This window comes from Lissotriton vulgaris, chromosome 1_1 (assembly GCF_964263255.1).
Source record: "Lissotriton vulgaris chromosome 1_1, aLisVul1.2, whole genome shotgun sequence".
NCBI classification, from domain to species: Eukaryota; Metazoa; Chordata; class Amphibia; order Caudata; family Salamandridae; genus Lissotriton; species Lissotriton vulgaris.
The window spans coordinates 85,841,336-85,985,514 of NC_141685.1; the positions used below are offsets into that span (position 1 = coordinate 85,841,336).

A 144,179-nucleotide genomic window follows, 5' to 3' on the forward strand; every position below is an offset into this window, starting at 1 on the left:
GACATACACAAAGGGTCCCTACTTGCATACTGTTGCCAATTAGAGACTCCGGGTTCTAACAGCATTGTCTGCATCAGATTCTCCTAGTGTCTGGCCTGTTTTAATCCATTGTTTGCATCAGATTATTCTATTACACGGCCCTTGTTATTGCATTGTTTGCATCAGATTCTTCTGGTGCTTGGCCTGTGTTATTGCATTGTTTGAATCAGATTCTCCTAGTGCCAGGCCTGTGTAATTGCATTGTTTGTGTCAGATTCTCCTAGTGCCTGGCATGTGTTATTGCATTTTTTAAATCAGGTTCTTCCAGTGCCTGGCCTGTGTTATTCCATAGTTTGTATCACATTCCCCTAGTGCCTGGTCTGTGTTATTTCATAGTTTGTGTCAGATTCTCCTAGTTCCTGGCCTGTGTTATTGCATTGTGTGCATTACATTTACTAGTGCATTGCCCGTGTTAGTGCATTGTTTGCGTCACATTCTGCTAGTGCCTGGCCTGTGTTATTGCATTGTTTGTGTCACATTATCTTAGTGCCTGGCCTGTGTTATTCCATAGTTTGCATCAGATTCTCCTAGTACACTGCCTGTGTTAATGCAAAGTTTGCATAAGATTCCCCTAGTGCCTGGCCTTTGTTATTGCATTGTTTGCATCAGGTTCTCCTTGCTCCTGGCCTGTGTTATTGCATTGTTTTCATCACGTTCTCCTAGTGCATGACCTGTGTAATTGCATAGTCTACATCAGATTCTTCGAGTACACAGCCTGTGTTATTGCATTGTTTGCGTCACATTCTCCTCGTGCCTGGCCCTTGTTATTGCATTGTTTGCGTCACATTCTCCTAGTGCCTGGTCCTTGTTGTTGCATTGTTTGCATCCGATTCCCCTAGTGCCTGGCCTGTGTTATTGCATGGTATACATCAGATTCTTCTAGTACACAACCTGTATTATTGCATTGTTTGTGTCACATTTCCCATCCAGCCTGTGTGTCTGGGTTTGTGAGTGACAGGGATGGGGGACTCCAGGAGGTAGGGCGCGACAGCACTTGATTGATTGTCCTGAGAGTGGTGGGAGGAGTAGGCACCTGGGTCTGAATAGAGCTGGGCCATCTTCCACAACGTTGGCTCCACTTCCTGTGGTGAGTATGAAGACCCTGGCTCACCCCGACAAAGGAAGAAGACACGCACTGGTAGAATGCACCTGAAACTGGGTTTGTCCAGGCAAAGGACCCTCTGCCTTCAGAGAACAACGGATTTATGGGTATAAATACTGGGGCACAGACCCCAGATCTTTGGAATCACTCTGGAACGAACAAGACAACCCTCTGCCGAGGAAGAGCACCTGGAGACCACAGGAGTTGTACTGCCCCTCTGTCAGAGCGCTGTGGTGGTGTCTCTTGTGCCAAGGACCGGTAGAAAGGACCAAGGAAGAAACTTTCATCATCTTGCTGATTATTCCCCGAGGGCTAGAGTTGTGCTAGCCTCCTGTTTGAAGACACAGGGATACCAACAGCTTCACCTCCTCTGTTTGAGCAAAGCTGGATCTGCTGTTTCAGCCGATACAGAGAAACTCTGCAACTCAAGCCAGCTAACTTTGCCGCCATCTGCCACGAGACAGCGAGCGCTGCTCCGATTCGCACCGTAGACCCACGCCTGAGGCTGGGCTACAACCGGCTCCGAGATCGCCATCTGGGCAGAGCCGATCATCGACAAGAGTGACCAAGCGCTCACTGACTCAATGACATCAGCAATGACCTGTTGTGCCAGCGCTGCCATAACGCCACCTCCTCTCCCATAAGGACCGAAGCCACCTCCTGCCTGCATCCCCAGCTAGTGTCGCGCCACATCGCTTTCCCCCAAAGCAAGGAACCGACGCAACCAACGTGCCACACGACATCACATCTCCCTGACACCGAGAAGAGCGAGCCTTTGTTTGTTTTCTGAAAGGTACTGTTCCGTGAGAGTCTAGTTGTGACTCCAGGCCCGACGCTGTGCTCCTCGCAGGCATACTGTTTTGTGCATTGAAGCGATAACTCCTGTTGGTATAATCTGTTGCCAGAGACACTTAAAACTAAGAACCTATTTTTGAGTAAACCGTAAAGCATATTCGTACTGTGGATTTTTGCCATTAAGGTCTTGTGTTAATTACATAAAGCTTACCTTTTTTTGGTACATCCTGGTGTGGTGTCCTTTTGTATTGGTTCATCTATATTACTGTATGTGTTCACAAATGCTTAACACACTGCCTCTGCGATAAGACTGTCTGACTCTGCTCGTGCCAAGCTACCAAGGGGGTGAGCAGGGGTTATCTACAGTGTGTAAACTCCGTTGCCCTGAGGTAGACAAAGGGTCCCTTCTTGACAAGGGTGCATACTGTTACCAATTCGAGACTCCGGGTTCTAACAGCATTGTTTGCATCAGATTCTCCTACTGCCTGGCCTGTGTTATTGCATTGTTTGCATCAGATTCTTCTAGTGCCTGGCCTGTGTTATTGCATTGTTTGCATCAGATTCTCTTAGTACACAGCCTGTGCTATTGCATTGTTTGTATCAGATTCTCCTAGTAACTGGCTTGTTTTATTCCATAGTTTGCGTCAGATTCCTCTAGTGCTAGGCCTGTGTTATTCCATACTTTGCGTCAGAATCTCCTAGTGCCTGGCCTGTGTTATTGCATTGTGTGCGTCACATTTTCCTAGTGCCTGGCCTGTGTTATTGAATTGTTTGCATCAGATTCTCCTAGTACACTGCCTGTGTTATTGCATTGGAGACCACAGGAGTTGTACTGCCCCAATGCCAGAGCGCTGTAGTGGGTTGGCCTGTGGTGGTGTCTCTCGTGCCAAGGAGAGGTAGAAAGGACCAAGGAAGAAACTTTCATCATCTTGCTGATGATTCCCTGAGGGCTAGAGTTGAGCTAGCCTCCTGTTTGAAGACGCAGGGATACCAATGACTTCACCTCTTCTGTTTGAGCAAAGCTGGAACTGTTGTTTCAGCTGCTTCAGAGGAACTCTGCAACTCAAGCCAGCTAACTTCGCCGCCATCTGCCACGAGACCGTGACCGCTACTCCGACTTGCACCGTAGACTGAGGCCTGCCGCTGGGCTGCAACCGACTCCGAGATCGCCATCTGGGAAGAAACGATCATCGACAATAGTGACCAAGCACTCACTGACTCAACGACATTAGCAACAACTTGTTGTGCCGGCGCTGCCGTAATGCCACCTCCTCTCCGGTAAGGACCGAAGCCCCCCCTGCCTGCATCCGCAGCTAGGGTTCCGTCATATCACTTTCCCCCAAAGCAAGAAACCGACTCTACCAACGTGCCACACAACATCACAGCTCCCTGACGCGAGAAGAGCCTTTGTTTGTTTTCTTAAAGGTACTGTCCCTTTCAGTCAAGTTGTGACTCCGGGCCCGAAGCTGTGCTCCTCACAGGCAGACTGTACCCTGAGAACTCTTTTGTGCGTTGAAACGATAACTCCTGTTGGGATTATCTGTTGCCAGAGACACTTGAAACTAAGAACCTATTTTTGAGTAAACCGTAAAGCATATTCGTACTGTGGATTTTAGCCGTTAAGGTCTTGTGTTAATGATGTAAAACGTACCTATTTTTGATACATCCCGGTGTAGTGTCCGTTTGTAGTGGTTCATCTATATAACTGTATGTGTTCACAAATGCTTAACACACTGCCTCTGCGATAAGCCTGTCTGACTCTGCTCGTGCCAAGCTACCAAGGGGGTGAGCAGGGGTTATCTACAGTGTGTAAACGCCCTTGCCCAGAGGTAGATAAAGGGTCCCTACTTGACAAAGGTGCATACTGTTGCCAATTAGAGACTCCGGGTTCTAACAGCATTGTTTGCATCAGATTCTCCTAGTGCCTGGCCTGTGTTATTGCATCAGATTATTCTATTACACGGCCCGTGTTATTGCATTGTTTACATCAGATTCTTCTAGTGCCTGACCTATGTTATAGCATTGTTTGCATCAGATTCTCCTAGTGCCTGGTCTGTGTTATTGCATTGTTTGCATCAGATTCCTCTAGTGCCTGGCCTGTGTTATTGCATTGTTTGAATCAGATTCTTCTAGTCCCTGGCCTGTGTCATTGCATTGTTTGCGTCAGATTCTTCTAGTGCCTGGCCTGTGTTATTCAATTAGTTTGCGTCTGATTCTTCTAATGCCTGGCCTGTGTTATTCCATAGTTTGTTTCACATTCCCCTAGTGCCTGGCCTTTGTTATTCCATAGTTTGCATCAGATTCTCCTAGTGCCTGGCTGTTGTTATTGCATTGTTTTCATCAGATTCTCCTAGTGCCAGGGCTGTGTTATTGCATTGTTTGCATGAAATTCTCTTAGTGCCTGGCCTGTGTTATTGCATTGTTTGAATCAGATTCGGCTAGTGCCTGGCCTGTGTCATTGTATTGTTTGCATCAGATTCTCCTAGTGCCTGGCCTGTGTTATTCCATAGTTTGCGTCAGATTCTTCTAGTGCCTGGCCTGTGTTATTCCATAGTTTGCGTCTGATTCTTCTAGTGCCTGGCCTGTGTTATTCCATAGTTTGCATCAGATTCTTCTAATGCCTGGCCTGTGTTATTCCATAGTTTGTTTCACATTCCCCTAGTGCCTGGCCTTTGTTATTCCATAGTTTGCATCAGATTCTCCTAGTGCCTGGCCGTTGTTATTGCATTGTTTTCATCAGATTCTCCTAGTGCCAGGGCTATGTTATTGCATTGTTTGCATGAAATTCTCTTAGTGCCTGGCCTGTGTTATTGCATTCTTTGCATCAGATTCTCCTAGTGCCTGGCCGTTGTTATTGCATTGTTTTCATCAGATTCTCCTAGTGCCAGGGCTGTGTTATTGCATTGTTTGCATCAGATTCTCCTAGTTCCTGGCCAGTGTTATTGCATTGTTTGCATCACATTCGCCTAGTGCCTGACCCTTGTTATTGCATTGTTTCCATCAGATTCTCCTAGTGCATGACCTGTGTCCTGTGTTATTGCATGGTATACATCAGATTCTTCTAGTACACAGCCTGTGTTATTGCATTGTTTGTGTCACATTCTCTTAGTGCCTGGCCCTTGTTATTGCATTGTTTGCATCATATTCTCCTAGTGACACAGTGACATAGATCGGAGCGCACGCGACGGAAAGTAGAAGGAGAAGCGCCTCTGAAGATAGAGGGGGGCCAAAGCCATGAAGAGCACGGTGGGCCAAAACCAAAGATTTGAACCTGACCCTGTCAGCCACAGGAAGCCAGTGAAAAGATCGTAATTGGAGATTCACACTGTTCCTCACCGAAATGCCCAATAGGAGTCTGGCGGCCCCATTCTGGACCACCTGGAGCTTTTTAAGCAGGTAGCCAGGGGTGCCAGCATAGAGGGCACTGGCATAATCCAAGCGAGATAAAATCAGGGCACATGTAACAGTTTCTCTTGCCGCTTGAGGGAGAAGCGGAAAGAAAGTCCTCAGAGTCTTAAGGAGGCCGAAACAACATCCTGCCAGTTTCTTGATGTGAGTTGTAAAAGAAAGACTCTCGTCAAACCACATTCCCAGTTTTTTGGCGGGCTGTCCCGACGAGAGGGGAAGCGGGGAGTCAGGTGGCCACAGCTGCTTGCGGAAGTCAACGGGAAACTTGCCATAAAGCAAGATCTCAGATTATCCAGTATTAGGGGTGTCTTTCATGGATTCACATGCCTGAATCATTCCCCGTCGTCGAGACGGGAGCCTCCGGTAAATAAAAAAGTAATGTCTTATAGACATACATAGAGAAAATAGGCCTAAGGGCCTCCCCTTAGTAGCCTTTCTTAGTCCTTATGTAAAAAGGACCAAACTCTCCTAGTCAGCCAATCAGCTCCGACCTCCCTCTAGAACCTTCCTGGGAGGAGCCTCAGTCCCTCAGATTTTCTACCGCACGTTGTGCTAGGGAGTCTCCTCTGAGCTCTGCTCAGATTCTGTGTATTTTTCACTTAATTTGGCTCCAGAGTAGACCGCAATGCCTTCAGTCGCCAACAATAGCAAAACAAGCACCCCTCTTCTGAGAACTTGTCTTCTCAGGGAACGGACAGCGGAGATATCAAGAGGTACAGCTGCATCTACGTCTGGGTTATACTGTAGAAAGGAGCTATAGCGAGAATTCCTCCTCCTCAAAGGAGCTATAGCGAGAGTACCTCCTCCTCATAAGGAAAAAGGGTTTTTTTGTTCCCGCTTCCCTTTTTTATATCCAGAAAAAGATAAGAGGTGGAGACCAACCTTGGGCTTCAGAGACTTCAACACACTCCTAAAAGAAACAGTTGTTTCGCATGGCAATCCATGAGGTCCTGCAAACAGGACGTTTAACTCCATATCCCACTTCGCAGAAATCGCTAAAAATACTACGATTTGCAGTAGTGGCCGGACATTTGCAGTTTCGCGTTCTGCCTTTCGGGCTCAAGTCTGCGCCACACATACTCATGACTGCCTGGTCAAGGCTTCATCCTTGCAAGACGGTCCAGGTCTCCCAACGCCTGCTTTCAGTTTTCAATGCTTGGATCTCATCCTCAATCAGGAAAATTCGGTCCTGGAACCTTCTCACTACATCAGTTTCCTAGGTACTTCAGTTTCCTAGGTATACCCTGGACACACGGTCACCACAAGCATTCCCATCGGTGAGTGATCGTGTATCCTCCTCGCTCTCAACTACGAACGAGACCTCTACAAGAGGCGCTATCGAAGCGGTGGTTACATTCCACAGGGTCATCTTGCCACATAAAAGATACTCCGCACATGGCCGGAATCCTACAATGGGGAATACCCTCTCAAACACTGTCTCAAGGCTGGTCACTCCTACTTCCGGCGGTTCCTCACGTTGTCACAAAAGGTGGACGGTGGTCTCCTACGGAGAAGACACTACATATCAATCGGACTAACCGGCTGGCGGCCTTCCTGGCTCTTCAAGCTTGCCTACCAAGAATAAGATGAACAATGGGCTCACCAATGCGTTCAGCAGGCAGAAACCATTGTAACAGAGAGCTGGACCAACACATCATTGGCCACATCTTCTCCGGATAAAGCACGCCGCACATGGATCTAATTGCGACGTGAATGTACGCCGAATGCCCACACTTCGGAAATTGGCTGGGGAATGCATCTCCAACCGCATGGCGCACTATTTTGGCGTGGGCATTCCACCATTCCCGATGCTCCCATTGTCCTCAAGACAAGAATGGTGGAGCCTTGTATTCTGGATTTACTAGCCCCAATTGGGCCGAGGCGACATTGGTTCACAGAACTCCACCGCCTATCCCTGGAGCCGCCGATCCACCGGCGGCAGTATCTATCTCCGCTTACTATGAACGATAAGGCAGTTCAACATCAGGGTCTGAAGTCTCTCAGGTTGGTAGCCTGGCCCCTGAGTTCAGAGTTCCACAATCGGAATGATCCACATGACTGTAGACATTCTTACCAGAGCAAGTGCGGATAGCACATAAACATATTCCCGGAAAGGGAAGCGCTTTGTGTCTGGGGCGTAGCAGCGGAAATATGCTTTTCCCCACATCACTGGTGCAAATATTACCTTATCTATTACATCTGCCACAGTCGGACCTAACCCACTCCTCCATTACAGTACACTTAACAGCGTCATCTCGTTATATAAGAATTCCAACGAGCCCATCGCTCTGGTCAAGCGGGTTGATTAAGCAAGTTCTGAAACGATTATATAGATCTTTCCCGACAGTAAGGAGGTTGCCACCTCCTGGCATCTCAATGTGGTTCTTAACATGCTCATGAAACATCCGTTTGAACCAGTACACGGAGCTGACCCAAAGTATGTCTCATGGAAAATCCACACTAAGGGTCAGAGAGCTACTGACGGTTTTCTATCCAGAAGAGTGAGCGAGCTTCAAGCTCTGTCCATTCAGGAACCATACATGCATTTCAGGAATGATAGTGTGGTGCTGAGTCCGAACCCAAAATTCGTTCCAAAAAGTGCCTTCAGACTTTCATCTCAATGAGCCAGTAATCCTCCAAACTTTCTTTGCGAACCTTTCCACCGCAGCAGAATGGGCTCTACATTCTTTAAATCTCAAAGATGGCTCAGGTTCTACCTAGATAAATCTAAGACTTCAGATACTCTTCACAACTGTTCGTGGCATACAGCAGGCCAAGAATGGGCCTGTCCCTCACGAAACAAGGCATCTCAAGATGGATCTCATCAGCGATTGCATTCTACCACGACCAGGCAGGACGGCCTTTAACTGATAAGAAATGCGTTACTTACCTGTAACGGCAGTTATCCAGTATTGCTGTCTTTCATGGATTCACATGCAACCCTCCCGCCTCCCCGGGAAGGACTCACATCCCTCTCTAACAACATTACGCCTACCTAGCTGGGTGCGTACGAAAATCTGAGGGACTGAGGCTCCTCCCAGGAAGGTTCTAGAGGGAGGTCGGAGCTGATTGGCTGACTAGGAGAGTTTGGTCCTTTTTACATAAGGACTAAGAAAGGCTACTAAGGGGAGGCCCTTAGGCCTATTTTCTCTATGTATGTCTATAAGACATTACTTTTTTATTTACCGGAGGCTCCCGTCTCGACGACGGGGAATGATTCAGGCATGTGAATCCATGAAAGACACCAATACTGGATAACTGCCGTTACAGGTAAGTAACGCATTTCTTTTTGCTCGTTGCACTTAAGCTGTGCATCGGCCAGCCATTTAAAGATGGAAACTAGGCACTGTTGCGCTGCTGAAACGGAGTCCGATGTTTTGTCCCAGGTAAACAGCAGCTGCGTATCATCCGCATAGGCCATCACCTTAGCCCCAAGCTCCTCTGCCAGATATATCAGTGGCGTAACATAAATTTTAAAGAGGAGCGGGCTAAGGGAGGAACCCTGCGGGACTCCAGTGGTGACCAGCTGAGGGGAGGAGGAAATAGGGGGGAGCCGAATCTGCTCGACCCGCTCCCAATAAAGTGCATCTTACTGCAAGGATACTGCACAGTTCCTGCAGCAGTAGTCCATTAACTATTTATGTAGAAACAGGCAGCACAACATGTCTACCTGAGATTTCTTTATGTCAGAAATAGTATGTTAGAAATGGGGTTACCAATTCTACGGGGAGTAGCATGGAGCAGAGCGGCCAGGCCAAACTCCTGAGGACATGTGTGAAGCATCCACGCAGTATGCACAGATGACAGACCAGGCACACCACAAAAGAGACACAACACCGCTTCTGGTTGGAAAAAGAATAACTTTTGCATTAGGTCCAACCTGCAAAGGTAAAACTCAGTAATGCACAGTAATCACAATAGGGCACCAACGGGCGCCAGGGCAATGGATACCAGGGGGATTATTTACAGGGAAAATGGGCAAAGCAAGAAAAGGGTGAGTCCATTAGTTTCCAGGCTGAAGTAAAAAGAACGTTATCAATTGGCATGAAACATAGGGTCAGTATTGCAGGGCAAACACAGGCATTAATCCTTGTCATCACCTAGCAGTAGGCTGTAAGCGAAAAAAAAAAAAACAATAGGCATAAACCCAGCATGACTTGTATTAGCACCTCCTGCAAAAGGGAACAACAGGCACGCAATACTACCATCTGGCCTAGCCAGGCAGAATCACCTTTAACATGGGGCATCAACTTAACATCTGGCATCACCCTTAAACAAAGCACATTAGGTACATCAGTGGTAACAGGGAAACCCTAGGCATCAAAACCTTAGGCAGGACCTTCTCCAAATAAACTTCATAGCCTGACCTCCACTTTCGGCATGGGATCAGGCAAACTCTTTACTACAGGCACAACCCTATCCCGGGGCGTAAGGCATTGAGGCATTTCCAACATAGCCCCCTTCCTAACAGGTCAGGCGTCCTACATGGGGTGACCCTTAAATTATTAATGCCCCCATTCACTGCCATTACCCTCTGTCCAGAGGGGCAGTGGTGCGAAGGCAGTCCTGTATGGGTGGCACGAGGGAGTCCATCTTCTGGGGCTCCCTGAATACACAATGGTCTCCGGGGGCGGGCACCGACCCTGTGCCCTGACATCCCCCCACCACAGTCTAATGGAGCTCCCACTCACCGGGCTCCTGATGTTTTTGCGGGGTTCTGCGGGTCTCTCCTCAGAGCATGAGAGCCCCCGCGGCAGCTCCTGGGATCTATGCGGGCTACACGGGGCCCGCGAGGCCTCACTCAGGCCCCTGCAGCACAGCGCTGGACTCCCGGCAGCACTCAGGGCTCTCCATCCACCGCGGGGGCCCCATCAGCACTTCGGCTCGTTTCCGGCAGTTTCCTCTTGTTGGGCAAAGACCGGCTGGGTGGGCTCTCGCTCCGGTAGCTCTCCACGGGGCTCCTTCGAGACTCCGGGAGCCCCTCAACGCCGGCGGGGCTTAGGGTCAGCTTCTTTCCTGCCTCTCAGCCAATCAGCGCGTGACTTCCAGGGGGTGCGCCGTCAACAGCCAATCTGTGTGCGGCGGGTGGGGGCGCGGCCGGTGACGTCACCGGCGCCCCCCGTCACGTGATGCCACCCATCCCAGCTTCTGCAAGGGCCAGCGCGGCTTCCTCAATGCCGCAGCGGCCCCCGGAGTCAGGAGAGGGTCCAGTCACTAGCGGCACTCCCTTGATCAGCGACCCCGAGGTTGCGGAGGTGATCCCAGGCACAGTGCTTCTACAGACAGCCCAAGGGGCCACGACGGTGAGATCGGCTTTGGCGCCAGTGCGGGGTAGGCACCCGCTGATTAATTATTTATGAAGCGGGGGTAATTGATCGCGCCACACGTGGGTTAGGCACCCGCAGCGCTTTTGAGCCCACAGTTTTTCCTGGCCCCAGGCTGCGACGGTGAGTAGGGCCTGCAGCGTGACTTGGGCACAGCACTATGAAGGGGGCAACATCGCTTAGAAGGGAAGCAAGGCAGTCCCGGTCACAGCGGTCTGGGAAATAATAGCGCTTCCACACACACATCACTTAGGATTGTGGCGCTTAGGGGGCAGACAGCTACTCCAGCCCCAGCCCCAGCGCTTGGAGGCTCAATGCTTCTTGCAGTCCCAGGCAGTATAGCGCTTGACAAGGTGTACCACAGGCAGCAACTCTGCCGGCCCACAACGCTTCTTCTAGGTATGGCACTTTAGGATTGTAGTACAAGGCGGGGGGGGTACAGTCCCAGCAGCAAGCCCAAGTGTAACATTCATCACCTCCTGGGGGGGGCCAAGATGCTCCTACCCTTCTAGGCACTTCTGGGTGCAGCGCTTGCGTGGCGTAGGGTCCCAGCACTTCAGGGACCTAGGAGGGCCCTCCTTCTTCAGGGGGCTGGGGGACAGAGCAGTAGGCACTACTGGGCCAAGTCAATAGCCAGTGAGGTCTTCATCAAAACATGGCGGTAGGCTGACACCATCCTCCACTGCAGCATGACCCTCCTCCTGAACAGCAGCCTGAACTCCTGAAGTGGGGCTTCCACTAGCCCTGGGGACAGTAGAGGGGAGATAGATGGGTGCAGGGTCCAGCACACAGGCCCAAGTGGCGGTCACCCCTGGCAGCAGGTCCCCTCACGTTCTTGTCCCAGCTCTGTCTCTGCACATGGTGGCATATCCCCCTTATTTATAACCCCCTCACCCCACCTACCAGACAGTGCCAGAACCTTCTAGAATTCTCAGGCAAACTGGTTTAAACTGGCTCAGGGGGAGGAGTAGAGCACCCTGGGTGCCAGGCTTTCCCTCCAAAAGCAGGGATGGCTGGGTACCTAACTACTAGACTGCTAACCTACTGCAGTCAGGTGGCACAACGCACAGCCATGGCATCCATCTTAAATGCGACATTTCATCAGGGTACATTTTACACAATGGGGGGAAAATACGTGCACACCATTGCATCACATTATCACATTAACATGGCGTCTCACACCACACATGGCCTATACAGTAACCTTTACCATGGGGGAGACATGCTTAAATTAGGGGGGCAAAAAGCAAAAATATTTTGGGGAAAAGGGCCAAGTCCAACACAATTCCCCCCCAGCCAAAAGCCAGGGTAGACCAATCATTGCCTTTTATGGGCTTCCCTGCTTAGGGCGGAAAAAGGTGGACGCAGGCCCGCAACTACAGGAGCACCTGCAGTTTCTTCTCCACTCTGGAACCCGATGGTTCCCTCGCTCAACCCTCCCTTCACCAACCAAACCATCCCACTGAAGCTCTCTAGCGGGATGTGGCCAGGACCGGCCAGTAGGCCATCCAGATGTCTCTAGCCCTTGCTCTCTCATAGAGTGGGAGGCTTTAGCCTCAGGCCCGTAGTACCCTTTGACCACTCTCCTCCTACCAAACTGCCACTGGTCCTCCCACCTGGAGTCCAATCCCCCAGGCTGACCAGCACTCAGGGGTGAGGCTCTCCTCCCCCTACGTCTCCTTCTGGGGATCCGCCCTCTCCTCCTATGCGGGGCACCCTCAGAACACCACTCCCTCCCCAACCTAGAGTCGAAACCCTCAGGTTGAACTGGTGACAGGGGCTAGTCTTCCCTCCCCCTGCAACCCCTTCCACAGTTCCGCATCCTCCTGACTGGAGTAGTACCCCTGAGAGTCAAACCCTGGGGGGACACTGTTTACAGACGTCCCACCCGCCAGGTCAGGCAACCCCTGTCCCTGGCCTCCCAACCCAGGATCTATGCCCTGTGGCTGGACCGGTGACAGAGGAGAGACCTTCCTCCCTCTGCACCCCCTCCCAGAGTTCTGCACCCTCCTACCTGGAGAAGTACCCCGGGGAGTCAAACCAGTAGGGACCTTGATTACAAGTGCCCCAATCTCCAGGTCAGGCAACCCCTGAACCTGGAACCCCAGTCCAGGATCTAAGCCCTTTGACTGGACAGACCCCCGAACCTCTGGAGCTCCGATTACAGATGCTTTGGGTTCTCCTGACACTAGGGGATCCCTTTCACTGGAAGGCACATCAGGACAGCATAGGCTCCCAACCTAGGGTCCCCTTATGGAACTCTCCAGGCCCTGTGACTGCGGTTGCGGCACCTCTGGACACCTCCCGTCTCACTCCTTCCTGTAGAAAGGATGTGAGGCCCGACAACCCTCTCACTATCCTCGGACCTAGCTGGGCTACTCCTCACCTCTCCCACCTCGCTGGGTCAAAAGATCCCTGCATCACCCCCTTCAGGATCACTCCCCAATGCCCTCTCAAACTCTTTGACACTTACCCAAAGGTCTGTCTCCCGTGCAAGTTCCCTGGGGTCTGAGAACCCACACTGCAACAGGTGGTGACGCAGCGTTGGAAAATAATTCTTTAGCATGTGCTCTCTGATAACTGCATGGCACAGCCCTTCCCAATCCTCCACTGCTCTACTCTCCACCCAATCCTCCAACCCAGACCAACACTCCTCCTCAAACTCCTTCCAGGACTGGTGGGACAGTTTTCCCCTGCCCCTGAACACTAACCCGTCCCCCTCTTCCTGTTAATCAGGCACCGTCTCCTGGGCTCTGGGAGTGGGACTACCTGCACTGGAACCACTCTCGCTGCCACCACTGGATCCCACCCTCACTGGTGAATCCAGACTCCTAAAACCACTCTCAGGGGACAACCTACCCACCTGAGCAAGTCTCTCTCTAGCGAAGGCTCTCTCCGCCTCCGCCATCCCCTCTGTGCTAGGACCTTCTCAGTTTCTAGCCTTTTCTCTTCCACCGTCAGCGGCGCTAACTCCTTGACATTTCTGAGCTTCTCCAGCGCCAGCTGATACTCCCTTTCTTCCCTTCTATCTACCCACTCTTCTGGGGACAGGGAAAGGGATGGGGCAGTGCACCCGGGGCTGGACCCAGCGTGGGACTCCCTATCTATGGTGTCCTCATCAGCTACCGGCGTCTCTGCCCTATCCATTTCTTCCTCCTCATCATCAGAGTAACCACCATCCAAGGTTATGGACTGGGAGCCCTCCCTCTGGTCTCTACCAAATCAACCCTTCAAATACGCGGAGGGGTAATCAGACAGGTCCCCACCTGGCTCTAAGGGGTCCCCCCGCTTGAGAGCTTCGTAAAGGAACAACTTCCTTCTAATGTTGCCTACTGGGGGTATCCCTCTCTCCTTGCAGAAATGCAAAACTTCCTGCTCGGTGTAATCCATGAGGTCGTCCTCATTATAAACCAACCCCTTCCTGACAAGGTACACCCGGGATACACCACCCACAGGGCAACAAGGGGACACAATTCAAAACACCTTCAGGAGGAAATACAATAATTAGGAAAACAATAATCAGCAAAAACGCAATAATCCCCCCAAAAGACTGTGATTACTCTTCAAAGCTCTATTTGAAGTGTAACCTGTGGCCGCTGTGGTACTGCGCAAACACAAGTCCTATCCCACCGCTCGTCAACAATGTTAGAAATGGGGTTACCTATTCTACGGGGGGTAGCATGGAGCAGAGCAGGCAGGCCAAACTCCTGAGGACATGTGTGAAGCATCCACGCAGTACGCACAGACGACACACCAGGCACACCACAAAAGAGATATCAGAATTGAAGGAGGCCCCCCAGCGGGTAAGGATATAGGCAGGTAGGTGGGGGAAGAAATATCCAAAAATTAGAGAACAAGAGACCCTGCCTAGGGGTTAACAATTTGGTCCAGCATAGGGATACTGGATAGCCAAAGGAGCCGTGACTGTCTTTCTAGAGTCCAAGGCACAAGCAAAACATAATGTACTTTTTATATATCCATTTATTATTTTATTTTAATAGATACGTGGGTACAAAATTTGATATACTGATATCCCAACATAAAAATGTTCAATAAAAACATACACGGTTCAAAACCTCATAGACAGTCCCACATACCCCACATCAGTATCAAAATCACTCTTCAACATAATATCCACACACACACCATCATTCTCTCATACATAAAGCCAGACACACTCCCACTGATACATAAATGCCATTGCATAAAGTGTTTAGAATGAAACAAAAAATCAGAGGACAAAGGGATGCTGGGCAACAGATAACAATAAAAGGGATTGACGATCCAAGGACAATCCTGTTGCCCGCACGAAACCCGCCAACGCACGTTTCGGTTTATAGGCCCAACCCGGCCACACCTTCGTCAGGGCAGTGATGTCTCTTGTGGGAAAAATACGGGGGGACTGTGTATCTGAAAATATAAAATATACAATACAGTACATTTATATGATTACTTTTTCTCTAACATCAGTTCTTTATTCTAGTAAATTTAATTATATGGGATACATTTATATCCATTCCCATAGACCTCTAACAATGACAGTGGCTCCACTTAAAGACATATACTAGAAATGTACACTAGAAATGTATAAAACTCGGTAGGAAAGCTCCTCTTTGGGCAAGAACAGCAGTTCTTTAAAGCAACGGGCAAACCAATCTAACATCCTCCATACTTAATTAACAACACATTCTTTAGATACATACAAAGTGCTTAATTTATACAATCCCATAGGTACTATTTACATAAAAGGGGGGGGGGACCAAGGGAAGGAAAACAAAGGAAAGTTATCCAGATAAAAGGAGGATCCTAGTGTTTAGAGGATCCAAGAGGGGGAAAGCGAGCTATTTGTCTAATATGAAGGCAGCTAGATGTGGGCTCACTTACCCTGATTCAAACAAAGAAGGATTTTAAGGAGTATCTTAGGTCTCCACTAGCCAAGCAAGTATGGGAGGCTGTTTGCATGGATACTTCCTGGCCAGGACCTCAAACACAGGATCTCATTTCTAAAATAAAAATAAATGTAAAAGGGGAGGTGCGGGGAGGTGCCTTCCGTGTAGTTGGTTTACATGTATATACAACTGTCCCCATCTAGGTCTCCCAAAGGTTAACTCCATATATCCAGCCTACCTGGGAGTCTCAAAGTGCTGAGGATTCAGAGTAGCTTTAAAGGAGAAGTGGCAGAGAGCATCAATTTGGCAGCGTCAGTGTGTAGATAGGATCAATATCATCTTAGGTACATACCGGAATCTAAAAAAAAATAGGTAAACGAGGAAGACAAGGACTAAGCGGTTTGTTCTACCTACTGGAATATCCGGGAGTTAACGGATCCAGTGGAAAGGAAAGGTTGAGATAAACATAGAACCAGGCGGGATCCGTGAATATAACAAGGTCCTTCCCAACAATAAGCAGGGGTAATGGTCACGTAAACAGCATACCTGCAGATTCCCCGGGAGTAAAGGTTCGCTGGAATATATTCTCAATAGTCGGCCTGAGCCTCTTTCAGTATTGGGTAAGTAGGTAGGGTGCGTCGCCTTTGCGAAAATAGGGAATCTATGGAGATAACACAAGAGGGGTAAGAAATAAATCCCACAATATTCTTGGAGCTCCGTCCGGACCAATGCTAGTAACTAATCATCATAAGGGCTGACTCGCCGGGTGTACAATTATTGCTGGCTAGGGGAAAGGGAGTTTAGTCAGGATGCCGCCAACCGGAGTATTTAACCAAACATCCCATTCACTTACCCGGAGATGGATCGACAGGGTAGGATATCGTCTTCAAGAAAAGATAATCACCACTCTCACTGGTGACACGCCGAGGAGTACAACCGCTCAAAGACCAACTCTATATTGGAAGAACTTCCGGAGGAAAGGCCAATCAGCGTTGGCCCCGGAACACGCGATCGGATATAGATATAGGACTAAGGGATCGCGATCAGAAATAGAGATGGGGCTAATGGTGGGCCACACGGCGGCCATCTTGTAGAGATATGCATCTTGCTGAAGATTAATAGATGGCCTAAAAATATCAACAAGATGCATCACGATTTAATATAAAGAACCAAATGGGTATTTCAACTAGAAAGGCCGGGGATACTCCATCAAAAAAAGGAGATTAGAAGGTGGGATTAAGAGTACAGCGAGTCAAAAAAGTTGATATTCCCTACAGCTCTATCAAAGAGATATCAGTTCAGAGCCCCAGGCCAAAATCCCAAGGGGTACAAATATCATAGCGGACCAAAGGCTAATCACATAGTACATCCCAAGGGGGAACCCCCCATGGTTCAGGGCATGTCCCAGATGATAAACATCTCTTAGATTCGCGAGGAATGGGAGAGAAGGTTCATATCCCGGGGGAGGCGGAGAGGGAATAGTTTCCCAAGATCAGATGTGGAGGATCGCCGAAACCTATCAAGTGATATTCAAACTAAGTAATCGCATTACACCAAGGGCATTCTTCGTTGAGTCCTTTATCCACTGAATCAAGGAGGAAGATCCAAAACACTTCTCTTTTTTTCCGTAGTGAGTTAGGGTCACACCACAAAAGAGACACAACACCGCTTCTGGTTGGAAAAGGAATAACTTTTGTCTTAGGTCCAACCTGCAAAGGTAAAACTCAGTAATGCACAGTAATCACAATAGGGCGCCGACGGGCGCCAGGGCAATGGATACCAGGGGGATTATTTACAGGGAAAATGGGCAAAGCAAGAAAAGGGTGAGTCCATTAGTTTCCAGGCTGAAATAAAAAGAACGTTATCAATTGGCATGAAACATAGGGTCAGTGTTGCAGGGCAAACACAGGCATTAATCCTTGGCATCACCTTAGCAGTAGGCTGTAAATATAAAATAAAACATTAGGAATATTCCCAGCTTGACTTGTATTAGCACCTCCTGCAAAAAGGAACAACAGGCACGCAATACTACCATCAGGCCTAGGCAGGCAGAATCACCTTTAACATGGGGCATCAACTTAACATCTGGCATCACCCTCAAGAAAAGCACATTAGGTACATCAGTGGTAACAGGGAAACCCTAGGCATCAAAACCTTAGGCAGGACCTTCTGCAAATAAACTTCATTGCCTGACCTCCACTTTCGGCATGGGATCAGGCAAACTCTTTACTGCAGGCACAACCCTATCCCGGGGCGTAAAGCATTGAGGCATTTCCAACATAGCCCCCTTCCTAACCGGTCAGGCGTCCTACATGGGGTGGCCCTTAAATTATTAATGCCCCCATTCACTGCCATTACCCTCTGTCCAGCGTGGCAGTGGTGCAAATGCAGTCCTGTGTGGGTGGCACGAGGGAGTCCCTCTTCTGGGGCTCCCTGAATACACAATGGTCCCTGGGGGCGGGCACCGACCCTGTGCCCCGACACCCCCCCACCACAGTCTAATGGAGCCCCCACTCACTGGGTTCCTGATGTCCTTGCGGGGTTTTGCTGGGCTCTCCTCAGAGCATGAGAGCCCCGGGGCAGCTCCTGGGATCTATGCGGGCTACACGGGGCCCGCGAGGCCTCACTCAGGCCCCCGCAGCACAGCGTTGGACTTGCGGCAGCACTCAGGGCTCTCTATCCACCGCTGGGGCCTCAACAGCACTTTGGCTCATTACTTGCAGTTTCCTCTTGTGGTGCACAGACCGGCGGGGTGGGCTCCCACTCGGGTCGCTCTCCACCGGGCTCCCTCGAGACTCTGGGAGCCCTGCAACATCTCCGCTCCCTTCCGGCTTCACTCAGATTCCCCCTCCATAACGGGGACCTGCCAATCTGTGTGCGGCAGCTGGGGGGCGTGGCCGGTGTCATCACCAGCGCCCCCAGCCACGTGATGCCGCCCGTCCCAGCTTCTGCGAGGCCCAGCGCGGCTTCCTCAATGCTGCGGCGGCCCTCTCCTGGCTCCAGGGGCCGCCGCGAGGGTCCAGTCACTAGCGGAACTTCCTTGATTAGCGACCCCAAGGTCGCGGCGGTGATCCCAGGCACGGCGCTTCTTCAGACGGCCCAAGGGCCCGCGGTGGTGAGTTCAACTTCGGCGCCAGTGCGGGGTAGGCACCCGCTGATTAATTATTTATGAAGCGGGGGTAGTTGATCGCGCCACACGCGGGGTAGTCACCCGCTGCGCTTTTGAGCCCACAGTTCTTCCTGACCCCGGGCTGCGGCAGTGAGTAGGGCCTGCAGCGCGACTTGGGCACAGCGCTATGAAGGGGGCAACATCGCTTAGAAGGGCAGCAAGGCAGTCCCGGTCATGGTGCTCCGGGAAATAGCGCTTCCACACACACACCGCTTAGGATTAGGGGGCAGACAGCTACTCCAGCCCCAGCACTTGGAGGCTCAATGCTTCTTGCAGTCCCAGGCAGTATAGCGCTTGACAGGTGCACCACAGGCAGCAACTCTCCCGGCCCACAACGCTTCTTCTAGGCACGGCGCTTTAGGATTGTAGCGCAAGGGGGGCAGACAGTCCCAGCAGCAAGCCCCAGGGTAACACTCCTCACCTCCTGGGGGGGTCCAAGATGCTCCTTCCATTCTAGGCGCTTCTGGGCGCAGCGCTTTTGTGGTGCAGGGCCAAGGCCCTTCAGGGACCTAGGAGGGCCCTCCTTCTTCAGGGGGCTGGAGGACAGAGCAGTAGGCACTACTGGGCCAGGTCAACAGCCAGTGGGGGCTTCATCTAAACAGGGCGGTAGGCTGACACCATCCTCCACTGCAGGGGGGCCCTCCTCCTGAACAGCAGCCTGAACTCCTAAAGTGGGGCTTCCACTAGCACTGGGGACAGTAGAGGGGTGATAGATGGTTGCAGGGTCCAGCACACAGGCCCAAGTGGCGGTCTCCCCTGGCAGCAGGTCCCCTCACGTTCCTGTCCCAGCTCAGTCTCTGCACAGGGTGGCACATCCCCCTTATTTATAACCCCCTCACCCTACCTACAAGACAATGTCAGAACCTTCAAGAATTATCAGGCAAACTGGTTTAAACTGGCTCAGGGGAAGGAGTAGAGCACCCTGGGTGCCAGGCTTTCCCTCCAAAAGCAGGGATGGCTGGGTGCCTAACAACTAGACTGCTAACCTACTGCAGTCAGGTGGCACAACGCACAGCAATGGCATCCATCTTAAATGTGACATTTCATCAGGGTACATTTTACACAATGGGGGGAAAATACGTGCACACCATTGCATCACATTATCACATTAACATGGCGTCTCACACCACACATGGCCTATACAGTAACCTTTACCATGGCGGAGACATCTTTAAATTAGGGGGGCAAAAAGCGAAACATTTTGGTGGAAAAGAGCCAAGTCCAACATAGTAACAGCTAGGTAGGTATGATGTAAAACAAACTGGTAAGTGAGGTTTTAAATAACTGAGCTGTTTTTGATAAACACAGCAAAACGTCCATGTTGAAACAACAGAAGTAAGACAATGGTACATGTTATGAAAAAATGGTTGAATAATACAGAGTTCTGTGCAGTGTGTCATTATTTGTTCTTGTCTTCCAGTCTATTGGGATTTTACGAACTAACTTTGAGCATGGAGCTTCCACGAATCTCAGAGACAGGCAGTTCCAAAGATGGTAACAGAGAACGTTGAAAGATTTGAGTCTGGATGCTGGTAGATGGTTTTAAAGATTGGAGTCTGGATTGGACTACCAAGTGCTGGTAGATCGATTGGTAGCTTCTGGAGGGTGTTTAGTTGGTCTGTGTGTTGGCACAGCTATCCAGGAGGTCTAAGAAAATTTCAGCAATTTTCAGAGGGCTTGCTGAGGACTAAGACCGCCAAGCTTCATGCAATATTGACTTGAGGGTGTATGTCTGGGCAGGATTAATTTGATTCTTATTGCAAAATTTATGACCTTGTCCAAAGAGCATTGATGTTACCAAGGATCAAAATCTTCTGTTACAACAGATAGAGAAAATAAATGTACCTCGAGGTTCTTGAAAAGCTCTCTGCACTGTGCTGGTACAGTCAGTATGTTCACTAGTTGCCATTTTCAAGGGGATGTTCAGAAAGAGTGGTTGGATTCATCCTTGGAATTGCATTTCTGGCTTCAGCTCTTGGAGTCTTGCAGTATGTGGTGGATGCGGTAGAACTGACAGAAGTCCTTGCTGGCGGTGGCCTCAAAGCAGTGAGAGACCCACAAACCACACGATCTTTCAAGCCCAGCTGGCCACCGTCACCAAAGCAACAACAAACTTGATCCAGGGCCCGGGAGCTGTAGTAACACGTTACCAGCAGAGCGTAAGTTTGACACAGTGATCATAGCACTGGGGGAACCAGGAATAGACTGATAGAATTAAAACAGGCAGACAAAGTACAAGCTAACATCACATCACCGGAATAAGTATGTTGTCAAGTCGTTCCTGAAGCCACTATGACTTTACTGAGGGAAGGGTTGAGTCGAGGGACAAAAAGAAGAAATTTTGTGATACCCAGTTTGTGATACCTGCACTCGCTGAAGGTCCTTCACCCTCATCCAACCCTCTGTAAGCGAGGACAATAGTTGAAATCTCATATCACTGAAGGTCCTTCACCCCCATCCAGCCCTCTGGAAGCGAGGACAATAGTTGAAACCTCATATCACTGAAGGTCCTTCACCCCCATCCAGCCCTCTGGAAGCGAGGACAATAGGTGATGCCTCAGTTCACTGAAGGTCCTTCACCCTCATGCAGCCCTCTGGAAGCGAGGACAATAGTTGAAACCTCATATCACTGAAGGTCCTTCACCCCCATCCAGCCCTCTGGAAGCGAGGACAATAGTTGAAACCTCATATCACTGAAGGTCCTTCACCCTCATCCAGCCTTCTGGAAGCGAGGACAATAGGTGAGGCCTCAGGTCACTGAAGGTCCTCCACCCTCATCCAGCCCTCTGGAAGCGAGGACAATAGTTGAAACCTCATATCACTGAAGGTCCTTCACCCTCATCCAGCCCTCTGGAAGAGAGGACAATAGTTGAAACCTCATTTCACTGAAGGTCCTTCACCCTCATCCAACCCTCTGTAAGCGAGGACAATAGGTGAGGCCTCAGGTCACTGAAGGTCCTTCACCCTCATCCAGCCCTCTGGAAGCGAGGACAATAGGTGAAACCTCATATCACTGAAGGTCCTCCACCCCCATCCAACCCTTTGTAAGCGAGGACAATAGGTGAGGCCTCAGGTCACTGAAGGTCCTCCACCCCATCCAGCCCTCAGTAAGCGAGGACAATAGGTGAGGCCTCAGGTCACTGAAGGTCCTTCACCCTCATCCAGCCCTCTGGAAGCAAGGACAATAGGTGAAACCTCATATCACTGAAGGTCCTTCACCCTCATCCAACCCTCTGTAAGCGAGGACAATAGTTGAAACCTCATATCACTGAAGGTCCTCCACCCTCATCCAGACCTCTGTAAGCGAGGACAATAGGTGAGGCCTCAGCTCACTGAAGGTCCTCCACCCCCATCCAGCCCTCTGAAAGCGAGGACAATAGGTAATTCCTCAGCTCACTGAAGGTTCTCCACCCCCAGCCAGCCCTCTGGAAGTGAGGAATATCATTTAGGACCCAGGCGATGGGTCTTAGAAGTCGTGTAGGAGTAGTGTGCGGGCGCTAACACGTCAGGCCAGGAGGTTGGACCACCTTTGTACTTTGTAAGACGTCTGATGATTGAGACAGAGGAGTTTAAAGTTGACCTGTTTTTCATCAAGGAGGCAGTGATAGGACATGATGATAGTTCTGCACCGTAACTCCATCCTTGCCAGCATATTCTGAACAGCATATTCTGAAAGTGTAGCTGTCTTCCCCGTGCAGCCTTCCACAAGTTGAGGTAGGTAGTCGAGCCAAGAGAGAAAAAGAAGCTCTTACCCCCTCAACTCTTTTAGGAGTGGGTAGTAGTTTTGTTGAATCCTTCCAGTAATCCTGTTGTAAAACTCAAAAGACCAAACATTTTTGAATTTGAGGAAGAAATCAGACATCGCTGTCAAATGAACTTCCAAGGTTTTTAACTTAGTCAGGCTCAACTGGTGTGGGATAAAGCTCTGGCTTTCCTGTTGAGAGTCCTCTAGCAATAAGAAGAACTTCCGTGTTAACTCTATCCATATTTATACATTTGATAGTCATCAGGAAGTAAATGACTGTCAAGCACACCCTCAGATGGCTGATGGAATTGTCAGAATCCCTGTTTAGCCTAAGGAACAGCTGTGTGCCATCAGCAAAGGATAATACTTACAGACCAAAGGAGTGGACTAACCCCTCAGTGGTGCCACATCCGGTTAAAAGAGATAGGCTGAGCTATCATTTCCTTTGGGTTCCTCCATAAACTATTGCCAGAGCAGTAGCAGTAGAACAAGCAGGCAGGAGAGCAACAGTGTTGGAACACCCTTGCTGAAGAAGCAGAACGATTGTAGAGCTGCCCTTGGTGCCTCCAACCGAAGGACATTCAAAACGAGAAGTAATTGTTCAACAGTGTCTAAAGTGGCCGACGGATCTAGAAGGTTGAGGCCGGCCTGAAGGTTATCATCTTGACTCATTTGAAGCTCCTCCCAGAAGGGTAAAAGAACTGTGCCGTGCAGGGGCCGGGCTGGAATCCTGGGTGTTACCCAAACAAGAGCACAGTCCCCTAGACTTTTATGACCTGATTTAGAGTTTGGGTAATCCTTTGCAAACACGAAAGAATAAACTGCCTGGATGGCAGACCATAAGGGTTTCAAGCTTCCTCTGACAGCCAACAGAGTAGGGGTCATCAAAGGAGGGGCATTACCCTGCCCACCTTATTTAGGGTGGGTGATGTACTGTCCTTTTTAGGTCTCGCCTAGCGATGCAGCGCATTTGCTGCTCACTTGGCGAGATCTATTGTCGTCAATTTCTTTTTGGAAGGGGTACAGGAGATGTGCACGCGCCCGGACAGGACATGTGCATACGTCAGCTGCTTCCATTTACCAGCTTGTCAACGGACAACATTCTATTTGTCGCTGTGTGTTGTAGTGTGGCATGGTTAGGATTGTACCTCCTTCCTCACGCCGCTGCCGGTAGCTTCCGGTTTACCGCTGAAGCTACATGTTGGTATCCTGCCCTCCTGCCCTCTACTGCTGGTACACAGTACATATGCAGAACAAAATTTTTTATAAGATGTGTGCAAAACAATGCAGTTTTTTAAAAAACTGATTTAGGACTGACTTAGATGCGAGGCAGCGCCTTAAAAGGGAAAAATACAGTGCAGTTTAAAACTGGTATAAAACTAATCTAATATTGAATGTAACACCATATTATGTGCCTACTGAGGACGCAGCAAGTGTATTGGGTGCAGATGTTTGTCTTCTTTTGTTTACTTCCCTTGCCCCTGTGAGAGGGTTTGCTCTCGTGCTCCCTTTCTCGCACCTAGGATTTCCTTTGCTAAATGAAGTGTTGTGCAGGAGAGAAGGTCATATTACCAGTAAAACCCAAACAACGTAATGTTGAACGCGGAGTAAACAGTGCAACACAGATGTGTGTGTGTAGTGCTGCAGAACAGGCACCTCACACCCAGGTAGAAGCAGGTACACTGAAGAATGCAGACAGGCAGTCACCGGCCAGCAGTGTTCTGAACAGGACTGCCCGCTTTATCACCCTTGCCCTCCCGGTGTGCTATAATAGATTAGTAGAGTGCATACATGTTTTCTTTCGTTTAATTTTATTGTGTACATTTGAGTATATATACATGCATATACCATCTGTAGGTATGTTTAACATGTGGTGGTTAATTATGACATATGACTTGTGCGTGCCACACATCTCATTCACTTTTTCACACACATTCGTAGTAGCGGCCTTTGCAAATGCTTGTTTTTTTAGTCACCTCCAGGTAAAACCTGGTAGCGATGGACAGAAAAGAAAATAATGATCCTCACTACCCGTGAAAAAACTCCCAGTGTGTTTTTCAGAAACAAACTCCCACTTTGTAAACATTTGGTGGATTGCCATCAAAATCGAATGTGGACGTCCACCACATTTTTATGCTTTGAAAAGAACCCCTGTCAATGTACAAAGGTGACGAATTTTCAACTGGACTAGTCAGGCCTTTCGTTCTGTGGTGAACCAAATATCAAAACTGCCTCAGCACTAAAAGAAGCGTAAGTGCTACTGGAGGCTTTCAAGATACTGGTAGCAAAGGCCCATTGAAGTGTACTCCTTAGACGGCATTGACTCAGTTTAGGTTCATGTCCCTTTGAGTACCATGACGCTATGAGACCAATTGGGGTCTTAATTAGTCTAATCCTGCGCTATCTCTTGATGGGATACTAAACCGAGGCCTTGATTAACTGGACATAGAGGGAAATAGCATTTACAATGCACCATTTATCACGCATGCCTTTTCCCCGCATGCCTTTACAACAAAATGGTATATATATCAGATGTGTGTGTATGTATCACCTACGGGCGGCTGCCAATAGGTAGTTCTAGTTAGGATGTAGTTTACATAGGAAGAGCGTTTTTTCATTTGCCAATAACTTTGGTGTCATTTATCCTCGTGAAATTTTTAAAGGTAGTTTGCAACTCACTTTAGCTGCTGTCTTTTTTCGGGGTGTTCTGTGAAGCGGTGGCTTAGAAAAAAGGGGGGGTCCCAAAACGCTTTTTCCCTGTGTTAATTTCCATAGGAAATTTAGACATGGCTACAGCCCTGACCTGCTTAACAGAATGACACCAGATTTGGCAGGAAAATGGATATTGATTCTGGGAAGTGCCTTTTTGTGATTTCTTTAAATATGTACAGTAGTTCCAGAGTTATTTAAAGAAATACCTTGGGACACAGAGGACCCCCAACACCTCCCAATCTCGTGCTGTGATCTGATTGGCTACCAACACTTCAAACCAGGAAGTGTTGGAAGCCATCTTGTGACTCTGCTTGAATCAAGTCACAGAAATATTTTTTTTTTTTTAAAGAAAATGGTGTCGGGTAGAAACACCCTGACCCCCATGGTCTCTTCAAGGGAGTCCCACAAGGACCTCGCATGACCAAAAAAGCATTTAAAAAAATAATTTACGCAGGATCCGTGGACCCTGCCGAATTTTTTGTTGTTAAACAAAGCGTGGTCTCCTGTGTTGGCCCCAGGTGGGCCAGGTCCTGAGGGCATTTCTAAAAATAGTGAGGGGCACACAGGTCCCCTCCATGAAGCTGAATATTGCCCCAGGGGCCATCACCTACCCGGGGGTTCTTTAAAAATGAAAGTGGGGGAGGCTCGCACAGCAGGGCTCGAAAAATCCCAAAAATTGTACTAGTCCTGCAGGTCTAGTACCTTGGAAAATCCCATCGACCTGACTGTAACCTACTTCACCTCCGTCTCTGAAAACAGAGAAAAAGTGACAAGATAACAAGATAATAAGATTTAAAGGCATCTTTATTGCTCATTCCCTTTGTGAGCAATAAAAATGCCTTTAAATCTTGTTATCTTGTCACTTTTGCTCCGTTTTCAAAGACAGAGCACAAAAGTTAGTTTGTCTTCCTACTCGTCAGAAAGGGCGAGTAGGACCTAAAAATAGCTCGTCCTAATCAATTCTCCCTCTCAAATGCGAGCGGGCGAGTGGATTTGTCGAGCCCTGTACAGCCTCCCCCACTGCCCAGGAACCATCACCTCCCTGGAGGCTCCTTGACTCCCCACCTGCCCCGGTGTCCGCCACCTCCGTGGGGCTTTCTCTTTACACAAAGCGTGGGTCGCGCGGACCCCCCTTCCTCCACCCTGGGGGCTGCCACCTTCTCAGGGCTTTAATTTTAAATAATGCGGGGGCCACACAGAACCCCTGCCACCTCCCTGGGCCTTTTGTCAATTTGGAAGGGGGGGTCAGCGTGGTCTTCCTGGAGACCCAGGGACCACTTCTCAAGGGCTCTAATTTTCATTGATGTGTGGGGGCCACACAGACCCCCCTGCAACCCCAGGGACTGCCACCTATTTTTTGTTAAATGTATTGCAGGGGACATATGCCCCTCTGCAGCCCTGGGGGAAATATGAAGAACCTGCAGCCAATAATGGCCCTGGGCACCCCAGGCCAGACTCCTGCTATGTCCCGGAGTGCCCACCCCTGGGACATAGCTGTTTGTTGTGGCTTGGCGGGAGCTATACCGCTCCGGCCAAGCCACAGCAAACTGTGTTCCACTTCTAGCAAGCAAGAGCAGAAAACAATGCTCTTGCTTGCTGAAAGCGGGGCATTATGGGGCAAGATTCTAGAGTTTAGGGAATATTATTAAATTAGCTCTCTGCTGAGCCTGAGAGCCTGCCCCCTGAGGAGGGTTTTGATATTGGATACTATAATATTCACTGTACTTTGGAATTTCGTCCCATAATGCTTTGCAGGGCCTTTTGCTTGGGATTGTATTTTTGCCCATACCTGTGCTTGGGGTGGTCCTAGGAGGATGGGACCACCACCAAATCATTTCAGCATCGTGTGTTGTTTGTGTTCAAGGATTCTGCTTGGTCCTGTCCCTAGGTTAGGAAGGACCCCAAAATCATCACTTCTCTCACTGCTTGCTGTATTTTCATTTTCACTTTTGTGAGATGATTATATACATTTTAGCATGTGATAATGTTACTTGTCGTTTTCCCAAGGGTATGTGAGGATTCTGTTTTCTTAATTGTGGTGAGACGGAATGGAGTTGCGGAGCAGAATTCACTGAGTTTTTGATCAATTCCACAGAATTCGGTGTAGTGGTACTCCGCCAACTACGCCCACTCTTATCTGTGTGTTCATATTTTGTGTGTGTGTTTGTGGGCCTGTGCAAACCTTTGTATGTGTATTTCTTTGTAGGTACACCCTATTCTGCCGTAGAAGATAGACAGCCTCTTTTAATTAGGTATTCCCCAAGCCTGCCTTACAAATTAAAAAACATATTAAATGACATTAGCACACCCGCAATTTTCTATGTATTCACAATCACATTTATCCCAAACACGGATTGTTTTTCCTCCATTCCTACTTTCAAACTAGAGGCGTAGCTTCCATTTGCGCAGCAGGTGCAGTGACACCAGGGCCCACTGAACTCCTAATTATTGCTGTATTTCACAGTTTAACATGGGTCAAAGAGGGAGTTTCTTTCTTGGACTAGAGCCCCTGACACACTGGCTACTGCTGTCACCTAGCCTTGCTGGAGAACAAATGTTATTTGCGAGAGGGATGCTGTATGAAAGAGTGAAGACTCGTGGGATACTGTTCTATTCGTGAAATACATCTGCTTTCGAGTTGGAAATGATTATCAGCCCGTCAGTGGCAGGAAGTTCCATCGGGGAGCATGGCACTGCTTAACAGGACTGAATGTGAACACAGCTAAGTAGGGGAAGTTGCCCAGCGCATTACCTTTGCTTGTGTTCTAGGGCTTGTCATAAAGTTTGGCCCACTTAATTAGATATGGTGATCTCCTGTATGTGCTGCAAGCAAGTACACCATCCCGCCGAGATATTAAGGCGTTAAGAGCCCTGTCCGTTGGGGAAGGTTACTTGCGAACAACATCACTTCCTGGGTCAGAACAGTGCGGGAAATGTTCACGCGGCATGTCCATCCGGGCAGACGGAAGTCCTTGAAAGTAGGTCCCAGGTGGGGAGTCGCGAGCAAGAAAATTGAATGCCGCGTGAACATTTCCCGCACCGTTCTGACCCAGGAAGTGATGCTGCTTCTTGCCATCTGTAATTTTGGCTGCTGTGATCTACAGTGAGCCGGCACGGGTAAATCCGTGAGTAACTTCACTTTTACTTATTTTTCTATCTTTTTCACATTAAGTGCCTCACGGGAGGGTGTACCTTAGTGCGTACATACCACCGGAGTGCTATTTAGTTGTGGTCCTGACGAATGCTGTGCGATCCCGCTTTTTTACAGCAGAAACATGTTGACCAGATATCTTATTTAAGAACACAGGTCTCCTAACATAGAACCCAGGATTGTCCGCCTTTCACGTTTTTTTAACCCTTATACAGGTTGGCCCGCATTAAACTTTTTGTCTGGGCTACAACTGTGTATTTTTTAATCCTGCACTCACATATTTTGCACATTTCTTGAGTTAAATCACTATTTACACTCACCACCAACCCGCTCCGCTGTAACTTAGGCGTTGTAGCACGCTGGGGGGGCATTCGGCCACCCCAGCGGGGACCCAATCATGAAGCATGTCACCAACTAGTAGTGAGTGAGGGTCCTTTTAAACAAAAGGTTATTTGTTCTTCCCCGTTGGATCCAGTCATATCGGTCCACGGGGTTGCTACCTCCTGATTACTAAGATTGGAACAACCTGACACTTTCTTTTCTTCGTGTTTTTTCTCATCACACGTATCTTGTGTTTCACTGAGTCACTCCTAAGTTGTTTTGATATACTTATTTGGGGTACAGGAGTGTTTACTCGCGCCCTATCTCTCTTGTTGATACTATTACATTTAGGAGCAGCCATAAAGACAAGCCCAAGGGCAGTCTGGAGGTCAGCCAGCGTATAACCCTTATTACGTTTAATCTCTTCAGTTCGGATGGGGCCGGTAAAAGCAGTTATCTTCCCCACGTAAATATGAAATCTGGAAATACTGAGCATCTATATACTTTAACACTGAAAACTGCCAACATTTCTGTGTGAAAATGTGGACGAAATGAGGAATTACAAGGGGAATTGGAGAAGTATATCACAAAACGTGTAATAGATGATTAGAGGACAGCCGCGTTGGAGACTTTAAATGTGCAGTGATGTTTGTTTTAAAAACACTGTGGTTGTCGTACACTGGGTTGCTCGGTTGAAGGCGTGAGCCGAAACGCGTAGGCATTGTGTGTTGAGTGTTGCTGCATTATAGAATTAATAAAACAGTAGTGAGCGCTTGGACAATGGGGTGTCGTCTTCGTGGGACACAGAGTGAGAGTGCTGCTGATCCTCCTTTGAATGAAGTAGTTTTGAGGTGGTTTATCGCAGGGCCATTGTTGTAAATCATCATGCGTGGTGAAGGCATATGCATGGTAAAGACTTGCGTGGTAAAGGTGTTACGTGGTCAAGGCATATTATGCATGGTAAAGACTTGCGTGGTAAAGGTGTTTCGTGGTAAAGGCATACGTGGTAAAGGCATTTATTGGAATGAATGACATTACAATTATTCTAATCCTGCACTATCTCTTGACTTGAAACTAAACCCTGAGCCTCGATAAACTGGACACAGACAGCCCAAAAAAAGTGCAAAAACACGTGTAAGAATGTCATGTCACATTTTCATCACATGCCAGTTTCCCAGTGCATTGTACCATTTCCCCAGTTGTGCCCGGATTAATGGTGCTATGAACCTTATAGCACTACTCGCCACCACGTTTAGAGGGTGATCCATTTCTCTTCCTACCCTGGAAGGAGAGTTACTCCCGCATTTTGTTGAAGTGAAACTCTAAGTGTCAGAAAGAGTCAGATTGGCGTCTGTGAATGCTCACTTACTCACAAGTTAGCGGTCATTCACAAACTGACAAGGCGAAGCATGCGTGCGCTGCATTTACTAGTGTGTGATTCTACACATGCAAAACATGTACACCTGGCAGTGATCATCTGACTAGTTTTGTTTTCAAACATTGTAAAATGAGTTGCTGAGCCCTAAAAACTACAAATCTTTGTGCATAAATAAGATAAGCGTGAAAACAACTCATCTGGGGACACGGACAAGCCCACTGACACCAAGAGAGAAACAGTAATAACACTTATTCACAGGCCCTGGAAATTCCCTAGTCCTGCTCATCATAAAGGCCCATCTCCCTCCTAAACGCTCATGCTAAACTATTGACAGGCATTCTGGCACACAACTTAGTCCGTTCATAATGGCCTTATGACTGCAAGCCACAGCAGTGGTGAGATAATACTGTGCCATTGATAAAATGGATGCCTTCCAACACTCAGAGGACACTGGACACAATGTCTGCCAATGGCCCGATTTATATTTAGGTGGATGGTTTATTCCGTCATAAATGTGGCAGCTGTCCCGTCCACCCTATTAAAAGAGCATTATATTCTGTGGCATTTGTAATAAAGCGGACGGGATCTGTTATGTTTGAAGCAATAACCTGTCCAATAAACTAAGAATCAGGCCCCATGTCTGCAGCAAGTGTTGTAGAAGGAGCAAGAGCCAGCATTATAGGAAGAGGGCCTAGAGGCAGATATAGTCCCCGAGGCACTGAAGCACCTACCTGTGCACCTCCTCTGTTTATACCTCATAAGCACCTACCAGTGACCCTGCTCTATTTGTACCTCATAGATACCTATATGTGCACCTCATCTGTTTATACCTCTCCAGCACCCACCTGTGCACTACCTCTGTTTATAGCTAATAGGCCCCTTCCTGTGCACCGCCTCAGTTAGTAGCTCCCAGGTTAGCTTCTGAAATGAAGCTTCTGAGCTCCGTACTGCCAACCACGGCCTCTTCTCTATCAGGCCATTATCTGCATCGGCTTTGTGCATGCTTCAAGTGTGTCCCCTGCCACAGCTAACAATGAACCCTGAAGAGTGAGTACACAGACCGAGGGGATTAGGGAGCTGAAGGACATGGAATGAGGTAAACCTGGATAAAAGAAATATGGGAATGGAGAAATGAGACTTCACCTGTGAACAACAGACACCTCCTCTCGCTCTACCAAAGCCCTGTTGAGTCACAAAGTAGTATCGTGGCCTTCAGACAGACAACAATAAGTCAAATATCTTGTAAATGTTGAAAAACAAAAACAATTATTAATATGCACACATCTGTTGGATGCTTGATATTTCAGTTAAATTATTGGTTGTGATGGATTCTCTATAAGGAATAAATGAATGATATTGTTGAATAATAAATTACATGATTTAATTTTTGTCTGCCATATCTGTGTGCACAATATAAAGACGGGCCATTGGAATTAACCCCTCATTCTGTTTCACAGAAAACCCCGGAAGGAGCTGCTGATTGAAATACAGCAGGATCATAACTTTACCTACTTTAGGAAGAACCAAAGACTTACTTTTTAAGTTGTCTTTCAGGGCATATAGTTCAACGGAGAAGGATATATATTACGCTGATAGAAAATCCACCTCAACTCAGGATAATGCTCCCGTCTTCCAGGTTAGAAGGATCCAGAAATGCTTGAGCCAGGAGGGCTGTAAAATGTGTTGAAGGTGACTTAGGGGCTTATTACGAGTGTGGCGGTCTTCCAATGGGACTACCACAGCGGAGGTACCAGGCAGACTGCCAAGCCCATTGAGAGCCCGCCGCCGGATTATGACCTAAATCCAGGGTGGGTGGGCGGTGCAGCAGCGGTCTTGCGGCGGCTGTATTAGGCTCATTGGAGAACCCAAACAGCATACCACCACCTTAAGAGTGCCTGCAGCACGTTCCTGCGCCATGTCATGCATGCCACACTGTGCAGGAACAAGGGTGCAATTCCATGGGGTGGCACAACATGTGCCCCCCGCATGCAACCCCAGGAGCAGAATCGGCCGGGGCCCTGTGAGGGCCCCCTTACCTGCATGTCCTTTATCCTTTTCATGGTGGGGTTCCCGACATGAAAAGGGCGGTGGATATGCAGACTGTAATATGCTCAGCGATGTCGGCATCGGCACTGTCAACATATTCAGGGTGTTTGCAGACCACCTCCACAGCGGGATCCTTGATCCTCGCGGGGTGGCGGCCTCGTGGGGGTCCCACCACCACACTCATAATACGACGGTCAGACCACCAGGATGGTGGCAGTTGGACCGCCACCGTGAGTGCGGCGATCATGAGGGCCGTCGCACTCGTAGTAAGCCCCTTAATGAGCTGCAAGGTAAAGGCTATAGTTGGCATTTGTGCTGATCCAGTGTGAACATGAAAGCATTGTGGAAGACGGTGTCTGGAGTTACCGTTGTCATATATACTTCCTAAAAAGTTACCTTTGTCATGTATACTTCCTAAAGAGTTACCTTTGTTATACACTTCCAAGTTACCTTGGTTAAATACTTCCTGAAGAGTTACCTTTGTTATACACTTCCTGAAGAGCTATCTTTGGTAGATACTTCCTGAAACTAAATTAACAGCAGCGCTTCCTGATTCCTCTCTTTTTCCACAATCTGTTCTGTTTAAATGAAATCTTGTCCATGTATACCTACGTAAAACTCTACCTGTAGCACGAGTTCTCTGTGGCTGCCCTTTCTTTAGTAAGTTACTCTGTCAATAATGGTAAATCACTGCCTTTTCAGAAGTAAATACAATGTGACATGTTCAACCACAGTTTTATTGAAATATCCATGTATGGTAAAATGTTCCTTACTAAATTTTAAATATGGTAGAGAAGAGATGTCTTATCCAGCTGGTTAAATATTGTGTATTCACATTCTTTACATTTGCATTTAGTAATATTGCATTTCTTTGCATCCAATGGAAAATAGGACTTAAAGGCACGGATTGATTATGAATAATGAAGATAACACATCAAACCTGAAAAAATTATCAAAAATAAGGAGCTCCAAAAACATCAGTGCAATCAGAGGCAGAGGACAGATCCAGGAAGACGCAGTCAAAGGCAATTCAGTGAGTGTACGAGTCTGAGCTCTGCACCTCAACACCCCAAGACGAAGAAATGACCTCTACAAAATTAAGGCAACAAAACTGACAAACCACCTGCTGTATAAACAAGCGTCCAACACCAGCTTTGATCATGAGGCCGGTATGAGAGTTGGAGGAAGGTCTCGTGTCTATATGGGATCCATCGCTTGGAACAAACTCCCTCTTCAACTTTGAGCTGTTAGCAACATGATAATGTTTAAAAAAGGTTTAGAACTTGGCTTTTTGTCCATGTTTGAAACAAACTGATTTACTTTCTTTTCTGACCCGTGCTTTGCCCTGGGACACTCTTTGGAGTAGCTGTACACATTACAAGTCGCTTCATCATCATGATGTGGCTAGAGCAGTGCTTCGCTATCTAAACTGGCAACAGACCACCATTCAGTGCTCTAGGTGTATTGCAAACTCTTCCTAGCCAAACCGCAGGCACCAGGGAAAAGCACAACGAAGTGGAGCCTAACAACTGATGGCTAAAGGAAAGCGGAGATCTGCTCTCTGAAGTACAGAGTATTGTCCCAATTTGCACCTACAGGAACGAAGATTAAGCTTTACCCGCAAGCATGCGAAGCCATTATCCAATCTAAAGATGCAATCACCCACAAGGAAGCCTTACTGATATTACGAATGTGGCAGGTATTTAGTGAGTCTTGTATTTTATTGTTAAATCGGAAATCAAGCGTCCAAAATATAACACGCATACAGGGAATGTGAAAATAACGCATGTAGTTTATTAACTATGCTGACCCTTCAGGAAACAGGGTCAGGAGAAAAATCGTGCAATTCCACTGAATATGTCAAGAACTTTAGCCAATTAGAAACCATAAAAGAGCATCAGCAAATACAAACAGGGGAAAAACCATACCATTGCAATGAATGTGTAAAGAGCTTCAGTCAAATTGCAAACCTCCACACACATCAGAGAATACCCACAGGGGAAAAAACATACCATTGCAGTGAATGTGTGAAGAGTTTCAGTACGTTAGCAAAACTCCAAGCACATCAGAGAATACACACAGGGGAAAAATCATACCATTGCAAGGAATGTGCAAAGAACTTCAATCAGATTTCACAGCTACACATACATCAGATTATACACACAGGGAAAAAACCATACCATTGCAGTGAATGTGCCAAGAGTTTCAGTACGTTAGCAGAACTCCAAACACATCAGCGAACACACACAGGGGAAAAACCATACCATTGCAAGGAATGTGCAAAGAGCTTCAATCACATTTCAAACCTCCACAGACATCAGAGAATACACACAGGGGAAAAACCATTCCATTGCAAGGAATGTGCAAAGAACTTCAATCAGATTTCACAGCTACACGTACATCAGAAAATACACACAGGGGAAAAACCATACCATTGCAGTGAATGTGTGAAGAGTTTCAGTACATTAGCAGAACTCCAAACACATCAGCGAACACACACAGGGGAAAAACCATACCATTGCAAGGAATGTGCAAAGAGCTTCAATCACATTTCAAACCTCCACAGACATCAGAGAATACACACAGGGGAAAAACCATTCCATTGCAAGGAATGTGCAAAGAACTTCAATCAGATTTCACAGCTACACGTACATCAGAAAATACACACAGGGGAAAAACCATACCATTGCCGTGAATGTGCCAAGAGTTTCAGGACATTAGCAGAACTCCAAACACATCAGCGAACACACACAGGGGAAAAACCATACCATTGCACTGAATGTGTAAAGAGCTTCAATCACATTTCAAACCTCCGCAGACATCAGCAAACACACACAGGGGAAAAACCATACCATTGCAGTGAATGTGTCAAGAGTTTCAGTACGTTAGCAGAACTCCAAACACATCAGCGAACACACACAGGGGAAAAACCATACCATTGCAAGGAATGTGCAAAGAGCTTCAATCACATTTCAAACCTCCACAGACATCAGAGAATACACACAGGGGAAAAACCATTCCATTGCAAGGAATGTGCAAAGAACTTCAATCAGATTTCACAGCTACACGTACATCAGAAAATACACACAGGGGGAAAACCATACCATTGCAGTGAATGTGTGAAGAGTTTCAGTACATTAGCAGAACTCCAAACACATCAGCGAACACGCACAGGGGAAAAACCATACCATTGCAAGGAATGTGCAAAGAGCTTCAATCACATTTCAAACCTCCACAGACATCAGCGAACACACACAGGGGAAAAACCATACCATTGCAGTGAATGTGTAAAGAGCTTCAGTCACATTTCAAACCTCCAAACACATCAGAGAATACACACAGGGGAAAAACCATACCATTGCAGTGAATGTGTAAAGAGCTTCAGTCGCATTTCAAACCTCCAAACACATCAGAGAATACACACAGGGGAAAAACCATACCATTGCACTGAATGTGTAAAGAGCTTCAATCACATTTCAAACCTCCAGAGACATCAGCGAGTACACACTGGGGAAAAACCTTACAATTGAAATGAATGTGGCAGTAGTTTTATTTTCTCTTCAGCATTAAGAAATCATCAGCGAGCTCGCAAAGGGGAAACAAATCTTTTAAATGCCATGAATGTTTGAAAAGCTGAAGTCCATTATCAATTCTAAACAGGCATCGGCAAACACACGCAGAAGAAAAGCCTTCAAGTGCAATGAATGTGTGAATAAATGTAGTCAATTATCAATCCTATATAGACATCAGCTTACACACACTCTGTAAATACCGTACAACTGTAGTGAGTGTAGAAGTACCTTTAGGAAATCTTCTGCATTAAGGATTAATCAGTTAATGCTCACAGAGAAAAATCCTTTCAGGTGCAGTGTCTGTGTGAATATCTTCTGTCAGTTATTAAACCTACGGATACATCAACTAACTCACACAGAGTAAAAATGAGCATTGCAATGAATGTCAGAAGTGATTTTGTCGATTGCGAACACACCTGGGGTAAACCTTACAATTGCACTAAAAGTGTGACGAGCTTTTGTCAATTTCTGATCCTAAATAGCCTCAGCGAACACACACCTTCATTTAACTCACTTAGAAATAATCCTAGAGATGCAGTGAATTTAAAAAGAACTTAAGAACATTAACAATAATATTGACTCATCTGAGGACATATACAGGAGCAGAACAGTGCTGTTATTGTGAGATGAAGGAATTACAGGAACAAATATATAATTATGTGTGTTATTCAAATACCAGATGAATGAAGAGTCGACTAGAAGAAATGAAGAAAACCAAAGATTTGTAGAATAATAAAAGTGTCTGTTCCCAGTGATTGTTCACTTCGGTACACATAGAAAAAAAAACGTGATATAACAGGAAATCCACTGGGAGACTAGCACAATGTGAAATAAAAGAAAAGAAACACTGGGGGTTTTTATTTGGCGATGAAGAGTTGCAAAGAAAAACATCCAAGTGTTCCTGTTCATGCTACCTGTAAAAGTGTAGGGATGAATATGATTCTGCTTGCACACATTACTATATTAGCATAAGTGAGTTAGTTGCAAAAACGCCATTTTGCTGCTTTTGCACTCGACACTACATCTCTGTTTTTATAAAGACAAACTGCTTGCTTTTCCTTCACATGAGAACGATCTGTTTTTCACATCTCCAGACTCACACTGCGACCTCAAGTCTGCACAAAGTGTTTGAGGTTAAAATAACAATGTATGCTGTTGATGCAGGTTGATCGGCCCACGCTCTAAACACAACACGAACACAGCTGCTCATTTCTGAAACTCAGGTGCTTTTAATATTGCACTGCACGCATGAGTCTAGCACTTGGGAAAAACCTTTCAATCAACAAAGAGCTCTGCTGATCTGGGGTGCGATTCACTTCACCTGACTTTGGATGTATGGGGTTCCCGGTTTTAACCTAGTGATCTTCTATTATTATAATACCTAGCTCCTAGCAAGGGGAGGGTGGTACACAAGGCGCTATAGACCTGGTTCCACTATCATTATAATAAGATTTCTCGCTCTGTATTTTATGGAATTGTAACAATGTTGATTGTATTGATTTTATGCATCTTTTTACTTATGTTAGCAAATATACTGCATCTTAGAGCACGTAGTTGAAATAAACCTTTTAAACTATACCGTGTCTTTGATTGCTCACGTTGTGGACATTTATGAGAATAAAAACAAAAGAGTGTTCTTGATTCCCACTATTCCTGAGAGGTCCCAAAGTCGCTTGTTCATTGGTAGCTTCGCTGTAGTACGGAGAATGAATGAGACACTGTTGCTAGTCGAATAGGGGTTCTGGGCACTGAGGTGGGTTTTTGGTACACCACAATACACTGAGGTCCTGGTTTCCTGCGCATAGTTCTGTGCATGAGCAGAATTCCCGCAACATGGTGCCCAAAGTCTTGATTAGAGCTCGTATCTGTCCACAATACCCTCAACACCTTTTCCTGTTAACATGCGTGACGGAATACCCTACCTATATGAATGTGTTATAGGTTAATTCAAGCATGAGATTTATGAAAAGGTTCACATTTTGAATACTACCCTTTGTTGTACTGCAATTTATATAAATTGTTTTTCTTCTCTATGTCCTCATGGGTGATATTGACATAGCTCAGCATAGTTGGACAGCGCTCCGGCGTCATCTGACGCAGTTTGGAGTACCAGACGATGGTATGTCTGTTATCTTTGTGGTGAGTGCATAGTCGGCGTTCTCCTTTGAGCTTTTCTACTCTTGGGTCACGTTTCCTGCAATAAATGCAGATGAGGATACATTTCATACATACACTCACACTGCGATTCCTGTGAACTATACTCCATATAGGACACAAGAGATTCCAATTTCGCCATGGCAGCATCGTGTTTGGTTGTATGGCACACTCCCCCACACCGTAACTCCGGTTCGGTTAGGTCGCTTGTCAATTCCTGGGGCAACTTGGCCAGTCTTAGCCGGGTTCACACCATATTCACGTTATCTCAATTCCCCGATTGACGACTTGTGTCAACTTTATACCTCTTTTGTTGGGGTACATAGGGCTTTGGTTCAATATGTTTCTTGCGCCGGAACAAGTTGGACCGGCCGGGATGTAGATTAGACCATTCATGGTTAATTCGGTTAATTCGGTAATGGGCAAGCACCCTCAAACTAAGTACGATATGCCTTATTGTCATGCTGAGAAATTTGACCAACTGGAAGCAGTGTTTCCTAATACCACTCCTGTGGAAAAACACAGGATTCTCACAATTAGTTTGCAGAAAGACTTATTGCCAGAGTTAACAGATTGTGAGATTTGGGGTAAAGTATTTGCAGCAGAATATGCGAAGTATTTCTGCGCGCTGTCTATGAATGTCTTGCCCTCTGTGATCAAGCATGTTCCGGATGAGCACAGTGCGGAGGCGGCTGTGGAGTTGAGAATGAGGCTCGTTGGAGTGTTTGACGTAGTTGCTGATCTCATCTTTTGTAATGTAAAGGGAGATGCGGTTAACTTTCAGGTGTCGAATGCTTTGCGCCTTGTCTAAGACGTCGACAAACCCCGAGCGTTACCATGAATTATTGCAGAGGCTTATAAGACCATTGGCCGCAATAGTTTGGGTGTTAAGCCTTTTGCTAAAACGGCAACTCAACCGCAGACTCAGATAGCAAAGTCTACTAAAGACAACCATCCAAATTTTCCAAAACAGAATTGGAAGAATAAAAATCAGGGGAAGCAGCAAAAGAAACAGGGGTCGCCTCCGGCGTCGCGATACCAGCGTCGCTCCGAAGCCGCCAATTCCTTTGTTGTGCACGGCGCAGCCGATTTAAGGCGCTGCCACCGTAACTGCACCCACTTGAGATACCATCTTGCTGGGAGGAAGGGTTGCGTTCCAGTTGTTGGACGCCTCCCGCCCTCCCAGTATATTTAAGGTGCGTCACATACTATAGCTGTGATATTGGCCATATTCTCCCCGGAGGCGGAAGCCGGGGGCTCTCAGCTCTTTTCTGTTCACTGCCTTACTGCACGCTCTTGAAATACGAAGTACGTGTATTTTAAAATCTGTATATATTTTAACAGCTCTATTTTAAACGCTACCTCTTTACACTTCGGCGCGAGACTAGCGTCGCTCCGAAGCCGCCAATTACTTTGTTGTGCACAGCGCAGCCGATTTAAGGCGCTGCCACCGTAACTGCACCCATTTCAGACACCATCTTGCTGGGAGGAAGGGTTGCGGTCCAGTTGTTGGATGCCTCCCGCCCTCCCAGTATATTTAAGGGCGTCACATACTATAGCTGTGATATTTGCCATATTCTCCCCTGAGGCGGAATCCGGGGGCTCTCAGCTCTTTTCTGTTCACTGCCTTTCTGCACGCTCTTGAAATACGAAGTACGTGTATTTTAAAATCTGTATCTATTTTAACAGCTCTATTTTAAACGCTACCTCTTTGCACTTCGGCGCGAGACTAGCCTTGCTCCGAAGCTGCCAATTCCTTTGTTGTGCACGGCGCAGCCGATTTAAGGCGCTGCCACCATAACTGCACCCATTTCAGACTCCATCTTGCTGGGAGGAAGGGTTGCGGTCCGGTTGTTGGACGCCTCCCACCCTCCTCATAACCCGCCCCTTACATGTACAAAAACATTAACCCTCCCCATCCCCGCAGCGGGCGGGCGCAGCGGGCGCGCCAAAGGCAAGCCCGTCTGCGCCCGTCCGCGCCTGGACCGGGCCCTGGGCCACCACCCCTGGTCCCCTTAACACAGCGACTTGTCTACACTACTCTAATATTAAGCTGCTCGAGATGCGTCCTCACAATCACTGCGATTGTCGAAAGCTTGACCCAATATCCCTCCCGGTCTTTTCACACAGTTCTGTCCCCATTGTATGGTTTCTATCCCCCTCGCCATTAAATCACCCTGCAGTGCTAACAAAAATACACATACCAGCATATTAATAGCACTTTCTAATGTACGCTCGCTCGGTAAACACCGACAGGATATAGCAGACTTGATAGAGGATAGGAATTTAGATATATTATTCCTGACCGAAACTTGGATGGACAATTCATCCGACCCAGACCTAGTGATTGCAGTCCCAAGAGGTTTCACAATCTTTAGACACGATAGACAGCATAAAAAAGGGGGCGGACTAGCGATTATCGCCCGTGACTCACTTAATGTGAGAATTACTGCCACCCCGTCATCTTCCTGCGAAGCTTTGCAATTCGCAATCATGCTATCCCCTTCGAACAACTTCAAAGGGATCCTCGTATACAGACCACCTGGATCACGACCACAATCAGACTTTATCACGGATTTGAGTTCTATCCTGGAATCCCTGGCTCTGGAAGACTCTTTTACAGTTTTGGGTGATTTTAATTTTCACCTAGACAAACTAGAGGATAGGGATACTTTATCTCTTATCTCATATATGAAGACATTTGGTCTTCCCCTTCTGGTTAACTCTCCTACGCATGACGGTGGCCATACACTGGATGGCATCTTCTCCAATCTGGAGGATATCCACATACATCAAATCCTCCCTTTCACTTGGTCAGATCATTACTCCATCTTGGGCTCCATCATCATCCAGGAAACACTCACCGCTAAAGTATTCGCCAATTCCCGTCAACCGTTTAAAGCCTGGAATGACATAGATAGTCCTAGCCTGAAAACGCTACTTGGTAATTCAAACCCCATTTTTTCCCCATACCCCAACATTGCCACCAAGCAATTCCACGACTGGCTGGGTACTGCCGCTAATTCACTGGTTCCCACTAAACAGGCGACCAGAAACAGACTCGCCCCCTCGACACCTTGGTTCACTGAAGAACTAAGAACCCAGAAACAACTCTGCAGGAACAAGGAGAGGCATTGGCGGAAGGCCTATAGCGAAGACAACAGAATTCGCTACAAGGAGACGTTGGTCAAATATAAAACCATGATCAGTGAGGCTAAGAAAAAGTACTTTAGTGAACGGATAGAGATAGCAAAAAACTCCTCTAAGGAACTTTACGATACCACCAAGCAGCTAGCTGGTTACTCCCCTGATCTGAACCCACCTCCCTCTCAATCTCTTTGCGATGCCCTGGCTACCTTCTTTTTCACGAAGGTCAATGACATCTTCTCGGCTTTCTCAAATAATACTAATACCCCCTCTATTACCCATACCTCGACTTACTCTGCACCCAAGTTTACTCATTTTACAGATATCACCAACACTCAAACTGCGGAAATCATCACCACGATCAAAACAGGCTCTGCACTTGATCCTTGTCCTTTTAAAATTCTTCCACCTATTATCGATGTGCTTATACCTGCCATTACTCTAATATGCAACACCATGTTCAGATCAGCTATTTATCCAGACGCCCTAAAAAAAACTCTCCTCAAACCATTACTAAAGAAGCCTCACCTTGATAAGGATGAATTGAAAAACTACCGGCCAATTGCAAGCCTTCCATTCCTGGCCAAAGTGGCCGAAAAAGCAATGAATTTAAAACTATCTGCTTTCATAGAGGAACACCATTTACTCGATGATACTCAATTTGGGTTCCGCCGATTCCACGGTACGGAGACTGCGCTGATCAAAGCCGCAGATGACATCAGATCTGTTAGACCTGTCAGCCTTAGGGTGGTCTTTCCCCGTGATTTTTTTGCCCTTGCCTCATTTTTCCCACCTTCTTTTTGTTGGCCCTTAGGTCTTCGGGCACCTTTTCATAGCTAATCTGTGTTAGGGTGCAGGTGCTCTCTACTTCCAACATGGCTGCCACTGGCCCCTGCTACTGCAGCGAGGTCTTTTTAGTGTAGCACCCTAGTTGCCAGGAGCAGGCTGGGTCCCCATACAATGTTGCAACACCAGCCACCCAGCCCCTGTCCATAGTTAGAGTGGGGAAGCTCCTGGAACCTTCCAGAAGAAAGGCGGACCTGACTTTTCCGGCCTTAGAGAGTGGTCACCTGACCTGGGCATATATAAGCAAGGGAGGGAACTTTTTCTAGTCAGTTGGAGCATCACTGACCTGGGGAACCCACGCAGGAGTTTTAGGCGGGAGGGACTAGTGAGGAACCTATGCTACTGGCAGTGACAGGATTAAGGTGCTGCCTCTTAAGCTGGGTGAGGTGTCCAAAGCTAGCCCCCTGTGGTAGGGAACCCCAGGGCCCATCTGCAGTGACTGAGGAGAAATTCTTCAAGCCTTCAACTCATCACCCCCCTCCCCCCTTCCACTTCAAGAAACAAGCAACTAAGGGCACAGAACCATCCAAGCGCCAAGAAACCTGCTTCCTGGGACCAGGTACTGGACTGTGCTGCCCTGCGCATCCCCTGCCTACAACTGGGCCTACCTGCCCCCCCCTGACTGAACTGTGGGCCAAGCGCTACAATTTGCTCCCATCCTGCCTGCCTTGACCTAACTGTGCCCTCGAGACTCTAGCCCTGAAGCCCCCTGTGAGGCACTGGTATTCTAAAGCGCTTCTCCCCCTCAGGAATCATCTTGTCAGCGAGGCGCTGCATTTGCCCCAAGCACTCACCTGCTGTCCCCGAGCGCTGCGATAGCCTGTCGCTGTCTGCCGCTCTCCCGCTGGGCCTGGAGGCGCCAGTGGCCCCCTCCTTCTGCCCAGCCGAGACTGCCCCTCAGGCGCTGTCGCTCAGCGCACCAAATCACCGCCGCAGCCCACGGAAGCGCTGTGATACCCCTCGGTGGCCCCCGGTAGCAGAAGAGGGCCGCCGCAGTGTGGCCGGGCCCCACCCGACTAAGAGGAGGTCCCGCGGCAGCCCCCGGAGCCTGAGGAAGGCCGCCGTGTAGTCCAGTCAGGCCTCGTTAGGCCTGAAGCCAAGTCGCTGCCTCCATCACGTGACGAGGGCGTTCGGCCCCGTCATTGGCCGCGCCCCCGTCTCCCTGTGCCGCGATTGGTTCCGCGGCCCGGCCCACACTGCTCCCTCATTGGCCGTCACCGCGGGCCCCGCTGACACGGCCCGGCGGCCGAAGAGAGCTGCACTTCACTACGGAGGGGGCCGCTGAGCCTGAGAGCCCCCTCCGCTTGGCGCCCCAAACGCTGGTCCAGCTTCGCCCCGGCGCCGGGGCTCCACAACTGCCCCCGCGGCGCACAGGGCCTGAGCTCCTTTCCCTCCAAGCGGACACTTTACAAGGGCAAAGTGTCCCCCCAAGCACTCACCTGCTGTCCCCGAGCGCTGCGATAGCCTGTCGCTGTCTGCCGCTGTCCCGCTGGGCCTGGAGGCGCCAGTGGCCCCCTCCTTCTGCCCAGCCGAGACTGCCCCTCAGGCGCTGTCGCTCAGCGCACCAAATCACCGCCGCAGCCCACGGAAGCGCTGTGATACCCCTCGGTGGCCCCCGGTACCAGAAGAGGGCCGCCGCAGTGTGGCCGGGCCCCACCCGACTAAGAGGAGGTCCCGCGGCAGCCCCCGGAGCCTGAGGAAGGCCGCCGTGTAGTCCAGTCAGGCCTCGTTAGGCCTGAAGCCAAGTCGCTGCCTCCATCACGTGACGAGGGCGTTCGGCCCCGTCATTGGCCGCGCCCCCGTCTCCCTGTGCCGCGATTGGTCCCGCGGCCCGGCCCACACTGCTCCCTCATTGGCCGTCACCGTGGGCCCCGCTGACACGGCCCGGCGGCCGAAGAGAGCTGCACTTCACTACGGAGGGGGCCGCTGAGCCTGAGAGCCCCCTCCGCTTGGCGCCCCAAACGCTGGTCCAGCTTCGCCCCGGCGCCGGGGCTCCACAACTGCCCCCGCGGCGCACAGGGCCGGAGCTCCTTTCCCCCCAAGCGGACACTTTGCAAGGGCCCCGGAGGGCCGAAGAACACAAGGTATTCCCCTGGGGAGGAGGGCGGTAGGCCGAGTGAGGCCCGAGGTCGCCCCTCCCTCGGGGTTAGCTGAGACTGGGTCCTGTTGGCCCCCTTCTGAATGTGCCTCGAATATTTGGAGGCTGGAGGGTCAGACACTTTCCTCATTATATCGTAGTACACCATATTTACAAGCCTGATATGTTCAAAGTGAACCGTATTTACAAGCCTGATATGTTTAAAGTGTACCAAATTTACCAGCCTGTTAATGAGAGGGAGAGTCACTTCACTGTACTGAATTTTCTTGCAGAGGTGGACTTCCATAATATTCTGATGATCTGATCTGAGTCGCAAACCGATCTGTATTCACAAGAAGAAAGGCTTGTGGTTGATGACTAAAGGCTGTGTTCTTTGAAGTTCCTTGTTAGACTGATAAGTACTTGCTGGAATGTTTTATTACTTTCTAGGAAAAGCGTCCATGAGAGGTTTGATGTGTTACTTAAACGCAATGCTATAGTCGCTTCTTGTAGGATCCTCCAGGTTTATACAATTACCCCTTTGCCTGCCAAAGAGTCTGATGCGACAGGCGGGGTTAGTTAATGTTTCATTGCTTAGATGAGCTGGTTATTATTTTAATGAAAAGTCTTACTGAAATGCTTAATGAAATGTTCACCCATTTACAGGAAATGCAATCTGAATGTGATTCATGAAATGTCTTAATGAAATGCTTATCTGAAATACTAATGAATTACTAATGCATCGCTCTATTTGAAAGCCTATATAAAAGATCTTGATTTCTTTCAAATACAACTACTGGTGTGGTCTCCATTATTGCGCCACTGTGTGTTTCATTGGATGTGTGTGTTAAGTGGCTGCTTTACACGCAAGCCCCTGGCTGCCTTCCTGCTTGAGCCAAGCTACCCCCCGGAGAACTGGTGGTCCCAGTTCTTACATTGGTGGCGAGCGGTGAGATCCAGGAGGACCTGTAGCTACCTAACACCCTCCAGTGGGACAGAGTGTACTGCAATTAATTGGACACCTGTCGTGCTTCAAGCAAACCCAAATGCCCACCGCTGTCTAGCCTGCAGCAAAGTGTGTTGAACCAGCATTGTTGCCCACATCTTAGAATTTTTCTTCCAGGTTATCTAGGTCCTCACCTGACAGAATGGAGTTCCAGCTGGCTGACCTTGATAGGTACACGGTAGTGCAGTTAAGGGAGCTTTGTCAGGGGATGGGGGTGCCTGTGGGGACGAGAGCTGTAAAAGAAGAGCTCCGTACCGCCTTGAGGGCATGGGTAAGGGCCCACCCAGAGGAAGAAGAGGATGGGGAACAGGTCACACACGGGGAGGCGGACACTCAGGAAGACCCAGGCCTGCTCAACATTGACATGTCAGACAATATATTGCCAGGAAGATGTTCCAGGGCAGGAAGCAGTGTATCTAGGGAGAGTGTGTCACCGCAGGAGTACAAGGACAGGAGGGAGGAGAGACTATTGAAGTGGGAGCTTGCCAAGTTAGAGCACGAGAGGGAGAGAGAAAGAGAAGATAAGAATCTGGCTTTAGAGAGAGAAAGGGAAGATAAGCAGTTTGCTTTGGAGAGAGAGAAATTAGCATTGGAGGAAAGGAAGCTGGCGCACGAGCTGCAGCTCAAGGAAATGGAGCTGCAAGCATTGCAGTTGAGTGCGCCAGGAAGTCCTAATGGTGGCAGCGTACCAGGAGCTCATCAGGAGCCCAGATTCAGGTTACCCAAGGAGGTGATAGCGAGCTACACCAAGGGTGATGACATTGCCAGGTGGTTGGAGGCGTATAAGGTGGCCTTGACTGCCCATGGGGTGCCTGAGAAACACTGGGGAGGTGATTTGTACCGGTATATACCTCCTGATGTCAGGGACTCACTCCTGTAATTGGAGAAGGCAGACCAGTTTAGGTATTCCCCCATGAAGGAGGCACTTATCAAACATTTTGGCCTCACCCCTGAAAGGTATCGCCAGAGGTTTCGTGGCAGCCATAAGCTGTCCACGCAGAATTGGGTGGATGTTTTTGAATATGCCCGAAAGGCTCTGGATGGTTGGGTGCGTGGCAGCGAGGTGCGTGATTTTGAGGGTCTGTATAACCTTTTTTTGAGAGAGCACCTCTTGGATAAGTGTTTTCCGGGGTTGCGCCAGCATTTGGTGGACCCCAAGCTTACTGATTCCCGTGAGCTCGCGGAGGAGGCGGAAATTTGGGTCAGCACCCAGGTGTCACACAAGGGCCCCGGGGGAGATGGCCCGAAAGGCAGTCAGGGCGCCCCTCAGAAGAAAGAGGGTGGAGATAAAAGAACGGAGTTCTCACGAGGACCACAAACTAGACAGTTTGGGAAAGGAGTAGGTACCCCACCTCAGAACCGTTCCCCAAAACCCACTTACCCTGACAAGAGTCAGCAGCCAAAAGTGGTCCGGTGCTATGAGTGCGGAGAGGTCGGACACTACAAGGGAGATCCCCAGTGTCGCAAACGACCCCCAGCCCCCACTGGTGGCAAGAGTCCCGGGGTGGCTAGCGTAGCGCTTGGGTTGGAGCTGCCCCTAGATAGGGAAGGGGAGTGGACAGGCCTGACCCTGGTTTCACTTGGGGATAGAGAGATGGTCCCAGTGACGCCCTTACCATCGAATACTGCTAAGTACCAGCAGAGGGTGAAGGTCAATGGGGAGGAGGTGGACGCTCTGAGGGACACAGGAGCCAGTATGACCACTGTAGTGAGGCGGCTGGTGTCCCCTGAGCAAGTTGTTCCTGATGTGTATCATCCGGCCGTGTTGGCTGACGGCAGAATGAGCTACTATCCCGTGGCTCAAGTTCCCTTTGAATGGGGAGGAGTGTCAGGCCCGTTGAGAGTTGCGATCAGCCCTGCCTTACCTGTGGACTGTCTGCTCAGTAATGACCTCAAGCATACCGCCTGGAAGGAAGTGAAGTTTAAGGCCCACACTGAGATGCTGGGATTACCAGGGTGGACTTGCATAGTCACCACAGCTGCTCGGCAAGAAGCTCAACCCGGGTTGGAGCCTGAAACAACGGCCCAACCCACTGTCGTTCCAGAGGAGAGTGTTGTTGAGGACACACCCTGTGTGACGGATGGGGAGCCCGCGGAGGTAACCCCGGAGTCCGTGGAGGTGGATGTCGTTCCCGTGGGGGACTTGCCGACCCTTGCCGAGTGGCATGTGGAAGGAGGTCCTACCCGGGAGGAATTCTGTTGGGCGCAGAAGGAGTGCCCCACGCTTGAAGGCATGCAGCGACAGGCCGAAGCCCAAGCGATGAACAAGGAGACCGGCAACTATCACGTGTATTGGGAGGATGGCCTCCTGTACAGTGAACCAAGGGTTCCGGTGCATGGGTCCTCAAGGGCCTTAGTTGTCCCCCAGTGTTACCGGGCCTTTTTGATGGAACTGGCGCATGAGATACCTCTAGCCGGACACCTGGGCCAGGTCAAGACCTAACGAGGCTAGTCCCACATTTTTATTGGCCTAGGATGAGAGTTGCCTCTGACACCTATTGCAAGACCTGCAAGACTTGCCAGGCCAGTGGCAAGACTGGGACCAAATTGAAGGCCCCATTGGAACCACTCCCAGTGGTCGGGACCCCTTTTGAGTGGGTCGGTATTGACATCGTTGGGCCGTTGGACCCTCCGACCTCTGCGGGACATCGGTTCAATCTGGTGTTAATGGACCACGCCACTCGGTACCCGGAGGCCATCCCTCTGAGGACCGTTTCTGCACCTGTGGTGGCGCGGGCCCTGATGGGGATATTTACCCGAGTGGGATTCCCCAAGGTCGTGGTGTCGGACAGGGGCACAAATTTCATGTCGGCCTACATGCAGGCCATGTGGACGGAATGCAGAGTGACCTATCGGTTCTCCACTCCTTACCACCCCCAGACTAACGGGCTCGTAGAGCGCTTCAACAAGACCTTGAAGGGGATGATCCGGAGTCTGCCAGAAGACCTGAGGTGGAAATGGGACATCCTCCTCCCTTGCTTGCTGTTCTCGTACCATGAGGTACCCCAGAAGGGAGTCGGGTTCAGCCCCTTTGAATTGCTCTATGGCCATCCCGTTAGGGGACCCCTCAGCCTGGTCAAGGAGGGTTGGGAGAAGACTTCGAAGAAGCTTCCCCGTGATGTTGTCAGCTACATGCTGGCATTCCGCAGCCAGATGGCCAAGCTGTGGAAGGAAGCCTCAGACAATCTGGAAACTAGCCAAGCCATCATGAAGGAGTGGTATGACCACAACGCTCGGACGGTGGAGTTGGACGCTGGACAGAAGGTGTGGGTCATGGAGCCTGGGGCGCTTAGTGCCCTCCATGACCGGTGGACTGGTCCGTACGAGATTGTGGAGCGTCGAGGCCAGACCACCTACGTCGTGGACTTGAAGACCCCCCGACAACCACACCGGGTGCTCCACGTCAACCGCCTGAAGCTTCATCATGAGCGATCAGAGCTTGCTCTCCTCATGGTGACGGATGGGAGCGAGGAGGAGAAAAGTGAACCTCTTCCTGACCTTCTAGCGGCTCAGGAGAAGGATGGTTCAGTGGAGGGAGTTGTCCTCTCCCTATCCTTGACCCCAGAGCAAAAGAGGGACTGCCACCAGGTATTGGCGCAGCAAGCCTCATTGTTCTCCCGCACGCCTGGAATCACACATCTGTGTACCCATGATGTGGACACAGGGGACAGTCCGCCAGTGAAAAACAAGTCTTACCGGCTGTCCGAGAAAGTGAGGAACAGCATCCAGGGTGAGGTGATCAAGATGCTGGAGCTGGGTGTGATCGAACACTCCAGCAGCCCGTGGGCTAGTCCGGTTGTGTTGGTGCCGAAAGCAGCTCCACCGGGCACCACACCAGAACTTCAGTTCTGTGTGGATTATCGGGGGTTGAATTCTATCACCAAGACAGATGCTCACCCGATACCACGGGCAGACGAGCTGATTGACCGGCTGGGATCAGCCAAGTACCTCAGCACCATCGACTTGACATTGGGGTACTGGCAGATTGCCATGGCCGATGGAGCAAAGGAGAAGACAGCGTTCTCCACCCCCGAGGGTCACTTCCAATTTCAAGTGATGCCCTTCGGGCTCAAGAATGCTCCGGCCACTTTCCAGCGGTTGGTGAACCAGGTATTATCTGGAGTCCTTCTCAGCAGCTTACCTGGATGACATAGCTGTCTTCAGTAGCACCTGGGAGGACCATCTGCAACATCTCCAGGAGGTGCTGCGGGCGTTACAACGTGCCGGCTTGACTATCAAAGCTAGCAAGTGCCAGATTGGACAGGGCTCTGTCGTGTACCTGGGACACTTGGTGGGCGGAGGTAAGGTGCAACCCCTCCAGGCCAAAATTGAGACCATCATGGCCTGGGAGCTGCCCAAAACTCAGACTGAGGTCTGAGCTTTCCTTGGCCTCACTGGCGATTACCGCAGATTTGTCAAGGGATATGACACCATCGTGGCCCCCTTGACTGAGTTGACGTCGAAAAAGCAGCCACGACAGGTCATCTGGACGGCTGCTTGCCTGGAGGAATTTGAAACACTGAAGCGCGCGATGTGTACCGCTCCGGTGCTGGCCACTCCAGACTTCCAAAAAGAATTCATTGTGCAGACAGATGCCTCAGAGCATGGCGTAGGTGCCGTGCTATCGCAACTCAATGATGATGGCCAAGACCAACCTGTGGCCTTCATCTCCAGGAGACTCCTCCCTCGGGAACGGCGATGGAGTACCATCGAGCGAGAAGCTTTCGCTTTGGTCTGGGCTTTGAAGAAGTTGAGGCCATACCTTTTTGGCTCTCACTTCCTGGTTCACACCGACCACCGTCCCCTTCGCTGGCTCATGCAGATGAGAGGCGAAAACCCAAAGTTGCTAAGGTGGTCCATTTCCCTACAGGGGATGGACTTTAGGGTGGAACATCGGCCCGGAGCTGACCACACCAATGCTGACGGTCTCTCCCGTTTTCTCCGCCTTAGTGACGAGAATTCCCTAGAGGTTGGGTTGCTCTCCCCACTTTCAGCTGGGGGGACGCATGTTAGACCTGTCAGCCTTAGGGTGGTCTTTCCCCGTGATTTTTTTGCCCTTGCCTCATTTTTCCCACTTTCTTTTTGTTGGCCCTTAGGTCTTCGGGCACCTTTTCATAGCTAATCTGTGTTAGGGTGCAGGTGCTTTCTACTTCCAACATGGCTGCCACTGGCCCCTGCTACTGCAGCATGGTCTTTTTAGTGTAGCACCTTAGTTGCCAGGAGCAGGCTGGGTCCCCATACAATGTTGCAACACCAGCCACCCAGCCCCTGTCCATAGTTAGAGTGGGGAAGCTCCTGGAACCTTCCAGTAGAAAGGCGGACATGACTTTTCCCGCCTTAGAGAGTGGTCACCTGACCTGGGCATATATAAGCAAGGGAGGGCATCACTGTCCTGGGGAACCAACGCAGGAGTTTTAGACGGGAGGGCCTAGTGAGGAACCTATGCTACTGGGAGTGACAGGATTAAGGTGCTGCCTCTTAAGCTGGGTGAGGTGTCCAAAGCTAGCCCCCTGATCTGGCCCAGTGGTAGGGAACCCCAGGGCACATCTGCAGTGACTGAGGAGAAATTCTTCAAGCCTTCAACTCATCACCCCCCCCCCCTTCCACTTCAAGAAACAAGCAACTAAGGGCGCAGAACCATCCAAGCGCCAAGAAACCTGCTTCCTGGGACCAGGTACTGGACTGTGCTGCCCTGCGCATCCCCTGCCTACAACTGGGCCTACCTGTCTCCCCCTGACTGAACTGTGGGCCAAGCGCTACAATTTGCTCCCATCCTGCCTGCCATGAGCTAACTGTGCCCTCGAGACTCTAGCGCTGAAGCCCCCTGTGAGGCACTGGTATTCTAAAGCGCTTCTCCCCCATAGGAATCATCTTGTCAGCGAGGCACTGCATTTGCCCCCAAGTGCTCACCTGCTGTCCCCGAGCACTGCGATAGCCTGTCGCTGTCTGCCGCTGTCGCGCTGGGCCTGAAGGCACCAGTGGCCCCCTCCTTCTGCCCAGCCGAGACTGCCCCTCAGAACGCTGTCGCTCAGCGCACCAAATCACCGCTGCAGCCCACGGAAGCGCTGTGATACCCCTCGGTGGCCCCCGGTACCAGAAGAGGGCCGCCGCAGTGTGGCTGGGCCCCACCCGACTAAGAGGAGGTCCCGCGGTGGCCCCAGGAGCCTGAGGAAGGCCGCCGCGTAGTCCAGTCAGGCCTCGTTAGGCCTGAAGCCAAGTCGCTGCCTCCATCACGTGACGAGGGCGTTCGGCCTCGTCATTGGCCGCGCCCCTGTCTCACTGTGCCGCGATTGGTCCTGCGGCCCAGCCCACACTGCTCCCTCATTGGCCGTCACCGCGGGCCCCGCTGACACGGCTCGGCGGCCGAAGAGAGCTGCACTTCACTACGGAGGGGGCCGCTGAGCCTGAGAGCCCCCTCCACTTGCCGCCCAAACGCTGGTCCAGCTTCGCCCCAGCTCCTGGACTCCAGAACTGCCCCCATGGCGCACAGGGCCGAAGCTCCTTTCCCCCCAAGCGGACACTTCGCAAGGGCCCCGGAGGGCCGAAGAACACAAGGTAACCCCCTCGGGAGAAGGGCGGTTGGCCGAGTGAGGCCCGAGGTCGCCCCTCCCCCTGAGCTGAGACTGGGTCCTGTTGGCCCCCTTCTGAATGTGCCTCGAATATATGGAGGCTGGAGGGTCAGACACTTTCCTCATTATTGTAGGAAGGTGGGTATCTGACTATGGTTACCCCCCAACTTTTTGCCTGGTGTTTAGCTGTTTTTTGACATAGTTGGCCTGGGATCCTGCTATTCAGGGCCCCATGGCTAATTGCTCTCTCCTTAAAATGGACTCCATGTACCTTAGGTGCATACACAATTGGAACTGGTTCACCTTATAGGCCCCTGTAACAGTGTCCCATAGGTACCCAGGGCAGAGGTGTAGCCAAGGCCTACCAGGGGCTGCAGCATGTATTGTGCCACCTCTGGCCTGGCCTCCATATTTTGACACAACTGGCTGATCACTCAGCTGGAGTAGGTTGGTGTAATCACCTCTTGCTTAGATATAGTATCCCTATATCTAACCTTAACTGGACACATGTTAACCTATAAGCCATTCCTATGGAAGGCCCCTGCAATCCTGGGGGCAGAGTGCATGGTTTCATGTGAGATGGTGCTCTAGCATGAGCTGAGCCTGTCTGCAGCTGTCTGGAACAACTCCCTTAGCTGTTCCGGGATATTGCCATACCATATACTCTTAAGTGCATTATAATCCTCGCAGTTATTTGCTAACTTTGGCTTGGCTTTATCAAAACATGTCGAGTAAGGTGTCATACGATTTGGAATACTATCCCCTCGACAGTTCTGTTGACGGGGATAGCATTCCACCCTTCTAGAGGGACACGACATGTACCTAGCCTTAACCCCGGTTAAAGTTAACCAGAGCCTCAGCATCACAAAATGGATGCTGCCACCACAGATACAAGTCTGACCTCCTGCTGCTGGGATTCCTTCCAGTGAGGAGGGCTTGGACAAAGGGTTTCCTGCCTTGGGAGGTGCGAGCACCACCCCAGACAGGATTTTGTGTATTGGGTAGGACAGGGCTGAATAGATTGAGACATGCCCGGGGCACACAAGGTGTCCTCGTGCATAAGCCAGTCCAAACCGGTCCTGGGACTTTCCAGACCCAGGCCTGGCGAGGAGCTGGACAAAGGAAAGGGGTGTAACCGCCCCCCTTCCTGGTCCCACCCAGAGGAGGGACCTCGCAGGCGATCCACCCCTCAGATTGGGAATAAGAGTGGGAGCAGTGCCATAGCACCTTGGATCATCCTGAAATCAACTTCCAACTAAGAAGACGACTGGACTTCGACATTCTGCTGCTCAGAAGGCTGAAGAGTATCTCCCTTGTGGCCTAGGAGTGGCCACCCTGTGAACTCAGGTACCAACCAGCAACTCGACATCTGCTTTGCCACCGCCTCCCGCCTGAGCCCAGAGCCTGACAAGACCCAGACTCCCAGACTTCTCACAGCTTGATCCACAGTCCCTGCAAAGAAGGGACCTGTGGAGGCACCGAGAGACGTGGGACCAGACCTCTTTGAAGACCCCCGAAAAGCTGACTACGCAGCATCCGAGGCATCCTTGACGTTGTGCTTTGGGGACTGAGAACCCCTACCACCGAGCAGCCCTTGCATCGAAGATCAGCCCCCCAGCATCTCCACGATCTGCGTGGGGCCCTTTTGCATTGTGCCACTCGACGCGCCATCCCGGCCACTAGCCACGTGGTCAGCGGCCATCTTGGCGAAGAAATCTACGAACTACACTGCGGGTCTAGTTGCTCCAGACTTGCCCTCGCTCCTGTAAAAAGGAGCACCCGCTCTGACCTTGCTCATACGAGTGATAAGCCTTTTTCTATTCCTGCGTGGCTTGCATTAGCCAAGGCCTGTTTGCTCCAATCAAGTTGCCGGCACTGCAACAGCGAGAAGCCTGCGTGGGACAGCTCGTGATTGACTCCTGGACGTCCTCGACCTCTTCGTGTCCACGTGGCTGCAGAGAGAAGCTACACCTCAATGCCTGTTTGCACCCGACATCACCTGGTTCCATCCTGGTTCCACGGTAGTCACTGGCTAGTGACTTTGAACATTGTCCCCTCTGCTTTCAGGTCTTCACAACTTCAGATCCACCCTTGGATCCACCGGAACTCTTCACATTGAGCCGCCTGCAGCATCTTCAGCTCCAAGCACCATCGACCAGCGTGACGAAACCCGACACTACTTCGACCCTATGCACCCGCGTCCTGAGGGTGAGGTACCTCAGCAACGCCGGTGTTCCCACACTGGTACACACCTCTAGTGTCTGTGTCTTAAGTTTCACTCCTCTAGGTCACTCGGAAGGTTCCTTTCTAACTAACTTTATAACTTTTACGCACCATAGACATTGCATTGGTGAGTGCGTGCACTTTAAACACTGCACCCGAGTCCCGCGGGCCTTTACCGACTTAGTCACTGCTAGTCCCGATCAGCTCCAGCGATTCCCAAGGCCCTAGGCCTATTTCCTTTTCGATTGGTATCTCTTATACTACTTTCTTAGCATATGGTTTAGGTGGCCCCTAGGGCTCATCCATATTGTGCAACTTTTGTGTATTTTAAACTGTCTTGTGTTTAACGCTTGTGCTTCTGTGCTCATAAAGAGCCCAGGGGATATTTGTAGTTAATAAATCTATATATATTTTCAATATATATCTGTGTGGTGTCCTTTCATTTGGTATTCAAGGGGGTTGTATATGGTAAAACAGCTTGCTTCACATGCCTTTCAGAGTTTAGCCTAAGACTGCTTTGTCCACGCTACCACTAGGATAGCTGGTCTATAAGGTTGACTTACAACCAATCATCATAAGGGTTGCTTGGCATGGTACAAGGTGATCACTAGAACTAGTGAGCATCATATACCAGACCAACTTCTCACATTGGTGAGCAGCGGATTGGGATTTGAGCTTGCTGTTGTTTTACCATTACAATCTTTGAGATTATCATTTGAAAGATCATACAGGTACCTGCTAGGTACATATAAAACAAAACTAGTATACTTAAGTACTACTGAACTTAGTTGTTGTAGAGGATAGGGAGTAGCACACCCTGACTACAACTACTAGATAGGTTTAGTAGGTAAACACCAGTGTAGGTAGACTGCAACATATCCACCCACACTAGAGCAATGTCTGGGGCAGAGGGTTCCACTGGGAATGTCTCTGTTGAGAGTGACTCTCCAAAGGCACCATCCGGATTTGCTATATTTTCCTTTAAGGAACTAAGACAGCTTTGTGTCTTAAGTGGTCTGAAGACAGGGCCATCCCCTACTACAGACCACCTTAGAGAGCTCTTAGACCAGTCTGAGGCTCTAAAGACCTCTAAAGCAGACCCCACAGGGAATGCTGGAGGAGGCTCTCCAACTGAAGATGACAGTACTGAGACCCCTGTCCCCATATTCCAGGTAGATGAGGATGACCAAGTCACTGGAGCTCCTCAGGTAGATGAGGAGGAGGAAGAAGAAGAGGAGACAGAAGGGGGGAGCAGTGATTCTGATATTGGCAGAAATAGTCAGGTACTAGTCAGCAGGCTTAACCAGACTAACGTAAGTATATTTGGGACTGAAGCAAGGATGACCTTGCCCAGGCACCCAGGTGGACTTAACAAGGAGCATAGGAGGAGGAGGAATCACTCAGGTGACTCCAATACCTCCCAGGCTTCTAGAGGTTCTCATGGTCACTCCAGGAGGGAGATGACTAGCCCTCAGAAAAGGAAACATGAGGCCAAAATGAGAGAGGCTGAGCTTAGGATCCAGAGACAAGAATTAGAAGTTGCCCTGTCCCAAGAGAAACTTGCTAGAGCAAGACAGCCTAGAGAGAGTGGGGTAATAGAACCCACTGGTGGCAGCATTATCCAAAAGGATAGAGACAGGTCTTTTGATACCAGAAACCTGAGTAAGATTGTGCCCCCCCCCTACAAGGCTGGGGATGATATCCACAAATGGATAACTGCAATGGAGAGAGCCTGCAGAGTACAGCAGATCCCTCAGGAGCAGTGGGCAGCAATCTTGTGGCTCTCCTTTGAAGGTAGAGGCCGAGACAGACTCATCACAGTTAGTGATGGGGATTCTAGAAAGTACCTGGTCCTGAAGAGTGCTCTGATTGATGGGTTAGGCTTAACCACTGAACAGTACAGGTTAATGTTCAGAGACACCCAGAAGACACAAACTCAGGACTGGTCTGAATTTGTTGAGTGTGCCACTAAGGCTCTGGAGGGCTGGTTGCTGGGAAGTAAGGTTACTGACTATACAGGATTGTATAATTTAATTATGAGAGAGCAAATCTTAAGTAATTGTCAAAATCAGCTTCTACATCAGCACCTGGTTGACTCTGATCTGACCTCCCCACAAGAATTGGGTAGGAGGGCAGACAAATGGGTCAGAACCAGGATCAGGCCTAAGAACCAGAGTGGTGACCAAAAGAAAGAGACTACCAAGCCTCAAGAGAAGGGTGGGGATAAAAGTAAGGAAAAGACTTCCCCAGGGCCCAAAACTCAAAGAATAGGGGTGGGTCCCAAGACACTTCTACAACCCAGAAAAAGCCTTATTGTCATACCTGTAAACAGGTGGGGCATTACAAAACAGACAGCTGTTGTCCCAGGAATGGCAATAAAGAGAATATACCTCCAGGTAAGGCTCCAACACCTCCTGTCACTGTTAGCAGTGGTCCCCCAGCTGGTGGGAGCACCCCCAAGAATTTGGGTGGGTTTACTTTTGGAGGACAGGTGGACTCTGGCCTATCCAGGTCCCCTAACTCAGATATTCTTGTCTATGAGACTGGCATGGGGTTTGCCAATTTCACTGCGTGCCCAAACACTTTGAGCAAGTATAGACAGGAGCCCCTCATCAATGGTTTGAAAGTTGAGGCCTTTAGAGACACAGGGGCTAGCATCACCATGGTGGCTGAATGTCTAGTCCCCTCAAGGCAACTTTTACCTGATGACAGATATCAGGTGACAAACATTGATGGCATCGAAACCAAACATCCCATGGCAGTGGTCAATCTTAGCTGGGGAGGTGTCACTGGCCCCAAGAGAGTGGCAGTGTCAGCAAACTTGCCTGTAGATTGCCTACTTGGTAATGATTTGGAAATCTCAGCCTGGGCTGAGGTTGAACAGCAAACCCATTCTAGAATGGTAAATCTCCATGGAAAGGTTAGAGGGGCTGTAATGGCTACAGCCCCAATCCAAGATGTCCTTCCTGAAAAGGTTGGGAGTGCTGAGCAAACCTCAGCCCCATCTTTAGCTAACTTCCCTCCTGAAAAGATTAGCAGAGCTGTGATGATAATAGCTCATACCCAAGCTGAGTCTCCTCCTGAAAAGGTTGGTGGGGCTGTGATGGCCACAGCCCAAACTCAAACTGATACATGGGTAGTGAAGCCTGAAATGATGGATCATTCCACCCAAACTGAGAGCATGGAGGAGGAAGAGAAATCTCCCCCTCACCAGACATTAGGAAAGGATCAGCCTCCTCAGGGAACTGATCTTACCCCTGATGAAGGAACTGTCTCAGAGGTTGTTAGGCCTGGCCTGACAGAGCCCCTAATGGCAGTGGACCCTTCTCAGGTGGGACCCAGTCTGGAGCAGGTAACCTGCCCCTCTCTACCTTGCCTTACTCAGCCCAGGGCTGCAGAGGACAAGAAGGACAGTGAGCCCCAAAGGGCCCCCTGTCAAATAAAGCACCCCCATCAACAGATTAGGGGCACCGAAACTAGTAGCCCTAGTGAGGTGAAAACTTTAAAACTCCTGAGGGAGCCCCCTTAAAAGTAGTTAGGGACCTCCCACAGATGGATTCTGTTGGGCACAGCCAAACCTGGGACCCCAAGGCCCCAAACCTGACCTGGCCCTCCAGTAAGCCAAACAAAGGGACCCAGCCTCCAGCTTTAGGTAGCCAGAGGTTGACCCTGAGAGCACAGTGCAACTCAGTCAAAGAAAGAAAGGCACACATGGTGGAGAGTGATTGGAGGAAGCGGAGTCCTACAGAGGAATCTCACTTCAGTACTCCATCCCAACACCAGCCTTTAACTTTGCAAAGACACACCACAGGTAGAGATTCCCTATGGTGGAGACCCTCAGATACCCTTTGGGTGAGGGATTGCTTAGTGGACCATGAGACAGGGGGTTACCAAGCCAGAGCTGGTACTTCCTTATATGGCCACTTAGGCAATATAGGCTTACCCAAGGATAGCCTTATCTCCTTTCGTTTGGGGGGGGGGGGTTGTGTAGGAAGGTGGATATCTGACTATGGTTACCCCCAAACTTTTTGCCTGGTGTTTAGCTGGTTTTTGACATAGTTGGCCTGGGATCCTGCTATTCAGGGCCCCAGGCGAATTGCTCTCTCCTTAAAATGGACTCCATGTACCTTAGGTGCATACACAATTGGAACGGGTTCACCTTATAGGCCCTGTAACAGTGTACCATAGGTACCCAGGGCATAGGTGTAGCCAAGGCCTACCAGGGGCTGCAGCATGTATTGTGCCACCTCTGGCCTGGCCTCCATATTTTGACACAACTGGCTGATCACTCAGCTGGAGTAGGTTGGTGTAATCACCTCTTGCTTAGATATAGTATCCCTATATCTAACCTTAACTGGACACATGTTAACCTATAAGCCATTCCTATGGAAGGCCCCTGCAATCCTGGGGGCAGAGTGCATGGTTTCATGTGAGATGGTGCTCTAGCATGAGCTGAGCCTGTCTGCTGCTGTCGGGAACAACTCCCTTAGCTGTTCCGGGATATTGCCATACCATATACTCTTAAGTGCATTATAATCCTCTCTGTTATTTGCTAACTTTGGTTTGGCTTTATCAAAACATGTCGAGTAAGGTGTCATACGATTTGGAATACTATCCCCTCGACAGTTCTGTCGACGGGGATAGCATTCCACCCTTCTAGAGGGACACGACATGTACCTAGCCTTAACCCCGGTTAAAGTTAACCAGAGCCTCAGCATCACAAAATGGATGCTGCCACCACAGACACAAGTCTGACCTCCTGCTGCTGGGAGTCCTTCCAGCGAGGAGGGCTTGGACAAAGGGTTTCCTGCCTTGGGAGGTGCGAGCACCACCCCAGACAGGATTTTGTGTATTGGGTAGGACAGGGCTGAATAGATAGAGACATGCCCGGGGCACACAAGGTGTCCTCGTGCATAAGCCAGTCCAAACCGGTCCTGGGACTTTCCAGACCCAGGCCTGGCGAGGACCTGGACAAAGGAAAGGGGGTGTAACCGCCCCCCTTCCTGGTCCCACCCAGAGGAGGGACCTAGCAGGTGATCCACCCCTCAGATTGGGAATAAGAGTGGGAGCAGTGCCATAGCACCTCGGATCATCCTGAAATCAACTTGCAACTAAGAAGACGACTGGACTTCGACATTCTGCTGCTCAGAAGACTGAAGAGTATCTCCCTTGTGGCCTAGGAGTGGCCACCCTGTGAACACAGGTACCAACCAGCAACTCAACGTGTGCTTTGCCGCCGCCTCCCGCCAGAGCCCGAGCCCAGAGCCTGACAAGACCCAGACTTCTCACAGCCCGATCCACAGTCCCTGCAAAGAAGGGACCCGTGGAGGCACCGAGAGACGTGGGACCGGACCTCTTGGAAGACCTCCAATAAGCTGACTGCGCAGCATCCAAGGCATCCTCGATGTTGTGCTTTGGGGACTGAGAACCCCTACTACAGAGCAGCCCTTGCACCGAAGATCAGCCCCCGAGCTTCTTCACGATCTGCGTGGGGCCCTTTTGCATTGTGCCTCTCGACGCGCCATCCCGGCCACTAGCCACGTGGTCAGCGGCCATCTTGGCGATGAAATCTACGAACTACACTGCGGGACTGGTTGCTCCAGACTTGCCCTTGCTCCTGTAAAAAGGAGCACCCGCTCTGTCCTTGCTGTTCCGAGTGATAAGCATTTTTCTATTCCTGCGTGGCTTCCATTAGCCAAGGCCTGTTTGCTCCAATCAAGTGGCCGATACCGCCAACAGCGAGAAGCCTGCGTGCAACAGCTCGTGATTGACTCCTGGACGTCCTCGACCTCTTCGTGTCCACGTGGCTGCAGAGAGAATCTACACCTCAATGCCTGTTTGCACCTGAAATCACCTGGTTCCATCCTGGTTCCACGGTAGTCACTGGCTAGTGACTTTGAACATTGTCCCCTCTGATTTCAGGTCTTCACAACTTCAGATCCACCCTTGGATCCACCGGAACTCTTCACATCGAGCCGCCTGCAGCATCTTCAGCTCCAAGCACCAACGACCAGCGTGACGAAACTCAACACTACTTCGACCCTATGCACCCGCGTCCTGTGGGTGAGGCAACTCAGCAACGCCGGTGTTCCCACATTGGTACACACCTCTAGTGTCTGTCTCTTAAGTTTCACTCCTCTAGGTCACTCGGAAGGTTCCTTTCTAACTAACTTTATAACTTTTACGCACCATAGACATTGCATTGTTGAGTGCGTGCACTTTAAACACTGCACCCGAGTCCCGCGGGCCTTTCCCGACTAAGTCACTGCTAGTCCCGATCAGCTCCAGTGATTCCCAAGGCCCTAGGCCTATTTCCTTTTCGATTGGTATCTCTTATACCACTTTCTTAGTATATGGTTTAGGTGGCCCCTAGGGCTCATCCATATTGTGCAACTTTTGTGTATTTTAAACTGTCTTGTGTTTAACGCTTGTGCTTCTGTGCTCATAAAGAGTCCAGGGGATATTTGTAGTTAATAAATCTATATATATTTTCAATATATATCTGTTAGACCTGGCACCTTGGCGTGAGTCTCCCTTCCACTTTTTGCTGATGTGCCTCCGATGTTTTGCTGGTTTTCCGATACTCAGGGCACTGCGCCACGGCTGACCCGTGCCGCAGTGCAAGTGCTCCCTACTGTAAATTGTACATGCGATTGGTATCCATGATTGGTGCATTGGATTTACTGTTAGTCCCTTGTAACGCGCACTAGAGAGTGCCGGGGCTTGTAAATGCCAATACTGCTGGTGGGCCTGCAGCGCTGGTTGCGCCACCCACCGAAGCAGCCGTAAAGATATGACTGGGAACTGCGACCGCAGAACCCGCGTGCGGTCTCGTACCGTCACGCTAGCTGGGCAAGTGCACCCACTTGCCAGCCCCGAACCTTCCCTTGACTACATATTAGTCACCCCTATGGTAGGCCTGCGGGCAGGGTGCGTTGTAGGTGTAAGGTAGGACAAACCCTAATGTGTGTGGCATGTCCTAGTAGTGACTTACAACCAAAACCGTATTTCACTATTGAAGGCTACCTGCTCCATTAGGCCAGACTGAGCTGCTGGAATTATTACACCCTATAATCTCAGCAGGCTCAAGGAGCATGGTAGCGAGTCATGTTTAGTATGCCTGAACTCAGGATGATAAAATATTTCTTGTAGTCAAGTTTATTTTAGTATCCTGTGTTTGCAAATGCTACTTTTAGAAAGTTAGCATTTGCTTGCTTAACCATTTCAGCCCGCCTCTGCTGGTATGTGTATCTGACTGTCTGGGACGTGTGAGTGACAGGGCTGGGGGGATGACAGGTGGTGAATGCGCAGATTACACCTTAGTGGGAGGTAGGAGTGCCTCTTGACTCGAACTGTAGCTGTGCTCGGCCACCACAATGCTGGCTCCACCCTCCTGGGGAGCGGCTGATGACTCGGCCGGCACCTGGCCCAGGAAGGGCGAAGCCCCCATCAACAAGGTACTCTGGCCGCCCCTGTCCGCACAATGCTGGCTCCACCTCCTGTGGGGCGTCTGATGCGCCTGCCCCTCACACTGAAAGCAGAAGCCGGAGTACACCCACCGGGGTACTCAAGGACTGAGAGTGGCTATGCAAAGGCCCCCCTGGCCTGCGAGAACAAAAGAAATGGCCTATAAAAGAAGGAGCCCTGCTCCTTGAAAATTAGATCCTGTTTGGGCTACAGAAGGACTCTGCCTGACGAGAAGGACCGGGAGAGACAAGGAAGGGTGCTGACTCTTGCCTGTGTCTGGTGCCTTGCTGCCGAAGGAGAGGAAGAAGGAAAGACTGCGAGAAGACTTTTGCTTTACTTTGTGCCAAACTCTGCTAAAAGATCTCCAAGGGCTTGCGACTGAACTTGCCCCCTGACCAGCGCCCCAGGACCAGTGGGCGCTACACCCTGAAAGAAAGCGACTGCGTGTGCTGCTTATCGCTGCAGTACCGACGGAGGAATCTCCTCCAAGGCAAACGACATCCACCAGACCACCGTGACCGGGGCCCAAAGCAACAGCGAAAGCAAAGCGAGGACCAGCTGCCGCTGGCCCGAACACCGTGACCGCAACTGCACCGGGAGCCCGAGAGCAAAGCGAAGGAGGACCCGTCCGGTCCGAGCTCTCGAGTTGACTGCGCTACGAGCAGCCAACCCACTTGCAAAGACGGACAGTTGCCCTGTGAGAATCCGCAAGGTCGGTAGCCTGCCCGACAGCTCAGCTGTGAGCGTACAGCTGCACCGGCACTTGGCTGGGTACGTCCTGCACTTGGGGACCGTACTGCCACTTGCCGCCACCACACAGCCGCCGCCTCCAGGGACGGAGAGGACGACGAGGAGAGGACCCTGCCGCCACAGAACACCGCTGCCCCGGATGACCCGTGAACTGCTCGGCTGAGAGCCGCAACGAACAGCGACCCCGGGAAGGCAACGCGACGTGGGACAGATCCCCTGGAAGCCGCCTGCTCCACAAGAACTTTGTTGATACCGGCCTGAGGGCCCTAAGAGAACGCTTAAAATTGCTAGAAAGAACTGTGGCAACCTGAACTAAGTAATTTGCAACCGTTATCGTAAAGTACGTTGACTGTATTCACAAGCCTGCTTAAAATCTATATAAAGATATATATTTTTACAGAATACAGTCTGGTCTCGTTGTGTGGTGGGTTGGTTGTGAAGGTGTAATATTGCAAGTGTTTAACCCTATGTGCCCCAAAGATTAGCCTACGACTGCTTAAGCCACACTACCTAGAGGGTAAGCAGAGGTTGTATGGAAGGTAACCCTCAGCCCTGACGAGGAAGAGGAGAGTCCCTGCTTGTCGCCAGTGTTGCACTGCGCCAACTAGAGACTCCCCCTTCCTACATTGGACGCTGCGGTGAGGATTTTCGAATTTACACTTGCGATATCTATACCTGAGCCTCTGACCACTACACAGGGATTACGGTCCAGTTACTTAGCCACAGACTTTGCTTTTGAATTTTGCCGAAAAGAAGATTCCAAGTGTGGAAGCCATGCCGGGCACGAAGAGCCTGGATGGAGCGGAGTCCACGACCTCCGAGGTGTTGGAGGTGGAGTGGGACCCCGCGAAACTGGATAAATACAACAAAGATGAACTGAAGTTCTTTTGCAAGAAACTCAAGGTTCCGCACGCTGGTTGCAAGAACAAGCCACAACTCTACAAGGCCATGAAAGCCTGGATAGAGTCCAGAAAGACCCCGGAGGATCAAGACGGCCTCGCAGAGCAGGATGCAACGGAGGAGCAGAATGCACTTGGGGATCTGATTGACCTCGAAAGGCAAGACAGCGTGCACAGCTTTGGTAAAAGCCTGTCGCCAGAGGAGCTGGCGGACAGGAAGGAAACAAGGAATCACGAAAGAAAGCTGGCAGAATTGAAAATCCAACTGGAGCTTGAAACGAAAAGAATGGCGCTGGAAGAGCGAAAGCACCAAATGGATTATGAAGTAAAAATGAGGGAGATAAGTCTCAAGGAGAGAGACTTGGATCGTCCTCCCTCTGGTGGCAGCACATCGCCAGTGCAGGTAGAGTCAAGAGTGCACATCCCGAAGGACGTAGTTAAAGAGTTCTTTAAGGGGGATGACATAGGACAGTGGCTTAGGGCATACGAGGTAGCCATGTCCTCCCACCGGGTCCCTGACAAGGATTGGGGAGCGGGGTTGTGGGGAAGGTTCCTTAGCGAAGGGAGAGATACCTTGCTAGATTTGCCCGTTGAAAATCAGAGATCCTATTCCCACATGAAAGAAGCTTTAATGAACAGGTACGGGCTTACCCCTGAAATGTATAGACAGAAGTTTAGGGGATGTACTAAGCGGCCTGGGAATACGTATGTGGAGTATGTGACTTACTTTTGCAGAGCACTGGATGGTTGGGTGAAGGGTAGCAAAGTTAATGATTTTCAAGGTCTCTTTGATTTGATTGCATGGGAGCACTTGTCTGATCACTGTTTTCCTGAGTTACGCCAACACCTGATCGATAGCAAGCTGTCCAACCCGAGGAAGCTTGCTGAGGAGGCGGACCGCTGGCTCAGCACCAGGGTCCACAAGGGTCCCGTGGGAGACTCCGCCAAGAGTGGGCAGGGTCCCCAGCAGAAGAGTGGGGGGGACAAGGGGGGAAAACAGAAAGGGTTCCAAAAAGGCCCCCAAAGTAGTTCCCAGGGGAGCCCGCAGCAGGGTTCTCAGCCTCCCCCACCCCCAAAGCAGAATGGGGCCCCGACAGGTAAACCTGTTCCAAAGGGGCCCTTCAATTGTTTCAAATGTGGCGAGCCTGGGCACATATCCAGTGACCCCAAGTGTCGCCTGTTTGGAAAACCCGCACCCACTGGTGCTCCGCCCCGACAAGTGACTAGTGTTCACTTAGGAGAAGAAGTGATGGTCCCGGGGGGTGGAGATCCCGTTCACATGACCCTGGTCTCGCTAGGAGACAGTGAGATGATCCCTACAAACTACCTGCCCTCTAACACTAAGAAATATGGGCAGGTGGTGATCATCAATGGTAAGGAAGCTGAGGCTCTTAGAGACACAGGAGCCAGTGTGACTGCAGTGAGGCAGCACCTGGTGTCTCAAGAGCAGGTTGTACCCCATGCCTACTGTAGGGTTATCAACGCTGATAATTCAGAGAGTCAGTGTCCGATGGCTCAAGTTCCCTTCGAGTGGGGGGGGGTCTCTGGTACTCTGCAGGTCTGTGTGAGAAAAACCATGCCTGTTGACTGTTTGCTAGGGAATGACTTGGAGCACTCCCCTTGGGAAAAGGTGGAGAAGACGACTCACCTGCGGATGGTGGGTCTGCCTGACTGGGCGTGCGTGACCACCCGGTCGATGGCAGCCAGTAGGGGTGATCAAGAGGTCCTGGGGCCTGAAGGAGAGGCCCAGGAACCGGCCTTAGGGAGAAGGCGCAGGGGGCGCGGGAAACCGGCCCCTGAAGTTCCCACGGTCCAGGAGGAAGCAGACCTTGAGGGGGATGCCCTGGAGCCTACAGGGGAACAGATCGCCGAACTGGGGGACCTGCCTGAGCTGACCCATTGGCAGCAAGAAGGAGGACCCTCCAGGGAGGAATTCTGCAAGGAGCAGAAAGAATGCCCTTCTCTCGTGGGTATGCGGCAGCAGGCTGCAGACCAGGCCAATGGTGTTCAGGCCAAAACACATTACATGTACTGGGAGAACGACCTCCTGTATTCAGAGCCTAAGGCTGCTGAACCTGGGTCAGCCCGTGTGCTGGTGGTACCCCAGAAGTTCAGAGCCTTCCTACTGGGTCTGGCTCATGATGTGCCTTTAGCAGGACATTTGGGGATGGACAAGACCTATGACAGGCTTGTCACCCACTTTTACTGGCCCCAAATGCATAAGAGTTCAGATGCTCATTGCAGAACCTGTCCGACTTGCCAGGCAAGTGGGAAGACGGGAGGGAAGAACAAGGCTCCCCTCCAACCCTTCCCTGTGGTCGGTACGCCATTCCAGCGAGTGGGTATTGACATCGTTGGGCCTCTGGACCCCAAGACAGCCATGGGCAACAGGTTCATCCTGGTCTTGGTGGACCATGCCACCCGGTACCCTGAAGCCATCCCTCTGAGGACAGTGACGGCCCCCGTGGTGGGACGTGCACTGATGGGAATTTTCTCACGAGTAGGATTCCCTCTAGAGGTGGTGAGCGACAGGGGGACCAATTTCATATCCAAGTATATGAAGTCCCTTTGGCAAGAGTGTGGCGTAACGTATAAGTTCACCACGCCTTACCATCCCCAAGGTAACGGGTTGGTTGAGAGATTCAACCGAACCCTGAAAGGCAAGATCATGGGCCTAGAAGGTCCGATGAGGCGTAAGTGGGACGTCCTCTTACCATGCCTGCTCTTTGCATATCGCGAGGTGCCACAGAAGTCCCTAGGGTTCAGTCCCTTTGAACTGCTGTACGGTCACCCCGTGAGAGGACCGCTGAGTTTGGTAAAGGAAGGCTGGGAGCAATCTCCCAGAAAACCTCCCCAGAATGTATATAGTACATGCTGGCCTTCAGAAACCAGACCAGACGCTTCAGACAACTTGCCGAGGCAAATCTGGAAGCGAGCCAGGAGGAAATGAAGCGGTGGTACGATCAGAATGCCACTCTGGTCGAGCTTCAGCCTGGACAAGAGGTGTATGTCCTGGCCCCAGTGGAGCCCTGTGCCCTTCAAGATAAGTGGACAGGCCCATTTGAGGTTGTGGAGCACAAGAGCCCTGTGACATACTTGGTGGACATGAAGACGCCCAGGAACCCTTTGCGGGTCCTACATGTCAACCGCCTCAAGCCCCACTTGCGAAGGTCCGAAGTGGGCATGTTGTTGGCAACTGATGACGGAATGGAGGAGGAGTCGGAGCCTCTTCCTGACCTCTTGGTGGCCTGTGAGAAAGATGGGTCAGTGGATGGGGTTAACCTCTCACCCACCCTGACCGCCGAACAACAGGAAGACTGCCGCCAGTTGCTGGGGCAGTTTCCAGATCTGTTCTCCCTGGTTCCGAGTGTCACAGATTGGTGCGTCCATGATGTGGACACTGGAGACAGCTTACCTGTGAAGCATAAGGCTTACAGGGTGACTGACAGGGTCCGGGCCTGCATCAAGGAGGAGGTCTCCAAGATGCTTGCCCTCGGGGTGGTTGAGTCTTCCAGCAGTCCTTGGTCCAGCCCCGTGGTCTTGGTTCCGAAGGCTGCTGCGCCGGGAGCCACACCCGAACTCCGGTTCTTTGTGAACTACAGAGGACTCAATTCAGTCACGAAGACTGACGCGCACCCCATCCCCAGAGCTGATGAGCTCATTGATCGGCTGGGGGCTGCCAAGTTCCTGAGTACGTTTGATTTAACGTCTGGGTACTGGCAGATCGCCTTGACCGATGGGGCAAAGGAGAGGTCGGCATTCTCTACACGAGATGGGCATTTCCAGTTCCGGGTTATGCCATTTGGAATGAAGAATGCCCCTGCCACCTTTCAGAGATTGGTCAACCAGGTGCTGGCTGGACTGGACGAGTTCAGTGCCGCCTACCTGGATGACATCGCGGTGTTCAGTGGCACCTGGCCCGAACACCTACGACACCTCTGGGAAGTGTTGATGGCCCTGCGCAGAGCAGGCCTCACAATCAAGGCAAGCAAGTACCAGATTGGGCAGGGTTCAGTGGTGTACTTGGGACACCAAGTTGGGAGTGGCAAGGTAGCACCCTTGCAGCCCAAAATTGAGACCATCCTGGCTTGGGAACCCCCCAAGACCCAGACTGCAGTGAGAGCCTTCCTGGGGCTCAATGGGTATTACAGGAGGTTTGTCAAGGGTTATGGCACGATCGTGACCCCCTTGACAGAGCTGACTTCGAAGAAGCAGCCCAGGAATGTGATTTGGACTGACACCTGTCAGAAGGCTTTTGACACCCTGAAGACTGCCATGTGCACGGCGCCCGTGCTCCTGGCTCCTGATTTCTCCAAGGAATTCATAGTGCAAACAGACGCTTCAGAGCATGGTGTAGGGGCTGTTCTTTCACAGATGACTGAGGAGGGCTTTGACCAACCCGTAGCCTTCATAAGTAGGAGGTTACTTCCACGGGAAAGTAGGTGGAGTGCAATAGAGCGTGAAGCATTTGCTGTGGTCTGGGCGCTGAAGAAGCTAAGACCCTACTTGTTTGGGTCTCACTTCCGAGTTCAGACGGACCACAGGCCCCTCAGATGGTTGATGCAAATGAGGGGTGAGAACCCGAAACTGTTGAGGTGGTCCATTTCTCTACAGAGTATGGACTTTACGGTGGAACACCGCCCTGGCACCGATCACGCCAACGCTGACGGTCTGTCCAGATTTTTCCGCCTTAGTGATGTGGAACTCCCTGGGGAAGGGTAGTTCCCCCCACATTTCAGCTGGAGGGGACACATGTTAGACCTGGCACCTTGGCGTGAGTCTCCCTTCCACTTTTTGCTGATGTGCCTCCGATGTTTTGCTGGTTTTCCGATACTCAGGGCACTGCGCCACGGCTGACCCGTGCCGCAGTGCAAGTGCTCCCTACTGTAAATTGTACATGCGATTGGTATCCATGATTGGTGCATTGGATTTACTGTTAGTCCCTCGTAACGCGCAATAGAGAGTGCCGGGGCTTGTAAATGCCAATACTGCTGGTGGGCCTGCAGCGCTGGTTGCGCCACCCACCGAAGCAGCCGTAAAGATATGACTGGGAACTGCGACCGCAGAACCCGCGTGCGGTCTCGTACCGTCACGCTAGCTGGGCAAGTGCACCCACTTGCCAGCCCCGAACCTTCCCTTGACTACATATTAGTCACCCCTATGGTAGGCCTGCGGGCAGGGTGCGTTGTAGGTGTAAGGTAGGACAAGCCCTGATGTGTGTGGCATGTCCTAGTAGTGACTTACAACCAAAACCGTATTTCACTATTGAAGGCTACCTGCTCCATTAGGCCAGACTGAGCTGCTGGAATTATTACACCCTATAATCTCAGCAGGCTCAAGGAGCATGGTAGCGAGTCATGTTTAGTATGCCTGAACTCAGGATGATAAAATATTTCTTGTAGTCAAGTTTATTTTAGTATCCTGTTTTTGCAAATGCTACTTTTAGAAAGTTAGCATTTGCTTGCTTAACCATTTCAGCCCGCCTCTGCTGGTATGTGTATCTGACTGTCTGGGACGTGTGAGTGACAGGGCTGGGGGGATGACAGGTGGTGAATGCGCAGATTACACCTTAGTGGGAGGTAGGAGTGCCTCTTGACTCGAACTGTAGCTGTGCTCGGCCACCACAATGCTGGCTCCACCCTCCTGGGGAGCGGCTGATGACTCGGCCGGCACCTGGCCCAGGAAGGGCGAAGCCCCCATCAACAAGGTACTCTGGCCGCCCCTGTCCGCACAATGCTGGCTCCACCTCCTGTGGGGCGTCTGATGTGCCTGCCCCTCACACTGAAAGCAGAAGCCGGAGTACCACCACCGGGGTACTCAAGGACTGAGAGTGGCTATGCAAAGGCCCCCCTGGCCTGCGAGAACAAAAGAAATGGCCTATAAAAGAAGGAGCCCTGCTCCTTGAAAATTAGATCCTGTTTGGGCTACAGAAGGACTCTGCCCGACGAGAAGGACCGGGAGAGACAAGGAAGGGTGCTGACTCTTGCCTGTGTCTGGTGCCTTGCTGCCGAAGGAGAGGAAGAAGGAAAGACTGTGAGAAGACTTTTGCTTTACTTTGTGCCAAACTCTGCTAAAAGATCTCCAAGGGCTTGCGACTGAACTTGCCCCCTGACCAGCGCCCCAGGACCAGTGGGCGCTACACCCTGAAAGAAAGCGACTGCGTGTGCTGCTTATCGCTGCAGTACCGACGGAGGAATCTCCTCCAAGGCAAACGACATCCACCTGACCACCGGGACCGGGGCCCAAAGCAACAGCGAAAGCAAAGCGAGGACCAGCTGCCGCTGGCCCGAACACCGTGACTGCAACTGCACCGGGAGCCCGAAAGCAAGCGAAGGAGGACCCGTCCGGTCCGAGCTCTCGAGTTGACTGCGCTACGAGCAGCCAACCCACTTGCAAAGACGGACAGTTGCCCTGTGAGAATCCGCAAGGTCGGTAGCCTGCCCGACAGCTCAGCTGTGAGCGTACAGCTGCACTGGCACTTGGCTGGGTACGTCCTGCACTTGGGGACCGTACTGCCACTTGCCGCCACCACACAGCCGCCGCCTCCAGGGACGGAGAGGACGACGAGGAGAGGACCCTGCCGCCACAGAACACCGCTGCCCCGGATGACCCGTGAACTGCTCGGCTGAGAGCCGCAACGAACAGCGACCCCGGGAAGGCAACGCGACGTGGGACAGATCCCCTGGAAGCCGCCTGCTCCACAAGAACTTTGTTGATACCGGCCTGAGGGCCCTAAGAGAACGCTTAAAATTGCTAGAAAGAACTGTGGCAACCTGAACTAAGTAATTTGCAACCGTTATCGTAAAGTACGTTGACTGTATTCACAAGCCTGCTTAAAATCTATATAAAGATATATATTTTTACAGAATACAGTCTGGTCTCGTTGTGTGGTGGGTGGTTGTGAAGGTGTAATATTGCAAGTGTTTAACCCTATGTGCCCCAAAGATTAGCCTACGACTGCTTAAGCCACACTACCTAGAGGGTAAGCAGAGGTTGTCTGGAAGGTAACCCTCAGCCCTGACGAGGAAGAGGAGAGTCCCTGCTTGTCGCCAGTGTTGCACTGCGCCAACTAGAGACTCCCCCTTCCTACAATATCTGTGTGGTGTTCTTTCATTTAGTATTCAAGGGGGTTGTATATGGTAAAACAGCTTGCTTCACATGCCTTTCAGAGTTTAGCCTAAGACTGCTTTGTCCACGCTACCACTAGGATAGCTGGTCTATAAGGTTGACTTACAACCAATCATCATAAGGGTTGCTTGGCATGGTACAAGGTGATCACTAGAACTAGTGAGCATCATATACCAGGCCAACTTCTCACATTGGTGAGCAGCGGATTCGGATTTGAGCTTGCTGTTGTTTTACCATTACAATCTTTGAGATTATCATTTGAAAGATCATACAGGTACCTGCTAGGTACATATAAAACAATACTAGTATACTTAAGTACTACTGAACTTAGTTGTTGTAGAGCAAAGGGAGTAGCACACCCTGACTACAACTACTAGATAGGTTTAGTAGGTAAACACCAGTGTAGGTAGACTGCAACATATCCACCCACACTAGAGCAATGTCTGGGGCAGAGGGTTCCACTGGGAATGTCTCTGCTGAGAGTGACCCTCCAAAGGCACCATCCAGATTTGCTATATTTTCCTTTAAGGAACTAAGACAGCTTTGTGTCTTAAGGGGTCTGAAGACAGGGCCATCCCCTACTACAGACCACCTTAAAGAGCTCTTAGACCAGTCTGAGGCTCTAAAGACCTCTAAAGCAGACCCCACAGGGAATGCTGAAGGAGGCTCTCCCACTGAAGATGACAGTACGGAGACCCCTGTCCCCATAATCCAGGTAGATGAGGACGACCAAGTCACTGAAGCTCCTCAGGCAGATGAGGAGGAGGAGGAAGAAGAAGAGGAGACAGAAGGGGGAGCAGTGATTCTGATGATGGCTGAAATAGTCAGGTACTAGTCAGCAGGCTTAACCAGACTAACTTAAGTATATTTGGGACTGAAGCAAGGATGACCTTGCCCAGGCACCCAGGTGGACTTAACAAGGAGCATAGGAGGAGGAGGAATCACTCAGGTGACTCCAATATCTCCCAGGCTTCTAGAGGTTCTCATGGTCACTCCAGGAGGGAGATGACTAGTCCTCAGAAAAGGGAACATGAGGCCAAAATGAGAGAGGCTGAGCTTAGGATCCAGAGACAAGAATTAGAAGTTGCCCTGTCCCAAGAGGAACTTGCTAGAGCAAGACAGCCTAGAGAGAGTGGGGTAATAGAACCCACTGGTGGCAGCATTATCCAAAAGGATAAAGACAGGTCTTTTGATACCAGAAACCTGAGTAAGATTGTGCCCCCCTACAAAGCTGGGGATTATATCCACAAATGGATAACTGCAATGGAGAGAGCCTGCAAGGTACAGCAGATCCCTCAGGAGCAGTGGACAGCAATCTTTTGGCTCTCCTTTGAAGGTAGAGGCCGAGACAGACTCCTCACAGTTAGTGATGGGGATTCTAGAAACTACCTGGTCCTGGAGAGTGCTCTGATTGATGGGTTAGGCTTAACCACTGAACAGTACAGGTTAATGTTCAGAGATACCCAGAAGACACAGACTCAGGACTGGTCTGAATTTGTTGAATGTGCTACTAAGGCTCTGGAGGGCTGGTTGCTGGGAAGTAAGGTTACTGACTATACAGGATTGTATAATTTGATGATGAGCGAGCAAATCTTAAATAATTGTCAAAATCAGCTTCTACATCAGCACCTGGTTGACTCTGATCTGACCTCTCCACAATAATTGGGTAAGAGGCAGACAAATGGGTCAGAACCAGGATCAGGCCTAAGAACCAGGGTGGTGACCAAAAGAAAGAGACTACCAAGCCTCAAGAGAAAGGTGGGGATAAATCCAAAGAGAAGACTTCCACAGGGCCCCAAAACTCCAATGGAAAGGGTGGGTTCCAGAACACTTCCTCTACAGAGAAAAAGCCTTACTGCCATGCCTGGAAACAGGTTGGACATTATAAATAAGACAGCTGTTGTCCAAAGAATGGTAATAAGGAGGGCTGAGGTTGAACAGCAAACCCATTCTAGAATGGTAAATCTCCATGGAAAGGTTAGTGGGGCTGTAATGGCTACATCCCCAATCCAAGATGTCCTTCCTGAAAAGGTTGGGAGTGCTAAGCAAACCTCAGCCCCATCTTTAGCTAACTTCCCTCCTGAAAAGATTAGCAAAGCTGTGATGATAATAGCTCATACCCAAGCTGAGTCTCCTCCTGAAAAGGTTGGTGGGGCTGTGATGGCCACAGCCCAAACTCAAACTGATACATGGTTAGTGAAGCCTGAAATGATGGATCACTCCACCCAAACCGAGAGCATGGAGGAGGAAGAGAAATCTCCCCCTCACCAGACATTAGGAAAGGATCAGCCTCCTCAGGGAACTGATCTTACCCCTGATGAAGGAACTGTCTCAGAGGTTGCTAGGCCTGGCCTGACAGAGCCACTGATGGCAGTGGACCCTTCTCAGGTGGGACCCAGTCTGGAGCAGGTAACCTGCCCCTCTCTACATTGCCTTACTCAGCCCAGGGCTGCAGAGGACAAGAAGGACAGTGAGCCCCAAAGGGCCCTCTGTCAAATAAAGCACCCCCATCAACAGATTAGGGGCACCGAAACTAGTAGCCCTAGTGAGGTGAAAACTTTAAAAACTCCTGAGGGAGCCCCCTTAAAAGTAGTTACGGACCTCCCACAGATGTATTCTGTTGGGCACAGCCAAACCTGGGGCCCCAAGGCCCCAAACCTGACCTGTCCCTCCAGTAAGCCAAACAAAGGGACCCAGCCTCCAGCTTTAGGTAGCCAGAGGTTGACCCTGAGAGCACAGTGCAACTCAGTCAAAGAAAGAAAGGCACACATGGTGGAGAGTGATTGGAGGAAGCGGAGTCCTACAGAGAAATCTCACTTCAGTACTCCATTCCAACACCAGCCTTTAACTTTGCAAAGACACACCACAGGTAGAGATTCCCTATGGTGGAGACCCTCAGATACCCTTAGGGTGAGGGATTGCTTAGTGGACCATGAGACAGGGGGTTACCAAGCCAGAGCTGGTACTTCCTTATAAGGCCACTTAGGCAATATAGGCTTACCTGGTCAAGGATAGCCTTATCTCCTTTCGTTGGGGGGGCGGGGGGGTTGTGTAGGAAGGTGGATATCTGACTATGGTTACCCCCAAACTTTTTGCCTGGTGTTTAGCTGGTTTTTGACATAGTTGGCCTGGGATCTGCTATTCAGGGCCCCAGGCTAATTGCTCTCTCCTTAAAATGGACTCCATGTACCTTAGGTGCATACACAATTGGAACTGGTTCACCTTATAGGCCCTTTAACAGTGTACCATAGGTACCCAGGGCATAGGTGTAGCCAAGGCCTACCAGGGGCTGCAGCATGTATTGTGCCACCTCTGGCCTGGCCTCCATATTTGACACAACTGGCTGATCACTCAGCTGGGCTAAGTTGGTGTAATCACCTCTTGCTTAGATATAGTATCCCTATATCTAACCTTAACTGGACACATGTTAACCTATAAGCCATTCCTATGGAAGGCCCCTGCAATCCTGGGGGCAGAGTGCATGGTTTCATGTGAGATGGTGCTCTAGCATGAGCTGAGCCTGTCTGCAGCTGTCGGGAACAACTCCCTTAGCTGTTCCGGGATATTGCCATACCATATACTCTTAAGTGCATTATAATCCTCGCGGTTATTTGCTAACTTTGGTTTGGCTTTATCAAAACATGTCGAGTAAGGTGTCATACAATTTGGAATACTATCCCCTCGACAGTTCTGTCGAGGGGGATAGCATTCCACCCTTCTAGAGGGACACGACATGTACCTAGCCTTAACCCCGGTTAAAGTTAACCAGAGCCTCAGCATCACAAAATGGATGCTGCCACCACAGACACAAGTCTGACCTCCTGCTGCTGGGAGTCCTTCCAGCGAGGAGGGCTTGGACAAAGGGTTTCCTGCCTTGGGAGGTGCGAGCACCACCTCAGACAGGATTTTGTGTATTGGGTAGGACAGGGCTGAATAGATTGAGACATGCCCGGGGCACACAAAGTGTCCTCGTGCATAAGCCAGTCCAAACCGGTTCTGGGACTTTCCAGACCCAGGCCTGGCGAGGAGCTGGACAAAGGAAAGGGGGTGTAACCGCCCCCTTCCTGGTCCCACCCAGAGGAGGGACCTAGCAGGTGATCCACCCCTCAGATTGGGAATAAGAGTGGGAGCAGTGCCATAGCACCTCGGATCATCCTGAAATCAACTTGCAACTAAGAAGACGACTGGACTTCGACATTCTGCTGCTCAGAAGACTGAAGAGTATCTCCCTTGTGGCCTAGGAGTGGCCACCCTGTGAACACAGGTACCAACCAGCAACTCGATGTGTGCTTTGCCGCCGCCTCCCGCCGGAGCCCGAGCCCAGAGCCTGACAAGACCCAGACTCCCAGACTTCTCACAGCCCGATCCACAGTCCCTGCAAAGAAGGGACCTGTGGAGGCACCGAGAGACGTAGGACCAGACCTCTTGGAAGACCCCCGAAAAGCTGACTGCACAGCATCCGAGGCATTCTCGACATTGTGCTTTGAAGACTGAGAACCCCTACTACCGAGCAGCCTTTGCACCGAAGATCAGCCCCCCAGCCTCTTCACGATCTGCGTGGGGCCCTTTTGCATTGTGCCACTCGACGCGCCATCCCGGCCACTAGCCACGTGGTCAGCGGCCATCTTGGCGATGAAATCTACAAACTACACTGCGGGTCTGGTTGCTCCAGACTTGCCCTCGCTCCTGTAAAAAGGAGCACCCACTCTGACCTTGCTGGTCCGAGTGATAAGCCTTTTTCTATTAATGCGTGGCTTGCATTAGCCAAGGCCTGTTTGCTCCAATCAAGGTGCCGACACCGCCAACAGCGAGAAGCCTGCGTGGTACAGCTCGTGATCAACTCCTGGACGTCCTCGACCTCTTCGTGTCCACGTGGCTGCAGAGAGAATCTACACCTCAACGCCTGTTTGCACCCGACATCACCTAGTTCCATCCTGGTTCCATGGTAGTCACTGGCTAGTGACTTTGAACATTTTCCCCTCTGCTTTCAGGTCTTTACAACTTCAGATCCACCCTTGGATCCACCGGAACTCTTCACATCGAGCCACCTGCAGCATCTTCAGCTCCAATCTCCATCGGCCAGCATGACGAAACCCGACACTACTTCGACCCTATGCACCCGCGTCCTGTGGGTGAGGTAACTCAGCATCGCCGGTGTTCCCACACTGGTACACACCTCTAGTGTCTGTGTCTTAAGTTTCACTCCTCTAGGTCACTCGGAAGGTTCCTTTCTAACTAACTTTATAACTTTTACGCACCATAGACATTGCATTGGTGAGTGCGTGCACTTTAAACACTGCACCCGAGTCCCGCGGGCCTTTTCCTTTTCGATTGGTATCTCTTATACCACTTTCTTAGTATATGGTTTAGGTGGCCCCAAGGGCTCATCCATATTGTCTTGTGTTTAACGCTTGTGCTTCTGTGCTCATAAAGAGTCCAGGGGATATTTGTAGTTAATAAATCTATATATATTTTCAATATATATCTGTGTGGTGTCCTTTCATTTGGTATTCAAGGGGGTTTTATATGGTAAAACAGCTTGCTTCACATGCCTTTCAGAGTTTAGCCTAAGACTGCTTTGTCCACGCTACCACTAGGATAGCTGGTCTATAAGGTTGACTTACAACCAATCATCATAAGGGTTGCTTGGCATGGTACAAGGCGATCACTAGAACTAGTGAGCATCATATACCAGGCCAACTTCTCACAATTATATCGTAGTGCACCATATTTACAAGCCTGATATGTTCAAAGTGTACCGTATTTACAAGCCTGATATGTTTAAAGTGTACCTTATTTGCCAGCCAGTTAATGAGAGGGAGAGTCACTTCACTGTACTGAATTTTCTTGCAAAGGTGGACTTCCATAATATTCTGATGATCTGATCTGGGTCGCAAACCGATCTGTATTCACAAGAAGAAAGGCTTGTGGTTGATGACTAAAGGCTGTGTTCTTTGAAGTTCCTTGTTAGACTGATAAGTACTTGCTGGAATGTTTTATTACTTTCTAGGAAAAGCATCCATGAGAGGTTTGATGTGTTACTTAAACGCAATACTATAGTCGCTTCTTGTAGGATCCTCCAGGTTTATACAATTACCCCTTTGCCTGCCAAAGAGTCTGATGCGACAGGCGGGGTTAGTTAATGTTTCATTGCTTAGATGAGCTGGTTATTATTTTAATGAAAAGTCTTACTGAAATGCTTAATGAAATGTTCACCTATTTACAAGATTTATCCGAGATCACGGTGGAACAGCAGTACTAATACTGCTTGATTTATCGGCTGCTTTCGACACGGTCGATCACTCGATTTTGGTCGACCGTGTTGATAACATGGGCATTCAACACACAGCCAAGGAACTTCTGGCATCTTTTCTGTCTGACAGAACCCAGGCTGTCACACTGGGCCCCTTCCAATCGTCCAACTTGTCTCTGCCATGCGGGGTACCACAAGGCTCATCCCCAAGTCCGACACTCTTTAATATCTACGTGTCGGACCTAGCTAACATCATTCGAGCATATGGGATGAGCCTCACCTCCTATGCGGATGACACGCAGTTGGTCTTGGCCATCAAAAACAACGGCGATAAGGTAGCAGAAAACTTTAAAGAAGGTATGTTGGCAATTGGGGACTGAATAGCCCCCAAATGTTTAAAACTTAATTCCGATAAGACGGAAGTCGTCATATTCGGACAACTTAACCAAAGTTGGTCCTCCGTATGATGGCCCACCGCCTTCGGAATTCCGCCTAAACCTGCTAGCAAGGTGAGGTCTTTGACGACCGTCTCAACTTTGTTTTACACGCCAACCAAATTGCATCCTCAGCCTTCCATAAATTGCGCCTTATAAAGAAAATCATCCCCTTCCTCCCTGAAACGGCCGGTAAAACTCTGGTGACCTCCTTAGTGCTGTCTACGCTGGACCACTGTAATGCCCTGTTTGCAAATGCCCAAGTAAGGGTCATCAATAAAATGCAAACTGTCCAAAACTCAGCAGCTAGACTCTTGGCCAGAATTCCCAAATATAAGTCAGCGACCGACACCATTAGAAAGTTACACTGGCTTCATATCAGAAACAGGATTAAGTTTAAAACTCTCTGCATTGTGTATAAGTCTCTGCACAATCAAGGACCCTCATTTTTCAAACAACATCTGACTCCTTACAGTCCATCGAGATCTTTACGTTCCTCTACCCTAAACGATCTAGTGGTTCCCCGCACCAAAACTGTTTCCTGGGGGGATCGGAGGTTCTTGGTCTCGGCTCCGAAACTATGGAACTCCTTACCCCAGTCAATAAAATCCTGCCCCTCATTTTGGACCTTCCGCAAACAGCTAAAGACCTGGCTGTTCAACCAGTAACACAAGATCTACCCTGGCAGTAGGAGAATCATTCGCAGATATCTTAGCGCCGAGACGCCCACGGGCATTTGTTCGCGCTTAATAAATGACATAAATAAATAATAAATTTCATAAATAAATAAATAAATACTGAGCGCACTTATGATTTGTGCGACCACGCAAGAATTAGGTCTCCTGATAGATTTCAGGTTCCTGAGCAACGTTCTCCTCGTTCTTCACAGGAAACATCGCGCGCAAGCTGGTGGAGGAGAATACGGCAGGGGTCGGGGTTCCCCACATGGACGTGAGCAGCCCCGCCGGTCTGATGGTAAAGGCAAGCAGGAAGACTTGCCACGTTAACGCCCTCATTTTCAGAAAAAGAAAGTTGCTGCGTTATCCGTAAGGTATGCCACGGATAGTGAGAACACAGCTACGGATCCTGACATGGGCATTAACGCTGCTCGACAGCGCAGCGGAGGTTACAATAGTGCGGAAAGCACTGCCTCCATAGCTGAAGGCGACAGCAACTGACACTTTTATCACAATGGAAACTGCTGACAGTGGGTGGCTCCCCCGACAGACTATATGATATAGTTCTTTTAATAGAAGGTGATATCCAACGTGTAATAAAAGGGATTTTTTGGGACCATCTGACCTCTACATATGACATTCTGTTAGCTGAGTCAGACTGGCCCCCGCTTTTCATTTTGCCGCTCCAAGAGGGGAGGAGGTCACCCTCCCCAGCTTTCCGCACAATGTGCCCAAGGAGCAGTCCGCAGAACTTTGCAGAAGAGTGTGCTCTGGTGCTTGCACCTGCATTATACCATACTCAAGTCGGGTGGGATAAACTTTCTCCCAGACACGAGATTCCATTGCGGTTTATGCCACAGCCACAACCCCAATATCCCATGTGGCGATTGGCTAAAGCCCCCGTTGCGGAAATCCTTGAACAATTAGAATATCAAGGTGTGATTGAGACATGTGTGCCACTCGTGAATAATCCTCATTTCACTGTTACCAAACCTGATGGGTCGTACTGCCTGGTTTTGGATTATCTTTGTGAAACAAAGGAGTTAGGTCCATGTAGGGTATGGGGTAGACTGGATCGTAATAAACTAGAAAACACAAGAATATGTCTACACCCAATTAATTTCCAAAAACTTATTTCAGATCATAGGAGAAACACAAACGTATTGAGTTTGACCCGGTATTTTTATTTATACCTGTCTCTTTCGGAAAAAAAATTCATTCTTCTTTTGAAAGTTTTGCAAAAAAAGGAGACAAATGTTTATTCAATACATTTAAATTCCAACATCTAACTATTTACAAACAAAATATTTACAATTCATATACACAATTATCATACATTCCACAAAAAATTCACTATACAAACACAAACAATTGAAATTTTCAATAAAGTTAATCTGAATTCATAAAGAATGAAGAGACAAAGTCAAAAGGAAGGAGCACGTTCTAATATAAGGTTGACTTTTACAACCAGCCAGAGCTAGTTCAAACGCTTAGTGATATTGATTGCTCCCTCCGATGGGCTGACGCGTTTCTAGTCCGAGGAAACCAGTTCCCAGACAGTCATCAGGGCTTTGTTACTTTTCTGTGTAAAATGCAGAAAAACAATAAAGTTTTAATTATCTAGCTTGAAGCCTCTATTCTTTATGGTATTGCACTAAACAATCTAAAACCTTGGGTTTTCGCCTCTCATCTGCAAGGGCAGTGCACTGAAGCTTTACACTGAGCATGTCTTATTCCGGGCCACATGTTGTTTTTAAATAGTACGATCTCACAAACAACTTGTCTTAGTTTGGCCACTTCAAAACACATGAATACCCCTAAAATTCCTAATCTGCATGCTTACCCTAATTGGAAGAATCATACTGATAGATCCCTTGATGAATTACAATCTTTAATTTCAAATTCCTCCTTTAACATTTCGTCCCTGGATCCTGAGGGTTGGCTGTTGTGGCCAACAAGTTCTGATTCTTGTCAACATGGCTTTCTGGGTTTAGCCCCTGGCCTTACACAGGAAAGAACTGATCCCTTTTTGAAACTTCCCATTCAGTTACCACCTAGTCAGTGGGGAAATGATGTCAAAATTGGCTGAAACAATCCACTCTTTCGTCTGTTAAACATCATTTATCTTTGTTGACCGACAATGTTGATTTAACTGATTTTGTTAAGGGTCCTGTGAGTGGAAGATCTAAAAGATATATATATGTGCGATTTACAATGAAGTTTGGAAACTGTCGCAGGTTGTAAATGTAAATGTAAATGTAAATGTATTGGCATTTATATAGCGCACTACTTACCCGTAGGGTCCCAAGGCGCTTCGACCGCTGCGAAACCCTTCCTGGCTTCCCTGAGAGATGGTCCCTTAATGGGTATGTCCAGGGTGAGACCAGGCATCCCCGGCGGTCTGGTGGGGCCGTTAGTGAAGATAAGGCAAGCTAATGCCCAGAGTTGCCGAGTGTGATCGCTGATCAGAGTGGGCACCGAGGCGAGAGAATTATCGAGTCCGCTGACCCTGGTCCAGAAACCTGCCGCGCCGGGAATCGAACCCTGGTCCCGGGCTGTCCTCTGCTCTCGGGTCTGCCGCCTCTAACCAGTGAGCCACACTACTTCACTCAGGTTGAGGCTGCTTCCTGTTTAAGAGCAATCGACCAAGTTAATTTTGAAAAAGTGCTTGCTCTCATTGATAATAGCGTTAACACACTCTCTTCCAGGATATACACCTTGGATAATATTGTTTTATCTGTTGTGCATATTGTGCAAGATGATGTTTCTGTTTTGTTCCATGGTCAAAATCAATTGCGGTCCATCACGCAGTTTGCTTGGACCTTACAAACTTTAAAATCTGGGAAAGTGCCTTGGGACTACATTAATATTTCGTTAGTGTTTATACCGTTTAATTTAACAGAAAAACAACAGTTCATGTCCATGAAGGATGAGTCACGGGGGCGTGGCTTGGACGCCGATCGGGATGGCGGCGTGATCTCGCAGCTCCGCGCGGAATCCCGCTAATTCTCCTGTTTTCGGGACCCTAGGCGACCCGAAGACGACGTTCCTGCCCTCTGAAGTGTAAGGGGACAGCTGGGCGCAATCGGAGGGTCGTTGGGGGACTGCTGGCCCCGAGAAGATCGTGAGAAGAGGTGGCCGAGGTGTTGCCGAGGGTGAGAAGAAAATGGCAGCGAGGAGGTCGGACGGTCCCGAACTTCAGCCCTGAGCCAAGTTGTCGCCAAGTGGCAAGAGATCCTGCACTCGGCTGCCCGAGGCACTAGGATCGGCGGTGCTGTGTCCTGAGACCAGGGGACGCTGACCTGATTCACCCAGGAGCTCGGGGACCTTCGTTGGCCACCGCCCTAAGACTCATCCTTCCCCCCTCAGGCTTCGGAGGGGGGTGACGGAACGGAGCCCGTCCACCTGGCCATTGCTCCTGAGAGCGTCGGCGGGGACATTGCACTGCCCGGTGCCCGGAGACCGGCACGGAACCACGGGCGTAATCGCAAAACGGGCGACTGGACTCGTGACGCAGCACCCTGGCATGGCGGCGATCAGAGGGCCGATGCCCGGGAGTCGCGAGGGGGACTCGGCGACATCGACTCGGCTGAGTGAGAGTCCCTCCCCGGAGCTTGATCAGGAACAGCGGCTGAACAGGCGTTTGGATGCCATCCTTGATGCGATCACCTCCACTAAGGAAGCGTTGCACCATGATATTCCCCAAGTGGCCACGGGCCTGGGGCTGCTACGCGCGGATCACGCGAAGCTGGCGGATAGGGTCAAGGACCATGACCAACTGTTGCTGGACCTGAAGCCATCGGTGGTGACCGCGGAACACAGGATCACGGACATTTTGGCCCGACTGGACTCACTGGAGCGGAGGGCGGAGGATGCCGAAGGCCGCAATAGACGGAACAACGCGCGGGTCGTAGGCCTGCCGGAACGGATTGAGGGGGAGGATGCGGTGGCCTACATGGAGAACTGGTTCCGCACTGTGGTGGCACCGGAGGGGCTTACTCCTTTTTTCACTCTGGAGCGAGCTCACCGGGTGCCTGCTCGCCCGCCGGGGCTTGGCCGCCCCCCCGACCGATGGTGGTACGGCTCCTCCACTACAAGGACCGGGATCTCCTCATCCAGCGGGCCAGGATGTCGGGCCCGTATGAGGTGGAGAACAGTAAGGTGACGATCTTCCCGGATTACACTCAAGCGGTCCAGAAGAACAGGGCATTGTTCCTTGCGGTGAAGAAGGAGCTTAGGGAGGAAGGCATCCAGTACTCCTTGCTCTACCCAGCCAAGCTGCGGATCATTATGGATGGCACTACGCACTTTTTTCAGACTCCGGATGAAGTTTGGCAATGGCTCGAGTCATATAGAGCGGGGACGGACAGATCGCATAAAAGTAGGCGAGACCAACCCAAGCAGCCCCGGGTGAGGCAGTCACAACGCATCAGATCCCGCAACAGGCGCCAGCGGGAGAAACGGGAAGCTCAAATGGCGGCGGAGAAGAGGGATGCGCTCGCAGCGACGGCGGCCATTACAGGGTCGCAACAGAACAGTGAACGAGCAGAAACGGACTCGGGAGGGGAAGGCAGCAGGACGGGAGAGGAACTTTCAGAGGCGGAAAGCTCGAAGGGGCCGATAGTAACCCCACAGACATCGGATGGTATTTTCTGCGGCTGAGATAGAATTGGGTCTAGATCGAGACTTCATGGTAGGGTGATATCCTGTTGATGGAGGGCGGGTTGCCGGGAGGGGGAGCTGTGTGCTTTGGAGGGGATGAAGGTGCGGGTCGCGGGCTCCGCTAGCTGGGGTCGGCGGCGACTCACCCCCCTTGGGCCCTTAAGGCCGACTGTGGTGGAGACCACAGGGTAAGAGTGTGAGAAGTTGGTTCAAGGTTTGGATGGGGGCGGCCATTGGGTTCGTGTGCTCTGTCCTGGGGAGTGGGGTTTGGGGAGTGTTTCAGTTTTGGGAATGTTCGGGGGGGGCAACTGCATTGGGGGGGCCATGGACCTTCGTTATTTGAATCGGACTGTACGAGGTTGGAATGGGGACATTACCTAATTTGAAATGCCTAACGTGGAAAGTCCGGGGGCTGCGGACTATGGTGAAACATCACAAAGTACATGCATATCTGGTACGCAGGGGGGTTCAGATTGCTATGCTCCAGGAGACTCATCTCACCAAAAAAGAGTGCGCTGCCTTGCAGAAAAGATGGCGGGGCCAGGTGTTTGGCACCACTTACTCAGCGTATGCCAGGGGGGTGTTGATCTGGGTGAGGGCGGGGATACCCTTTCAAGTGCTGAATCAAGTAGTGGATCCGGATGGCAGGTTTGTGGCGGTGGAGGGGAGGTTATATGGACGGGATGTGGTTTTCTGCTGTGTCTATGCACCGAACACTGACCAAGGCCGATACTTTGATAGCCTCTCGGGGTCCTTGGCCTCTTTCCTGGCGGGTCCGATAGTGTTAGAGGGGGACTTCAACTCGATCACGGATGTTGCTCTGGATAGGTCCCATCCCCCCCTAGTAGACTCTCCGGTGCGCAGGCTGGCCGCGCACAGGAAGGACTGGCAGGAACGATGGGGGTTGCTGGATGTCTGGAGGGAGCGGCACAGGGGAGCCAGGGATTATTCCTTTTATTCCGCTCTCCATGATCTGCATGTCAGGATAGATTCGGTGCTCTGCGGGGGATCCCTAGCTCCATTGATTTCCCATGCGGAGTACCTGGCTAGAACTATATCCGATCATAACCCCCTATTGGTGCACATTCAGTGGCAGAGAGAGCGCTCAGTGATACCAACATGGCGGCTTCGGCCGGAGACGCTTGAGGATTCTGTGTTCAGCGACGCGGTTCGGCAAGGCATTGATAGTTATTTCGGAGCGAATGAGGGCACGGCTACGAGTAGGTCCACTGAATGGGATGCAATGAAAGTGGTGGTGAGAGGGGTGTGTTTGGGTAGGTTCTCGAATGCTCGCACGACTGTGCTGAATGACCTAATGAAAGCGGAAGAAACTTTGAGAGACCTGGAGCGCCGCAGGCCGGCTAGGCCAGATCTACAGGCCCAGTTGTTGGAAGCGAAGGAAGTGGTTGCCACCGAGACGGAACGTTTAAGGTGTTATGACTATAGGCAGTACATCATCAGAGCACATGCAGAAAGGGACAAGGTGGGTACCCTCTTGGCCAGACTAGCTAATCCGGAACTTAGGGGCTGCCCGATCCTCAGCATTAATAATGCGCAGGGAGAGATGGTGTACTCCCAGGCAGCGGTATTGGAACGATTTAGGGGGTATTATGAGGAATTATACCAGAGTCAGCTGGGAGTGGGGGTTCAGGACATCGCGGAATACTTGGGGGAGAGGCAGCTTCCGGTCCTGGACGAGGAAGACGTGAGGGAGCTGGGTAGCCCGATCACGCTCACGGAAATACGGGTGGCCATCAAACATATGGCCCGCAACAAGACGCCCGGGGTGGACGGACTGCCGATTGAATTCTATCAACAATATGTGGACAGCTTGGCGCCCAGGCTGCTGGTGGTGTATACGGAAGCTTTCGAGACGGGGGCATTGCCTGGGTCCATGCGGGAGGCCTTGATTGTACCGCTCCTCAAGCCTGGCCGGGATGCCGCGGATGTGAGGTCTTATCGCCCGCTGTCCATGCTGACGGTGGATTATAAGATCCTGAGCCGAATCCTGGCCACCAGGCTGGCCCCGCATATGACGGGCCTGGTACACAGGGACCAGGCCGGGTTTATACCCACGAGGAGCACGGCGCTGAATATCCGCCGCCTGGTGGGAATAATGGACGCCATCTTGGACGGGGAGGGAGCCCCGGCGGTTCTATCTGTGGACATCGAGAAGGCCTTTGATAGTTTGGAATGGTCTTTCCTGGATGGAGTGTTAGAGAGGTTTGGCATGGGTGAAGGGTTTCGAAGGTGGACGAGGGTCTTATATACCTCGGCGACGGCGAGAGTACGATTGGGCGGCCTGGTGTCTGCGGCGTACACGGTGGGCAGGGGAACACGACAGGGATGTTCTCTCTCCCCCCTATTGTTTGCCCTGGCGATGGAACCCTTGGCGGTCCATGCGAGGTCAGGTAACCGATACGCGGGGATAGTCAGCGGCGGGCAGTGGCATTACATATCACTATATGCGGATGACTTGCTCCTGTACCTAGCTGACACCTCGGGGGCGTTGGTCGGAGCGATGGATCTGTTGTCTGAGTTCGGCCGGCTGTCGGGCCTTAAGGTCAATTGGGCGAAGACTTGTGTGTTCCCGCTGCGAGCGGGATCGCCAGTCCCTAGCAGCGATTTGGATGTGGTATGGGAACCCTCTTGCATCACCTATTTGGGTGTCCGCATTTACCACGCGACTGCGGACCTATTGGAGGGCAACATTGGCCGCTGTGTCCGGGCGCTGCGGGGCAGCTTGTCTTTCTGGTCGACCCTCCCGCTGACAGTCCTGGGCAGGATTGCACTGTTGAAAATGGTGGCGCTCCCCCGCTTCCTCTATTATTTCCGAACGCTGCCTGTCTGGATTCCCCAGGGGGTGTTTAGAGAACTGCGGTCAATGATAATTGGCTTTCTATGGGGGCATGGCCGCCGTAGAGTGGCCCTGAGCACGCTACTTCGCCCCAAAATAGAAGGGGGCATGGCCGTGCCCGACCTCGAGCTGTATTATCTTGCGGCGCAGTTGCAGGTCCTTACACAGAACGTAGCCAGGGTGTTCCGGGGCCCGGAGGAGGACCGGGATCAGGGAATACAACGCCACGTGCTGTCCTACATCATCATGCAGCAGAGGCTCGAGTTACGGGCCCTCACCATGGAAGAGCGGACGCTCCGGCTGTGCTGGCAGAGGAGCCTTCGGAGAGCGAGGGCATCGCGGCCTTATGCCCCGGAGATCCCGCTCGGGATGTTGACGGCTTTGCCGCACGGAGGAGATTGGTCCCCGTTGCTGGATTGGGAAGAGGCGGGACTGCAGATGGTGGGCGACTTGTACATAGACGGGGCATTGGCGCCGTTCGAAGTGCTCCGGGACCAGTTCGGGTTGCCTGATGGGGGCTTCCTCCTACACGCGGCAGTAGTGGCTGCCATACAAAAGCACTGGAAAGGGGGGCTCATGGAACCCACGACGACTATGGCGTGCCAATATGTGGTGATGGCGGCTGGTACGTTCAAAGCTGTGACGTGCCTCCATAATAGGATGCTGAACGAGGGGCTGGAACCACTCCAAGGGCTCAAGGCTAAATGGGAGGTGAGCGTAGGCCGGCCCATACCGGATACGGCATGGGGCCACATACTGCAGCGCACGTGGAAGGGCACTAGAAATGCGCGCTTTCAGCAGGTACATTTCTATGTGCTTCATAGGGCTTATCTGACTCCTGAGAAATTACAGCGGTACTTTCAGGTGCCGGATGCCTGTTGCCCACGGTGTTCGTCCCCGGGAGCGGACATGGACCACTTGTTTTGGGGATGCCCACAACTGGGGACCTATTGGGCGGAGGTAGGGGAACTTCTGAATGAAGTGACTGACAGGGAGGTGGAATTCGATATGGCGGTGTGCCTACTGCTCTGGTTCCCGCATACTAAACGCACCAAGGTGACAAGCAAATTCATAGACCTGGGTCTGATATTGGCACAGAGGGAAATATCGTGGCATTGGAAGTCCAGGGAGGACCCTCACTGCGTAGATAGAAGAATGAGCTGCTGCGGTGGTCTGACTGCGAGAGTGTGCTCCGGATGAAGCAAGCTGTAAAGTTGGGGAATGAGAGGGCATTGGATGCGGCGCGTGCATGGGAGTTAGTGGTACAGGCTAACACAGAAGTATGGTACCACGCACTGTAGTGGACCCATCCAATTCGACAGGACGAGGCGCACACCTTAGCAGTTGCCAGGGGAGGGGGGGCGTTGGGGGGGCTGGTTGAAGGGTGTTTGGGGAGGGCCGAAAGCCATTAGATGGTCGCTTGTTAGGGCCTTGGATCTACTGGGACGGTGGGAACTATGTGGAGTGTGGAATGGCTGGGTAGAACGGCCAGGTGTGACGACCCAGAGCGCCTAGGGCAGGTCCCGACAAGGGCGACATCACTGATTATCACTGGGATGGCTGACGGGAGTGTTGTTGTGGGTGGGGGGGTAAAAGCAGATACGCAAAACGATCTTTCAACGAGGGTCCCTATGGGACGTGCACTGTGATGTGTTCCTCTTGAACGACGTAATATGCCGCCCGGCCTCCGGGATGCGGGCTGAATGGCTGTGTACGATTGGGAATTCTTATTGGATGGGGGGATCTCACAAGTGTACTGGCTGATTAATTGTATCCTGTGGTTTATAATTCTGCAATAAAAATATAATTAAAAAAAAAAAAAAAATGAAGGATGAGTCACATTCTCTATTGCATATAAATAAATTAGAACCATTACCATTTTCTGTAGCCGAATCTAATTCAGCTGTGTGGCTCATCCATGGTTCAATAACATTGCCTTTTCCTCTGTTTAAGTTTAGTTCATGTATGAAACACTACGCCCTGGGTAGATATGAACCACTTAGTACCGCTTTTCTCCATGAAGTTTGGTCTCTGCCCTTCTCATACAGATGTCTGAGGGATGGCTAAGAGGTTTACTTAAAAGGGCAGGAGTGCACTTCCACACCTGATCACTCACTCGTATGCAAGAATGTTCAATTGCACGGGACGTGTAATGTGGAGGCTCCGAATTTAGCTTGCATTTTGAAGGGAATTCCTGTGCCAGCTATCCTACCAACATTCACACTATTAGCAACTGATAGCTATTTGCTTTTAAATAATGAAGCTTGCTTCGGGATGTTAGCTGGAATTCTGTACATTGTCACTGTTTCACAGCGAGTGTATTGCTGTAAAAATGTGCTTTTCCCGCCCCCGCAACGGAGGCTCGATATCTCTATGTGGCCTTCCATTCCGACACTGAAAGCAGAGTTCAACAAGTTGAACAGAATAAGAGCTTTATTGTCTCAAACAGAAGTCGCTCTCACTTCTTCTCATGAAACATTTTTCCTTCATGTTACTAAAACGTGTACAGAAGTGCACATGCTTTTAAATACGGATCTCCCACTTCATTTTAGTGCTTTAATCCACACTATCTTTAATGCCTCAACCACTACAGGCCTGGCCCACTTTTTTAAAACTGTTAGCTCCAGCCTTGTGACCTCATTCCAAACTTTATTTGGTGTGATACTGGCATTTTTTCATTCTATTTTTTTCAGCATCTTTGGCGGCTTCCCTCTAATTCTCGCCTTGGCTGCTGGTCTGCTGCTATTGATTTGCTTGCTCCAAAATGGCTGCACTGTCTGTGTCAAGAGACAGCCGACCAAGCCTCAGCCAGCTTCAACATCGAAAGCTTGAAGACTATGGAGTACTGCCATTGGGCACATTGGGCATGGTATATGGATTATCATTTCGCTTTTCATACTTTACTTGCGCTCAGCCCGTGTTCCATTGCCTGGATTGCCAATTCGAATGGCCATTAAAACTCTGTCTCTCAAATACGGTATCTCCTGCTCCAGATTTTGACCATCTAATGAGTTCCTTAGTGGCTCATGAGTTGGCATGTTCTGTAATCGGAATTATGGTCTGTGCAGCGGCACACAGAGTTTTGGCAAATTGGGACACATATACGGCTGCGCATGACTTCCTGGAACGAAGCTATCTTGAAGTAAACGCACGTTGTCCTCTGATCGTGCTAGAGGCTCCTGCAATTGAAGAACCTGTATGTTCATTTCCGTTACTAAACTGAATGGTGGACTCTTTGCTGACAATAACAATGACTTCCTTTTGGAGGCTGTTGCGACATACTGTGCATACACGCTGATGGATTAGATTGGCAACAATAAAGCATGCGATGCATCACTCAAGTTTTTTGCTTCTCGCTGTGGTGTTATTTTTCTTTCTCTCACTTGCATTTTTTTTCTTTTTTAATAGACATTCGTTTCATTTCATTTCTTTGACAAGAATGAACTCATTTCTTTCTCGGATGAACTTGAACTCTGCATTCTTCTTATGTTTTCGTGCATTGGCCCCATCAAGGGAGGGTGTATTGAGGATACGGTTCTGCCTGCACACATTGCTCTGTTAGCATAAGTGAGTTAGTTGCTCAAACGCCATTTTGCTGCTTTTGCACATGACACTACATGTTTCTGTTTTTATAAAGACAAACTGCTTGCTTTTCCTTCACATGAGAACGATCTGTTTTTCACATCTCCAGACTCACACTGCGGTCTCAAGTCTGCACAAAGTGTTCAAGGTTAAAATAACAATGTATGCTGTTGATGCAGGTTGATCGGTCCACGCTCTAGACACAACACAAACACAGCTGCTCATTTCTGAAACTCAGGTGCTTTTAATATTGCACTGCATGCATGAGACTAGCACTTGGAAAAAACCTTTCAATCGACAAAGAGCTGTGCTGATCTGGGATGTGATTCACTTCACCTTACTTTGGAGGTATGCGGTCCCCGTTTTAACCTAGAGATCTTCTATTATTATCCCCTTCCATGCTGGTGACGAACCCCAGCCGTCATGCACTACGGTGCTCGTGTGCTGATGACGGCTGGGGTTTGTCATGACCCGCCCCTGTTCGTTTGTTTACCGCACGGGGGCGGAATCGGGCCAGCAGGGAAGTGGTTAAAATACCTAGCTCCTAGCAAGGGGAGGGTGGTACACAATGCGCTATAGACCTGGTTCCACTATCATTTTAATATGATTTCTCCTTCCGTATTTTATGGAATTGAACAATGATGATTGTATTGATTTTGTGCATCTTTTTACTTATGTTAGCAAAGATACTGCATCTTAGAGCACGTAGTTGAAATAAACATTTTAAACTGTACTGTGTCTCTGATTGCTCACGTTGTGGACATTTATGAGAATAAAAACAAAAGAGTGTTCTTGATTCCCAGTATTCCTGAGCGGTCCCAAAGTTGCTTGTTCTGGGTTGTCTAATCATTGGTAGCTTCGCTGTAGTATGGAGAATGAATGAGACACTGTTGCTAGTCGGAAAGGGCTTCTGGGCACTGAGGTGGGTTTTTGGTACACCACAATACACTGAGGTCCTGGTTTCCTGAGCATCGTTCTGTGCATGAGCAGAATCCCCGCAACAAAAGCAGCTCTAGAAACAATGCTTGGACTAAGAAGGGTATTTTCAGCTAACTTTAGGGATTAGTGATAAAACCTATAAACTCAAAAAACTTGGAATGAGTCCCTGCAAGAAGAACTAATTTAACAAGCACACACTGGTGAATAGTCACAGCTGATTGTGGTGTTTGGTTGTTTTCTACAACAGTAATGATTCAGTGACAGCGGCCAGAGAACAGAGTCCAAAAGCAAAGTGAAAGGAGAGGAATGTGAACTGTCACTCTCGGGTATATTGCTTGCAGTACACAACATTTACCACCCAAGCCCTGACGCGGAACCAGTGAAAGGATCAGAATGAGAGCTGCGACTCTCTGTGTTAATGCTTGCAGTGCACTGCATTCACCACCCAGGCCCTGACATGGAAGAATGAAAGGAGAAGAATGTGAGCTGTGACTCTCCGTGTTAATGCTTGCAGTGCACAGCATTTACCACCCAATCCCTGATGTGGAAGAAGTGATGCCAATGTCCATCGTTGCATCTCTAAATGCACCCATCATAGTGGCCCTTTACCAGAGGTGTTTATCATCAAGCTGGATCTTAACGCACCGCTGACTCTGAAGCTGATTCACGATTAGATGGATTGTATACAGCAGAGGTGTTTATCATCAAGTTGGATCTTAACGCACCGCTGACTCTGAAGCTGATTCACGATTAGATGGATTGTATACAACAGAGGTGTTTATCATCAAGCTGGATCTTAACGCACTGCTGACTCTGAAGCTGATTCACTATTAGATGGATTGTATACAGCAGAGGTGTTTATCATCAAGTTGGATCTTAACTCACCGCTGACTGAAACGGATTCATGTTTAGATGGATTGTATACAACAGAGGTGTTTACCATTGAGCTGGATCTTGGCTCAACGCTGGCTATGTAAATGATTCACGGTTAGATCAATTGTATATTGTGAAGGTGTTTATCATCGAGCTGGATCTTGGTCACCGCTGGCTGTGTAATTAAGTCACGGTCAGATGAATTGTATATAACAGAGGTGTTTATCTTCGAGCTGGATCTTGGCTCACCGCTGGGTATGTATATAAGTCACGGATAGTTGAAATGTATATAACAGAGGTGTTTATCATCGAGCTGGATCTTGGTCACGGCTGGCTGTGTAAATGAGTCCCGGTTAGATGAATTGTATATAACAGAGGTGTTTATCATCGAGCCTGATCTTTGTCACAGCTGGCTGTGTAAATGAGTCATGGTCAGGTGAATTATATATACCAGAGGTGTTTATCATCAAGCTGGATCTTGGTTCACCACTGGGTATGTATATAAGTCACGGTTAGTTGAAATGTATATAACAGAGGTGTTTATCATCGAGCTGGATCTTGGTCACCGCTGGCTCCGTAAATGATTCACGGTTAGATGAATTGTATATAACAGAGGTGTTTATCTTCGAGCTGGATCTTGGCTCACCGCTGGGTATGTATATAAGTCACGGATAGTTGAAATGTATATAACAGAGGTGTTTATCATCGAGCTGGATATTGACTCACTGCAAGTTCTGTAAACGAGTCATGCTTAGATGAATTGTATATTACAGAGGTGTTTATCATCGAGCTGGATCTTAACTCACCAACCGCTGATTATGTAACTGATTCACGGTTAGCTGGATTGTATACAAAAAAGGTGTTTATAATTGAGCTTGAACTTGGCTCACCACTGGCTGTGTAAATGAGTCCCAGTTAGATTAATTGTATAAATATATGTTATGAGTTTCTTATTTACAGAGACTCATTCAACCAAATTCTAACTGGTTATAGGACAGAATCAATGCATGACGGCAAAATTATTGATAGGAATTATTGTGGCATGGAGGATCTCAGTACACAGAGCTTCTCATAAATCTATGAGAACCAAGTAAGGGTGAATGGTCAGCAGTTATAAAGTAATGGTTATTTGTTTTTTTTGTTTTTTGTTGAAACGCTCAGCAAATGTCATAATCCAGAATGTTGCTCCTCCTAGGTCTCGGATTAACTCATCGTTTTATACTTTTTCTCATAGTATGAGAGGCTCTTTTTCCGAGCCCCTCTTTGTTCTTACAGTGATAAATCCCTAGCAAAGGCTATCTATGGAACAGCTTCACTGTGATTACTGAGAAAGATCTTCTTACACCTTTGCCAAGTTACCTGAACAAGAGAGTGTTCTGAGTTTGTCTAGGGGCTAGTAATTCCATAGTTCTTTGGGTGCTTAACTATAAATATTATATATATATATATATATTTATGATTCATCCACTGAAAAAAAAACTAAGTTTACAGGGACGTTATAGTTAGGAAATAGAATATTAAAAACCTGAGAAATTAGCTAAAAAAACAAAGGTTACAGGGACGGTATTTTCAGTTCACAATTTATACACAAAAGCATAGAAATGCAGCAGTAAGGGTTCAAGTTATCTCAAGAAACTATAATTCGTACCCTCGGGTAACTATAACTTGCGCGCCCACCATGCAGTTTTCTTATCAATAATTTTGCTGCATATTATATCATCAATGATGGCATAGAAGTTATCATGAGTGATGTAATATGTGGGGTAATTAGCAGTGCATGGCTAGGATGTGAGTTATAGTTACCTTAGGGCCAGATGCTCCATGCCTATGGCATGAACCAGCATTGCTCCCACTCGCAGGGACAATCTAAAAATGCTGAGCGGGCAGGGAAGCAATTATAAAGTCTGCTCTCAGCAGCCAGGTGCATTTTTTAATGCTCCTGCCTGCTGGCGGCAGACGTAGTGTTTGTTCTCGCTTTGCAGGACCTTTAAAATTGCTCCCACGAAGCGAGAGCAAACACAGGTTTCCGTGTTCGGACCAGTGCGGGCAGGGAAACTGATATGCTCTGGGTGCGGGCACCCCAGGGCATAGCCAAGCCGGCAATGGAGTATGGGGTCCCCAGGCTTATTAACACTATGGCTGCTAAGGCAATTTCCCTCCTGTGCTGGGAATTGCCATTTTGCTGTTGTCATGACGAGCTCAGCTCGTCATGAGCACAGCTCCAGGCTACCTCATGACGAGCTGAGCTCGTCATGAGCATGGAAGGGGTTAATGGCCCTGGGAGGGGTGAATTTTGCCCCATTCCCATTTGCTTTTACAGCCTGCCCCCCGGATGGGGTCCCTGGGGCTAAAATTGACCTGGGGAGGGGGCTTCTTGTTCCCCTCCCTCATGATTTTTGCTTTGTGCCTGGGGATGCCCCCCTTTTGATCCGAAATTGGCCCGGGGAGGTGGGCTGCATGGTTCCCCTCATTACAATTGCGACTGGGCCCTGGGTAATGGGGTTCCCAGGTCCAAAATTGGCCCAGGATGGGGGCATCTGCCCCCTCCCCTCTGGTTTGGATAGCTAGGCCCCGTGGGTGTTGTGGTCCCCAGGGCTGAAATCAGCCCGGGGAAGGGGCCACATGCCCCCTCCCCTTAAGTTTGGATGGCTGGGGAGTGGTGGTCTCCAGGGTCATAACTGGTCTGGGGAAGTGGGGCCAAGTGAGCCCCCTCTCTCTTAATTCTGAAGCTTATTATACCCCAGGATGTGGCCCACCCGGGGCATTATAAAAAACAAGTAGGCCTCTCATTTCAGCTCCTTCCTGGAAAGTTTTGAGGTGATCCATCAGGCGGGGGCCGAGAAAAACAGGGGTCTCCCCCTTGTATTTTCTATAGACTTCTTTAAACAGTGCTGCAGCAAAAAATGCTGAACAGCATTACACTAACTTTGGCATGAAGCTAGATCTTGGCCCACAGATTTAGCTTTCTGTTATTTGGTGTAAATCCAATCAGTAGTTTTTGAGAAATGAAGTGTCAAAAATAACTGTATATTTAGGCAGTTGGTGTCCAAATGTGTTCTGATTGACCAAATTAGGAGGCAGTAGTCAATCCTGATTGGTTGGTTTCAACCTGAACAATATGTTTTGGCAGCCTTTACCAGACTCAGTGACATAATAAATTAATTAAACAAGCATTTTCAATGCAATAGGCTTCACATCTGCAAGAGACAATGCCTTTTATTTATGTTTTAAGAAACAAAACTCAAATAAAATGGATTATCATGTACAATGGCAATAACACAAACTCTCGTAAATGCGAGACCTAGTGCACTGGGAATGGGAACCAGAAGAGAGATATAGGGAAAGAGAAAGATGGCAAGAGCGAAGGAACGACTACACATGTGGAGACAGAGAGGAAGAGTGAAAACACTGTGACCATAGATACATTTCATTCCACTGAAACTAAACGCAAATGTATAACTTCAAAACATGAAAAGCATAATTATTCCACTTACCTTGGAGAAGTTGATTGAAGGGGGTAATGAAGCCCATGGCTGACGTTGATTTCAAACGGAGTTACAGTTTGAAAAGTGCAGGACACTGTAAACAATTTAGAATAACACTGAAAGCGTGATTTGCGGGAGCTAAAGCAACCCAAGGCTGGGTAACCAAAGCTGTTCTCATTGGCCCATATAAGTCCTTCAGTGGAGCAGCGAGCACTAGGATTGGCTGATGGCTTTCAAGCCAATCATAGTAGCTCTCCACAAAAAGTCTGTGGCAACCATTAGAGGGTGAAACACACCGCTTCATTGGCTGTCACCAAAAATAATGAAAATTATAGATGTGGCTTCGTATAAAGGCATTCTTATGGAGAGTTCGTGAAAAGTAGGGACGGTTAGTCACCATGGGTGTTGATGGGATTTGTGTGTAGAAATGAGGGATGGAGGAGCAAATACGAAGCACCACTGCCACTACAGTGGTGAGGAGAAGCCACTTGTTATTCAGGATGCGATTGCAGTCGCAACCACCTCCGCTGTTTCTCTCTTTTTTTTTTGTAAACAGATTTTATTCATTTTCATCTTGTCAATTAGTAGCAGTACATTTCAACAAGAGCTTCTCATCTTAACTTAAGCAGCGGGTGTCAACAAGCTCAGTTGCATCTATTCAGTCCTGCTCCCCGCTTCTTGCCCCTTATAGCCGTCACCGCAAGGGCAACCACTCCCCAAATTCCAAACAACTCCCGCAACCTTACATTCAATTTCTTTATATCGAAGATCAGCTTCTCGGATGTCTCTTCTCATCTACACACATATCTATCTAAACAACTAATAAGTGAACAAACCCCTCTCCCTCTCCTATCCTCTCCCCCTCACCCGCCAGGCATGTTGCTCTATCATGTGAAACCACCTCCGCTGTTTCTCTTGTGTTGTTTTGTGGCCACAACTTAAGCTGCTATGGTGATGGGAGTGTACAAGGAAACACGTGATGATTTGTATGGGAGAGGCCTGTGTATGAATGACTGCATGGTTGTGTGTGGCACTAAATAGGCAACTGTGTGCAAGAAAGCACGTGTAAGGATTACTAGTGTTTGCACGGTACATTGCGTGTGTGTCTCTGTACCTGAAGTGCAAGGGCCGTTGGATTTTGGTGTTCTGCACACATGCAAGAAAGGGGGTAGAGGGGGAGCTGAAAATGACGGAATGCTGGCTTTGCGCTGCCTTTGTCTCGGTCTGCTTCGTACAGCCCTGTGCGGTGAATGCTTCAGTGCCGCCAGTGCTTCTTGAGCTAGCAGCACCGGCAGCAAGCTCCTGCTCACCTCTCCCTTCCTACACCGGCACCACCAGCCTCTATGACCTCTGAAGAGGCGGTGACTAAGACTAGTACAAAACAAATAAACACATTTTCAAAAATGCTTTATTATCGCTAAAATCAAATTTCTTGTTGCCAGGCTGCACCCAAAATAACTATTTTCTCATGATACCTTGCCTTGTTTGGCTTACATAACACTGTTATTTATTGCTGAACCATCAAGTTACCATTTGATGAGATTAGCAACGGGAATGACGGCCTTGCACAAAGGCAATTTCTGAACCATAACAATAAACAAAATAAGTAGAAATGGGTGCCCTGCGAAACATGAAGTGCGGCGCCCGTGTGGAGAAAAGTTATGCATGCGTTCAAATAAAAGAAGTAGTACACAAAGGAGCATATATACAACTACAGCATAACCAAACTGTTGTTGGCCGGTGCTCCTGAGAGAAAACCGCAAGTGATGTTACAGGAGTGCCAACCAATCAGAAGCCAACAAAGAAGTGTGATGGAGGATTAAACCAATGGCAAGCAGCCAGGTGGGATCACACTCCGTGGCAGCTGTTACAGGACTCTTGGACATGGAGCCAATTGAAATGAAAAGATGGTAACAGTTACAATATACATTATTTGTGGATGGTACCACACTCATTTTAGGAATGGTCTGTTTTAAGGTGATTTTACCCTGTGAAATTAAAGGATGCTAGCAGTTACAATACAAATCATTTGTTGTCTGTTCTAAGCTGTTCTAAGCTGATTTTAATCATGTTTAAGAGAAAACAGTTCTCTCGTGATTTTCTCACAGGTGTTATAGAAGGTGCTCCAAAAGTTAAAATGAGAGCGTGTTCCCTGTAAAAAGTCTGACATTTTCAGTAAATCGTGTCCTTCCAGCATGAGCAGCGAATGTCAGCTGATACGCAGTGTTCTACTGCAGCCTCCCAGAGTGTTCTAAAGAACAACTAGAGCGCTAACAGTCTTACTTATGACAAAAGTGCGGCACACCTGAAGACATCTTGATTGCATCAAATTGGTAAAACATTTAATGTAAAAAGGAAGAAAAAGAGGCTGTTTATTTTGTCATAGAAATTATGGTTTCTGCTGTAGAAAGCAGAATTAGCAAACGTTTTAAATGAGCTCTCAAATATCGTCTTCTATTTCATTAATACTGTTTGGCATGCAGACTGAAACATGCACTTTCAACGCCAGCAGCAGACTGCCAGTTAACGCCCTGGTGATCAGCAGCTTTACCACAGTGTTCTAATGAGCAGCTAGAGTGCTGACATTCTGAAATTATTTCAAAAGTGTGGCACAGCTGAACTTCATCTTGATGGAATTGAAGTGAAAAGCTGAAAGCAGTTTCTGCAGTAAATTAAAACTTTGAGAGCTAACGAAAAGGAAAGTTTAGATTCTAAGTACACAGAGGTGACAATTATGCATATCTTTTGTTACTTTATTAATCCAGCAGCCTTTAAAGAGCATCTTAATAAAAAACAGCCTTAACTTCATTTCCCATGAACCAACAGAGGAAGTTTGCAGCCGACAACTAAGAATGATAACCATTAGACCAAGGCGAAATTACTTTTCCAAAATCAATTAAACCATTGATTAGCATTAATTACTGTCAAACAAATCATCTTAGGTAGGGCGATAATCCCCTCCTCCGTGTCCTTAATCGAATCAACTTTCCTCCCACCAGCCCAGGTACAACCCGGCAAAGCTGAGAGTGAAGCAAGTTCTCATCACCGTTCCCTGGGTTTGTTTGTACAGTATTTTATTGAAAATGAAGAAATTGTTTATTAGGCAAATGTGTATCATATGTAAAATCATATCAGTATGCAGTAGATATGAGAGCGATCTTCCCTTAAGATGTATCGACAAGGCTCGGGCTGAGCAAACTTGAAAAGATGGTTTACATTATAGATGTATCTAAACCTTGGTCCTGAACAAGGTGGAGATGTAAATTGAAGATGACTATCAAAACGTGGATTGACGTTTTTTCAATTGTCCATTGTTGCCTGAATTAAATGTAAACAATGTATAATGTCTTGTACTCAATGAAGAGTTTTTGTCTATTTGTGTGCTATTTAATTGTGAATCTCATTTTTGAGTGTTGTGACAGATATATATCTACACAGATGTACAACATTAATTGAAAATGTATTGTTTTGAGATTGATTAAAGAAAAACCTTTTTGCACTCTTAGAGGTGACAAGTGTAACTTTGGTTATTTACACATCGTGCAATATGATTGTACTAATGTGGAACAGTAACAGCATTCATGTTCATTCTTACCTTTATATAAGGTGTTGAGTTTTTGTGTATTTTTGAGTGTTCATTGGCACTCTGTTACCTAATCTTTCTCACTCCCTCTTTGGTTAACTTCAAGCAAACCCTTGGACTGTCCTCTGTTACACTTAGTAAAGAGTCTGTCCTCTTTGGGTCTACTAAGTCACGCCTTGGGTGCAGTTTGTCTTGTCCCTGACATACTTCATGTAGAGCCCGGCCTCTTCTTTCCACACAGGGCTCGGAGCCTGGCATCTCTCATGTGCCACTGGGTGTATGCAGCAGCTGTCACATTTGGTGCAGGGCCTGTTCTCTCTCACAGGCTTCTTTATGAGAGCCCTGCGTCACTTTTGCACCACGTAACGGGGTACATGCATGACGCAGTGCTCTCAATAGATTTAAGAAGCAACACAAAGCCTTCCTGCGTAGGTTTAAGTGGCCTCAGAAATCATGAGTAACGCAATGCAGTGCAGGTCACTATGCCGCCTTAATCTGTGCCCAAGAGGCTTTTCTTGGGTGTTGCGGTGGGTTTTCCCACAAGGCTTTTCTTGGGTGTTGCAGTGGGTTTTCCCACGAGGCTTTTCTTGGGTGTTGCGGTGGGTTTCCCACGAGGCTTTTCTTGGGTGTTGCGGTGGGTTTTCCCACGAGGCTTTTCTTGGGTGTTGCGGTGGGTTTCCCACGAGGCTTTTCTTGGGTGTTGCGGTGGGTTTTCCCACGAGGCTTTTCTTGGGTGTTGCGGTGGGTTTTCCCACAAGGCTTTTCTTGGGTGTTGCGGTGGGTTTTCCCACAAGGCTTTTCTTGGGTTTTGCGGTGGGTTTTCTCACGAGGCTTTTCTTGGGTGTTGCGGTGGGTTTTCCCACGAGGCTTTTCTTGGGTGTTGCGGTGGGTTTTCCCACGAGGCTTTTCTTGGGTGTTGCGGTGGGTTTCCCACGAGGCTTTTCTTGGGTGTTGCGGTGGGTTTTCCCACGAGGCTTTTCTTGGGTGTTGCGGTGGGTTTTCTCACGAGGCTTTTCTTGGGTGTTGCGGTGGGTTTTCCCACAAGGCTTTTCTTGGGTGTTGCGGTGGGTTTTCCCACGAGGCTTTTCTTGGGTGTTGCAGTGGGTTTTCCCACAAGGCTTTTCTTGGGTGTTGCAGTGGTTTTTCCCACGTAACACACACAGAATTTGACGCTGCCCCAGATTTACAAAATCCTGTAAACCTGGGGAGGTGCCAAGTGTGTACGCCTCCTAAGGTGAGGCGTAGTGAAAAGACATTCTGCAGGAGACATGCAAAGAGAAAAACACCTCTTAGCATGGTTTGTGTTCAGGAAAGAGCACCTGCACAAAAACAACCTTGCATGCAGCGGAGGTACCCTTGCATGGGGGCTGGGCTGCCAAAACGGCGCCAGTGCAGGAAGAAAGGACATGAATGCATCGTATTGCCTTGCTGCAGTGCCCTACGCCAAAATCCCATCAATAAGCCCCTGGTTGTCGGACCCGTCACACTGAGTTCAAATCCTCACTTCTCTGGGTTCCCTGCCACACTGAGTTCAAATCCACACTTCTCTGGGTTCCCTGCCACACTGAATGACGTCTCCTGGCTTCCACTTCTGTTTGCGTCGATGTGTACCCATAACCATGCTTGTCCCTCATTAACAAGGACTGTATTCCACTCGCAGCAGTAACCTCCCTGGAATTCTTCCACGTGCAATCCTGAGTGGCTCTGTATCTTTATTTACCAGCCCCGCAAAATCCTGACCCACTATTTATGGGTCTAAAAACCCCTGACTCATAAGTTCCAGACTCAGAGACACAGGTGCAGGTGCATACCGCCCAGCACTAAGAAACAGACATAGTACATGAGATGGGCTCAAGGGGGCTAAATCATATCTCCTTGCAGGGATCAACAATGCACTTACAGTGATAGCCTAGTAAGAGCCGCTGAATTAATCTCAAGTTCTATTTTATATTACTATTGTACAACTGAACGTTGATGAAAGTTAGCTATCGGTATCTGTAACAAGCATTGGGGCATTTTTGTTATTGCCTCTGCAGTATACACTTCGCTTTTAGCGCTAAATGGCTAATTGTGATATATTGTCATCAACCTGAAACGCTGTTTTGGAATTGGTATTTATCTCGTACTGTTATATTTTATTATGTTTATTCAACTTTAAATCCTTAATTTTTTAAAGTACCAATATGATGTTTGTATGTTACGGTTTTAATTAACTGTATATTAAAAAGAATAGCTCACTGCATTTGGCATTTGCCTGAAATTGGGGTGCTACATTTAGGACCCATTCCTTCCAGAGTATGGTGGATCCAGTTGCCGTCCACTCCCTTCACAAACCGTCTCAGCTCCAGTGATGTAACAAAGACCCCAACAGCCCCCGCAGTTCGGGGTCCCCCAAGCTCTAGGGGGCCCTCTCAGCAGAGTACCCTGGACAGAGAGCTCCTGAGTGAGACCAGAGGGGGGCTCCTCCTTGTACTTCGCAAGGGGCTGCCACAATCCTTACGCCACTGCTCTGCTCATGTATAAAGAGAAACATGACATGAGTGGAGGAGGAGAGGCGAAATTGGGAAGAACAAATAGGATGAGGATGGACGAGGGAGTGTAAATGTCTATCCTCCCTACCCACCAGAGAATGCCAGGGAGGTGAAGACTTGGGTGGGACTCTGCGGAAGAGTACTGCAGACAGGAGGGTGAGGAAGAACCTGAAGGAACCCACGCGGACTTTAGGGTTCGCACTAACCAGAGTGACGGACAGGAAGACTAGGAAAGCGGAACGGATGGAATTCTATAAGGAGGAGCTACAAAAGAGCCCAGGTACAGCTGGTGAGAAAGCAAAAGACACACAATTCATGGATGGAATGCAGAACAAATCAAAACATTCACCCCCAGTCAATAAACTTGGATTAAATCAATGATTCTTGTGCTCACCATGCCACCCCAGTTTAGACCTGACCATACGCAAATCATTCTTGACCCTGTGCCTCATGGGAACCCCGAAACCGGTTGTAGGATGCTTGTTTCCAGTCCAGGGAGGACCTGGCTTGGCAGTTCGGGCTGGACTGTTCCCATTGGGTGTTGGGTCAAGACTGATTTGCATATGGCTGTGTCCAAATTGGAATGGCATGGTGAGCAAAAAAACAATGGATTTAGGACCCAGATCTCTGTACTGGGGTGAATGTATGACATTGTTCTGCATTCTGCCCATCAATAGTTCTTTTTGCAGGTACAGCTGGAGCAGAGGAAGCGGAGCTGGAGAACACAGAGCAGGGACCCCCGATATTGGGTTTGAGCCCCGCCACTATTCAGGAGGGTCGTGGCCTCCTCCGGCAGGTTAAACAAACATAGAAAAGAGTCAACTAGGGTTGAGCTTAGGAGAAGTCACCTGAAAAAGTTTATGAGCAATGGATGGAGGGTTCAAGGTGCAATAAAGAAGAGAATGAGGGAAAGCAGCTAAATATAAAGTATGTTCTTGAAAAGGACTGATTTGGGAGCATGATTAATTCTTGGCTATCCTGCGAGATCGACGAATGGAGACAACACTACTATGGCATTTACGCCCGCCATTTAGAGCATCCGAAAGGATCCTAATGATCCAGACGATCTACTTTCCCAATACCCTATAATATGCCCTGAAGAAACCCCAGGCTGGATGGCCGTGTAAGGGGTGAAACACGTGTTGGCTGTCAGTTTTGTTCTCTAACTCACTCTCATGGATAGAGTGACAACACTCATGGCATCAGCCGAGAAGAATTTAAGAGAGTTTCATCGAATGGTGCACTTGCCTTTGTTTTTTTTTTGTGAAAACCTTTATTTAACATTTGCAATCAAATACAGACAAGGGCCTACAACCCCCAGGGCTGGCCGCTAAGCATTTTAGTACGTTAATACCCGCATACTTCAAACCCGCCTCCCTGGAGAGCATAGGATCTCAATTCACAAAGCGGATCGGTTGCAAAGGTAGTTCAATTTGGACACAGGATAGGAGGTTTTCATTTTAAAATAATAAGTAGAAAGAGTCAGGTGTCGCACAGTATCTCGGATCATAAAAAGGGGGGCGAGCAAAGAAACAACGTGCCCAAAATAAACTCGCTTTAAAATAAGTCAACGGAGTGAAGACATAAGACAGAAGAATAAACTAGCGCATTATTATTCGTCCACTCCAGCATTATTGTCCGCCCCAGAGCACCAAAACCTCAGAAAAGTCAAGGTACAGATATAGAAACAAGGATGTAGAAAGCCGAACCCACTACACTAACCCGGAATAGGAAAAAGAGAAGAAGACAAGGGAAGAGAAGGAAGAAAGAGGCCATAGAACAAAAATAAAAACGAACACCCATCCCCACACCCCCCCACCCTGCACCCCTGCTGATGACTACGGCCACCCCCCTCGCAGCGTGCCTGTCGCCCAGTAATCAGAACCCGAAATATAGAAGAAGAGAAAGAAAGAAAAGGCAAAGAGCCCCACTCAGTGAGGGAAAGCGGAGGAGGGCATATTTCTACGGACTCCCGGTCTCCTTCCCCCGTCGTAGGCAGCCCCGCCCCGGACTCCGTTAGGCCAAGAAAGCAATCCCGTTAAACCTAGTGCCACAATGAGAGAACCAGATAACAATCTCAACCCTGGCCCTGTCGATCAAATTCAATAAAGTCGTCAATTAAAGAAAGTCCCTTCCACAGATTACTGCAAGAGTCTACAGAACAGGAATAAACAGATGAGAAAAGAACGGCAGATCTCAATGTAGATGGTTGGTGCCAATGTTGCCCCTCCCTGTCTCCGAAGCCAAGCTTTACTCCATCCGCCATCTTGAAAGATCAACAGGGGAGGGTAGTCGACAAGGTCCGAAACAGCAAGAGATGAGAAGGAGAAAGTTCCAGAATGGGGACGACATGTAAATGTTCCAAGGGACACCCAGTCGGGGGTTCCAACGGCTCCATTGGGTGATCGGGCACAGTACAGTCGGGTAGATCCAGTACAATAGGGGCAAACTCTGCTTCCAGCGCTGGGTCAAAACAAGTCTCCAAAATGTCTATTGAAATGCAGGCTAGTTGCCGGGGCACGGGTGTCGAGTCAGGATCCGCTCTCAGGCCTTTGAGTCCGCAGACAACAAACTGCAAGCCTGGACTTCAATGGTCCCCTTAAGTGCCATGAGTGCCTCCAGCACCGTTCGCAGTGACGGGCCAGTTCGAGCCTGCTCCGCTAGATGCCTTTCTTCCTCCAACATGGTGGTCCCCACGGAGAGGCGCCTTCTCCGGGGCAAAATTAGGCGGAGCAGGAGTAAGCCATGAGGGACTGACGGTTAGCAAGCAGTAATACGCAGCGAGGCACCGGCCCAGGGGGATCGATGATGTGAATGCCGAACCCCTGGTCAGGGACCCCCGCGACACAGCACCATGCGTCACTCGTCACCTCACCTACTGTAGGGCACCAGGCCGCTGGTGGTAGCAGACCAATCAAAAAGTCTGAGTGTTCCAGAGAGCGGACCCGACCTCGGACCCGGCAGGGCCCACACTCGAGACCCCGGCGTCCCTGCTGGGTTAGGCCTCAAACGACCATCGACGTAACTCCGCTCCACAACGGCGGAGAAACTCCGGGATTGCACCACTGGAGAGCAGGTCGGATCACACACACGGATCCGGTGCAGGTAACCAGGATAAGCGACAGGATAATAGAGCGAAGGACGGAGGTCAGCGGAGCCGGGAGACTATGCTGCCATCTTGGTTGGTGTCGTAGCTCCTCCCTCGCACTTGCCTTTGTTAAGTGCCCGCTTGAAACCTTGCACGACCTGGCAGACAGAAGGGGGCAGCATCAAGATCTTGAGAGGTGAAAAGAACTGCTACATAGTAACAGAACACTGCTTTTACCTGTCTGCAGCAAGGCACTCATGTCTGCACTAAGCCCCTGCGTGCATTGGTACTGAATATGTGAAGAAATGTAGTCAATCAGCACTCCTGAAAGAGCATCAGCGAACACACATAGGGGAAAAACCGTGCCATTACACTAACTTCAGTCAACTATCAAATCCTCATATGCATCAGCACACCTATACAGGGGAAAAACCATACCATTGCAGTGAATGTGTGAAGAGCTTCAGTCGGTTATCACACCTCCAAACACATCAGCGACCACAAACAGGGGAAAAACCATACACATGCAGTGAATGTGGAAGTAGCTTTAGACTATTATCAAACCTACAAAGACATCACAGAACAAACACAGGGGAAAAGCCATTAAGTGCAATCAATGTGCGAAGAGCTTTAGTCAAATATCAAATCTCCGAAGACATCAGCAAAAAAACACAAGGGAAAAACATACAAGTGCTGTGAATGTGGAAGTAGTTTTAGGCTATTATCAAACCTACAAAGACATCAGCGAACACACACAGGGGAAAAGCCATTTAAGTGCAATGAATGTGGGAAGAGCTTCAGTCAATTATCAAATCTCCGAAGGCATCAGCAAACAAACATACGGGAAAAACAATACCATTGCAATGAATGTGGCAGTAAATTTAGTGATTCCTCAAATCTCATGATTCATCAGCGAACACACACAGGGGAAAAACCATTCAAGTGCAATGAATGTGTGAAGAGCTTCAGTCAATTATTAAATCTCCGAAGACATCAGCAAACAAACATACGGGAAAAACAATACCATTGCAATGAATGTGGCAGTAAATTTAGTGATTCCTCAAATCTCATGATTCATCAGCGAACACACACAGGGGAAAAACCATTCAAGTGCAATGAATGTGTGAAGAGCTTTTGCCGATCAAACCTACAAAGACATCAGCGAACACATAATAGGGAAAAACCATATTTTTGCAATGAATGTGGCAGGGGTTTTATAGAGTCTTCAGCATTAAGGATTCATCAGCTAACTCATACAGGGGAAAAGCTGTTTAAGTGCAGTGAATGTGTGAAGAGCGTTAGTCAATTATCAGAAATTCAAAGACATCAGCGAACTCATACAGGGGAAAAGCCATTCAAGTGCAGTGAATGCGTAAAGAGCTTTAGTCAATTATCAAGCCTATATAGACATCAGCGTACACACACTCGGTAAAAACCATACAAATGCAGTGAGTGTAGAAGAAGTTTTAGTGCATCTTCCCCATTAAGGATTCATCAGTTAATCCACACAGAGAAAAATCCTTTCAGGTGCAGTGAATATGTGAATGTCTTCTGTCAGTTATTAAATCTACAAATACATCAATTAGCACACACAGAGGAAACATGATAGCATTGCAATGAATGTCAGAAGAGATTTTGACAATTATCAGGACTCCAGAGTCCTCAGTGAAAAAACAAGGGGTAAACCTTACAAGTGCACTAAAAGTGTGATAAGTTTTTATTTTTTTCTGAACCTACATAGCCTCAGTGAACACACACCTTCATTTAAATCACTTAGAAATAATCCTAGAGATGCAGTGAATTCGGAAAGAACTTAATAACATTAATAATATTTTTGACTCATCTAAGGACATAGACAGGAGCAGAACAGTGCCGTTTTTGTGAGATGAAGGAATTACAGGAAAAAAAGATATAATTATGTGGGATATTCAAATACCAGATGAATGAAGACTCGACTAGAAGAAAAGAAAAAAAACAAATAAAGTTAATAATAAAAGTGTCTGTTACCAGTGATTGTTCACTTCTGTACACATAGAAAAAACAACATGATGTAACAGGAAATCCACTTGGAACTTGCACAATTTGAAATAAAAGGAAAGAATTACCTGTTGTTTTTATTGGTGAAGAAGAGTTAAAAAGAAAACATCCATGTGTTCCTGTTCATGCTACCTGTACAAGCAGCACTATGAACAATGCTTGGACTCAGAAGGGTATCTACAGCTAACTTTAGGGATAAGTGATAAAACCTATTAACTCAACACACTTGGACTGAGTCCCTGCAAGAAGAACTAATTTAACAAGCACACACTGGTGAAAATTCACTGCTGATTGTGGTGTTTAGTTGTGTTGTACAACATTGATGGTTCAGTGACAGTGGCCAAAGAACAATGTCCAAAAGCACAAGAAGTAAAAGGAGCATAATGTCAGCAATGACTTTCACAGTTAATGCTTGCAACACACAACATTTACGTCCCAAGCCCTGACTCGGAAGAAGTGAAAGAAGCTGAATGTGAGTTGTGACTCTCAGGGTCACTGCTTGCAGTACACAACCTTTACCACCCAAAGCCCTGACGTGGAAGAAGTGAAAGGAGCAGAATGTGAGCTGTAACTCTCGTGGTTAATGCTTACAGAGCACGGCATTCACCACTCAAGCCCTGACGTGGAAGAAGTGATGCCAATGTCCATTGTCATATCTGTAAATGCATCCATCATAGTGTCCCTTCCCCAGAGGTGTCTATCATCGAGCTGGGTCTTAAATCAGTGCTGACTATGTAAATGATTCTCGGTTAGAAGAGTTGTATATAACAGAGGTGTTTATCATCTAGCTGGATCTTTGCTCACCGCTGGCTCTGTAAATGAGTCACAGATAGATGAATTGTATATAGCAGAGGTGTTTATCATCTAGCTGGATCTTGGCTCACCGCTGGCTCTGTAAATGAGTCACAGATAGATGAATTGTATATAGCAGAGGTGTTAATCATCGAGTTGGATCTTGACTCACCGCTGGCTGTGTAAATGAGTCACGGTTAGATTAATTGTTTATAACAGAAGTATTTATCATCGAGCTGTATCTTGGTCACCGCTGGCCCGTGTAAATGATTCACGGTTAGATTAATTGCATACATATATGTAATGCGTTTCTTATTTACGAAGAATCATTCAACCAAATTCTAACTGGTTATAGGACGGAATCAATGTATGACTGTAAAATTATTGATAGTAATTATTGTGGAATGGAGGAGCTCAGTACAAAGAGCTTCTCATAAACCTAAGAGAACCATGTAGAGGTGAAGGGTCAGCAGTTATAAAGTTATGGTTATTTGAAGTTTTGGTTTTTGTTGAAACGCTCCTGCAAAGGTCATAATCCAGAATGATTCTCTTTCTAGATCTCAGACCAGCTCAGCATTTTACGCTTTTTCCCATAATATGAGAGCCTATTTTTCTAAGCTCCATTAGTTCTTACTGTGATAAAGTTCTACCAAAGGCTATCTATGGAGCTACTCCACTATGAATACTGAGTAAGACCTGCTTACGCTTTTTCCATATGTTACCTGTAAAAGAGAATGTTATAGGTTCGTCTAGGGGCTAGTGATTCCATAGTTCTATGGGTGCTTAACTATATATATTATATATATATATATATTTATTCACTGAAAATACAAAGGTTACAGGGATGTTCTAGTTAGGAAATAGAATTTAAAACCCTGAGAACTTAGCAAAAAAAAAACCCAAAGGTTACAGGGATGTTATAGTTAGGTTCACAATTTACACAAAATCCATAAATATTTAGCAGGCCTAGTTAGAGTTATGTCAAGAAAATATAACTTGCACCCCAAGGTAACTATAACTTGCGCATCCACCATGCATAGTTTTCTCATCAATAATTTCACTGCAAATTATATCATCAATGATCTCATAGAAGATGTCATGAGTGATGTAATATGTGGGGTAATTAGCAGTGCATGCCTAGGACTCGAGTTATAGTTACCTGAAGGCACTGCCTCAGCTGGCTCCTCCCCTCCGGCATGAACCGGCATTGCTCCATCTCACAGGGAGCAGCTAAAAATGCAGCTCCCTGCGTGCGGGAGCAATTATTTCATCTGTTTCTAGGCCCGATTCACAGCGGACAGGGAAAGAATTGTAAAGTCTGCTCCCAGCAGGCAGGAGCAATTTCAATGCTTCCGCCTGCTGGGTGCAGACGTGGTGTTTGCTCTTGCTTCGCAAGGGCTTTAAAATTACTCCAACCAAGCGAGAGCCAACACAGGTTTCCGTGTCCGCACCATTGTGGGAAAGGAAACTGCTATGCTCTGGGGGTTGGCACCCCAGGGCATAGCCGAGCTGGCACTGAAGAATGGGATCCCCAGGACTTTGTGGCCCCCTTCTCATATGCTTTTATGTCCGGCCCAAATAATGGGATCCCCGAGACAGAAATTGACCTGAGGAAGGAGGCTGCGTGCCCCCTCCCCCGTGTTTTTGCTTTGTGCCCTGGGGATGGGCCCCCCAGATCTGAAATTGGCCCAGGAGGGGAGGGGGGGCTGCGCAGCTCACCTCCTCATTACAATTATGGCTGGGCCCCGGGGGTTTGGATAGCTAGGCCCTGAGAGTATTGGTCCCCAAGGTTGAAATCAGTCAGGGAGAGGGGCCATGTGCCCTCTCCCCTTAAGTGTGGATGGCTGTTGGGCCGGATAGCAATATCCAAGAGGCTCCTCCTCCAGAGGCATCTATACTTTTTCACCATCCTCACTTACAGACCGCCTCAGATGGTATTTAAAGAATTGAGGTCATTATTAGTGTCTTTGATATGGCGCAACTCCAGGGCAAGGGTAGCACACTCGAAGCACCATCTTCCCATATCCAAGGGATGCCTAAGAGCGCCGAATTACGAGTTATACTACGCAGCCGCCCAGCTCTAGTGGGCCATGCGTTGACTCGCAAAGAAGAACTTGGCAGAGCTAGACGCCTGGGCCATGGCGCTTTTGCAATCAGACCTGCTTGAATGGCTATCAGACTCTAAAACCCAAATCCAGAGGATTGAGGGCTAAAACGCCTAGTCAAAATACGTAATAGCCTAACTCGTTTTAAGGTGCTGCAAGCTGCGCATAAAGTATGGAAACTGTGCGGAAATTGTTGAAGCTTTACAAGTACCACAGAATAAAATAGAATGAATGTCTGGTGTTCATTGAGGCTATTTTGGGTCTGCAAAATGTCTTTCCATTGAGAAAACAACATGGAGTCCAAGAGGAAAGGAGTGGGCAGACACTTCCTGTCATGGTCAGTTGTAGAGAAGTTACCCTCCGTCCAGGAGTTTACACCATAGAGAACTATCATCAAACAGCTTACCCACCTCTTTGTTTATTGAAACACCATGGTGATATGGAGTACGAAAACCCTCCTGGAGGGATTACGAAAGAGGGTGGCTAGGCTTTCATGGAGGTTTAGTTTGGTCTACAGGCTCTTATCTGCAGTGATGGATGCTCTCCGCTCTTCCAGCCAGGCTGTTTTATTTAACATATACTCCTCATTGTAGGGCTGTGTGTACTGGGGTTGCACATTGTGTTTGACTTTGTACTCCCATATGTGCTTATTTGTTTTAATAGTCACTGATGTGTGTCTTTTACTTGTGTTAGGGTTATAAGTACAAAAAATATTCTCCAGAAACCAGTGCCTGTGTTTATTCTTTGGTTGATTTAAGTTTTCTAGCCCAGTTTAACAGAAACTCGCTTAGAGGTCAGGAGACCTCACATGAGGGTTGTAGGTTGCAAACACCCATTGCTCTCAGGCCCTGTGTCACAGGGAGCTCACTGGGGCCTCTGCTCCAAGCCACTATCATTTTTTTGGTGTTGCTCTGGCCAGGTCACTGGTGAGATGAACTGGTTTGGTTTCAGTCCATTGCAATCAATAGTCCTTTCTCCCCTGTGATGATTTAAGCCAGGCAGTGCTTTTAGCTTTACAAAGGGTTACAGAAGTTGGGGTGAATTGAAGGAGTATTAAAGGAGCAGCATCGAGTAGTAGAGGGAGTGGAAAATCCAAAAAGTGGCATCGAGAAGCGTAGAGGGAGTAGGGAATCCAAGGTGCCGAATCAAGTGCACAGAAGTTGCACGGAATCAAAAGAGCTGCATCAAACAGTGCAGAGGGAGTAGGTTTTCAAGGAGCGGCATCAAGTAGCACTTAGGGAGCAGGGAATCCAAGGAGCGGCATCGAGCAGCGCAGAGGGAGTGGGAAATCCAAGGAGCAGCATCGAGCAGCGCAGAGGGAGTAGGGAATCCAAGGAGCAGCATCGAGCAGCGCAGAGGTAGTGGGGCAGTGCAAAGGGAGTAGGGAATCCAAGGAGCAGCATCAAGCAGTGCAGAGGAATTTGGGAATCCAAGGAGCTGCAAGGAGCAGTGCAGAGCGAGTAGGGAAACCAAAGAGGAGCTTAGAGCCACGTAGAGGGAGTAGGGAATCCAAGGAGCAGCTTCAAGCCACGCAGAGGAAGTAGGGAATCCAAGGAGCGGCATCGAACAGCGCAGAGGGAGTGGGAAATCCAAGGAGCAGCATCGAGCAGCGCAGAGGGAGTAGGGAATCCAAGGAGCAGCATCGAGCAGCGCAGAGGGAGTGGGGCAGTGCAAAGGGAGTAGGGAATCCAAGGAGCAGCATCAAGCAGTGCAGAGGAATTTGGGAATCCAAGGAGCTGCATGGAGCAGTGCAGAGCGAGTAGGGAATCCAAAGAGGAGCTTAGAGCCATGCAGAGGGAGTAGGGAATCCAAGGAGCAGCATCGAGCAGGGCAGAGGGAGTAGGGAATCCAAGGAGCAGCTTCGAGCCACGCAGAGTGAGTAGGGAATCCAAGGAGCAGCATCGAGCAGGGCAGAGGGAGTAGGGAATCCAAGGAGCGGCATCGAGCAGCGCAGAGGGAGTAGGGAATCCAAGGAGCATCGAGCAGGGCAGAGAGAGCACGCGATCTAAGGAGCGGCGTTGAGAAGTGAAGAGGGTAAAGGGAATCCAAGGAGCAGTATTCAGCAGTACACAGAGAGAGTAGGTAATCCAGGGAGTGGCATTAAGCAGTACTGAGGGAGTAGAGACTCCAAGGAGCAGCATCGAGCAGCGCAGAGAGAGTAGGGAATCCATGAAGTGGCATCAAGCAGTACAGAGGTAGTAGGGAACACAAGGAGCTGCATCGACAAGTGGAGAGTTAGTAGGGAATCCAAGTAGTGGCACCGAGCAGCGCCGAGGGAGTAGGGCAGTGCAAAGGGAGTAGGGAATCCAAGGAGCAGCATCGAGCAGTGCAGAGGAATTTGGGAATCCAAGGAGCTGGTTCGAGTCACGCAGAGCAAGTAGGGAATCCAAGGAGCAGCTTCGAGCAGTGCAGAACGACATTCAGGGAGAGCTGAGACAACTTCCTCTGATCACCATCAACTCTACAAAACACTATACAACTTTAGGGGCTACATACATCTAAGTGAGAGACCCAACCATCTCTTGTTACTCTATCAAGCACCTAGTTATGACACCCTACACAGATTTACAAATCGTCTTGCAGTCTCTGTGAGACGTTAGCCTGGCATATGTTGTCCACTATTCTATTGGGCACCTTGGACCAGTCTAAACGACCCTTATGATGGTGGTTGTAAAGTCAACCTTATAGATCAGCTATCCTAGTGGTAGCATGGACCAGCAGTCTTAGGCTAAAACTTCAGAGACAATGTGAAGCAAGCTGTTTTACCAATTCTAATCCCTTGAGTATCAAATGAAAGGACACCACACAAGGTATATATCAAATATATACGTACTTATTATTAACACAACCCATCTGGACTCTTTATGAGGTCAGAGCTTGAGATACATTACAAGTTACTCATTAAGCATACTATAAGTTGCACAAATACAATTCTGCCCTAGGAGCTCACGAACCATATACTAAGTATGTGGTATAAGAACCACTTCAGGAATAGTGAATGGGCCTAGAGCCTAGGGAATCGCTGGGGCTACACTGGACAACCAATGGATTGGAAGTAGGAGGCCCACAGGAGACGCGTGCAGTGTCTAAACACAGTCGCGAGTTGCCATAGAGTTATAATGGGAACGTAAAAGTTACAAAGTAGTTGATTTAGAACCCTTCCGGATGAACTACGGTAAAACCCTTTTAAACTAGGACACTTCGAGAGTCAACACCCACGGGAGCACCGGAGTACTCGAGTTACCTCACCCAGGGAAGCCGGGTGCATAGGTGTCTTTTCGCGTCGGGTTTCGTCGCTGTTTCCTATGGAGAGCTGCAAAGTAGTGCTGCAGGCGACCAGGAGAAAAGTGTCTGGGTGGATCCAAGGGTGGATTGAAGATGTGAAGAACCTGAAAGCAGAGGGGACAGAGTCTGGGTGACTAGCCAGTGACCAGGAAGTAACAAGGCGATGTTGAGTGATTTCAGGTGAAGAAGGTGAATCTTGTGTCTGCAGCCACGAGGACCAGGAGGCGTCGATGACAACCAGGAGCTGGATTTGAGCTGTCCCACGAAGGATTTAGTCGACTGCGGTGTCGGTATCCGGATTGGACCCAACAAGCCTTGGCAAACACAATCCATGCAGGAAGGGAAGATTGGCTTCAGTTCTAACCATCAAGGTCAGGGGGCTTCTCCTTTGCAGATAAGCTGGAGCAAGCCTGGAGCAACCAGGCCAGCAATGTAGATTCAAAGAAAAGTCTTCAGGGGGCTAACTAGCCAACAGGCTAGCAACCGGGAAGACGCATCATGCTAAAATGCAAGAGCAGGCCCCATGCAGCACTCATGGAGTGTGGAGGGTTGAGCTTAGATGCAAGTGGTGCTCAGGTCTGGGGCTTCTCAAACCCCAATGCACAACTTTGAGGGTGCCTCGGTCATTGCACTGTTAGCAAAGTGCAGGTAGTCCAGGATGTCCGGTCCCACGTCTCTCGTGTCTGCCACGGGTCTCATCTTTGCTGTGGATGTGGATCAGAGTCAGAGAAGTCTGGAAGTCCAGTTCCTGAGTCACTGAGTCTTCGGGTTCCAGGAGGAGCATCAACAAAGCAAACTGGCAAGTTACTGGTGGTGCCTGTTTGTACAGGGTGGTCACTCCTTGACCACAAGGGAGATATCTTCAGTCTTCTAGTCGATATAGAATATTGAAGGTCCACAAGTTTTGTTTCAGAGTTTCGTTCCAGGATAATCTAAAGTCTCTAGACCCAGCTCCTATATTTATACCATTTTTAGTTGCTGGATTACCTGCTAGTTATGTTATGTTATGTTATAGAATGTTTATATAGCGTCTATCACCGCCGGTCTCTAAGTGCTAGGTCCCTCCTATGGGTGGACCCTGAGAAGGGGGTGGTTATACCCCTTTCCCTTTGTCCAGTTTTGTGCCAGAGCGGGGCTGGAGTGCCCCAGCAACTGGTTTGAACCGGGCTATGCATGGAGCACCTTGTGTGCCCCAAGCAGTATCTGGAAAAGCATCTCTCCATTGAAACCACCCTGCCCCAATACACTACAGGCTGTCTGGGGAGGTGCTAGCACCTCCCTCAACAGGACACCTATTGTTCAGGCCTCCCTTGCCGGAGTTTCGTCCAGCTGCAGGAGGTCAGACTCGTGTCTGTGGCAGCAGCATCCATTTTGTGATGCTGGGGCTCTGTTTAACTTTAACCGGGTAAAGCAGTAACTACATGTTTTCTCCCTCTAGAAGGGTGGAATGCTACCCTCACCACCAGATTTGGTGGGGGGTGGGGGGGGTGGGGGGGGGTAGTATTCCAAAGTGTTTGAGACCGTACACAACATGTTTCGATAAAGCTAAACCAAAGTTAGCATTAACCTCAAGCATTATAATGCACTTAAGTGTATATGGTATGGCTATATCATAGAACAGCTACAAGGAGATGGTTCCGAAAGCTGCAGAGGGACTCAGCTCATGCTAGGGCACCCTCTCACATAAAACCAAGCACTCTGCCTCCAGTATTGTTAAGGCCTGCCATAGGATTGACTTATAGGTTACTATGTGTCTATATATAAAGTAGATATAGATATATTATATCTAAGTAAGGGGTGATTACACCACCTTACCCAAGCTGAGTGATCAGCCTGTTGTGGCAGTTTGGATGGCCAGCCAGGAGTGGCATAATACATGCTGCAGCCCCTGGTAGGCCTTGGATGCCCCTATGCCCTGGGTACCTAGGGTACACTATACAGGGGCCCACAAAGGTGACCTAATACCAAATTAGGTATGTACCTAAAGTACATGGTATCAATTTAGAGAGAGAACAGCTGGGCTGTGGGTCTGATTAGCAGACCCACAGCCACACTAAAGTGGAAAAACCGGAGAATCACAGCAAAAAGTGGTGGTGACCACAGGAAGCAGACCCTACTCTCCTACAGTCTCCCCACTGTGGTTCAAGTACAAAGGTGTGTACCCACTGCAATAAATGACTGTCACAATACATCAATTGTGTCTTGGGAAGTAAACAGAAGGAGATGATGGACGGAGCGCTGAAACTTTTTAGACACTCACCCCCAGACACAGATCTGGGTTGAATTAATCATTGTTCTTTAGCTCACTTTACCACTTCAGTTCAGACCCAGCTATATGCACAGTGTGCCTCATGGAAACAGTCCAGCCGGAACTGCCAGCCAGGACTTCCCTTAACCGGGAACAAACATCCTGGGACCGGTTTCGGGTAACACCACTCATCAGCCTGGCTAGCTTGAATCCAGTGGCAAAGTGAGCAAGGGATCCACGTCTGGGCATACCCTGCCAACTTAGGGCGGTCAAAGCAAACACAAGGAGATGATGAACAGAGCGCTGAAACTTTTCAGACATTCCCCAGTCACAGATCTGGGTTGAATCCACCATCGTTCTTTAGCTCACTTCACCACTTCAGTTCAGACCCAGCTAAATGCAAATCAGTCTTGACCCTGTGCCTCAAGGGAACAGTCCAGCCCGAACTGCAAAGCCAGGTCTTCCCTGAACCGGAAACAAGCCTCCTGGGACTAGTTTCGGGGTAACACCCCGGATCAACCAGGCTAGCTTGAATCCAGTGGCAAAGTTAGGAAGGGACCCACGTCTCGGCATACCCTGGTTGTGTCTTGGCCTGGCCATAGGTACAGTAGTCTAGGTTGTTTAATATTCACTAATGTTTAACAAGAGTTCCGCTTTGGGTGGACCCAAACTACCTTCCAGAGTCTAAAACTCTACAGGTGAACAGCACACTATTATCATATCAGGCACATGCCAGGATATTTGTTACTCCGATCACATACAGAAGAAAACTTTCTGAGGATGCCAGAATGATAAGATGAGGTACAAGCTGTCACATGGACAATGGTCCAGGAACTTCCTACCCTATGCACAACCGTTGTGTTTGTGATGATCTCCTAATAAAGAGACTTTGGATCTTACTTGTGCTCGTCTCCTAATATGGAGTCTGATTCTTGTGTACATTTCTCCATGGTTAAAACACCAGGTGGAACCATTAGTTATTGTTGGAGTGCACCTTGCTTGCAGCCCTGCACACTGTTCACACTTTGGAATCACTCTACTATTGCAGGTTGGGCCGAATTCTGGGACATATCATCAAGACAGGTGATAAAATTATCGCCGTTTTAGCGGCAGAAAACTGCTGCTAAAACGGCGATAATGAGCTTGATAATATGCTCTATGGAATTCCAATTGAAGCCCATGTTAGATGTCCTTCACATCCTTCAAAATCCTGCTCCAGCAACAACATAAGGAGGCCAATAGCCGGCTCCCAACTCCTGCTCTGTGAGTGGGCGATTTCTATCACCCGATATTGAAAATGGTTCTCTCTTTTACCTGAAGGTCAGCAGTAACCTGCCATGATGGCATGTGCCCTTGAACATGCGCATAGATGGTTTTCCCCCATCTACCTGTAACCCAGAAGCGCCTCCGTAAACCCGAAGGGTCTCCATTAATCTATCTATAGTAATGTCAGGGTCTGGAATGTATAGCAGTATGTCATCTGCGTCAAGTGTGTCATCCGCATAAAGCAACATTCTGTCCTCATGCTTGTCTTCCCAGTCCAGATCCCTGACCCATGCATCTAAGCATAACCACTCCACCAGAGGCTCAATAATAAGAGCGAACAATAGAGGCGAGAGAGGGCAACCTTGACTGGTGTCCTTCTATGTCAAGAATGGAACCAATAATGTGCCATTTAATCTCACTTGTGCCCAAGGGGAGGTATAAAGGATATTGAGAAAACAAATGAAATGTGGCCCGAAATTCATTTTGCTAGTGCAGTCAGCACAAATGGCCACTGTACCAAGTCAAAAGTCTTCCATATATCTAGCAAAAGTAGGGCCGCTGGGCTGCGGAAATTGTGCATATAGGAGGGTATAATGTGGAAGTGCCGGAGGCAATGTCGAGTCCTCTTATTAGGCATAAAGCCATTTTGATCATTGTGCACTATGGTTCGGACGACATTATGTAATTTCATAGCTATTACTTTTGTACGGACTTTAGTTTGGTATTCAAGGGATTATAATTGGTAAAACAAACAGCTTCACATGCTCTTTGGAGATTAGCCTAAGACTACTTGTCCATGCTACCACTAGGATAGCTTGTCTATAAGGTTGACTGTACAACCACCATCAATAAGGGTCGATTTAGACTGGTGCAAGGTGCCACTAGAACTAGTGACATCATATGCAAGCCTAACTTCTCCCACTAGGGAGGCAAACGTCTTGAATAATTCAAAAGGATACCCCTTGGGGCCTGGGGCATCCCTTGACAGTGCCAACACCGAAAGATATCTTAGGATGGAATTCTGAAGTTTAGCAGGAGGGGGATGTATACAAGAATATAATATTTCGTAATAGTGGGCGAATTTCTCTCTGTAATGTCTGTGTTCGCCATTTAGCCTTGATCCTCAGCAGATACAATCGAAGGGACAATACTTGAGATATGGCCTTTGTTTGGAAGCCCGTACAAAGTTTCCCAGCCTTGTCACCCAATTCATATATTAAACTTTATGAATATAACTAACCTGTCCATCCAACAATGTGGATTTTCTACTTTAGTGGGGTTCTTGGGTGTTGAAGCAGGTGTGCGTATGATGTGCATTCACCTTCCTCTTTCCTAGCGGACTAATCTGATCTAGGTCAGTAATTTCCCTGTTAGAAATGGGGGTTGCAATGGTTTGCACCTTTGTCCAAGTATGAACCCTTCTTCCTGGTCAGGGTAAGGGGGATAAACCTCTAAAATAATCCCTGCTCACCCCCTTGGTCGCTTGGCATGAGCAGACAGGCTTATCTCAGAGTCAGTGTGTAAAGCATTTGTGCACACATACAGTAATACAGTGAAAATACTACAAATAGACACCAGACCAGTTTAGAAAAATAAGTAATCTTTATAGAAACCAAACAAGACCTAAATAACACAAATTCACAATACTGTAATTAAAATATGACTCTCAAAAGATAGAAAAAGTTCTGATCAAAATAAATTGCAGATGCAACACTTTTCACATAAAGTACCTTTGGTGATTCACGCGCACAAACAAAAACTATTGCAGGCAAGGTGAAGCGTTGGTTCCTTATGCCCAGGCAAGGTGATGAGTCAGTTTCTTACACCATGGGAGGTGATGTACTGCTGCCTTACTGCCAAGCAGGGGCGATGATGCATTGGTTCCTTACTGAAGGGGAGGTGATGCATCAGTTTCTTACAGTGCGGCCATAGCATTCTTGCAGACGTGGCGACCAGATGCGATGCCCGAGGATCGGGGATGCATCACTTCTCGCTGTGGCAGCGGCAACAACACTATGTTGCTTTCTTCAGCCGCGGTCCCATGATGCCTTGGTTCGGGCAGGCAACCAGCAGGGCCTGCATCGGAATCGGTGTGGTTATCTCTGATTTCAGAGATCGGTGCATGGAGTTCGGTGTGCGGTGCTTTCTCAAGTCATGGGCAGCCGCTCTGTTGGTTTATTCAGCGATGCATCGGAAATAGGTGCGGATGCGTCACGTTTCTTGAGGTTGCATTACGTTTCCAGCTCCCATCGGCAAAACAACCTCCAGAGGCCTAATACAGCCACAGGTACCTATTGGCAGTTCAGACTCCCAGCAAGGAAGTTCAGGGGAGCTGGTGGTGAACTCTTTGTATCCCTGAGACTTCAAAACAGGAGGCAAGCTCTGCTTCAAGCTCTTGGAGATATTCCTCAAGCAGAAGACACAGCACACAGCAAAGTCTTTATCCTCGCCTTGGCAGAAACTGCTACTGCAGACCAACCCCAGACAGCTCACAGCAAAGGGGCAGTACTTCTCCTTCAGTCTTCTCAGCTCTTCTCCTTGGCAGAGGCTCCTCTTGAGTTCCAGAAATGATCTAAAAGTCTGGGATCTGGGCCCCACTTCTTATAACACAAAATCCTTTGTTCTCTGGTGGCAGAGAAACTCTTTGCCCAGCCCAAACCAGTTCTGTCCTCTCTGGTGCAGCTTCCAGGCAGGAGGTAGAGACAGCATTGTCCAAGGCAGACCATTCCCATTTAGATGTGAAAGGAATCTCCTCCCTCTACTCTGAATGGAGCCCAGGTCTATTCAGCCTAGCCCTGACTCACCCTGAAAAGCCAGGACACGCCTCACCCCCCCCCACCCCTCCAAGTGGCTGTCTTAACAGAATACACATCCTTAGCCACTGTCACTCCAAAGCCAGACAGTCAATACACAAACCTAGCAGCGGCACACTGGCTGGCTAAGAAGGAAAATATCCACTTTCTAAAAGTGGTATTTTCAAACCCAGTATATAAAAATCATTCTTACTAAAAGATGCATCTCTTTATTCTGAGTACAGGCATACCAAACTCTATTTTCCAATCTTGTTTCCATGGGCGGGTATACTTATAAAGTGTTATAAGTAAACTTCCCATTCTATCCTATAGGACAGATTGCATTTCAATAGTGAAAAACAAAATTGGCAGTATTTCACTATCCGTACATGCCACACACATCAGGTCATGTCCTCCCTTTCACATACACTGCACTCTGCCCACAGGGTACCTTGGGCCTACCTTAGGGGTGACTCACATGTAAGAAGAGGAAAGGTTAGGGCCTGGCAAGTGGGTGCACTTGCCAGGTCGACATGGCAGTAGTAGACTGCACGCAGCCACTGCAATGGCAGGCCTGAGAACCTTTTGCAAGGCTGCAAGTGTGGGTAGCACAATCAGTACTGCAAGCCCACTAGCAGCATTTGATTTACAAGCCCTTGGCATACACAGTGCACTGTACTAGGGACTTAACAGTAAGCCAAATATGGAAACACTAATCCATGATAACAATTTACAGAGGCAGCACTTGCCCTTTGGCACTGAACAGCAGTGGCAAAGTGCCCAAAGCATCCAGACCAGCAAAAATGAAATCCAACACACATTAAAACACAGGAGGCAACAGCAAAAAATGGAATGGAGACCCATGCCAAGGCTGCTAGCTCTAACAATCCCTTTTCCCATTTTTAAGCTTACACCTATGCTGAGCCATGGTATATCCTCTAGGCACTACCTTGAATGCTTCCCAAACTTTAACTTCTGAGGAGATAGAGCCCGTAATAATGTCAAAATATTCTATGATCTTATCCCACAGATGTTTCACAAGAGTATTATCCAATAGCCACCAGGCATTCAAACACCGTATTCCAGCTGAGTGCTCATGTATGTGCTTCACAGAGCTCAAGTTTTTGAAGTTCCTAGGGGCTAAAATGAAGAAGACTACTAATGACCCTACAGGAAGTGATGTCACCTAACATTTGACGTTAATAATGTCGGAGGATGAGATATTAGTGAAATTATAGCAATGATGAGTACACAGGTAACATCCAAATCATTGATACAGACATCCAAATTGACATTACACCAAATGTATAATCTGTTCAGTCGTCAAGGTGAAATATTGAAAATGTACTGTTATCAATATGTAGGCCAGTGGGTTTGTTGAACTCTATGAAATGAATAGTATCTCCCTCTTTGACTGTAAGCCGCTACTCTACACACAGTAGAAGTACGAGCAAAGTCACATATGGGATTCTAGTTCTAGCCTCCCCCTTCTCCGAGTAATAAGATTCAGCAAGGTGTGAGTGAGACTTCAGCACAGCTTCTAAATGTGTGAGTGTCACTCATGATGAGTGAGACTTGAAGGCTCTGATGTGTGTGTGTGTGTTGGATCTGATGTCACTGCAGAGGCAACAAATGCAACTACAAATCCCTCCTGCACCCGCACATTGATGGTGTGTAGAGGAGCAGTGACTTATGATAGGTGAGAGGGTTACCACCTAGCCGGTCTTTTAGCGGCATGGCCTGTATTTTAATGTTCCGGCGAGTATGAAAGTAGGAAGATAAGTTAAAGCTGGTATGTTTACCTCTAATCAGTGCAAACTTAGAATATCAAATATAAGCAGAAATCACTTTAAAATGTGATCTAGAGCTGCCTTAACGAACCATGACTGATAGTTAAAGTAAACAAAGACAGAAAAGCCATTTTTAAATCAATACAAATACTTTTACACAAAGTGTTATTGAAAATTAATATCCGGGCTGTTGCAAAACCTTAAAACATGACCAAAGGTGGTTACTCTAATAAGAGCCTGTATGTAGGAGTCTGACATTAATTAGTGCTGGAACACCCTCTCATCCTCAGACCCGGCACCGGCCAATCACTGCCATGGGACCATCCACTGAGTGAGAAATCTGTGAGAGTCAAACCTGATTGTTCTGTCTTATGAATTTATTGAGACTGCAATCTACTTTTTTCTTTATTTCATAATTGAACTTTTGAAGGGAGGGAGTGAGCAGGTAAACAATGCAGAGAAATGCAAAAGTTAATTTGGAATGCTGTTTGAATATAAACAGCCCTACCAAATATAAAGAATTACCCACAGAAACAGGGAAATTAGAAAAACGCTGTCCAGTTTAATTCTGGCAGTTTCAACATTTTCATATATTTAATGAAATAGAGACTGTCATTTTCAATTAACTAGATGCGGCAGTTCTGTCAGCGGCCACCAGAGGGAGCTCCTCGCCTGCTGATGAAAACCGCTGAGCTGCACATTGGATGAAAGGGAGAAGGGTTTCCTCTTCCGGGTCAGCAGCGGCAGAGACAGCACCAGCAGAGATGGTGACATCACTTCCGGCCTCTCCTCGTGAGTGCAGCCTGCTGCAGAGAAGGAAGGAGCCCTGTCTGTCTGTGCAGTTACCTCCATCTTCAGACCTCACAGACTCCCCTCAAACCCCAGATCTGTTCCCACCACATCCCCACCCCCCGGCCCCAGGGGGAGGAGAGAGCCTGTACACGTCTGCACAGGTCTATGCTCAGGTAGGAGATTGTCAGCACCTTCTGCTGTGTCTGTAGAAATAATCCTGGAGGGAATCTCTGCAGGAGCCGGGCTGAACCGGTTTCTTCTATCCGGGCCCCTGGGGCTGAGCTGGGCTCTTCAATCCGGGGACCCTTGTGGCTGATCTGGGCACTACTATCCGGGGCCCCCTGGGGCTGAGCTGAGCTCTTCTATTCGGGCCCTGGGGCTGAGCTGGGCTCTTCTATCCAGGGCCTCTAGGGCTGAGCTGGGTTCTTCTATCCGGGGCCCCTGGAGCTGAGCTGGGCTCTAATATCCAGGGGCCCCTGGGGCTGAGCTGGGCTCTTCTATCCGGGCCCCTGGGGCTAAGCTGGGCTCTTCTATCCGGGGGGCCTGGGGCTGAGCTGGGCTCTTCTATCCGGGCCCCTGGGGCTAAGCTGGGCTCTTCTATCCGGGGCCTCTAGGACTGAGCTGGGTTCTTCTATCCGGGGCCCCTGGAGCTGAGCTGGGCTCTAATATCCAGGGGCCCCTGGGGCTGAGCTGGGCTCTTCTATCCGGGCCCCTGGGGCTAAGCTGGGCTCTTCTATCCGGGGGGCCTGGGGCTGAGCTGGGCTCTTCTATCCGGGCCCCTGGGGCTAAGCTGGGCTCTTCTATCCGGGGCCCCTGGGGCTGAGCTGGGCTCTTATATCTGGGGCCCCCTGAACTGGGCTCTTTTATACGGGGGCCTCTGGTGCTGAGCTGAGCCCTTCTATCCGGGGGCCCCAGGGGTTGAGCTGGACTCTAATATACGGGGCCCTGGGGCTGAACTGGGTCCTTCTATCCAGGGGCCCCTGGTGCTGTGCTGGGCTTCTCTATCCGGGGGCCTCTGGGGGGCTGAGCTGGGTGTGGTATCCTTCTCTGTGTTATGCATGTGTGTCTTACTGATTGTAGAATGTTATTCATAGAATCTCATGATGTAGCTATGTTATGATTCTAATTGAGGCCAGGACTGTCTCAGTTGCTGCCTGCCTGTGTCTCCTGTGGATGAGATCCTTTCTTCCTGATATAAGAATAAAGAAACCTTTTATTCATCCATCATTTGAGATGTACTTCTTCACACTGGGCTCTTCTATCTGGGGGCCCTGGGGCTGAACTGGGCTCTCCTATCCTGGCCCCCTGGTGCTGACCTGGGTTCTTCTATCCAGGGGCCCCGGGGGGGGGGGGGGAGCTGGGCTCTTCTATCTGGGGGCCCTGGGGCTGAGCTGGGCTCTTCTATCCGGGGGCCCCCGGGGCTGAGCTGCACTCTCGTATACGGGAGCCCCTGGGGCTGAGCTGGGCTCTTCTATCCGGGGCCTGGAGGGGGAGGGGCTGTGCTCTTCTAACGGGGAGCGCCTGGGGGGGGCTTTACTCCCAACTCTGGAGGTGTTTGTGGGCATCATTTGTGTTAAAAAGGGGATCTGTGTGCACTGCATCTTACTGCACTGTGAGGAATCTTTACACTCTGTACTGCATCTTACTGCACTGTGAGTAATTTGTGCTCTACACTGTATCTATCTTACTACACTGTAAGGTATCTTTGTCACTGCACTGCATCTTATGGAACTATGAAAAATCACTGCCAGGAGCTCGACTGAGCTGGGCTCATCTATCTGGGGACGTTTTGGGGGTAGGCGAGAGGGGGTGTTCCTTCTTGCCCTGGTGGTTTTTGTGGTCATAATTTTTTTTAAGGGGGAATTCATGCACACTGCACTGCATCTTGAGGAAAGCTAGTGTGCGCACTACTCACTCACTACTGTGAGGGGTATTTAATATAAAAGAGGAAATCTGTGCAGACTCCTTTGCCTTTTACTACTCTGTGCAGGGTGCTTAGAGCCCATCTGTGGTCTGCAAACAGAATCACTTTTTACTACAGTTCGAGGGGCGTTTAAAAAAGAGAAAATCTCAGCACGCTGCACTGCTCTTTACTCTTCAGTGGAAATTTCGGGCTGTGACCAGCTGCTATGAACAATTTGCCACCAACGTTTATTGATTTTAGTAATGTTACTTTTAAACAAAAATTTCTCGCTTTTACATTTTCCTTTTTAATTCTACTTGTGGAGATTGTTTTAATGTATTTTTTTTGTAATTTTTTTAATTAACCTAAACAATAAAAGTTACTTACATACTCTTCAGTGTGATAAATCTGTCCATACTGCACTTCCTTCAACTACACTCGGGGGCACACAGCGCAGCACAGCAAGTCACCTAGCTGCGCTGCGTGATGGGGAAAAGGCAGGAATGCGCTGTATCTAACACTCTACAGCGCAGTCCTGTTTTTACCTGCGCTGGCGCTCAATGTGCTCCCAGTGCCAAAGCAGGCGCCCCTGCACCATGGTGCAAGCGTGCGTGCCTTGCAAACAGGATTGTTTTTGTGCAGGAAGGGGCACCAAAGCAGCCCTGGTCGTCAGTCTTAGTTTGTAGTGGGATGAAACGTGCGTTTTTCTGTATCAGGATACCGGTCCCCCTGGAACCGGACGTGAACCCAGAATGGACTATCATTTTATAGCCTTGTCTATCCAAGGCCTTGGTGGCGCCCCCTATCAGATGAGTTTCCTGCAGTAGCGCTATGGTGGGTTTTTGCCTCTTGATTGTGGTTAGCACCAACCCCTGTTTAACCTTGTCCCCAAGTCCTCTTACATTCCAAGTCAGTAGACGCAAGGAGGGGCACTGCGACTCAGGGTCTACGTCACCCCTTTCAGGGACGGGAACGTTAGCCATTAGCTATTATGGGATCCATGGTGTGTTGGCTAATAAGTGTATCGTGTGTGGTGGCTACGCAAGTGCGTAGCAAAAAGCTGAGGGACCTCACAGAGGCATATGATCATTGTCCATTCCACCCATCTTGTATTGACTCATGCGGAAACCTAGGCATTGTCTTCGACCGTATACATACATTCCTAACTGTAACAGTACAACCCCCCCGCACCCCCCTTCCTGCTACCCTGCCTAACGGACTTTCAACTGCCCGCCCCCCCCAACTGAGCAGAGTGCTTGACCCATCCCGCAACCAGAGTACTTGCGTGTAGGGGGAGAGCGTCTCCCCGAGCAGGCGGCATCCCTGCGTGCCTTCGGGGTGTTCATCCCAGTGTCCATATGCAGCAGTTAAACAGTGTGTAAATGATCAGCGATTGCCCTGTCCTCAAAAGCCGGAGTATGGGGTTCATTCTTCACCTGCCCCCGCAAAACCACGGGATGGAGAGCCTTCCGCCCCTCCTCGACCCGACGTCTGTGAGCCAGTCCTGCTGTCACCTCTGCGATCCTGATTAGACCTGTGTTGCCTCCGCTGCTGGTCCACAGTATGCCATCCCTCGAGCCAGTCCCGGGCCGCGTCCGGGGAGTCGAAAAGCCACACTTTTTTATCCGCCACCACTCGCAGCCGGGCCGGAAAAAGCATCGAATACGGCAGTTCCTTTTCCATCAAGGTTCTTTTCACCTCCAGAAATGTTATTCTTTTCCTAGAGACCTCCGCCGTGTAGTCTGGGAAGAAGGCAATTCTCGAGTTCTGAATTTGGATGGCTGGCGCAACTCTTGCGGCCTGCAAGATGGCGTCGCGGTCTCTGAAATTGAAACGCCTCACCAGTATTGGTCTAGGTGGCCCACCTGTCTTTGGTTTGCCCCCCGGCACCCTGTGGGCCTGCTCCACCGAGAAAAAGTTCGAGAGGCCTTTGGGCTGGAGTCTGGTTTTGATTATTTCTTCCACGTAGAGGTCCATTGCACCCGTGTCTTCAGATTCCGGCACTCCTAAAGTTCGAACGTTATTGCACCGGGAGCGGCCTTCTTGGTCATCCAATTTTTCTCTGAGCAGTTTGTTATCAGTCTGTAGCCGTTCCATCGCCGTTTGTAATTCAGACACATCTTCGACCAAGGATTTGGTGACAACCTCCACCTGTTTTACCCTTTCATTCATTTTCTGGAGGTCCGCCCGTATCAGGGTGACTTCCGTGGCTGTTGCTCCCACCGTTGCCTGCACCTGAGCCATTGCCGCCAGGACGTCCTCTAGTGTGGCCTTCTTCGCCCCCTCGGTTTCGGTCGCTTTCCCCGCATTCTTGCGCTGATCTTGGGGAGGAGTTTGCCTCTCGTAAGCGAATTTGTCCAGTTTGGCCTGAGTAGTGCTATTCTTGGGGCCTCTGTTGGACATGGCCTTGTTTTTGTGATCCTCGCAGACCGGTGTAAAGGGTCCGCGGTCGAACCAAGGAGGGCCGGTGCTTCGTTATCTTGCCTTAGTCCGTGGGGCGGCCGCGCTAAGTGATTGTTCAGTGCATATAAACAGTAGCCACAAGTGATGTTGCCAAGACCACGGGTCCCTATAGCACCGGCCGGGCGGGTGCTCCCGCAGGGGCGGCTGCTGCAAGAGCCCGGGGCATGACGTGTAGCCAACGCCCAAGATGGCGGGTCTGGTTGTTCGAGCTTCGGCGTTGTCCGCGGCGCCTCCGGGTGTGTTTCCACGATTGCCCGCTGCCGCTGGCTGCCACTGAGCCCCACTTGTGTCACCGGGCCGTCGGAAGATGCTTACAGGCTGTTCAGGCAGTGCGTCCCAGATACCGGCACATCTGGCCAACCACTGCCGCCAAAAGTCTATTTCCTGCCGGTTCCAAATTGTACGCAACTCCGCTGCCTCCTGGAGAACGGTAGGCCCCACCTCACACCGATCTCTGCCTAGCGATTTTGCGCTGCTCCAGGGCCTTCGCTGCTTCAAAACTGGTCCGCCGGGCGCTGCACGGACTCTGGGTCCGATCCACCCCTTTAAGCACCTTGAAAATCAGGATAATTATAACGGATTTCAGTGGGAAGCCGCCTTGTCACGGGAGTCTCTCTAAGCTGCGGTCGCCATCGTTGGCTGCTAGCCATGCCCCCCGTGGTGCTAGAGGTTTGATTATAAACACATCCAAAACAAAACTAATGGCCCTGGCACCATCGAAATATTTTAAAAATAACATCAGACTAAATGATACCCCCCTGGAACTTGTTGAGGCATTTGACTATCTAGGAGTGAGGCTCAACAGTCGGATGACCTGGTCCTCGCACCTTGCCAAAATGCTCCTCAATCACAAGCGGGTGTCGGGGGCTATTTCTAAACATCAGCGCCTCTCCTATAGTCGGCCTGTGGCCCCTGCCATTAGGGTCTACGAGGGAAAGGCCTTGCCCTCATCACTATACGGAGCGGAACTGTGGGGTTTCGAGAAGGTCACAGACGTAGTAAGATCAGAGAACAAGTTCTTTAGAGACTTGGTCTCGCTTCCTCCATTGACCCCACTGGTCCCGCTCTGCTATGACTTGGGGAAATATCCAATAAACGAGGTGCAAGACTGCGCCCTTTATTGTTCTGGACACGCCTTAGAAGGTCCCCGGAGTTATGCCACTATACCACTGCATTGACCGAATTATTAGAACTTGACATGGGCCACAAGATAGTCTGGCTATCCAAATTGAAACAGCTAGTGGGGGATATAGGTCTGGGAGAAGCTTGGGGGAGTCAGAACCTGCTGCCCAAAGTAGTTGTAAAAAAAGCCTATTGGGATTGGGTGGACTCGGCCGCTGCAAAAAGCGAGAACCGCGGTACACTGACAGAAATCTACTTGAGCGTTAAGCCTGTGCCTAAATTATAATCTCTCCTAGATCTTATTGAGTCCCCGAAAGATAGGGCCCTGTCTCTGAAGTTCAGGTTTGGCACCCTCCCATTGAATGACTTCAGAGCAGGTTGGTGGCACCTTGGGGGGATCGACTTGGGGTGCCCGTTCTGAGCCTCCCCTACGGAATCGGTCGCCCATTTCCTCTTCGCCTGCCCAGCCTATGGCAGGTGAGGAGGAAATGGCTGAAACCGGTTTGTTCCAACCTGGGTTGTAGAGACCACAGGGTGGCGCAGCGTATTCTATCATCGGAGACTTCGATCCACAGCCTATACTGTGGGGTGGCAAAATACCTGGGTTGCGCCTGGTTGAGGAGGATGAAACTGTCTAGGATGATCCAAGTACAGGTTCTGGAACTGCCGAACGCCAACTTGTAATGATGTGCATTTCGTCTTTTTATGACAAACCATTTTTAACTGTTTATTCAATACACAACCAATTTGTCTGTCAATGCATGTATTATGTATTATATGTTATGTATGGTCTTTGCTACATATTACACTCTTGTGAATACTGTGTAAATGTATTTTAACCGGGAGAAGTTTTTCCCCTTCACCCTTTTTAAAATGTTTTATATACTTTTATTATATTGTATATCGAATAAAGTTATATACAATATAATACGATAACGCAACATAGCAATTTGCGCTGCATATGACGCCACACAGGGCCATGCAAGGTGGCCTTGCGTGGCTAGATAAATATAACTTAAGAGTTGCATCTCTCTTGCGTTCCATTGCATGGGCCGCGCAGGGCCGTGCAAGGTGGCCTTGCGTGGCTTGATAAATCTAACTTAAGAGTTGCGTCGCTCTTGCGCTTCATTGTGTGGCTCAAGGGCGGCCCCTAAGTGTGGTATTTTCAGAAGCGATGACCTGTGCACATTGCGTTGTTCTTTACTACATCAAGAGGCGCGTTAACAGAAGAGGAAATCTGAGCCCTGCACTAGAAGCAGTGTTAGGATTACAGGAGGAAATCTATTTTACAACAGAGTGAGGGCTGGTTACAAAAGAGTAGATCTGTCCACTCTTTACTGCTGCTTACTGACACTTTGAGGCGCCTTTACAGAGAGAATCTGTCAGTACTGCACTGCTTTTACCTGTACTATGTGGGGCAGAAACAGGAGGAAAGCTGTGTGCAGTGCACTGCTGTGTATTACACTACCAGGGACATTTACAGAGGAAACACAATGAGGGGTGTTTACAAAAGAGGAAATCTGTGTCCAAAGCACTGCTTTTCACTATATTATAAGGGGTACCTATCAATCTGTATGGTGCCTGGATGTTTACGTACACTTCGAGAAGTGTTTAAAGTACAGAATATATGCGTGCTGCTTTTTACTCACAAACTACGAGGGGCATTTAATGTGGGAACATTTATAAACTGCACCACTTATTACTGACACCCATGGGTTTCAATTAAACAAGCGAACCTGTGCACATTGCACTGTATTTGACTGCCACTGTCAGGATTGCAGAGGTCAACATTGCTACTCTGCACTACTTTTGACTTTACTTCTCTTTGAGGAGGCGTTTGCAGAAGTAACCTCTGCACCTGGCGCTGCTTTTTACTGACAGTGGAAGGGAAACAAGGACATGAATAATCTCGGTTATATCTGGATTCATTCTGATATCCAGTCTTTCTGTTACACAGACTATTACCAACTGATAGTTTCTGGAGATTCACTTTGCATATATTCCCTTCTACAAACACTCGGCTGGTTTTCTATATTCCCACCAAAGGTTTCCAGACTCACCGGTGCTGAATGCTTCAATCTGTGGGACTCAGAACCTCGTTTATCTTGTGAACGTCTGAGAGGAAGAGGACATTTGATTAGTCCCTACATGAGGGTCAGTCTCTGTGCACGTGGCCTGCTTCAGAAAGCTGCCCCAGGTATCTTCCCCGAGGGGCCCTTGTTGTTCACTGGATGTCTGGCATAGGGCGGAATACTCATCTGGCCTCCTGTAGCCTGTTCCAACGCATTTGTCTCCACGTCAGAGCAGGAAGCCTGGCAGAGGTGAAACAAAAAGATCCTCTTTTCTTGTTGGCGACTGATGTAAATTAGAACAAAAGCTCCCTTGCTGATTGGAGACTGGTTGAAAGGCACATTCAAGAAAGGGCCGCTGGTTTGGCTTATTGTAGAATCTTGCCTGTTGCGCCTCGTGTGACTATGGAAGAGGGTGTGATGGACATCATTTCACAGAAGAGCACAGATCAGCAAATCCAGTGCTTGGTATCTGTTGGACTTGTCCCTTTTTGCAGGGTCATCCCTGAACTTTTTGCCTTCCTTCTCTATTTTTCAGACCTGTTGTTGGCTATTTTATGACTCTGGGCACTTTACCACTGCTAAACAGTGCTAAAGTGCATATGCTCTCCCTATTATAAATTGATGTATTAATCAGTGGTTCCATGTTTGGCTATCTTGGTTTACTTGCCAGACCCTAGTCTAGTGCACTGAGTTTGCCAGGGTGTGTAATCCAAATGCTGCTGGTGGGCTTGCAGCACTGGTTGTGGCACCCACAGAAGCATCCTTGTAAAATGTATCTAAGGTCTGCCATTGCAAAGCCTGCGTGCAGTCTGGTACTGTCATGCTGGCTGGGCAAGTGCACCCACTTCCCAGTCCCTAAACCTTGCCTTTTCTTCATATTAGTCACCCCTATGGTAGGCCCAAGGGCAGGGTTCATTGTAAGTATAAGGTAGGACAAGCCCTGATATGTGTGGCATGTCCTAATAGTGAATTACAGCCATTTTCATTTTTCACTACTGCAAGGCTACCTGTTCTTCATAGGCCAGAATGGGCTCTTAGAATTATTACAGTTTATAATCCTAACTGACTCAGAGAACATGGTAGAAATTCGAGTTTAGTATGCCTGAACTCGAAATGATGAAATACATATTTTAGTGAAGTTGGTTTTAATATTCTCTGTTTGTAAATACCACTTTTAGAAAGTAGGTATTTTCTTGTCTAACTATCCAGGCCTGCCTCTGCTAGGTTGTGTATTCCTTGTCTGGAGTTTGAGTGACAGGGCTGGGGGATTCCAGGAGACAGAATGAGTCCGCTCAGTGGTAAATAGAGAGATCTATATCTAGATGGGAGAGAGGAGTTGCACCTGAACCTTGAATAGGGCTGTGCCTGCCTTCCACAAGGCTGGCTCCACTTCCTGGGGAGCGGCTGATGGGTCTGCCCTGCACACTGAAAGAAGAGAAAGAGTCCTGTCAACAAAGTGCTCCAGGACTGTACTTGCCTTCCACAATGCTGGCTCCACCTCCTGTGGGGCGTCTGATGTTTCTGCCCTGCGCTGTGAAAGGAAAGGAGAAGTCTGTTAAACAAAGTGCTCAGTAACTGGTTTGGACTGGGCAAAGGCCCCTCTCCCCTCAGAGAACAAAGGATTTTGGGGTATAAATATTGTGACTCTGATCCCATGAAATTAGATCACTTTTGGACTACAAGAAGAAACCTTTACCGAGGAGAGGAACCTAAAGAAACTGAGGAGAGCCTATTCCCAAGCTGAAGTGCTGCTTGGTGGATTGGCCTGCAGTGGTTGCCTTACTGCCAAAGGAAGGAGAAAGGAACTTTGTGTACTTTGCTTTCAACTTGTGAAGGATCTCCAAGGGCTTGGAAAAGAGCTTGCCTCCTGCTGAAGTCTCAGGGACAACAGAGAAGACTTCTGAGGAACTGCGTGTCGCAAGGAGCCGGAAGCGCGACTCAACGAGACGAAGCATGTCGCCGTCGCTGTACCTTCTGTCACAACTCTGAAGAAGGGTGTCGCCGCTGGAACTTTTGCACTGCACCGCATCGGAGAGAAGCGTGCTGCAATGAAGAGGAATCGTGTCACATTCGCTGCTGCTGCTGTTGCAACTCCGAAGGAGGGTGTCGCCACTGTAGTGGCGACACCCTCCTTCGGAGTCAACCAGACCGGAGGAGGAATCGCCATCGTCCACAAGAACACCATCCGCATCACGACCGACGCCGACGACACCTTCACCGCCGCCGAACACCTCCACTTCCAGATTCACATCAACCCAAGGACGACCCTCAGAAGCACCCTCATCTACAGACCCCCAGACCACGCACACAATTCAGAGAAGACATCACGGACTTCATCAGCCCACAAGCCCTCCCCTCCGCCAATTACATCCTTCTAGGGGACCTCAACTTCCACCTGGAGAACCGCAAGGACTGCAACACCGTCACCCTGCTGGACTACCTCGCCAACCTCGGACTCAAGCAACTGGTCAACACCCCCACTCACTACGCCGGCCACACAGTTGATCCTGTCTTTTCATCCAGCAAGCACATCGCCTCCAGTCACTCCACCAAACTTCACTGGACCGACCACAGCTGCGTCCACTTCGGCTTCAGAAAAACCACCATCCACCACCACCCGCAACAGATCCCTCACAGAAGCTGGAGCAAGATCATCCACGACCAGCTCACCACCTCCCTCAGCCAAAATCCACCGGCCAGCACACCGGACCCCAACGAAGCAGCCCGCAACTTCACGCAGTGGCTGACCGCCTGCGCCGACGACCTCGCACCACTGATGAACCCTCCCAGCAAACCCAGAAGCAAGAAGGTCCCCTGGTTCACCGACGAACTCAAGGACTCCAAGAAGACCTGCCACCCCCTCGGGAAAGCCTGCCTCCTCGACCGGACCACTGACAACTTGACCGCCCTCAAACACGCGACCCGCAAGCACCATCAGCTCCTCCGCACCACCAAGAAGAAATCACTAAAGGATCGACTGAACAACAACGCCCACGACAGCAAGGAACTCTTCAGCATCGTCAAGGAGTTCTCCAACCCCAGCACCGGCAACATCGACATCACCCCTCCACAAGATCTCTGTGACTCCCTCGCCTCATTCTTTCACAGCAAGATTGCCGACATCCACAACAGCTTTGGCGCACCATCCACGCACCCAACCGACGAACCAACGCACCCCACCGCCACCCTACGCACCTGGACCACGGTGACCACCGAAGACACAGTCCGCGCGATGAACACCATCCACTTCGGATCCCCGACTGGCCCCTGCCCCCACCACGTCTTCAACAAGGCCGACTCCACAATCGCACCCCAACTCCAAGACGTCATCAACACCTCCTTCGACACCGCCACCTTCCCGGAGAGCTGGAAGCACGCAGAGCTCAGCGCCCTACTGAAGAAACCAACAGCAGACCCCACCGACCTCAAAAACGTCCGCCCCCATCTCGCTCCTCCCTTTTCCTGCCAAAGTCATAGAGAAGATCACCAACAGACAACTTGCCGCCTTCCTCGAGACAAATGGATCCCTCGACCCCTCGCAGTCCGGTTTCAGAGCCAACCACAGCACCGAGACCGCCCTCATTGCAGCCACCGACGACATCCGAGCCCTGCTCGACAACGGGGAAACAGCAGCACTCATCCTCCTGGACCTCTCCGGCAGCGTTCGACACTGTCTGCCACCGCACCCTAGTCCAACGCCTCAGCAACACCGGCATCCAAGAGAAGGCACTGAAGTGGATCATCTAATTCCTGGCCGGAAGACCACAGAGAGTCCGCCTCCCCCCGTTTCGATCCGAGGCCACTGAAGTCCTCTGCGGCGTCCCGCAAGGATTATCACTCAGCCCCACCCTCTTCAACGTCTACATGAGACCTCTCGCCACCATCGCACGCCAACACAACCTCAATATCATCTCCTACGCCGACGACACCCAGCTGATCCTCTCCCTCACCAGAGACCCCGACACCGCCAGAACCAGCCTCCACGAAGGGATGAAAGACGTCGCCGAGTGGATGAAGAACAGCCGCCTGAAACTGAACTCAGACAAGACGGAAGTCCTCATCCTGGGACCATCACCCTCCGCCTGGGACGACTCCTGGTGGCCCCCAGCCCTGGGCACCGCCCCCAAGCCTACAGACCACGCACGCAACCTGGGATTCATCCTGGACTCCTCCCTCTCGATGACCAGACAAGTCAACGCCATCTCCTCTTCATGCTTTCACACCCTCCGCATGCTCCGCAAGATCTTCCGATGGATCCCGACCGAAACCAGGAAGACGGTCACCCAGGCCCTCGTCACCAGCCGACTGGACTACGGAAATACCCTCTACGCCGGAACCACAGCCAAACTCCAGAAAAGACTCCAGCGCATTCAGAACGCCTCAGCACGACTCATCCTGGACATCCCCCGATGCAACCACATCTCCGGCCACCTGAAGGACCTGCACTGGCTCCCCGTCAACAAGAGGATTACGTTCAGGCTCCTCACCCACGCACACAAATCGCTCCACGACCTGGGCCCCAAGTACCTCAACGACCGCCTGACCTTCCACACGCCCACCCGCCAGCTATGATCTGCTAGCCTCGACCTCGCCGCCGTACTGCGCATCCGAAGAACCACCGCCGGAGGCAGATCCTTCTCCTAACTGGCGGCCAAGACATGGAACACCCTCCCCATCCACCTCCGGCTGACCCAGGACCACCTCTCCTTCAGGAAGCAACTGAAGACCTGGCTGTTCGAGCAGTAGCGAACCCCTTCCCCAAGCGCCTTGAGACCCTCCCGGGTGAGTAGCGCGCTATACAAGTGTCATGATTGATTGATTGATTGATTGATAGTTGTCGCACTGCACCGCATCAGGAGTTGAATCTTGCTACAAGGTCGGAGCGTGTTGCCATCGCTGTGCCTGCCGTCGCAACTCCGAAGGAGTGTGTCGCTGCTGGAACTGTGGCACTGCAATGCATTGAAGAAGAGCAGCACGCATTGCCGAGAAGCGCGCCGCCGTTGGAGCTGCTGCCATCGCATCTTGGATGTCGCCGCTGTAGTTGTCGAATCGTGCGGAAGCTTCACGCATCGTCGGAGAAGAGTGTCGCCGTCACATCGTAAGGGTGTCGCCGCTGCAGTCCACGCATTGAACCGAGAACTTCTCGCATCCCCGAGAAGCGTGCCGCATCTGGAAGATCTTAACTTCTTTATTTCTTTGCACCTGAACTTTGCTGCCTTTCCATCACTGCGACATTGCTTGTTGTGGAAGTGCAACGCAACCTAGGGTACATTGACGAATAGTGTCGCATCGAAGAACTGAACTGAACTAAGCTTAAATCTACCATCTTAAAGTGATAGTATTGTGTATTTTTGTTGTTTATGGTCTTGTGGTAACTCTATATAAAGTATACTTATTTTTTTATATAAAACCTGTGTGGTGTCCATTTGTAGTGTTGTCACTGGGTTACTGTATGTAGTCACAAATGCTTAACTTACAATGCCTCTGAAGTAAAGCCTGTCTGCTCGTGCCAAGCTACCAAGGGGGTCAGCAGGGGTTATTTTAGGAGTGTAATCCCCTTGTCCTGACCAGCGGAGAGGGTCCCGATTTGTCACAAGTACCTACCTGTGCCAACTAGATACCCCCAAATCTAACAGTATCTGAAGAACCCATTTGGGCCCTGAGCAGAGTCATCCTTTTTTACTTGTTTATGCTATATCTGCCCAGTGAACTAGTGCCATGTCTCACCTAATGCCCATCACAATAGTGTCCGTAAGACCTACAGTCTAGTAGAGCAGAAAACTTGTTGGCTTAAACTATGCAAAGATACCATGACTTGGTGTGAATCTGTACCTATAGTATACAGAACTAGCCTCTACACCTGAAATGACATTGTTTGCTTCAGATCCTCCTATTGCCTGGCCTGTGTTATTGCATTGTTTGTAACAGTTTCTTCCAGTACCTGGCCTGTGTAATAGGATTGTTTGCACCAGATTCTTCTAATGCCTGGCCTGTGTTATTGTATTGTTTGCATCGTTTTGTCCTAGTATCTGTCCTATGTTATTGCATTGTTTGTAACAGTTTCTCCTAGTGCCTGGCCTGTGTTATTACATTGTTTGCATCAGATTCTCCTAATACCTGGTCTGTGTTATTGCATTGCTTGCGTCAGATTCTTCTAGTACACGGCCCATGTTATTGCATTGTTTGCATCAGATTCTCCTATTGCTTGGTCCATGTTATTGTATTGTTGTGTCACATTCTATTAGTGCCTGGCATGTGTTATTAATTTGTTTGCATCAGATTCTCCTAGTACACTACCTGTGTTATTGCAGGGTTTGCATCAGATTCTCATAGTGCCTGGCCTGTGTTATTCCATAGTTTTTTTTCTCTTGCAGAATTTTATATAGCGCAAACTAGACCCGAACCGAACTGGGTATCAGAGTGCTTTACATTGCACTAGTTACGTTACATGAGGACAGACATTAATTTTTTTGTTAGGCACTGTGGTACTGAAAATTCTGGACCCTGCTATTGTATGGTACCGAAGCTCTACACTCGTGTCAAAAATATCATCGAATCATGCCAATTTTGGTATCGGCAGACCGGTAATGATTGAAATACTATACCTATGCATTTGCGCCATGATTGAGTGACGAAATCACCCTGAAATCGTAGTTTCTGTCTTGAACCCTCGGTTTCCATTTTGTGAGCTGCATCCATTTTGTGATTGCCAACTGTAAAAACAAAGATTTCTTGCCTCAAGTGTAATATTGTGTATAAAAAGAGAAGGCTGGTTCTGTAAAAACGAGCAGTCTCCTGAGAACATACATGCGCTTCATGCTGTTGTACTTCTAGGATACCTGTTACTGGTTGCAGCCAATAAACTCGATCCTTGACATCACCTAGAAGACTCTGTGTTTCTGTGGTCTGAAACAGGAAGGACTCAAGAGGTCTTTGGGTGTTCCCATGGCACCGCCGGGTCCATAAAAACCCTGTACCTCAGTTGGCACCCAACTCGGGGCGGTATCAAGCGGTATCGGTCCAAGCCAGATGTTCGTGAGGAGCTTCATGTGAAAATTCCAGAGGACGGCCAGCCACTTCAGCGACCCCTGTATGTCGACGTGGTTCCGAAGGTCTTTGCTGCGAGGTTCCCCGCGTCCCGACGGCTACGAAGGACTGCTGCCCTGACTATCGCCCTGTTTTGGACCCTTGATGCTTGGTAGAAGGAAACGATAGACGAGTCTTCTAGTGACGTCATCGATCATCGATACTTCAGTTAAGTATAAGTGGAGCGTCTCCCAGTCCTTAGTTTGGTTCTTAGTTTGATATCCTTTGGGATAGCTTTGATTTGGAACTTGCAAGCACCAAAGCCGAAGGACTCGTGTATTCACGAGACTATTGTATTCGATAAACCTTTGAAGTTTGGAGCTAGACTAGAGAGCGAAGATGCCTGGTCTTAGCAGACTTGGGAATTTGTTTTGTCTTGGTTGTAGTAGGGACTCCCGATTGGAGGACTCGTGTCCGGTTCCTCCGATTGGAACTCCAACGTATGAGCTCTATGTGAAGCATGGCGTAGGCCCTATCACATATAATGAAGTGTGGATCCAATACACCAGAAACAATGGTGTTTTAAAATGGCCCCAATATGGTAGTTTTGACACAGAGATTTTAGATAATCTAGAGGTTAAACTTTTCAAGAAGAAAGCCCGGCAGGCGATGTTTGACTCCTTTCGCCTATGGCGTAAAGAAGCAAGACAGAAAGAAATGAAATTAGCAAAGAAAAATAAACGAGGTATGTCAATGGTACAAGCTGCCGTTGCATTCAGAGATAACGAGGAAGAGCGAGAGAGTGAACAGACGCTTAGAAGTAGGAAGTTACCAGTAGATAAATGCTACCCAGTGTTGCCACGTAAAGGACGAGGATCAAAAGAAGAACTTGATAAGGATCCTTTAATGTCTCATTTACTGAGTTCACCACCGCCATATGCGCAAAGTGCTACAGCACCGCAACAACCTGTGGATGTACAACCTCCTATTGTTGGACCTCAGGTCCTAACACAATCCCCGGCTCCTCTTCAGCTGGTTTCTACTTCTCCGGTGCAGCCCTCTCAAGGGCCGCCGCCTTTGCTACCTACTTCATCTACCTTTCCTATGACTTCGCCTACTGCTCCAACTGCTTATCCTAATACTCCCTCTGCTACTGCCTCCACTTCTGCTTTACATCAGCCTGTCTTTTCTGGCGTTTCTGCCGTTCCGTCAGTTTCTCCTTCTGTTCGACAGAGAGTAGCAAACACTGTCACTGGTCTTTTCTCACCTTTCTTTGGGTCGCCTAATACGACCCCTAACCCAGAACGAAGACAGTTGCGGAGTAGACTGCCTGATTATCAAGAGAGAGAAGTACTAAATGATTTAGCGCGTAAATGGGTTACTGATACTGTAAGATATGACGTTCAATTCATCATGGAAGTCTTCCGTCAGTGAGAAGCATCTACACAGAGATACGTTTTTGAACAAATGTGTGTATATCTCCGTGAAGATTTGGAGGGAAATGATCCAGAGCACGACATGCCTGAACTATTCCGTGTGCGGTTCAAGTTCGCAGAAGGCATGATTGTGGGTACCGATGTTGAACAAGCGTTTGAGATGTTGTTGTCTTATAGGAGTAAGGGGATCAATTCTCGATCACTATCTGAGCATGACATGCCAGGTAGGAAAAAGGCGCGCCAGTATCCCGTGAGAGAGGTTCCCCCAGTTTGGAGAGAAGGTGACGCAAATGCGAATCCAGCAATTCCGACGCATTTTCAGTGTGTGTGGGTACATGTCCCTTGGAAAAGATCAGAGGTTTTAGCGCTCAAACAGACATTGCCTGATCCCCGTAAAAATCCTGCAGGGTATTATAAGGAGTTATCACAGACTGCCAGCTCCTGTATCATGAATCTAGCCGATGTAGACATGTTGTTTGGAAATGTTGTTCCACAGCCCTTATGGGGGAAGATTCGTCATACAGACCATGACCAAGAGTTAGGCGATACATGGGTTAATATTGCTGCTGCTGATGTTAGACAAGTTGGTGGCTCTAAGCCAGAGCCTTAAGTAGCAGAACTTCCTGGTAGGATTATTGCGTATATGAAGACTTTAATGCCCAAATTGCGTGTGAATTGGGACAAGTTGTCTGCGTGCAAACAGAAGAAAGATGAGAATGTGTCTGACTTTTTCACACGGTTTGAAGAGACTTTCGTCGATCATAGTGGTCAGGATATGGCTACTGAGGGTGGCCAGAGATTGTTTGTTGACAAATTTGTACATAATTTGCTTCCTGAACTATGTAATAAGTTGAAGGATTCTGAGAGTGCTTGGGCTGTTTCCACGTCAGCGCAGATTTTAGCTACAGCCCAGTACTACTACTTAGGAGGCCGAAGTTTCCGCTTCAAACGCGCTCCTCAGGGCTACTGTGAAAGTCCATCAATATTCAGTCAGGCTCTGAAATCACAGCTTGACACGATTGTTCTACCTGATGGCGCGACTCTTATTCAGTACGTCGATGATTTGCTAATCGCTGCAGATACTGAGGAAATTTGCAAGCAAGGCACTTTGTCATTGTTGCGTCATTTATGTGATCTGCGCCACAAAGTCTCTCTTTCAAAGTTGCAATATTGTCGACAAGAAGTGACCTACTTAGGTCACCTATTATCGAAGGAGAGAAGGAAACTGACCCCAGAGAGGAATGCCAGAAACCGGTCATCGGAAGCTTGTTTCCGGTCCAGGGAAGACATGGCTTGGCAGTTCGGGCTGGACTGTTCCCATGAGGCACAGGGTCAGACTGATTTGCATATAGCCATGTCTGAACTGGGGTGGCAAAGTGGGCTAAAGAACGGTGATGGATTAAACCCAGATCTTTTGACTGGGTGTGAGAGTTTGATTGATTTAGATGCTCCGTCCATCACCACCACCTTTTGTACCTCTTTTGGCCGCCATAAGTGTGGCAGGGTATGCTCAGACGTGAGTCCCTTGCTCACTTTGCCACTGGATTCAAGCAAGCCGGGCTGAAGACGGCTGGAATGCCAGAAACCGGTCCTCGGAAGCTTGTTTCCGGTCCAGGGAAGACATGGCTTGGCAGTTCGGGCTGGACTGTTCCCATGAGGCACAGGGTCAGACTGATTTGCATATAGCCATGTCTGAACTGGGGTGGCAGAGTGGGCTAAAGAACGGTGATGGATTAAACCCAGATCTTTTGACTGGGTGTGAGAGTTTGATTGATTCAGATGCTCCGTCCATCACCACCCCCTTTTGTACCTCTTTTGGCCGCCATAAGTGTGGCAGGGTATGCTTAGACGTGAGTCCCTTGCTCACTTTGCCACTGAATTCAAGCAAACCGGGCTGAAGACGGCTGGAATGCCAGAAACCGGTCCTCGGAAGCTTGTTTCTGGTCCAGGGAAGACATGGCTTGGCAGTTCGGGCTGGACTGTTCCCATGAGGCACAGGGTCAGACTGATTTGCATATAGCCATGTCTGAACTGGAGTGGCAGAGTGGGCTAAAGAACGGTGATGGATTAAACCCAGATCTTTTGACTGGGTGTGAGAGTTTGATTGATTCAGATGCTCCGTCCATCACCACCCCCTTTTGTACCCCAGAGAGAATTCAGGCAATTGCAAAATTGAGTGTCCCAAGGACACAGAGAGAAGTGCGTGCTTTCTTGGGCATTACATCATATTGCAGACAATGGATACCGAATTTCTCCTTGTTGGCCAAACCTTTGGTGGCATTAACTCGTAAAGATACACCGAAACCCATTCCGTGGTCTGAAGAGTGTCAGAAAAGTTTTGCCGAGTTACGCGATGCATTGTGTTCGGCTCCTGTGTTGGGTACCCCCTACTACAGTAAGCCTTTTACATTATATGTCCATGAGAAGGAAGGTTGTGCATTATCAGTCCTGACACAATCTTTTGGGGGCAAACAGCGTCCATGCGCGTACTTTTCGGCAACTCTAGATCCGGTAGCTAAGGCATTGCCAAGTTGCTTGAGGGCCACTGCAGCAGCAGCTGTCTGTATTCGACAGTCTGCGGGGCTGGTAATGAATAATAAGCTGATTGTCATGGTCCCACATGCAGTAGACATTTTGTTAAACAGAAAAAGGACACAGCACTTAACTAGTGCCCGATTGTCAAGTTATGAGTTGACACTGTTAGCGAGTCATGTACACATAAAGAGATGCAACACACTGAACCCAGCCACGTTATTGCCCATTCCAGTAGAGACAGATGAGGTCGAAGAACATGACTGCTGTTTTAGGACAGAAGAAGAGACAAGAGGGAGAATAGACTTACAGGACACTCCTCTTCCTGAATGTGATGATGCTTTATGGGTTGATGGTTCATGTTTCAGGTTGCCGAATGGCGATACGACTGCAGCATATGCTGTGACAACGTTGCATACGATTGTTGAAGCTGCACGTATCCCACACAATTCTGCGCAAGCAGCAGAGTTGATTGCACTTACAAGAGCATGTGTGTTGGCAAAAAGGAAACAAGTGAATGTGTACACGGACAGCCAATACGCCTTTGGCGTGGCTCACAGTTTTGGACGATTGTGGAGAGAACGTGGGTACCTGACGTCGCATGGTACTAAGATCCAACATGGTCAGTTAGTAAATGAGCTTCTCGAGTCACTGACCTTGCCATTACAAGTTGCGATTTTGAAATGCAGTGCACACAAAAAGGTCACGGATGATGTTGGTCGTGGGAATGCGTTTGCAGATGAAGTCGCAAAAGAAACTGCAAAGAATGTAATGAGTCGAATGTATGTTGCAGGCCCTGCGAGATGGATTGGTGATGTTGGTATGTGTGAAGATACGATTGAGAGTGTGAAGTCCATTCAGACGGAAGCCACAGAACGAGAGTTGAACGAATGGAGAGAAAGTAAGGGTAAACTGGATGCGAATGGTTGTTGGATTGAATTGTCAGAGCATCAGAGATGGTATTTACCCGATGCGTATGTGCTTGCAGTGGTGACAATGGCTCATGGAATGGCTCACATCAGTGTGAAAGGGATCTGTAAGTTGTTGGCTCCAGTATGGCAGAATAGTGGATTCCCTAAGTGTGCAGAGAATGTGGTCAAGAATTGTATGGTGTGTCTGAAGTACAATCCTGGTAGGGGAACCCCAACTCCAGCTGGTCATTTTGCGCCTCCAACGTATCCGTTCGACGTTTTGCAGCTAGATTTCATCCACATGGAAAGGTGCAACAATTTGAAATACGTACTCGTTGTTGTTTGTGCCTTTTCCAGGTGGGTGGAGGCGTATCCCCTTAGGGACAACACTGCCTTATCCACAGCTAAAGCCCTTGTCAAAGAGTTCTTCCCTAGGTTTGGAATGCCTAGAATGGTTTGGAGTGATAATGGGAGTGAATTCGTGGGACGAGTGATGAAGAAAGTGTGTGAGGTCTAGGCATCAACAGAAGTTCCACGCTGCAAATCACCCCCAATCAGCTGGATTAGTAGAGTGCTATAACGGCACTCTAAAATTGAAACTGGCCAGGATACAAGAAAGCACAGGCCTTAAATGGCCTGACACCCTGCCTTTGGCACTCCTATCAACAAGAATGACTGTTCACTCTAGAATGGGACTTAGTCCACATGAAATTGTGTTCGGCCGCCCGGCCAACATATGGGGAGTGCCAAGGCCCACCAGGTTCAGTGAAATAGAGCATCCTGTACTGCTTGACTATCTGTATGAATTGACAGCTAAATTGCGTGTTTTACACCAACAGGTCCACGACATCCTACCTCAGGCCTCTGAAGCTCCAGGAGACCCTATCGATCCTGGAACCTATGTCCTCGTGAAAAACTTCCAGCGAACAAAGAATGACCAGCCCCGGTGGACCGGCCCTCACCTAGTTCTCCTCTCCACGAGATCGTCAGTTCGAGTGGAAGGAAAGGAAAACTGGATCCACGGGACCCATTGCAAGAGGGTCCCGTTACCTCTGCTTTACGACCAGCGGGTCCAGGAAGGGATTGCTGACTCTGAGACCGAGACTTTGCCTCGCTTCTTGCTCTTTAGTGATGCACAGATAAAAGGAACAAACTCTGTACTCGAAAGTGACGACATTCTGCAAGGATCTGTGCCACCGTCAATGCGATTGGACACTTCAGAGCCTGAACTCTTGTTTCTAGACCACACAGCACCTGGTCGAAATCGCTACAATCTGAGGCCAAGACCTATGACTATGGACAAATAAAAGTTTTTTCTTTTTGATTGTGCAGCTCTCTCATCCAAGAAACTTGCTAATTTTTTGATTTTCGAACCGCCATCCGGTTCTGCTGCTAGGGTCGCGGTTGCCACAGTCTTTGGAGTGCAGCTGAAGACGGTTAGGTCGACAGTTCTGTTTGGTTCAAGGGAGTTACCCTGGATTGACAGAAGCACTCCTTAGCAGAAACAATCTCCCCCCGCGGGCAGCAACTTAGAGGAGGGAGTTTCCCAAGATGGAGAGACCTGCCAGATCAACGAACTTTGAAACGAGAATATGCACTGTGATGGCAAAAACACGATTTTTAATAATATGCATCTTTATGTTGTGTAGTATAATGATGTTTTTAATAGGCTATGCTTTATTCACCTTTCGAGTATCATTTGCACACACCACACAGCCCACACCTTCTCCTACTGTTTCCCCGCACTCTTTTCACCCTCTGCCTGAACACGAGTCTGCCAGAAGATTAGAATTTATAAATAACTCATTCGTTCAGCTCCTACACCAGCACCAGTTTGTAATGAACACAACAAATTGTTGGGTATGTGGACTTATGCCACACATGACAGATAAGGGTATCCCATATTTTGTCCTGCCATTTAGCTACTATGGTTCTTTGTGGGCATTTCAAACAATGTTCCTATTTGCCATCGAACCATATCCCCCACGTCCCACAGGAAGCAATTCGAGCAACAAGGCACTAGTGGCAGGAATCAGAAATATGAGCAGAGATATCGACACGTATAGAACAATTCCCAGAGATGAATTGAAGCCTTACAGTAGATGGAATATAACAAAATATGGAATTTCCTTGAGTGAGAGCCAGCAAGCAAAGAAATCCTCCCCGATCTGGATAGTACCCCATCAGGGTCACCTATGTCTGCAGGGAAATGGCAAAAAACCCCGAGCTCAGCTAGGGAAGAGTGTCTGTACTGAAACTTACGTCTTCTCGTCTCAGACCTCCCCTTCGTTCTTAGCAGCTAAGGGTACATACTTCGTCTGCCATGATAGAGCGTATACATGGCTGCCCCCTGACTTTTCAGGCACATGTTTTATCTCGTTCCTGTTGCCACCTACCTACACGGCCGAGGCAGGTTACCATCGGACAAGGACAGTTAGGGGTGTTGTGAGTGAAGACGACACTGCGGAACAGGAGTTTGGGGATTTTGCAAAAGGTTTTCTGCCGTTTTGGGGGCCTATGGTGAACAGCAGGAACATTCGCCAATTGACGAGAGTAGTTGAATCCACCGTGATTGAAACGGCTGGTGCCCTTAGTAACTTGACTGCGGAGCTCCAGTCGGACCGCCTTATGACTCTTCAGAACAGGGTTGCCCTAGATGTCATACTTGCAGACCGTGGTGGGCTGTGTAAGGTGATCCAATCAAGTTGCTGCATTTTCATCCCCGATAATGCTCCGACAGTATAACTGATCTCTGAATCCATTCACTTGGATAAAGGGGACTGGTCCTTAATGGGGTGGTTCTGGGAACTGATATCTGCCTGGGGATGGAAGATTCTGATCGTCATTGGAATGGTCTTAGCCATTCTGTTCATGTTCTGCCTGTGTGTACAGTGAGCTCCTGCAATATGTGGCCTCTGTGCTACATTATGTGTAAGGAAGCCTGTATCAAGAGATGAACTAAGTAACAGGATGATGCTACAGCAGCATCTCAATGACTTTATGTACACAGACCTGGACTCAGATTATCATGAGTATAGGTTATTGCCTATATAAGGGCAAAAGGAGGGTCTGTGGTACTGAGAATTCTGGACCCTGCTATTTGTGTGGTACCGAGGCTCTACACTCGTGTCAAAACATCATCGAATCATGACGATTTTGGTATCGGCAGACCGGTAATGATTGAGATACTATACCTATGCATTTGCGTCATGATTGAGTGACGAAATCACCCTGAAATCGTAGTTTCTGTCTTGAACCCTCGGGTTCCATTTTGTGAGCGGCATCCATTTTGTGATTGCCCTTACATAGTCAAATGACCAAGGCCGAATTCGATCTGAAAGGACACGTACACCTTTGCTGATTCCTCTGTGACCTGGGCGAGCTGACTCCACTGCCTCAAGCCAAACCTGTTTGGGCAGTCCCCATCCCAATGGCCGAGCAAGATTAACATCAAAGCACAACATGTCATAAACCGTTCATCGCATACAAGCTATGGCTAATCACACACAAACCTGTCCCTGTTTCTTCTTTATGACTAGTTTTACAAGGAGGAGGTGCCCGATTTTATTGGGAGTTCATTGATATCTGATGGAAATTCTGGGCCTTGCTGTGTAATATATCACGAACTGGACAAACTAAAATATGGGATTGCCATCATGACTCTGCTTTTTCTTTGTAGTGAAAATATTTATATGACCAACTGTAAAAACAAAGAATTCTTGCCTGAAGTGTAATATTGTGTATAAAAAGAGAAGGCTGGTTCTGTAAAAACGAGCAGTCTCCTGAGAACATACATGCGCTTCATGCTGTTGTACTTCTAGGATACCTGTTACTGGTTGCAGCCAATAAACTCGATCCTTGACATCACCTAGAAGACTCTGTGTTTCTGTGGTCCAAAACAGGAAGGACTCAAGAGGTCTTTGGGTGTACCCCTGGCACCGCCGGGTCCTTAAAAACCCGGTACCTCAGCTGCTCTACATACTACTGCACTGTGAGGAATTAGTGCCACTGCACTGATCTGTACTGCACTATCCATGCATTCTACACCGCATCCTACTGCACTGGGAGACACCTGTGCAGGCTGCACTGCATTTCATTGCATTGAGGAATCTGTCCACCCTGCTTTTACTACAGTTTACGAAATCTGAGCACGCTGCGGTGCATCATACTGCAATATGAGGGATCTGTGCACACTGTACTGCATCTTACTACACTTTAAGAAATATGTGCACGCTGCGGTGCATCATACTACAATATGAGGGATCTGTGCACACTGTACTGCATCTTACTAGACTTTAAGAAATCTGTGCACGCTGCAGTGCATCATACTACAATGTGAGGAATCTGTGCACACTGTTCTGCATCTTACTACTCTTTAAGAAATATGTGCACGCTGCACTGCATCATACTGCAATGTGAGGAATCTGTGCACACTGTACTGCATCTTACTACTCTTTAAGAAATATGAGCACGCTGCGGTGCATCATACTACAATATGAGGGATCTGTGCACACTGTTCTGCATCTTACTACTCTTTAAGAAATATGTGCACGCTGCACTGCATCATACTACAATGTGAGGAATCTGTGCACACTGTTCTGCATCTTACTGCTCTTTACGAAATCTGTGCACGCTGCACTGCATCTTACTGCACTATAAGAAATCTGTGCATGCTGCACTGCATCATACGACAATATGAGGAATCTGTGCACACTGTTCTGCATCT

At 49.0% G+C, this 144,179-nt stretch overlaps 1 protein-coding gene across 1 annotated transcript; it reads left to right on the plus strand.

Moving 5' to 3' along the window:
* Positions 1-32,968: 32,968 nt before the first annotated feature.
* On the plus strand, positions 32,969-104,487 carry LOC147737469 (uncharacterized). Its single transcript, XM_086924138.1, is given in 2 exon segments — positions 32,969-35,550; positions 103,769-104,487. Coding segments are annotated over 2 exon segments (2,388 nt in total). The 5' UTR covers positions 32,969-33,881.
* The last annotated feature ends 39,692 nt before the right edge of the window (positions 104,488-144,179 follow it).